The sequence below is a fragment of the Juglans regia genome, chromosome 3 (assembly GCF_001411555.2).
Source record: "Juglans regia cultivar Chandler chromosome 3, Walnut 2.0, whole genome shotgun sequence".
In the NCBI taxonomy this organism is placed as follows: Eukaryota; Viridiplantae; Streptophyta; class Magnoliopsida; order Fagales; family Juglandaceae; genus Juglans; species Juglans regia.
Genome location: NC_049903.1, coordinates 33,638,499 through 33,782,677, shown reverse-complemented (window position 1 = coordinate 33,782,677; position 144,179 = coordinate 33,638,499). Strand labels below are relative to the sequence as shown.

The following is a 144,179-nucleotide window of genomic DNA, read 5'->3' as shown; positions in this document are numbered from 1 at the left end:
GCTGAACTTGTTGAAAGCTTTGAGGTTGAGGTTGAGGTTGAGGCTGAACTTGTTGAAAGCTTTGAGGTTGAGGTTGAACTTGTTGAAAGCTTTGAGGTTGTGGTTGTGGTTGAACTTGTTGAAAGCTTTGAGGTTGTGGTTGTGGTTGGGCCCAAGGAACAACATAACTATTATAGGGCAATTTCCCTTGGTTCCCAGGATACGTTTGGGAAGCATGGGGATAACCTTGAGCGCTGGGGGAAATAGGTATCTGATTCTTGTTTTGGTTAGAGACTGATGGAGTGTGAGGAGTATGCGGGGAAGCTGACACTGTCGACAAGGTAATACTCAAAAGGTCTATCATGTCTTGTTCTTTAGTAGTCCTAATTTGTGCAGGTGGATCAGGCAGTGCTAATGCATTACATGGGGCAGAGGTTGAGGCTGCAGGGATAGATGTTGAAGGGCTGGTATTCGATGACAGACTTTCAGTGGTTCCGCTTTGAAAATGCATGGGCTGAGTTTTAGAATGCCTGCATTGATAGAACAAGATGACAAATTATGAACCATACTAGGCCAAATCCAGTATTTGTTAGTACAGACTAACATGCATGTAATTATAGGCTTAAAATTTTGATAATACACAATGCTAAATGCAAGGAAACCAATGTGTACACAAACTTCTACTCAGTGACTTCCTATATGAGTTAAAAATCATGGTAATCTTGCCTACTCATTCACTTGGGTGATCAAAAACAAATGTGCACGAGCTCCAAGCACCAACATAAAGAGTCATTCCAATGAAAATTAGTAAATAGCAGTTGGGAAAAATGGGGAGTTAAGAGCAACCTTCGAGCAAGCTGTGCAAATTCATCTTCCTCTTCCTCCTCTTCATCAATTGGGGCCCCCTTTATAGCAGGAACTGGTTTTATAGCATTAGGTCTTGAGCTAGAGCTTACTTCTATACTTGGTTTAGGGTTGGAGGCAGATGCTTCAGAGGGTTTGGGACTGGAATTTGCAATTAAAGTTGGCAGGGGGGACCCAGAAGCTATAGCATCATGTCTTGCAAGCGAACTTTGTAGACTGTCATTTAATTCAAGACCCTGACCAAGAAGTTCCTCGTCTCTGCCACAGAAGCAAAACGACAATGTGAGAATTCCACACAAGCCAGAGTATACATGCATATGCACATGATGCACATACATTCAAGGCTTACGCATTTGATAACATACACTACAGTGACTCATGCCTTCAGTCACATAAATAAGTGATATGCAGAAACCAAGTAATACACCAATAAGGGAGGAGAGAACTAACGCAGTCGTAGTTAACATCTGCATCAGCTTTTTCTGGTTGGAGCGACAACGGGTGACAAGATCAACTATAACTTCATCTTTTATAGCCTATAAACACAAGCAGAAATATCATGCAATAATCCAATAACCCCACTTATGATTTTAAATAACCCAACCATTTCACATACAGCACGGTCACTTGGGTTCACAGCTTGTAGCATGTCGCTTAAAAGCTCCATAACATTCCGCATAGAATCCAAATCTGACAAGCTAACATGAAAATGAAAATGCATCAGCAGGACTAGAAACCAAAACCCAGATTCCCAGAATGAGCACCAACAGAAGGAAGTGGAAAGAGCAGCAATAAGGGACCAGCAGGGTGTGCGGACCAAAGTCAAAACCTCACCTCAAACTTTCCATTTCCGTTGCCATTGTTTCATCAAGCCTCCTTGAAGAATTGCTAGGCATTCCATATCCTGCTCGATTGTGTCCCAGGGTTGGATGGGTTACCGGTGGTGTAAAAATTGGAGCTGCATCTAAAGAATTCTTCGGAAATTCGATCCCAGAACGCTGCCATTCATATAACCCAAAACTGTAAATTATATGTTACTACATACAAATAATTTTGTTTTTCATGAATAAGCATGCGAACAGCTTTTTATCAGAAAGGGATAGACGCAAAAGAGGGAAGTCAAGGCTCATAACAACTGAGAGAACTTTTGGAGAGAGAAAAAAAAGGCAGGGAATAAACAAGGAAGAAGAACGCCACGTGAAGAGAGGGACAGCGAGAGAAACAGTGTTGAATTACAAAAATTTACTTTCAACTTTTGAAAAATTAAGTAAACATAAAATGAAACTGGTACTACAAGTGACTAAATAAACCCTTATAGCTTATAAAAAGGACCCAATTGACTCTTGCTGCATTGTGTATCAAAAAAGCCTACCATCAATTGCTGTAATAGCATGAAATAAGTCAACTCGATAGATACATTTAACATACAGCTATAATTATTTTATTTTATTTTATAGGTAAGGGACATACAGCTATAAATATTAAGCCAGGTTGGAAAGAATCATCAAGCATAAACAATTGAGTCCAGGTATCTCCATGCTTACCCTTAGTTCCTCGTATGCCATGTAGTACTGAGGATGTTTTCCTCCAGGCCCCCCAAAAGCCTCTTGCCATGAGTTTACCAATACAAGGATTTTTTCTCTCACTTGCATATCTGCCTGAAAAGTCCACCAATATATGTACCCAAAATTATAATGGCGATAGTGTTTACGACAAGGGCAATGGTGATCCATCTCTTCTAAGGTGAAGCAGAATCAGTTGACAGAAAAAAAAAAACTACCAAATCGAGCATAAGAATTAAATAAGGACAAGAACCGGGGGGACTGGTGGGGTGGTGAGGGGGGAAGACAAGCTCTGATCGGTAAAAATAATGCTTTTGGCAACTAATACATCTGAATAAATGGTTTAAGGGACCTTAATAATAATGCACATCTCATCAAACTCGAAATTCACAATTAGTCGACTTAAGTTTACCTCAATTTTAATGAGGACATGGGAGACACTGCTATCCATGGGCTTCGAGGATTGCAAGAGGACAATGGATGAGATTAGGGCAGGGGTCATTGATTTTAATGGATTAAATGTCCATGATTTTCTATTTTTGGTTGTACACCCTAGTTAGGTACTTTTCATGTATACTTCCTATGTACTTAGGCCATGCCTTCTCTTCTTATGAAGAAAACATCTTGATTACCTATCAAAAAAATATTATATTTAGGCCAAGTAGTGCTATTTGAAGGCATTTACACCGCACACCATCCACATCGCATAATTATGCCATGTGGATGGTGGGTGGTGTAAAGGCCTTCAAATAGAATTATTCATTTAGGCCATGGATTCAACACAATATGGGTCACTCATATAATTAAACCACCTAAATTGAAAAAAAAAAAAACGTAAAATAAATAAAGCAGGCCTTGTAAAATCAGTATGCTTTTCAAAAGCAACCACCAAAAATTTTTTGAATAAATTAAATATTTAAGAAATGTTCTATCCAATAGCACAGAGTTAAACCATTATACATGCAACTCATGATACTAGCCCTTCATGACTTTACTGAACAAGTTGCTCCCACTTTTTTTTGTTAGCAAAACAAGCCACCCAATCCATATTAACAATCTGATCCTATCAGTTTACTAGAATTGCTCCAGCATGTTACCACATAAACAAGTATCCATAAAAGCATATCTAGGTTTCTTTCAAAAAGTTCTGTCCAAACAGTTAACATGTATGCAACAAAGTTTGCGGTCTGCACAGGCACTCACCTAAACCGAAATGAATACGGGAAAAGCATGACTAAGTCCCAATAAGCTTCACCTATTTATTGCATATTGCATATTGAAAAAAAAAAAAAAAGCAAGCTAGCAAAGAGCTTTTATACAATAGGAAAGAGAAACTGAAACTACCTTTCAAGCATTCAAAATAGAAATACCAAGTGTTTCAAATTGAAATACTAAACTGAACAAAAACAATTACAAGACTTACCTTCTTTCTAACAATTTTGATCATCTCCTCCAGTATTTTCTTCTCAGCAATTTGAAAATGGACATAGTCACCGCAGTTCTTCACCATTGTTTCCAAGAGCTACAAAATTATATTTCAAACAATTAATCCATTAATATACTTGCTTTCCAATCTATTAGAAAATACGTCCGGAACAAGAAAAAGGTTCAAAGAGGTACCGTCAGAGACAGGAACTGAACTTTTGGGTTCTTATGCTGCAACCTTTTCTTCACAGCTTTCACAACATCTTTCGCCTGCCTGAGATATTAAACATATACCCATCAACAAACCAGTAGAGCTTTTATTTCACTATTCTAAACAAAAAGATACTAAAAACTTTACAAATAGCTTTTCTTTTTTAGGAACTAACACTAAAATTCCCAAAACCTCCACATAGTTTATATGACTCGGCTTGATAATTAAAAAAAAAGGGACAGCTTTTTCCAAAGGAAAATAATTATCAACAAAGAAGAACTTCTTCATCCCAAAAACTGATACTTCTATAACTCCAAAAAAAAGTTACCACAGAAATCATTTCCCGTCTACCACAATCACATCCTCTGAATATTCGAACTGAGTCAGTAAAGGAAACCCAAAAAACAATAATAGCAAGAACAGTTTTCACGAGACTGCAATTTCCATCAAATACATAATAGAAAGTTTCCCGTGTTAACTTTGAATTTGGAAATATTTAATCCAAAAGGCAAGGTAAAACAAAACAAGAAACTATTATCATACAACATATGAATAAAAAGGAAGTTGAAATACAAGGAGATACATAAACAGGAATATGGGAAAATTTGGGCATAAGAACACATAGATACATCCAAAATAACGAAATTTTCGATCAAACAGAAACCCTAGAATGGAACAACGTCAAAGTCAACCCCCACAGATTCTAAAAAAGAAAAAAGCAAAGAGCTTCCAAAACAAAAGATAAAGAAAAGAGAAATTAGAGGGCATTCTGATATTACCACTGATGGGAATTGACGGAATCGCATATGTCGATGTTTATAGTCCAATCAGGAGTCATCAGAAGATCGCTCGTCGCCTTGTCCACTGCTACTGTCGCCGAAGCAGAAGACGAAGACGAAGACAGAGACAAAGATAAAGCCATCCCTCCTTCCCTCTCTGTATCTCTATTCTCTCTACGTACTTTTTTCTGCTATGGCATCAACAGAAATCCTTCTCCCGAGAAATTCAAAGGAACAACTACTTCGAGGAGAACAAACGCGTCATCTTCCTGGAAAATACACCGTCATGGTTGAGAAATTAAGAAACCCTAGAGAGAAAGAACCAACGACAACTAATTTGATTATTTTTCTTCGGTCCTTTCTCGCTCTCCCCGCTAAAAATTCAATAAAAAAACAAAAACCAAAAAGGATCAAAATTTGTTCTTTCTTTCTGCCTTCTTTTCTTCAGTTTCCTCTATTCAAGCTTTTCAACTTTCTTCCTTGTTCCAATACTGCATTCCCAGTTTTAGTATATTGCCTCTATGGGAGTCTCAAGCCTACTCTCGTTTTAGCGCGTGTGATGATTTCATCACATGGGAAACCTTTGGTTGAATCAGTTGTTCGTCAGAAGAGCGAGTGTCTTACTTCTCGCTGTCAGGAGAGGGTGGCCAAAGTCGGAAATGGATACTTTTCTTAAGACTTTTTCGGCTATTTATTTTATTATTTATTGAAATAAAATAAAATATATCGATAATGGAATGGATAGGCTCCATAAAATAAATAAAAAATCAATAGTGGGAAATAAATATAATGAACAAAAAGAAACGTCTCCTTTAATTTATATAAATATTTTTTTTAATTTTTTTGGAGATAAAAAAAAAATACAATAAAACATGTAAATTATTTGTCTTGGGATGATGATTCATATATATCCTATATATTTTATTTATTGGAAATATTATTAAGATATTTTTTCGAACTCATGCTTTGTAAGGCTGATTAAGCATAAAAAGTTATTAATTAATGGTATATCTAATCAATTTGTCTTACCCAATGAGAAGACAACAAATATATATATATATATATATATATTAATTATAAGAACAGTGCTGCTGATTACTATTTGGTAGGATAGACATTGAAATTGTTGTATGGAGACGTTTGGAGTTGTAGGACATCTCAGTTCATCTCAACTTATCTCATTATTATTTATTACTATTCAGTAACTTTAACTTATAAATCTCATAATTATTCACAATTTATTTTATTATTATTCACAATTTATCTCAACTCATCCCAAATCATCTCAAGTTATTTTCGAATCCAAACGTCTTTAAGTCTGTCCACCACTGTACAATGAAAAGAGATGGAACCAGCACCAGTTGTTGTATATTACTATTTGTTCTCTCTCTCTATATATATAGAATGAGGAACATTCAAAGGTCATGAATTTGCTGGTCAACAATTCTTCCCTTATCGCTCATGAAAGAACCTGCTGCACTATGAGTATGATGGAATATGTTCTGAAATTGGTCCAGCTTGGGGTCCAGACTCCAGATTAAAACTGAATCCACTAGATTTCTGCCACGTGTACCATATCTGTCACGTGTTATAACCCAACAGGTTGTGTTCAACGGAATTGGAAACGCACTCACTGCCCCCATTACTACAAAAGCAAAAGCCATTATTGAAATCGAAAATGATATCCGTAGGAGACTTTGCGCAGGGGTCGTGGAAAATAAAACGATGCGTTTCGCATGATCGATCCATTCAGCTTCCCTCTTCCCTCCTCCATCTCCACTTTTTGAGATTGATGGGATATGGCCTTTGCAGCCCAATATACATTAATTTTCACCTACACCACCATCTTTAATTTTAAAGAAAGTTTTAGAGATGATTTGAATAAGTAGATATTTTGGAGGGGACATATCTTTAAAAATACTAATTTTCATAAAGCTAGGAATCTCTAGTTTCCGAATAATTATAATTTACATGACTTAATATTTTTCGTTAACCGATGGCTTCTTGCTCCCAAAAAAAAAAAAAAGGAGGGAACCAAGAAGAAACAAAAGAAGAAATGAATAAACTAACAAGATATGAAGAACAAAGTTTTTGATGGTTTTGCATTAAAAATAAATAAATCTCAAATTTGTCCAAATGATCTAGAAACAAAAACCCTAGTTACCTTAGTACTCTTATAACTACGTGTCTACATCATCAAGAAAGAAGAAGAAGAATAAAAGAGCCAAAGAGGGAAGAAGGAGAATAAAATGTTGGGTTTGTGGAGGTTTGTTTATTCTTATGGCAGTTCGATAATTTGATATCTCAACTCGAAAATGATTTGTTAAATTTTTTATCATGTTTATGACTCGAAAATCGTTAGACAGAAAGTTCGTTCAACACTCGCTCAAACGAGCTTAACAGAAAGTTCGATTAAGACTTGCTCAACATGTCGCTTAAGCAAATAATCCAATAATTATGAAATTAGGATTTCTGTCATACATCCCTATATATATGTGTGTGTGTGCACGCTTATTATGAATATAGTATGGCCGTATGAAAAGGTATATTTTGTCATTTTTCAAGATAATAAAATCATCTACAACTCCATTAATATAAACACGTACATTGCCAAACTATGTAAATTTTTATATCGTGAGATTGATTTCTTATTTTACTTTATTTTTCTTGAATCGTTATTCTCAACAAAAAACTAGATCAGAAGTTTATCATCAAGAGGGAAATGAGCAAGGGAGGCCAGCGCAAAAAATGAAGGAAGAAAAAAAATGAACAAGGTATTAGGGTATATATGAGGGTTCAAATACTAATTTGATGATAAATATCTTAAGTTGTTATTAATGATGGTATAAACGGGAAGATACTTCCTACAACCTTTCCCTACCCATTAATGTTAAAAAAGCAATCAATCCAGTACTCACCCTGCATGCCCAATTAAAGGGCGAAGCTTCGCCCGTTACCTTGCGGGCCATGTAGATATACACACACATACATACATATATATATATATATATACACACCATATCCGACACGATGAAGTACAACTGTCTAATTAGGGCATGTTTGAAAACAATTATATGATATATCTATGATATAAAAACTCCTCAACATTTTCAAAGATCCAAAGACTCAAAACCCATCAACAAGGGTGGTCACCGGCCGAGCTCCGGTCTGTATATCCAGATATACCCGGGCTCGAAATCAGATTTCAAATTCCGGCCGTGTTTAGACTAGAGTTAGTTATGATCCGAGCCACTATCCGAATGAAATCGGGTATCCCTCTCCAAAATAATGTTCTTTTAAATTTTCTTAAGAGATAGCAAAAGCCGCCCCATGGTATAAATTGCTAGCCTAGCAACCTCTTGGGTGGTCCAGAAGCCACCAAATCAGCAAGAGATTAATCTGGCCTCCATGGTAGCAAACTTTTCTAGTCATCACAAGAGGTTGATTTGTGCCACTCGGCTGTGGTTAGAGTATAATTTAGGCGCCCAGTTTGGTTTGGGGATTTTCATGGTGGCCAAAAGCTACCAAGGGTGCTTCGATCTGAGCCACCTTTTATAAATGGTTCAGATGAGGGTGCCACTCAGAAGGATGTGACCTTATGGCATGGTATTGTTCATAGCGGGATATGGCTTTGTCACCTTGCCATTGACATGAAATGTTTGTCATTATGCATTGTTGACAGTCGTAAATAAATATAATTACCTTGACAAGCCACAGCTGGTAATCGATTAGGCTAAGTTCAAATTTGGTTCGATTCATTTATTAAATTTATGGATAATAATCGATTTAATTTGTAGAAATCTCGATTTTTTATTCTTTTTTTTATTATTTTAAAAAGAGGACAATATCCTAAGTTTATTGATGGCCATTACTTGTAGCGGAGTAAAACCGTAGTTACAAGTAGACACCTGAAGGTTACAGATAACCATAAAAGATCAAAATCCAACCATCCAAAAGATTTAAAATAACGGAATAACAAACAACTATCCAAAAGTTACATGACAATCAACAACAAAACACACCTCAGAAAATTAAAAGGAAAAGAAAATCCTGTAGATAAAAGTCAACTAACACACACACACACATATATATATATATATATATATATATATATATATATAAGCCTAAACAAATCCAAATGAGTTCATATTTATAGAATATATTAAATATTTAAAAAGCTAACGAAAATTATATTTTGAATATTATAGGTGTTGTTTAAATCCGTATGGAGATAGTAATTAATATATCTAAATATAATTAGAGCATTGGCAATGGTCTAATTAAAACTAAAGTTAAAATTTGTCTAAAACTACATGATTTGCCTTTTGCCTTTGTCATTCAAGATATAATTCTACATTGAATTATTCATCTATTAGTCAAAATAATAATAAAATATTATTTTTTTAATAATAATACTTTCTATAAATTTATTTTTTCTAATTTTGTAATTATGCTAACTATATGTTAATTAATAATTTAATTAATAATTAAATTATTGTTTGACAATTAATTTTTTCCAACTTAATTATTCAACAAATACATTTAGCCAACCCTGATATTGATACTTTATAATGATAAAATTGAACATTAATTTGATATTGATGGCTTACAATAGGGGTGAAAACCGACGTCGTCGGCGCGGTTTTTGGGCAAAACCGACGCCGACCGACGGCTGGAAAAATGGATGAGGTGCCGACCGTAACCAGTCGATGGCGAGGAGGACACCGATCGAGGCAGTTCTCTGCCGGTTCTCGGTCGGCGTCGATTCTTTGGCGATTCTAGTGAGATAATTATGAGAGAAAATGAGAGAGGGAGAGATGCATAGGAGAGAGAGAGAGTTACAGAAGAGAGAGAGAGAGAGGGTTACAAAGGAGGGTTCGGGGAAGAAGAAGATCGGGGGAGAAGAAGAACTCTTAACGAAACGACGCCGTTTCACTTAAGTTTAAGTGGAACAGCGTCGTTTCAGACTTATTATTTTGTTCTTACGTCCTTAATAAAACGACGACGTTTGGTTTAATGCCAAACGGCGTCGTTTCCAGTAGCATTTGCAGTACTTATTAACTAAAACGGCGCCGTTCAACTTAAACTTAAGTGGAACGACGCCGTTTTGATAAGGGTATATTAAAAAAAAAAAGATTTTATTATATCGGTCGGTTCAGCGGTCCGGTCCAGCTTCAAACCGAGACCGAACCGCTGAACATCGGTTTCTTGAAATTTCCACCGCACGCCGACCGGTTCTCCACCGGTTCCGGCCGGTTCCTGACACGGCCGGTCGGTTCGCGTCGGTGGCGGCCGGTGCTGTCGGTTTCTGTACAGCCCTAGCTTACAACCTTAATTGCCATATAAATGCATTAATTAGGCTATCATTTTACACGCTAATCATGAGTACGTGTCACGACGAACGTTTCCAGACTTGCTGGCCCTACATTGAGGCCCAGGATATTGCGAGCCTAGTAATGATGGGCCCTCAGGCCTGCTTTTTTGGTATGGTATTGACATACTTTGCCAGCCCATAGAAAGTGGCCACAATTTTCACCCCACTTTTGCTTTAGTACGTACATTCTAAAGCGAGTTTTCAATCTTCGAAAAGCTTTGGTAGATTATTTCATGTTATGGAATTTATAATGATTGTAGTTTATAATGATGTGTTCACTTTGTCAACCTATATATATGTGTGTGTTAATGGATAACTAATTATTATTAAGTTACTATTAACTCACTCATGAAAGAGGATAACCACTCACTTTTTAAGTTTTCAACCAAATAATTGAAAGGTTTAGCATCCAATGAGATTTGGCTTGCATGATTTTTTCTCACTTCTGGATTTGGATCTTTTAGGCATGGTTTGGACAGTGAGATGAGATGAGATGATCTGTGAATAGTAATGAAATTATTTGTAAGCAATAGTAAAATAGTTTGAACTGAGATGTTTTATAAGGTTTTAGAAAATAAGAGAGAAAACGTTAAATAAAAATATTATAAAGTTAAAAGATAGTTAGAATATAAATTTTAATATTATTTTTATTTTGAGATTTGAAAAAATTGAATTATTTTTTGTGTTTTATTTTTTAGTTTGAAAAAGTTGTAATGATTAAGTAATTATTAAATGAAGAAATTGAAAAGTGTTTGTATTTGTAGTGTTTAGATATTGAGATAAGATAGGATGAGATCGTGAGATGAGATAGGAGGCTCTTGTTATTCAAACCCGGCCTTAAAGTTTTTATTAAATATCCAAACTTTAGACTAGCTTAGAGTGAGATTAAAGTAGAATTCATATATCATGTGATCTAGGCCCTATATATACATATATAATATTGAAGGATGTTTATATCTCTAATAATAGTTCATTGCTGGCACTAATTCCTACATTTTGTCGGTCGAATAACCTTCTTGTCACGTGACCTTCAAAGATAAAATTTGTATAAGACAAATCCAAAGACGCTCTAATTTGTTTTTGCCCATCTTCAAGAAAAAAATAGGGTGTCGTACGTACGTTAATGTAGTGTGGTATTTATATATGTCTTGATCACGTACACGAACGCCTAATTTAATTAACGTACGAACGACATAGTAGTTGCATGGAAAACAGCTACGTACGTACCGTATATATGGAGGGCCGATCCGCGGTACGCAGATCAAGAGAACGAGAATACGTACAATGTTGAAGTTTATACATATATATATATATATATGAATTAACAGCTAATTTTAATTAAGAAAATATATTTACAATCGTGAATTGTGCAATTGTAACATAATCGTTTTAAAAGAAGTTAATAAAATATGGGACTCATATAAAAAATTAATTTTTTAATAATAGACCACACTCTTTTACAAAGCGATTACGCGGTATTTACATACTTCACAGTTGTATATAGAATTACTCATTTTAATTTGCCCTTTCAAAAATTTTTAGTACTGCTACGTACCTACCTAGCTAGGTTTTTCAATATATTATATACTATGCAAATTAATTAACAGTACACGCGCGCACACACATATCCAGTAATATTAGTAGCACAAAGCAAGGGCTAATTAATCTCGCAGATCATGAGGCTGAATGCAAATGAAATTTCAGATCATGATCATGTTTATAACTTGCATTGGTGAAGCTAGCCCACTTAAGATTGCTTTAGTACTAGTTTTTCCACAAAACTAAGCTGACTGCCATTGCCGACCTGCATGTTGTTAATTACATGGATGATCCTCATGATTTTACAAAACCATCGTCTATGTAATTTACAGTACTATTCCATCTAGCTATATAAATATATATATATATATATATATATCCGGGTTTGCATTAATGCATAAAATTTATGCTGAATTCTTTGTAATAATTAATATACTCTTCATTCTTGATTTTATATAATATTATTTTCAACCATATAATTGGCCGTTGAACATGATATTTTAAATAACTTCATAAATCAACTATATAATTAAATAAAAATATTCTTACATGCAATATTATATGTCAATCGATACGATCGATTGAGAAGGACAATGTTCGAAATGAAGAATATATTTATTATTTGACTGTATTTTAAAAAAAAAAAAAATTACATCTACTGGCAAGATAAGATCATAATTTTACATTAATTGTATATATATATATGCCATATTGTTTGTACTTATAATATATAACGTACTCTTGAGTGTATAATATATATCTATTTTCTTGTACACAAAGAAATATTTAGAGATCATCATCAGAATAATGAGAAAAAGTCTTGCAAACAAGATCAACAAGAATTCGTTCGTTAATGCTAATTCTAACATAAAAATCATGACAATTAACCGAGTAGTAGTACTCTAATTGAGTGGATAAATGAGATCAAATAATTAATTACATGTACAGATACATGATGAGGCCGCGGGAATCAGGGATTATATATATATGTACAAGAAAAGCAATTAAGATGTTGTGTATGTAGCTATCTCAATGTCACTCTAATTATGTGGATGAGAGGACCGGAGTAGTCGCTGAAAGTGATGACCGGAATAGAGACATATATATATATATATATATATATATATATATATATATATATATATGGTGGTAATATCGTACTGTCTCCTAGGGTGGTGGTGCCCAATTGCCTATATATGATCATCATCAATCGCTTTCCTTTCTCAAAGAAATTAATTACATGTGCGTCAGAATTGCTAGATATATTTTTTTTAACCTTAAAATGATGAGGAACAGATCTCACTTTTCCTTTCTATATATCCTAAATCAATTGGATTATTAGATCTCCAGAAATTAATAAAATAAATTGGGTATCCAAAGCAAAATGCACTGAAACTTTGCCATCAGCCATCCTTATCAACTGGATATCAATAGGATACTACTTTGATTTCCCTTGATAATTCATTGAAAACGAAAACATTTGCTTTTAAACTTTTTTTTTAATTAAATAAATTTCTGGCGGAGCAATTAAGGCCCATTTTTTTTTGTAAGAAAAAGGTTAAAGAAATATTCACATGAGCTTGGGCAGGGGAGATCGATTAATCCTAGTAAAAATTTAATTATGACCTGATCATCAGATCAGCTTCGACTACTTTAAGATCATATATTCTATTTATCAGAGGCACTATAGATTGCATATATATATATATATATATATAAATATATGTGATCACTAAAACATATAAAGAAAAGTAAAGAAATTATATATATGATCATAAAGCATATATATGGCTTAAAGTTTATAAGAAATTTAAGAGATTTCCCGGCCCCTTCATTAACCTGAATAATACTCATGATCTCCAGTCTGGCTAATCACCGGCCATGCTTGCTCTTGTCTTGTTACCTTCTTTAGGCTACTTTGCTGTCAATGTTACATTGATTTGGCCTGATTGCTCAAATACAGTCAGCATTTCACGTACGCGTAAATGTACTGATCATTTATAGCTAGCTGTGATTGATTGTGAATTTTTGCCACTATTTTTAGTAATCCTTTCAAAAACATTACATTGAGTGGCCAGAATCGAAAAACTATTTAAAATAATGCAGGCAATGCAATATGGTTCTTAACCATTCGGCCGACTAGTACTACTAGTACTGTACGTTTTCTTCCCCCATGAGTTGTTTGAAACTAATTATATATATATATATAAAATAAATGATGTGATAAATATGTCACATGCATCATATTTAATAAGATAAAAGTGGAATGATAGTATGATGTATAGAATTTTTCTTTTTCATATATATATGGAACAAGAAGATCAGGAAGAGAGCATGCATGAATCCATATACTATCAATATATGGCTTCAATATAAATATTTGTAATAAATATATAATCAGACAAACAGTCTTACAAAAAAATAATTGGCAGCAAACATATTTGATATTGATGTAGTTATCCGTTGTGTAAGCTCCACACATTATTTATGAAAAAAAGTCGATTTATTATTAAAAAATTAATTTTTTTTATGTAATTTTTATATTTATTTATTTTTTTAAAAAAAAATATATAACACTTACACATTTATAATTACAAATATCATTTTCCTATCTGACAAGTACTGCTGCGTAAGAACTGCAAAAAAAATTATTTGTGCATTTATTTCGTGTTTATTTCATTGAAACTCGTTTTACCTCGGATAAACGAGAGAGAGAGAGAGAGAGAGAGAGAGCGAGAGCAAACTTATCAAATCAAACTTCACTGCAGAGGGTCAATTAACAGTACTGCCCTTCATTCTTTGATGGTTACCAATCGACGGCCATGACCTCGTCGCAGAATCACACATTCGTATTGTATATTCGATATTAATTTCTCCATAATATCCAATCCGTCGATCTTTAACATCATCTTTTCTTTTGATCTTCTGCGCGCTTTCTCCTTCCAATTACATTAAGCTTTCTTCCTAGCTAGTATTCTTGAAATGTTTTACCAAAAAAATATATATATACTTGAAATAATAATCCTAATACGCAACAGCTAGCTTTGACAGTTACTGTACTTAAACGAATTTAATAAATCTAGCTATAACTCAAGTGTATATATATATATAATAATTCAATTTCCCAATATAGTGGATGGTGAGCGATGATATATATGCATGATCATGACTCACCCGGAACTTGGAGCTTCTTTAATCTGAATTATTGGCTCAGAAATTCCATGATCAGGATGCATGATTTCTGGGATAGTCTTCTTCTTCTTGCAGCTAGCTGGCTCTTAGACTCCAACAAATGAACATATATAATTAAGGTGCTGTGGTCATGATGGGGAAGATGGGCACATGAAGAGCTAACTCATCACAGGAACTAGCTAGCTAGCTATCGAAAACCTTCGATCTTTAACTAGCAAGAATTCATAACTCCAGCAAGACATTAACATGTATATGCCAGTGTGAGTGCGCCTATCATGAGTTAGTAATGCACGTGCCCTGCTTCTCCATCTAGCTCAACACACACCTTCCTCGATCGATCGTTCAATATATACTAGGAGGCAGCAGTTCTCAAACCAAGAAGATAGAGCTAGATCAGGAGCAGTGAGAGAAAGAGAAAGGGGTCTTAAAAATGGTGAATCTGAGACACCCATCTGCAAAAATTGCTGTCCTAGTAGCTAGCCCACTCATTTACAACAAAAAGAGAAAAATGAGTTGTGTAAAGGTGGGTAAGGAGTAGGAATTAATGAAGGGCTTAGTTGGGTGTGGACCCCAGAGTTTGCAAACCCCAAACATATTGTCACAATTAGCAATAGAGAATTCACACCTCCATCACTACTACGATGCCAACAAGATTACCAGTTTACCCTAGCTATCATTATTTTATGTCGACACTCCCTCATGAGCAGCACTTTCTAATGCATGGTTTGGTTCCAAATTAAGCTTTGTTTGCATAAACTGGAGTTCTTTTAGCACGCCCCCATTTATTTATTAACATCCAGTAGTAAAGATGGAAAGAAAGGAGAAGGAAAACACATGCAACAGATCAGCTGAAAATTCTCTGAGGAATATTGAACAAATCAGATAGTTTATAAACCAAAAAACATTAAAAAAAAACTAGATATTGCTTCAAGAAAGAAAAGGACTCATGATCTTAGTATTCGTACACTAAATAATTTAGAAAGTACTGACCTTTATATTTGTAAAAAATGATCTAATATTTCTTTAGGTCGAAGTACTAGTACTTGTTCTTGCAGTAATTAGATGGGGTTGGGTGAGAAAGGAAGAGGGAGAAAAATGCTGCGCTAGCTAGCTAGCATCTTCCTGACTATACGCGCGCATATGTTACATTTTGTTGAACCCTCATCAGCCTCTTTGGTTGGGGAAAAAATTAGCTAGCTACCATATTGCTCATTGGAAAAACTTTTTCTGAAACTCAAGGACTCTAGTTCATATTTATATATATATATATATATATATATATTCTTTAATTAATTCAAGAAAACAAGGGGAAAAGTCGTCATTCCCATCATTTTTTATGCACAAAAAAAAAAAAGTAGGTATGCTGTAAGGTCTAAAATATGGGCTCCATTAATCACTATATATATACACAGATATAACTACCATTATTGAGGAGATCATCGATCAAGAGCATCTAATTAATATTAGTGCCCTGGACGGTAATGCAAAATCCCTTTACAGCTAATTAATAATAATTAACCTAGGCAAGATCAGCATGTATTGCATGAAGTACTATGAAGCATATATATACATATATATATATATATATATTGTTGATGTCATGTTTCGCAGGCCAGGGCAACTCTATGCTGGCAATGCTCGAGCGGTCACCTGCACAGTAACAAGTGGCTGGGGGACCTTGGGGTCCGTTGTTTCTCTGATACTTAAGTTAGTTATGGTATAGAAGATGAAGATGAGTAATATTGAAGATTAGAGTATAAGATAACCTACATGTTTGCTGCAGGTAGTATTCATTTATACTTGCTGACTTGGTCTCTACGGTAGTGGAGTGGTGTATAACAGGAGATAATATGTTCACGCTGTCTACTCGTAGAGCTACCTTTGTGCCATCAGTTCGCTAAGCTATGAAGTGCTCAGGGTCATTGTGTGTTGCTCGGGCCTTGGGTCGCATTGAATGCGGCACACCTTCTACCCTAAGCTGCATTGAATGCGGCGTGTTTTTTATCCTGTGTTCCTCCTATCTCATGAATACTTGGTGTGAACCGTCTTATATATTCCCGACTCGCATTGAATACAATATTCCTTCTTCCTTAAGCCTCTCTTGTATCTTCTGACTTGGTTCTTGACGTAAGCATGGTCCGACCCGGGTCTCATACCCAAGTTCTGACATAAGACTTCCTAATCTGTTCGACCCAACCCAAACCAGCTTGCATCTGAGCTCTAACCCGGACCTTGTTTTTAGCCCTGTCCAAGGGGTTTACTCCCTTCACACACACACATATCTTATTGCCTCTTATTCAACTGCGCCGGCTTACCGGCCTGATCATATTATTCCTGATCTAGCTCGTATTAGATGGCGTATGTTTTATTATATATACCCAACTTTGTAAGTACGCAGTCATGCAAACTGATTTGATTTTCAAAAGATCGCCATAGATCGTTTTGATTCAGTATTAGATATTAGTAGTGCATGGTCATATTATATATATAGTACTGCTAAAGGAAGAGCCAAAGAGAAATTATGATCTGCAGAGGACTAATACATACCACATGATGAAACACGACTGAGAAACAAGTAGACAGACAATCCTACGACTATGGGCCTGTCCTTGGCAGGAGATGTTGCCAACACTATAATACGTGTCCACGTCTCATGCATCATGTCCATATAATTCCAAGATGGCTGCTAGCCACAGAACATGCATATATCATATTGTTACCGCGTCTTAATCAGAAAGGTTGTTTTCTCAAGTTCTGCGTAAAAATTATGTCGATTAATTAATAGAAGATCAAGAAGATCAGAAGATATACCATTTATGAAGTAGTACTTCGATCCATATCCTGAAGCCCAGCTTATACGTACTCCGTAAAAATTAATTAACCACGTACGTTTATATATCCAACTACATAATTAACAATAAATATCGTAAGATCTAATTATATATATATATATATATATATATATTTCCTACTAAAGAGTAAAGTTCAAACAAAAACATGAAGATATCATGGATCTCAGAATATCCTACATACATATCCCCCCGAACCATTTTGTAGGTCCGTCCCTGCATAAGGTTGATCGATCATGCTAATTTATAATGTTATAACTAGCTCCCCTATGAAGGGCCCTATATAAGCCTTGGATAAATTAATTGCAATTTTGAACTAAATTATGAGGTGTGGAAACTTATATATATATATATATATATATATATATGTTATGGGCAACTATCCATATCAAATTGGAAAAGATTGCCATTATACAAGTATTTATAATTAACCACATCATTATAATGAAATATTATTCTTTTGGTCCAACCATTTTGTTTACTTTATGGCAGCTTCATGGTCTCATGTTCTCATAGGCCGTTGAATGACATGCAGTACTTGGGACGATGCTGCCTATTGACCTGGAATTCCAATCTATACAAGTCATCGATGGAGATGTGAGTAGAAGGAGACAATTCTAAACGAAGAATATTAAGATTAAAGAATAATATTGCGCTCAAGACATGCATAAAAAGAAAGATACATTTTGGAATGTCTTTTTGAAATTACAATTAGGTATATTATATCTCAGAGGAGTCAATTTTGTATGCCATAGATGACGTACGTACATAACATTAAAAATATTTAAATAAATTCGTTTTCTTTAAAAAAATAAAAATAAATAATTAAAAATTGTAAAAGGGGGCCGGGGATAAGTAGGTAATTAAAGGTACCATTGCACACCCTAGCTACTCATGTATTAATGGAGATATCACTTGCGAGCACAATATCTAACAGTAGTGGAGGCAACTATTAATAAAAATTAACTTTGAGGCCTACATCCATTAAATGTTGATGTACATGCATATTTATGTGTCAATCTAACATTGAACCGGTGGCCATCATGATATATATATATATATATATATATATATACACACCTCAAGTTCAGTACTTGAGGATTTGATCCACATCGATCTTACAACATTTATTAATTATTGATTCGCTTTATAAATATCAGAATCTCTGATCACAGCTTAAAGCTATTTAAATTCGAGAGAGTTTTATTCTGAATATATATGTACAAAGTTGGGCTATGAGCTCATGAGTTTGGATATCTACCCAAGTCTTTGGAAATATATATGTATATCAAGGGATTTTTGTCAAAGATCACTCGGCGTTAATTTGGTCATGTGAACGTACGAGCGAGATAGACCCGTATGGCATAAAAGATTAATATGCACATAGAGATTTTAATTAGATGCTAAAAATTATCGATCCTAGCTATCTATTGTGAAATCACTATTTATTCCAAAATTTAAACTGATGGAAAGAAGTATATTTAATTATTTGTATTATATTTTTAACACTTTCTAACTAGCTCTCAAGTGTGGCCGGATTAGACTCACTCTCAATGAGTGAGTCCAATACGTTGAATATTTAATTAAATTAAGTACTAGAGTGTAGACTCAAGGTTCGAATATATATAAGAATTCTGCTCTGATATCATGCATTGTGAAATCACCAATTGTCCTAATTAAAAGCTTAAGTTGATGGGTAGAAATATATTTAATTATTTGTATTATATTTTTAACATGATACTTAGAGTTTGGTACTTTTTTAAAATATATAAGTTTTAGGCTAGATAATGGTCAACACCATAAAATATTTCACATTACCTAGCTACCATAAAATCAATGTTTATGATATGATTTTATCGAGTGATCTCTAGGCCATTTATAATAAATGTTTACTTCAAAACCGTTGTCATGCCATCGTAATGCATTGCTGGCTAGCTAGGTCTTAATCAAATGATCTACTGCTAGAACCCTCAATCGATCTCAGGTTTATTTGTTAATTAAGTTGATCATTAGGCATATATGCCATGACAGTGAGATTAAGAGAATCTGTAGCACTTAAAGATGTGGTGAAGTGCAAATACTCAAGTGAAAGACAAGCACGATATTTAATTTTGTCTAATCAAGAAGAAAAAGCAGGAAAGTTAACCCTTTTTTTAATGTTCTTTAATTTTCTTGTATTGTTCTCATGGGATCTATGACTTCAAGTCACAATTATGTAATATATGACTTCGCCAATTATAATGAGTACTTTAGTCTAGCTAGTAATTAGTTAATTAATATTAATATTGTTCGCCGGAGATCATGCATGTTTCATATATATATAATTGACCAAAATTGTCACACTTGGAATGGATGGACACATCTCTGGAGACAACTAATTTTAAAGTTTGAACACTATCACCATTTCAATCATGATCTTTTAGTATCTTCATGAATCTTAATCCAGTTTCCTCCAACCACACAAATAATTTCTTAATTTTCTTCTCAAGTGGATCGAAGTGCATGTTATTTTTGTATAATACATGCCTAGCTTACGTAGTAATAGTACGTGTATATATATATATATATATATATATATATATATAGTACTCATGATCAATTGTTCATCAGGCCGGGGTCCCTTTCTTCCATGCAGTACAAGAGCTACTATCAGTTCACCTGCAAATCATAGAAAAAGTAGGCTTATAAATTTGTGTTTTATTAATTGAGAGAAGATGATCCATACCAAGATTGAAACAGGAAGAACTTAGAACCAGCCAAAAAGGTGAAGGTAGCTCGTGGTCCTTGATCTTAGGGTTTACACACGTATATAATTAAATTGATCTTATGGAAACAAAATAATATATACCTTCAAGATATAGCAAAACTACAAATAGCAATTTTGAAAACTTTCCTTCGGAATTTTTTTACAAAATTGTGTATTTGACTTAAAATAATGGAAGAATAGAATTTTTAAATTCGTGGGTTACATCCTCTTTTTACAAAGTATGAAGTAGCACCTCGTGAAAAATTATAATCCATAACTTGTGACTTTTCAATGGACAATTATTAGTTTAAAGGGTATAACTTTTCAATTAAAGACCAAGGGGCATGCATGGTCCAATGAAGAGCTGGCTCTCTTCTCCAAAGGAGGTCATTGGGAGGTCATCGGTTTGAGTCTCTCTAAAAGCACTTTAAGTTGAATTAATTTTTGAAGTATTGCACCTGTTCAAATGCCTTTCCAAACGGGCCGTGCGGATAGGCCTTGGGCTTAAGCTCACAAGCAGGATCCATTATGCCCAAATCTCAAGTCCAACCCATCAGTGCACTTGTGTAATTTCGAACTCATGCCCTCAAAGTCAACAAACCTCTAATATAAGTGTGATAATAATAAATTGGAAAATGCACCATCCTTAATATGGAGCAGTGTGTGGGGATCTATTATTTTGTTAAAAGAGGGCCTTAGATGGAGAGTGGAGAATGACAACAAAATTCAGATTTATGGCCAGAAGTAGCCGTTATCCTCACCTTCTTCCTTCTGTGTGTAGTCTCCCACTTCGATATTAAGTGGAGAAGCAAGAGTAAAGGAACTTATACATGAGGAAAAGAAGGAATGGAATGAGAAACTCATAAGAAAATTATTCAAGAAGGAGGCAGACTACATATGTAGCATCCCTCTAAGCAAAATGAACATAGCAGATAAGCAGGTTTGGGCCGGGTCCCTCCAAAAAGGGATTATTCACAGTTAAAAGTGCATATTTTCTTGAAGTAGTAAGGAAGAAGGCCTTGCAGGTGAATCATCAGGAGAGCTTGAGACAAGTAGCAGGTGGAAGAATATTTGGTACCTGGGAAATGAAGATATTCATGTGGAAGACGGGGAATGATTTGCTAGCCACGAGAAGGAATTTGTGTAATAGAAAGATAGTTGATGATCCAAAATGTCCTCTCTGCTTACAAGAAGAAGAGACTATGATGCATGGGTTGTGGCACTGCCCTGTAGCAAATGATGTTTGGGCAATGGCTTTGAATCCCATTAAGAAATGGAGGATAGCAAAAGACAACCTATTGAAGTTATGGGAAGAGTTGATAAAGAAACTCAATAAGGCTGAAATGGAAGAAACAACAGCAACTATGAGAAGTTTATAGATCAGAAGGAACATGTTCATTTTTGAAAAGAAGTTTCTTAGCCCTAACAACGTGATCATATCAGCACGGGAAGGATTGAATGAATATCAGTTAGCTCAACAACCTTTAAAGAGGTTTGAGAGACCAACCAATGCAGAAAAGGGTGAGCAACATTGAAAAATACTAGGGCAGAACTTTGTAAAGGCAAATTAGGATGCAACACTTGATGTAAAGACAATGAAGATGAGGATAGGAATCATCATTAGAGATGAGAATGGGAAGGTGATGGTAGCAGGTTGTGATCAAAGAAGTAATGTTGAGCAACTAGCCATAACAGAAAGTACTTTTGCACTTAGGAAAACGATGAAAATTTGCAGTGATCTAAACTTCAGCAAAGTGATTTTAGAAGGGGATGCACATGTTATAGTTAATGCAGTCAATGATGTAAATGAAGACATTTCTTACTATGGAAGCATCATCGAAGACATGAAGAAATTTTTACACGTTTGGTTTGGGTGGAAAGTACAATTTGTACATAGAAGTAAAAACATAGTAGCACATACCTTAGCAAAAGCAGTTATACACTTAAAAGTTGAGAAAATGCAGATAGAAGAGGCTCCTGACTTTATACCAAGCTGTTTAGAGAAAGACAAAGTTTGTAATGAGTGAATACTGGATATGAATGAAATTGGCATGGTTTATTTCAAAAAAGAAAAAAAAGTGTGATAATAATGTCACAAGAATGTATGATAAGTCACATTCTTGTTACATTATAACAAATACTGACTCATGACCTAGAGCTAGTGCATGCAAAAGTTAACGTGTTTATATAACAAAATACATAAAGCTTTTTCAAAACGTATAAGATGTTGATCGGTCATATATAATGTGCGAGATGCGCATCACTATAAGCAACAAAGCATGCGGCGACTTATATATCCTACGTACCAGAAGAAGTGCAGTGCCGCCTCTCGATTGTATGCTTTCATGTAAATTTAAATGATCAGTGACCACACTATAGGCTTTTGGTATCAGTGGTCCAGCTTTATCTCCAGTACGTACACCACATTATAGATAAAAAATAAAAAATAAAAAAATAAGGTAATCGAGAATATTCTAACGTCAACTCACTATAAGAAAAATGGATTTTTGTAACTATTTGTTTGCGGCGAAAAGATTATTTGTGATCAAAATAGACTTATTTTAACTGTAAATAATCATTTCGCTAGAATTAACTGATCACAAATAAATAATTTTCTTATAATAACTGTACGTTAACACATCTAAAATTATATATGCACGGTGTCTCACAATTCATAAACTTAATAGTATTAATGCCGCTTTCATTGATTCTAGTTTATAATTATGTATTCTAGTTAGTGTATATATACATGTTAGCTAGGTTCTTGGTATGACTACCTGATAGAGTGGACTCTTATGAAATTACCAGTGGTAAAAGAACGTCCTTAGATAGCTCAAACCTACATCCTATTTGAGTTCGTGTCAAATATTAGGCATTGATCATATCTCAATGAACAGAGAATGCGCAGAATGTATGTGTTCGGGCTTGAGCGCCAGCCCAAGCCCTACTAAGTTTGGAGCTACTACTAATTGGACTGACCAAACCTGGTACCTACTCTTCAAGCTGAATGTGGGCCTAGACTCGGACTTGTAGGACTTGTAAAATTTAAACGGTCAATAAGCTAAACTAATGGTCAATGCATCAAGGGTAAGCTTATAATTTTCGTTTCCCGGTTTAACTAATTTATAATTGAGAAAGGATATTTAATGTTATAGATTATATAAGTGTAGCATACTCTTTTTTAAAAAAATAAAATTTTAATGATATTTTTTTTAAGAAAAAATGAGTGCATCATGCTTACACACACAATGATGATGATGTCTAACCTTACTCTTTATAATTACATAAATATTAATTATTACTTTTAGTTATTATTATTTTATTATAAATTAAAAAAATAAACGATAAATAAATTTAAAAGAGGAATAATGGCATGAGCCTCGCTAGGTATTGGCACATCAAACCGTATATTAATGTTGATAGCATTTTTTTATTGAAAAAAAATAAAAATAAAATAAAATATCTATCTCATAAAAATTATTTTTATTTTTAATTCATACAATTTTATAAAAGAAAATGATAGGGTTGTTATTCTTCTACTGCTTATTTATTACTTATTTTATATTTAATATTTTTATTAATTTTATATTTTATTTAATAGTTAAGGAAGTGATTATTAGTAAAATTATATATTTTAATATTTTTTTAATAATTAAAGATATTAAAAAAATATTTAAAATAAAATAATAAAAAAATTTAAAATAAATTATGAATAGTAAATGGGTAGTAACCGATCACTACCCAATGGCATTTTCTATTTCCATCCGGAAAGAGACACGAACAAGAACGTCCAATGAGAAAGACGCACCTTTCTCCCAGATTTGGCGCTACTCTGCCGTCTGAAACACTTTTTTTCTCGAAAGAAAATGGAAGGGAGCAACCACCCCGTCAACTTGCTCGCTTCTTCACTATATACTCCCGAAACAACTTTCACATCTCTAACCCATCCCTTCAGCTTTCACCTTTCGTCTTCTCTAACCAATCCTACCTCCTCCTTCTCCCATGGCCTCAATCGCTTACGGTTCGAACCTCCCCTTGCTTCGCCAGAAGCAGATTGGCGGCGTTGGACTGAACCCCGTCTTTGCTGCTCAGAGGCCGCTTGTCCTTCCGAAGAGCTCCGTGGCATTTGATAACAAGTCGAGAAGCTTTTCGCAGACGCGGCATTCCGGTTTCCGAGGCACACGCGCCGCAACGGAGGTTGTGGATGATCGGATTGTAGAGAAGGAGGACAGCGTTAAGGAGAAAGGCAGGGTTCTGAGAGTCGGTCTCGTTTGCGGTGGTCCGTCCGCGGAGCGTGGAATTTCGCTCAACTCTGCGAGATCGGTTCTTGATCATATACAGGTACTTTTGCTTTTGGTCATCAACACTAAATACATCTTGCGAGTTGCGTGGCAATATTAGACACGGGCTCAACTTTTTGAATGTCCTAGTTGGCATGATAAGCTAAGATAGTCCACCACGTCAGCATTCTGTTATGCAAATTAGTTCTTGTATTCATTTGTGTATATAAGAGACCTGAATGTAGTATTCTTGATTCATTCAATAAGATCACAAGTTTTCTCTCTTCATCGGTGCTCTCTAGCACTTTCTGTTGTACTCGGTGATTCTCGAGTTTGCTGTGTAAACTCTTGTGTGCAGATCTCTGCACTCTTGCTCTGTTTCCAGTTTGATCTCTGATTGTCTGCATAGAACTCGTAACAACAAAACGAATTGAGGTGGCAAAATCTAACAGTGTTGATATCCTGTTTGGTTCCCGTGGAATTTGTTGGGAAAGAAAAGGAAACAGGAAAAGAAAATACAGCCTTTAGTTAATAGTTAAACTAATAACTACTTAATTGAGCCGAAAAGTGCCCATATTTCGGAGTGAAGCCTATTTTTTCCGTCTTCTTGGTTGGAACAACAATTAAGATATGAATTCTCCTTTACTTTTTGGCTTTACTGTTGTTCCCGATCATTTCCTTCCTTGGTCTTGGAAACAAACTACGAAACGACCAAACTGTGCTAGTCCCATGTTTACTGTTGTTGGGGATGGATGGTCCCTAGTTTTCCATTAGCAGTACACAAGATCGGAGGTGTGCTCATATTGTTTCTTAATGTTTGATAAAATAATCTGTTTCATTTTGTAACAGGGAGATGACCTGCATGTGAATTGCTATTACATTGATTGCAATCTCAACGCGTTTGCAATATCCTCTGCTCAGGTTTGTGTAATGTTCATTTTCAATGAATTGAGCGGAATTTCTGGATTACTAATAAATTATGGTTCTTATTGGACTTTAAAGTATCTGTTAATCTCAGCACTAATAAATACAATATGGGATAAGACTGAATTGAATCGGGAAAGTCTTGTACCTATATAGTTTTTTTAAAAATATAACGTGTCAGGCGATTTGAAGTGATGTAGCAAGAGCGGGTAAAGTGATTGAAAACTGTGTTTTTGAAACACGCATCAGAAGGAAGAAACTGAAATTATATTAAATTCTTTAGATGCCTTTCCACTACATTGGTGCTCCTCTTATAGCACCATCAGTATATATAAAGTAAACTAATTGGAAAAAGGGAAAAAAAAAAAAAAAGGATTCATGGAAATTTAAAAGACAAACTATTATGGAAATTATTCGGTGCTGAAATTGGAAAGAAGTTGGCTGAGAATTGATTGTGTTGAAAGTAGGACAGAAATTGACTGTCATATATCTATTGGAAATCTCCAAGATATGCGGTTTCAGGAAGCCCTTGTTGACACGCTAACATACGATGTCTTAGGCCTTGTTTGTTTTCACAACTCCTCTCAACTCATCTCATTTCATCTCATCTAATCATTACAACTTTATCAAATTCTCACACAAAATAAAATAAACAATTCAACTTTTTCAAATCCCAAAACAAAAATAATATTAAAAAAATATATTCTAACAATATTTTATTCAACTTTTAACTTTAATCTCAACTTATCTCATCTCATCTACAAAAACAAACAAGGCCTTAAGTGAGGACAGGTTGTTGGCGACATTCCTAAGACATTCTGAACTCTCCTTGGATGCCTGTGTCAGGAAAGGTTTTTGAGTATCTTACTGATATGACATCCTGTCCTACATGACTTCATCAGTCATCTCACTTGAAAATATGAGAAATTATTTGTACAAGTCCCAAATAGACAAACCCCGCTCAACCTTTGTAAAAAAGTGGACCCCACTTTGAAAGTATAAAAAAAAACTCTTTTTAGTGGGACCAACATTTTTTCAAATAAATCTCCCTCCTGCATTTCACATCTCTCCCCCTCCCACCCCCATGTTGGGGAGTGGTGGATCTCCAACATCTCCCCATTGTGTGGCGACAAAAGGTTCAAGACCAATCTGTCCATCGGTGGAATTACTTTTTTTATCAAAGTTGAAATATAGAGACCAAACTTTAGAGACAAAAGGTTCAAGATTAAAGTGTAGAGATCAATTGTCTGAAAGGAAACCCAAAAAAACTATTTTAATATTTAACCCTAGTTTTCTACTTGTCACTGCTGAGCAAGTTCTTGGTCTAGGGATCATTCAGTCAACTCCATACTCTCATCAGAAATCCATTGGTGGTTCTTTTGTTCTTGTGTTTTTAGTGTCTCATCACATGCATACAAATCAGCATGCTTCTGTAAAATCTGCTTGTTATAATATAATCTTTTGATTTTCTTTCTTATTTACAATGTTTCCAGGCATACTCAAACACTCCTGCTGATTTTGATTTTAAACTTGAAAAGTAAGGTAGCATTTTAATGTATGGTATTTACTTTCTTTGTGTAAATCAAATTTTATGATGGCCAATTCTGTTGGTTTTGCAGCCTCGCACAAGGTTTCCGATCTTTATCTGAATTTGCGGAACATCTTGCTGCATCTGTGGACATAGTGTTCCCTGTTATACATGGCAGATTTGGTGAAGATGGTGGCATTCAGGTGTAATATATTATAAGCCTGTTACATCTTAGACACACCAAACACACATTAACATGTCAGTATTAAAAAAAAAAAGGAAAAACTTATTTAAGGTGTTATGGATTGATAGGATGTAAAAACATATGACGGAATTTTCAGGGGCTTTTGGAAGAATATAATATTCCATTTGTTGGCACAGGATCAATTGAGTGTCTCCAAGCATTTGACAAGGTAATAGAAACTTTTGATCTCGTTAAAGATAATTTGGTTTGTTTAGAACATTATATGGCATCATTCTGTATTCAAGTGCCAAATTGGTTCATGTCCTGTTACATCATATATAGTGGACCTTGAAGTTGTCTCTACAAATTTTAACTAAAGTGGGGCACCTAATTAGAAGTTTGTCTCGAACCCCTTTGGCCCACACTAGGTAGGTTTCTTCTCATTGTGGGGATTGCATATATCCTAACAGCTTGTTCGAGAGGAGGGAATGGAATGGAAAAAATAGAATTTTATTTTTGTAAATATTCCATTCTTTCCATTGTTTGGAAGTTTAATTAGGAGGGACTGGAATGAACATTCCCTTGTTTGAAAGTTTAATTAAGAGGGAATGGAATGGGTGATAGGGAACTCCCAATCCCTTCATTTCCCTCATAATCTCAAATTTTCACTCACTCCGAAATTGGGAGGAATAGAAGGAAATGAAATGAGAGTTAATATAATATTGACCAAAGTCCCTACATAACCCTTGTAATTTGTTAAAATACTAAACTAACCCATCTTTTTCATTTTCACTCATAGATTCTCCTTTTTTTTTTTTTTTCCTCATTCTCCCTTTACCCATTCCTTTCATAAATGCTTCGTTTAGATGGTGTAGAGTGAAAAGATAATCAAAATAGATCCATAGTAATTTTTATTGTTTAGTTGCAAAAAAACTGCATATTGATATTATTGTCAAGCAAAAATTATTTTTGGAAGTCCATCCCTATAATTATTAATTGAAAATGATATTTGAAAGTTCATCCCAATAAAGTACAATTCATAAATTAAAAAAGGGAATTTAAGAAAAGTGCATAATAGTAATGTGGTTCCAATATATTCATATACATTTATTTCTATTACATACTTCTAAATATGGTTATTTACATTCCATTCTTTCCCTTTCCCTTCTTTTAAAACGTTCAAATGAGAGAGATTTCATTCATTCCATTCATTTCATTTTCATTCATTATGCTCATTTCATTCAATTCCATTGCATTAATTTCCTTTCCATTCTTTTCTGTTCTATTCCAATTCGTTCCTTTAAAAACTCCCAAACAAAGCCTAAAAGAGCTCTTTTATCTTCATGTTTGAAATCTTTAATGATGGAAGTTTTGAATTTTTACTAATTATGATATGTATCCTAAATTAGCAGCGTGGACCTTCTATAATTTTCACAATCAGAACCTCAGATAGGCAAAGTGCTATAATTATCATTGTTTTCCAGCTCCATGGATGATCTGCACAAAAGCACATCTTGGCCTCTCTTTAGTATTCCCTTTGGGGTGTATTTGGTTGTTGAAATCAACTCAACTCATCTCAAACCAATCATTGATGGGACCCAATACTTTTTCAACTTCTTATAAAAAAGTTAAACCCATCTCAACCTACTTCATACATTCAAACACATATCTCAACATATTTACATTCAAACACATCTCAAATTAGATCATCTAAGATCACCTCAGGTCCTCAACATCCAAACGAAGCCTTAATGTCGCTTTTGCCACAATTTTCAACTTCTTTGTTAGGGAAAACACTAACTATTTGTCTCATTGAATAATTGGCAGTATGATGCCTCCTTGGAGCTCAGTAAACAGGGATTCATAACAGTACCTAGTTTTTTAGTGCAGGTATTTTCTCAACCAAGTTGTATCTGTTGATAAATAATCACCATGTCATGTTTTCCCCCCAGTACAGATGATTATATGTCTGTTACTAGTGCATACACTGCATTTTTTGTAACAAAGCCATGAAATTTTTCCCAAGTACATATGTTTTTTTTTTTTTTTAATATCATGTTTAGCACCACAAGTGTGCCATAATACCCTTGTCTGTAATTGAGAGGAGCCTTAGCTTCTTTTGAAATTGCCAGCTCCCATGCAGTGGGAAGTTTTTTTATTGATAAGTATTATTAAAAAACATTTTTTCTATTTTGGGTTTTGGAATGTTGCACCTCTTTTAATGGTTTAGTGGATGATTAAAACTCTTCATTGCCAGTTTCTGCTTAATGACTACCTCTGATTCTACTTTCTATCTCAATTGTTCTTCTGAGATATGAGACAGATTCAAGTGGTGTTCTTTTAGTTTGAGTTTTTGAGCTTTGGTTGAAATTGTGAACTCTTTGGTTCTGCTGACTGCTGGAATGACTTTTAGGGAAGTGTAAGGGATGAATCTGAACTACCAAAGTGGTTTTCTAGAAATCAGCTGGACCCTTACACTGGGAAAGTAGTGGTAAGCCACATTTTTCCTTTCATTGTTGGAAGTTTATGACATGTAATTACCTAAAAAAAAAATTTATGACAAGCCGAACTTGTTTCTTGTACTTTTTAGGTAAAACCAACGAGAGCTGGATCAAGCATTGGCGTTAAAGTTGCATATGGTGTGCATGATTCTTTGACAAAAGCTAATGAAATCATTTCAGAGGTAAGCTGGTTTTCTTGATACTTTGTGAGTTTTGGTTAACAATTTTCCAACTTATTTGAAAAATGTTGGACTAATTTAACATTTCTTTTTTAAATTTAAAGAAAAACATGTTAGTTAAAGTATCCGCATAGAAACAATCCGAAGCTATAGAATTTCTGCAGAAATTTTTCTTCAAGATGTGTCTGCAAAGTTTTTTACTTATAAATGCACCGCAGATACGTTTTATTTTATATGGTCTTTGCAATCTTTGATAGGGAATTGATGATAGAGTCGTCGTTGAAATATTTCTTGAAGGAGGGAGTGAGTTTACAGCCATTGTCCTTGATGTGGGGTCTGGTTTGGATTGCCAGCCTGTTGTACTACTGCCAACTGAGGTATGAACTCTCTCTGTGTTCTTTTTCCTTTTGATCTATTTTGTATCATGTATAATACTGAGCTTATCGTTAATGATATATTAATTATAACTTGAACTAATGTTGTAACACGAACATGAGTGAGAGGGAGAGAGAGATACTGCAAATGGTTTTTCCAAATCCTGACCATTAGAGGAGGTAATGTAAATCCTCTTTTGATGATTTAATGAGAAATAATGAATTCACTTTGGAATTATAATATAGGAACTTGGATATATTACTTACCAAAAAATTGTTCACTATAAAGAACAATGCCTTGCCGTAGGATTTGTACCATCAACTTAAAAACGTATCATATGCTTAGTTGTATGCACAAGATAAGTTATAGAAATGCTTCATGTTATCGCTATAGTGTTTGTAATACATCAAAGTCGAGTAAGCTTCTAGATTTTGCGGAATAAAGGTGCTTGGAGAAAATTGACACAAAAGGTATACATTTGTTTTGCTCTCCAATTGTATTCTCTAATAACACAGTTTGAAAATTAACTTTTATCTCTAAGTCTAACAATGGGTTAAACCTTGTTTGGTGTGGAAACAAAGTACTTTTTGAACTTCAAAATATCATGAATACATATGGTAGGTTTTGAACTTGATTACTGGATAAATTGCTTACTTCCTATGCAAACAAAAATAGTTTGTAGAAAGAGTAATGAAATTTTTAGACGTTCTCATGGCTGAAATGATGATGGCTATGTACTAGATGTCATCAGTTAGTTCCTAATGAATATTTTTAACAAATATTGTGTTTAAAATGACCAGGTAGAGCTTCAATTCCATTGCAGTGGTGATGCAAGAGAAAAGGATGCAATTTTCAATTACCGAAGGAAGTATCTTCCAACACAGCAGGTACAGCAGTACCACATCTTACAATCACGTAGACATGTGTATCATGTGTATCTAAACATTACACTTGGATGCATTTTTGCATGTTAAAATGATTTATGCAATGATTATTTTGCAAGTTAGATTGCATGACAAATTGATAAATTCCATCTTTTTGTGGGCTCGTTCATCTTTCTAATAGTTAGAACTCTTCATACTATGCAGGTTGCTTATCACACTCCACCTCGCTTTCCTATAGATGTAATTGAGAGTATCAGAGAAGGAGTGGCTTTGTTATTCCAAAGGCTTCATCTACGTGATTTTGCTCGAATTGATGGATGGTTTTTGCCTAATTCTGTTCGTATGTTGTCATCTTCTGAAAGCAAATTTGGAAGGACTGAATCGGGTAACATAATATTTACTGATATTAACCTGGTAAGTTGGGAGATTGATTATCCTCACCAGTTTTATTACCAGTATTTTTTTTTTTTTTTTGTAAGTAGTTTTATTACCAGTATTGATGTGGGTTTCCATATTGATTTTTATGTGCATATCAGATAAGTGGAATGGAGCAGACCAGTTTTTTATTTCAACAAGCTTCAAAGGTAATTCTGAATTTAATTAAGTGCCTTTTTTAGACATCATGACAGCTTCCCATGATGGAAAAAGTATAAAGCTACTTGTGCAGAAAAAGGTGTCTTTAGCAGTGTTTTGCAGAAATATAAAGTTCCATGCCTTTTGTGAATGAACTTTTGTTTTTTCCTCTTGCTTTAAATCTCTAGATTCATATGCAAGAAATCATTTAATTATATTACTTCAAAGTTGTGCGTTCAGTTTTTTTAATCCTTTCAATGATTATATCAATAATATATTTTATGCTGCTACCCAACCTGAAAAAGTAGTTACCCTCTTCAATATCCAGGTTGGATTTTCTCATTCGAACATTCTTCGGACCATTATTTACCGTGCTTGTATGCGGTTTCCCAATCTTGCATCATTCAGCAGGGGATCAAGTCATTTGCCTAGAAGATTAAAATCTTCTCAGATTAGTGAAGTATTTTCTAATAGTAAAAGAACCCGCAAAGTTTTTGTCATTTTTGGAGGGGCTACATCTGAGCGACAAGTGTCACTTATGAGTGGAACAAATGTTTGGCTCAATTTACAAGCTTTTGATGATGTAAGTATCATTCAGCAAGTAGTTGGTATGTACAGTGGTCCAACTTACCTAATGGTTTGGTGGTGGAATTGCTGAAGCATAACTAGCTTTTAGAGGTTTTTATTTTTATTTTTTTAGACTCTGTCAAAGTGATTAACAATGAGCATGAATGTGACTTTTGGTCAGGTTTTTACACCCATTTAAAAAAATTGCATTCACTTAAAATTGATCCAACATTTGGTATAGTTGCAGATCTCAAAGATGATTCAGTGCCATTTATAAAAGAGGAGTGTTTCATAAATGTTACAAGTCTGTATTAGAAGGATTCTCCCAGAATTCTCTGGAAAATTATTTGTGGTCATTTTTTAATGACTAGAAAAATGAATGACATTCAATATTGTACCTCAAAGTTTTCATTTTTAGTCAAAGTGCATTCCAGATTTGACATAATGTCTGAGTTGGCAATTTTGGTGGTTACAGCTTGAAGTAACTCCATGTTTGCTTGCCCCCACAAGTGAAAATTCCTCTAATGCGGATTCAAACGAGGAAAGTGATGTTAACTCCAGAACTGTTTGGTCATTACCGTAAGTGTTTTCATGTAGCTCTCTCTTTCTCTCTCTCTCTCTCAGGACAGAAGAAAGGAAAACAGCAAGTGTAGATCACGTATGGGTGTCCCTAAGTTTAGTATGTTTGCATGCACTTACAAATAAGGTATTTATTTTAGTCATATACACTGAAGTTTCCAGTACCCAAGATAGCATGTCACTTTGTATGGTTTATCTGCTTCTTCAGTAATGATTTTTGCAGCATCTCTACATAGATTTAATATTCTTGAAATCATTCTACCAAATGACAGTCTTTCAAGGGTCTGACAAATATTCAATGTATTCATTATATTACAGTTGAAGAGTTAGATTCACATCACCAAGTTTTTGTATTTTTAACGCATGTATAGGTTCGTTTGTGAAGACATTCTGTTGCTTTTTGTACATTTTTTTATACAATATTTGTAGTTGTAACCTGTTTCTTTTACTACAGTTATTCTCTTGTGCTAAGACACACAACAGAGGAAGTGATTGCTGCATGCATAGAGGCAATTGAACCAGCTCGGGCTGCACTGACATCTCAGTTGCGGAACACAGTAATAAATGATCTCATGGAAGGTTTAACAAAACATGGTTGGTTTACAGGGTTTGATATTGCTGATGATCCACCTGTGAGATTTTCTTTGAGGGAATGGATCAAGCAAGCCAAGAAAGTTCAAGCAACGGTTTTTATTGCAGGTTTTGATTTCCATCCATTTATTTTCTAGTGGAGGGATATTACATTGTTTTTTTCTTTGATTCTCAAAAACATGATAGCTTATTACTAATTTTTTATGCATGGATTTGGTGTTATTTTTTTAGGCCCGGTTTGGATACAAGAAGTGTTTCATCTCATATCATCATTACAACTTATTCAAATTCTCACACAAAATATAATAAACAATTCAACTTTTTCAAATCCCAAAACAATAATAATATTAAAAAATAATATTCTAACAATATTTTATTCAACTTTCATCTCAACTTATCTCATCTCAACTCACTATCCAAACAGCACTTTAATGAAAAAATTGCCCTTAATAAAATAATACTATTTGGAATACAGCTAATATGTGGAATGTACATCATCTTCTTTGCACTAGTATAATTTACTTTCAAACCTTTGCAAGAGTTTTCTTACTTTTGCTGTCTGGACATAAAAATACTAGAAAATATGTCTCATTCACTAGGTATCATCATCTGTACATTTTTATTATGGGTTACACTCACTCTTTTCGAAGCTTATCTTTTATTATTTGCAGTGCATGGAGGTATTGGTGAAGATGGTACACTTCAGGCTTTGTTGGAAGCTGAAGGGGTTTCTTATACAGGTCGTCTCTTACAAATCAACTGTTTTAAGAGGACTTTATGTTCTCCCGGTACCAATTGCTCATTTCTTTCTTTCTTTCTTTCCAATTGAAGGCCCTGGAGTGATTGCTTCGAAGACTTGTATGGACAAAGTCACAACATCTATTTCTCTTAACCATGTATGACAACTAATGTTCATAAAAACAAGTGGTGATTTGCTGATATTATTATTCCTCAGTATTGGCTTGCATGTTTTCTTTGATAACCATGCATTAAATCTCTCAATATGTACAGCTTGCAACCTCGGGAGTCCATACCATAAATAAAGATGTTCGGCAAAAAGTGGATCTCCTGAACATGCCCATACTAGATACATGGCATGATTTGACCTCAAAGATTCAGTGTGAAACATTATGTGTAAAACCAGCAAGGGATGGTTGTTCAACTGGGGTTGCAAGATTATGGTAGGTGTCAGTCGTCAATTGTCCCAAAAACTTAAGTTGATATGAAGTGGTGTATTTGATCATTTAATATCAAATGAAATACACTTTGCACTCTACACTAAATAAATTAACACTTTGCATCCTTAAGCTACAAAAAAGTTTTATTTGCTAATTATTTTTGTAGTTGGAGGCTACTTGTCAAAAAAAAAATTTTGTAGTTGGAGGCTGTAATTTGCCAATTTTGGTTTTTTGGGGCGCAAAGTGTGCCTCTTATAGTTAGAGGATAGAAAGTGTATTTTTCTCTTTATTTTATGTTTTAACACTCCCTCGTACGTGTGGACACTCCACTAAAATAGCAGGCTCAACAGGTGAAATATTTAATTTAAATCTGTGAGAGTAGATAAAGTATGTGTTAGAGTTTGAACTTAAAAACACTGCTTTGATACCATATTAAGCCACCAATTGTGTCAAAAGTTTAAGTTGACTGAACAAGGTAAATTTAATAATTTAATTATATTCTATTTATAGGTTAATTACCTTTGTTAATTTCATTCTTCATGTGGTAATGATGATTGTAATGTTGGCAAGCATGCCACCTATTTGGGTAAATTCATATATTGTGCCTTTAGGGATATTTGTTGTACAGTTTTCAATAATATGGGTTTTTTTTTTTTTTGGTTCATGCAGCTGTGCGAAGGACCTTGAAGTGTATGTGAAAGCATTGGAGGACTGCCTTCTTCGGATTCCTTCTAATAGTTTGTCAAAGGTACATAGATTATAGATATTTCTTATAATTCTTTTATTTTTTCCCCTCAATATGGCTCTTTTGTCGTTGTGGCATGCCTATCAGTAAAAGTTGCAAATATCCTTATCTTAAACTATGATGTGTAACCTTAACGTTATGCCAATACATTATACTCTTTGTTTGACCGACACTTTGCTTACAAATCCTTTCTAAGGAAATGAAAATTAGAAGGCATCATGTGCTTGAGGCAAGTATGACAAGTGCTATGGGAGCCATCTCGTTTCTGAATTATAAGTGAATAAAAACTACGAAATTAAAAAAGTATCATTTCTTTTATTCTTTTACATCCTAGTTGTCTGAAAAGTCGTTAAGAAATCCAGCATTGTATTATTATCATTATTTAGAGGTATAGGATTTATTGTTTATCGTTGTTCTTCGCTTAAGGGATTGGTTTTGTTACATTTCTTACTGATATGTAAATGCGAAGTCAATTGCAATATGTTCAGCTATTATAAATATCCTTCAATCATCATTTAGCTTTATTCATGCAACATTTGAAAAGCCATTATCAACTTCTAATTTTTACAGTATGTGCCTTTCATTTTGATTAATATACAGGCACATGGAATGATTGAGATGCCAAATCCTCCTCCAAATCTATTGATCTTTGAACCTTTTATCGAGACAGATGAGATAATTGTTTCATCCAAATCCATGAATGAAAATGGGCATCACCTTATGTGGAAAGGACACAGTAGATGGGTGGAAATAACAGTCGGTGTTGTTGGAAAATGTGGATCAATGCGCTCATTGAGTCCCAGTGTTACTGTCAAGGAGAGTGGTGATATCCTATCACTAGAGGAGAAATTCCAAGGTATATATTTGCCTGTAGTTATTCACTATTGCAAACTAATGTTCCTGTTTTCAAGTTGACTACTTGTATGCCAGTAATTCTGAATTTATGATTGTATTGGTAAGCTGTTATGTCACTTTTGAGCTAATGTATGGAGCATATAAGTTTAACATATCTTCTAATTAAGCGATTTGGCTGAATTAACCAAAGTGGTTGAAGCATTCCTCTCTATGCATAATTAATATGCTCAAACTTGAGGGCCAATGATTGTGCCTCTAACAAAGATCAAGAGGGAGGAGTACTAAGTATACTTATGTGACAGAATGTTACTTTCTTTGTTTTGTATTATATGGACGTTGTTTTGTCAATCTGCAGTGAGCACTGATTTTTTTTTTTTTTTTTAATTTCAATACGTCTTATTTTTGTGCCTCATATATTACTTGCTTGACAGGTGGGACTGGCATCAATCTGACTCCACCCCCATTATCAATTGTTAGGTTTGTAAAAAACCCCATCCTTCGAAAAATGGAGCTTTTTATGGTGATGGTTTCTATCATGCCATGTATCTTCCAGGACATGCATTGCTTCATGTTATCTAATGGCTTTGGCTGGCAGAACTTAGTACCTCTAGATTTTGAGGGGGATGTGCTTTCTCTGGTGCTAATGTGCTTTTATATTTACCCTCTTCCACTATATTGGTATTGCTTACGTTTAATTTTTCTTATTCATTGAAACAGTAAAGATGCCTTGGAGAGATGTAAAGAATGTATCGAACTGATTGCAAACACTCTGCAACTGGAAGGATTTTCAAGAATTGATGCATTTGTCAATGTTGACAGCGGGGAGGTATTTTGATTTCATTCTGTCAGAGGACATGCTTTACCTTTCGGCCTTTGCGATATAACCAACACAGGCACGATTTGTGATTATTTGTTCTCTTTTCCCTTTGCACATGCCTTCGACCTTTCCATGCCTAACCCGCCAGGACAGACTCTTAAATATAAGAACATTTCAAGTGCTCAATTGTCAGAGAAGACATATTAACGTTCATGCAGAACATGTTCATTTGAAAATAGTAACAGTTGTCCCGTTTCCCCTAATGGGGTTATTTTCATATGAAGATACTGCCTTCCAGAAATTATGTGATTAATGCTAGACCTGCTTGATTGTTGTAGACATCTTTTTAATTGCAGTACAATATTTACAGGTGTTGATCATAGAGGTTAATACGGTACCCGGAATGACGCCTTCTACTGTTCTAATCCATCAGGTCAGTCTCTCTGTCTCCTTCTAATAGGAACCACTTATTTGCCGCATGTCTAGACGTCCTGTGGAAACTGATTAGATTATTTGCATAATTCATCGCATTAGAATCCTTTCCACTGTTCTTATATTCCATATGCATTGAAAGAGGATCGATCCTTTCAAAATTCAAGATGTAGATCCATTTAAAAACGATGGCAGTACAAAACTTTCAGCTGGCCCCAAATGCTGCACAATGATACCTTTTACACGTATTTTCTAAAATAAGATCTTACTGTCTCAGGCACTAGCAGAGGAACCGCCCATGTATCCTCGCCAGTTCTTCCGTTTGCTGCTTGATTTGGCTTTAGAGCGATCCACTTGAACCTCCCACTTTTGTTTTTTACCAGAAACTTTATTCATGTTTTTGTTTATTTTTGTTGAACCAGTGACTATAAGAGAGCAAGTGTCCAGTGTTAAGAAAACGAGTGCTTTTTTAAGTGTTCCTCTTTCTTTTATTTTAACTTCATTAAAAATAAAATAAGAAAATAAAGGGACCATTTGCTACCGCAATGAGAGGGTGACATTGGGGGGAGAGAGAGAGAGAGTGGTGTGAATAAGTAAACCTCACACCCCCTTCAATGTCCCCTGTTTTTCGGGTACCTAATGGCAAGAAATCCATGTCCCTGTTCTATGCTAACAACGCTCAGAGAAAGTTACCCAAAAAAAAAAAATGCTTAGCAGACCGAAAAAGTGTATCGAAGATTCGAAAAAGTGTACAAAAAAAACTTTGGTACACGTTTCAATCCCAATCCTCGGTCTCCCTAGCAGTAGCAGTACTAAAAAAAAACTACCACGTGGAGTTAAAAGATGGTGATAACCTCTCACAAATAAACAGAATAAGTCCAATATTCTCATCAATTCTCAAAACAAATCAGTTTAAATACTGAAAATTTGTTGTGTTTTCTGACTCCATAATGATGGTAGAATTTGGCTATATTGGCTTAGCCATCACAAAGAAATCTTGATCATCAGTTGCAGTTCATCATAATCTTTGGATGGAACTGGACCTGTTCCACAGCCATCTTATTTTTATGAGTCATGATACAGTATACACTCATCGAGGGTGTAGCCGACAAGAGAATGCCAAATGTTTTTTTTTTTCCATACATTTTTCTTATATTCTTAAACATTTTTTAAAAAAAAATCATAATATCATTAAAAAAACACACTTAATCACTAAGTTTAAAAAAAAAAAGTGTCGATAGACACTCTCGGGATCCAATCTTGAGACCCCAAGCATTTCTCTATTTTTATATCAATTTTCTTTCTCTTCTCTACCTCCTTTGTATCTGAACCTGGTAACTTCTCTCCACTCTCCCCGGAATCATGATAATAAAAATATAAAAGAATTTAAAAATCAAATAAAAAATATGCATAAAAAGTAGATAAAATAAATATAGAAAGTGAAATATCTAATTCAAGGTGAGGTTCAAATTTTGAGTGAGTAGCAATACATTCAGCTTCAACTAGGACTTGCGTGTAGACACATTATCCCATCCTAGTACACATACTTTCAGATGCGGACACGTTGTTAAGCACTGATAGGGCATTCACATTGGATTAGATAAATGCTAACTTCAGCTAAAATTTAACTATTCTGTCTATTAAAATCCCCACATTCAATTAAGCATAGGTGTGTAAATTTGATTAAGAGTTATAATAGCTCAACGAATAACTGACCCGACCTTGCGTTACCAATGCTGTGTTTGGATGTTGAATTGAGTTTAGTTGAGTTGAAATGATAAAATATTATTAAAATATTATTGTTATTATTTTGAGTTTTGAAAAAATTTAATTGTTTATTATATTTTGTGTTGGAATTTGAAAAAATTGTAATGATGAATTTAGATTCCAAACGAAGCTTAAGTGAGTTTTATATTGTTTTTCTCTCATCAGTTTTATATGCAAAGATATTTCTTTTTTTTTATAGGTTCGTTTGGTTACTCAACTCCTCTCAACTCATCTCAACTCATCATTACAAGTTTTTCAAATTTCAATAGAAAATATAATAAACAATTCAACTTTTTCAAATCTCAAAATAATAATAATATTAAAAAATAATATTCTAACAATATTTTATCAACTCAACTCATTTCAACATCCAAACGCTAATGTTAGTTGAGGAGGATGTGAATTTTATTTAATTTTATTTATTTTGATGCTTTGTGTTTTTTAGATGTATCTTGATTTATAGGTTATTGTTTAAAATAATGAAAATGAAGCTAATTTGATAGATTTAATACATTAAAGAATAAATCATAAATCATAATTTTATTATTATGGAGAGAATGATAACAAATTCAATATGGGTAGATTTTAAATATATTAATTACAAAAAGTGACATATTTAACCAAAAATTATTTAATCTAATGCCTAAACCAATAACAATGCTTTAAAATTATACCACAGTTTCGTATAATTTCTATGTATTATCTTTAAAAAATTGGATAAATTTAAGATCTATTAGTATATATTGTATTATCTTTAATTCTTACTTACCTACACTCACGTGCACTGTAAGCTATAGTATTCTTTACTTATTTTCTATTCCAGTATAAATACTCTGTAAGTATTATTCATTAATATTATGAGGTATTTCAAAATTCTTGGTTGGTTTCTCTCTCTCGATTTCCCTCTTATCATGGTATCAGTTGCGATAAAACCCTAACCCTAATCTACTCTGCGCCGTCATGACCAATCCCACTACAGAAACGCCTCCTCCTCCTCCTCCCCCTCCCCCTCCCCCTCCCCGTCCTCCGCTTTCCGCTCCCTTCCCCCCTTCTGTGGATTATTCAAATCCATACTTTCTTCAGAGTGGAGATCACCTCGGCGCGATGCTCGTCTCTCAATCCCTCACTGGTGATAACTTTCTTATATGGAACCGATCCATGTCCATGGCGCTTATTGCCAAAAATAAACTTTGTTTTCTCAATGGTGTTTTGCCCAAACCTTTTGAGAGTGATCCTCTGTATCACGCTTGGATTCGATGCAATATCATTGTTCTTTCTTGGTTGCTTAATGCCTTGTCCAAAGAAATTGCATCCTCCGTTCTTTAGATCGATTCTGCGGAAGAGATGTGGAACGACTTAAAGGAACGTTTTGCATAGAGCAATCGACCTCGCATCTTCCAGATCCGGAAGGCTATTGCCTATTTGCTTCAAGTCGATGCATCTGTAAGTTCTTATTTTATACGGTTGAAAAGTTTTTGGGAAGAAATGATTCATTTTCGCCCTATGCCCCTCTGTTCTTGTGGAGCTTTCAAAAAGATTATTGAATATCAACAAGAGGACTATGTCCTGCAATTTTGAATGGGACTCAATGAGTCTTATGCGCATTTACGTAGTCAGATTTTACTCTCTAATCCTTTTCCTCCAATTAACAAAGTGTTCTCTCTTATCCTTCAAGAGGAAAAGTAGAGAGAAATTTCTTCTAAATCTTTATCTTCTCATGAGGCTATTGCTATGTTGCTTAATCGAGATTCTAGTCAGATGAAGGGCTCTGTTGTTGGATCCAGGACTGGTAAGCCATCGTCTCCTCGTAAGGATCGCCCTTTCTGTTACTCATTGTGGCCTCTCAGGTCATACCATTGACAAATGCTATAAGATCCATGGTTATCCACCAGGATATAGAGCAAAGTCAAGAAGCCCTAATCAGGCCACTGCCAATCCGGCTATTGCTAACCAATCTGTTCCTGATTTGGTTACGGTTCCACCTTTTCCTTTTTCTCCCGAGCAATGTCAACAACTCATTAATTTTCTTCAACCTCAAACTCATATTTCATCTGTGAATCAAGTAGGTACAATACCTTTTGTTGTCACTAGCTCTATTGCACCATCGACCTCTGCACAACCCCTCAAGTATATCTTCAACTTTCTTTGTTATTGGTCCGCAATCTTGGATTCTTGATTCTGGGGCAAGTGATCATATGATTAGTTCGCTTTCATTTTTTACATCACCACCAATTTCTGTTAATATCTCTGTAAAATTACCTAATGGTTTTTACATTCGAGTCACACACAAAGGCACGGTTAAACTCTCTGAATCTTTAGTCTTAACTGATGTTCTTTATGTTCCTACATTTACCTTTAATCTTGTCTCTATTAGCAAACTAACTTCTCAATTATCTTGTTTTCTTATTTTCTTACATGATTTTTGCTACATTCAGGACATCTTCAATTGGAAGACGATTGGAGTAGCTAAAATTTCTCAAGGTTTATATCATTTACTGCATATTTCCAATAGTTATGTTTCTTGTAATTTAAATACACTTTCTCATTGTAATACTGTTAAAAACAATTCTTATCTTTAGCATTGTCCTTTGGGACATATTTCTGACTCAAGATTGCATGCCCTAACTTCTGATATACATTGTTCTACAAATACAAATAATACTCATTGTGATGTCTGTCCACTTGCTAAACAAAAACAACTCTCTTTTCCTTTGAGTTCTTCTACTACTAGTTCTCTTTTTGAACTCATCCATTGTGATATCTGGGGGGACCTTTCTCAGTCACTTCACATGATGGTTTCAGATTTTTTCTTAATATTGTAGATGATTATAGTCGTTGTACTTGGATCTATTTGTTAAAATCTAAATCTGAAACACGGTCATATTTACAATCCTTTTTTACTTTTGTGGAGACTCAATTTAATTGTAGAATCAAATCTATCCGTACTGATAATGGTTTAGAATTTGATATGAAATTTTTTTTTCTAGTAAGGGGATTATACATCAATATAGTTGTTTATACACTCCTTAACAAAATGCTATTGTTGAAAGAAAACATCAACATATTCTTAATGTTGTTATATCTCTTCGTTTTCAATCAATATTTCTTTTTTTTTTTTTTTGAGTGATTGCATCCTCACTGCTGTCTATCTTAATAATAGAATACCCACACCTGTTTTAAATAACAGATTAGCATATGAAGTACTTTTTTCTATTATACCTCAATATACTCACCTTAAAACCTTTGGTTGCCTTTGTTATGCTTCTACCCTTGGTACTTCTCTATCCCATAAATTCTCTGCTAGAGCTCAAGTTTGTGTCTTTCTTGGATATCCTACTGGCATCAAAGGATACAAGCTTTATAACCTTCACACTCATAAAATTCTTGTCTCTCGAGACGTCATATTTCATGAACATATTTTTTCTTTTAAATCAAACTCTCTATATCATCACTTGACTCTTGACACACACAATATTTTTCCTTCCTTAGATCCTGTTTTACCTATTCCTCTTTCCAATGTTTCACTTTCATCTTCCTTACCTTCTAGATCTCCTCATTCCTCTCCTATCCCTTTTTCCCCTTTCCTTTCTCCTGATTCCATCCCTACTACCATACCACCAGTCCCTCTTAGAAGATCTACCCAAAATAGAAAGACACCTGATTATTTACATCATTATCATTGTTCTTTGCTCTTAAATGATATTCCATCTCCTCTGGTTGATGGTTCTTCTTTATCAGGTATTCTTTACCCTATTTCTTCTTATTTGTCATATTCTAAATTTTCACCCTCTTATCAACATTTTTGTGTTCCTGTTGATTCTCTTTATTAGCCCCAATTCTTCCATCAAGCCATATCATACCCTCATTGGAGGGATGTAATGGCAGCTGAGATTACTGCTCTTGAAGAAAATAAAACCTGGATCCTTACTGACTTACCTCTTGGGAAGCAACCAATTAGTTGTAAATGGGTTAAGTGTAAGTTTAAATCTGGTGGTACTTTAGAAAGGTATAAGGCTCGATTAATTGCAAAGGGATACACCCAACGCGAAGGTATTGATTATTTTGATACTTTTTCACCTGTTGCAAAACTAATCACTGTTCGCTGCTTTCTTGCCTTAGCTGCTATTAATAATTGAGAATTGCATCAATTGGATGTCCATAATGCATTCATTCATGAACATTTGGATGAAGAAGTGTATATGAAGCTTCCTCCAGGTTTTTCTAAATCTGGAGATACTCGAGTTTGTAAATTGCTCAAATCTTTATATGGCTTGAAACAAGCCTCTAGACAATGATTCTCTAAATTCTCCTCCACACAAAATGCTTATGGTTTCATTCAATCTAAATCTAATTATTCTTTGTTTACCAAACGTTCTGGTGCATCTTTTATGGTTTTGTTGGTATATGTTGACGATATTGTCATTGCTTCTAATCATTCTCCATCTGTTATTGCCCTTAAGCATTTTCTCAATTTGCATTTCAAATTAAAAGATCTTGGTCCTTTGAAATATTTTTTGGGCTGGAAGTTGCACGATCCACTAAGGGCATCTCTCTTTCTCATAGGAAGTATGCACTTGACATTGTTTTTTATGCTGGATTGTTAGCTGCCAAGCCTGCTGGCAGTTCAATGGATCAAAATCTCAGACTTTCTAGAACTGATTCTAGCGGTCTTTTACTTGATAATCCAGCTTCTTATAGACGATTAATTGGTCGTCTTCTTTATTTAACTCTTACTAGACCTGACTTATATTTTTCTGTTGCAACTCTAAGTCAATTCATGGACCAGCCTCGTCAGTCACATTATGATGCAGTTGTTCGAGTTGTGAGATATATCAAGGCTACTGCAGGACAAAGTTTATTCTTCCCCAGAAACTCTCCCTTGCAGTTGAAAGGCTTCTGTGACTCTGATTGGGCCACCTGTCCAGATTCCAGACGCTCAGTTACTAGTTTTTGTATTTTTCTTAGAGATTCCTTAATCTCTTGGTAATCCAAAAAGCAAGTCACTGTTTCACGCTCCTCTGCAGAGGCTGAGTATCGCTCTATGGCCTCTACCTGCTGTGAAATCAAGTGGCTACTCTCTATTTTCCCTGACTTTGGGATCCATTTTCCATCAGCACCAGTTCTTTATTGTGACAGCCAAGCAGCACTTCACATTACTGCTAATCCAGTATTTCATGAAAGGACTAAACACATTGAAATAGATTGTCATCTAGTTAGAGATATGGTTCAAAATAAAGATCTTGTAACTCTTCATATTTCTTCTGAACATCAGTTAGCAAATTTCTTTATTAAACCTTTAAGTTCTGATAGATTTTGTAGTCTTTTGTGCAAGCTGAGTGTCATTAATCTTCACATTCTAGCTTGAGGGGGACTATTAGTATATATTGTATTATTTTTAATTCTTACTTACCCATTCTAGCTTGAGGGGGACTATTAGTATATATTGTATTATTTTTAATTCTTACTTACCTACACTCACGTGCACTATAAGTTATAGTGTTCTTTACTTATTTTCTATTCAAGTATAAATACTCTGTAAATATTATTCATTAAAAATTTGAGGTATTTCAGAATTCTTGGTTGGTTTCTCTCTCTCTCTCGATTTCCCTCTTATCAAGATCTATGTAAAATATATATATATATATATTTTTAATAATAATTTATACTTTTTTTTAAATAAATATGTGGAAACGGTATACATCCTCTTATATCATATATCATACAGCTTCAAATGGTGTGACGTTAGCCACATAATCCTTGAATTGAAATAGAGAAAGAAATTTGTTATTCAACATTTTTATATATTACATTTATTTTATTTCTTTAATTTTATTTTTTAACTTAATTAAATTTTTCTACTAATTATCTATATAACACATATTTAATAAGAAATAAAAATTAAAAAATAAAAAATTATATATAATATATGACGTGAAGATAAGGAATAAAACTTTTCAAAGAGAAAAATTAAAAACAAAAAAGTTCCCACTCCTAGTATTGTGTTGGGAGGGGTGTAAAGTGGCCGAGGTCGAAAGGGGGCCCTCTGACGCCTTGTGTGTTGTCTCGAGCCGATCATTGGTATTGATTTTATTAAAATTATTTTTAAAATTTGATAAAAAATATATAATTTTTATAAATTTAAAATTTTTCTAGTCATAATTTTATATTAAATTAGTTATTGAATTTATTAAAATAAAAATATAATATTATTTTTTTAATAAAAATATTTTTATTTTTTTATATTTTATTATTACACTAATCATATGTTGATTAATAATTTAATTTGATTCTTATATTATTATTACAAGACGGTTAGAGATTAAACGTGAATAAAAAAGATCTTTAGAGATTAAAAGTGAATAAAAAATAAATTTAATAAATGAATAGTAGACTTTTAAATTTGAAAAAATCTATATATTTACCATAGATTAAAGTTTTACATTTATCTATTTGACTAATTTAATATAATCTTATTTTAATTATTAAATTTTAGATTTAACTAAACTTTTAATGAAGCTCTTACGAGTGGATTGCGCACTACCCAAAGCAAAGTTTCACTGCTGCGTGTGTTGCAGTACGTGAGACAGTCGACTGCCTCTTCAACTCAACTAAACCCCTTTTCAATTTCTTCAATTTATTTATTTCTACTTTTTGTTTTTTTCATTGTGATAACGCAATTTAGGATGGATAATGGAAAGAGTCGGGTAGCCCGCTCAAATGTATCGCACTTCATTTTTTTATTTTGATTTCTTTTATATTTTTTAAATATTTTTAAAAAATAAAAAAATATTTCAATATATTTAAAATTAATTTCTTAATCACTAAATAAAAAAATTTTTAACAAGCGGTCAACTGAATAGTATAATTGAAGTTACAGACTAACTTTATTCTAATGGAAATTTATACGAGAAATCAAAATAAAAATCCTTAATCATTAGGGTTTATGTCTTCATTTGCTTATTGCTTTTTTTTTTTTTTTTCAGTCTTCACTAGTGATTCCCGTGATTCTATCAAAACTAATAAATTAATTTGAATAGTGTTCAATTCAATTGTCTAGATTACATCACATCATATAAATATATATATATATATTACGTGTTTGCTGTTTATCTTTAAAATTGAATTTAGTATTATTTTCTAATTTTTTATAACTAAAAATATAATATATTAATTTTGATAATTTTGATAAACATACGTTTGGATGGTTTTCTTAACGTGATATTATCACATGATGCGATGTAATTTAATAATAATAATAAAAATAAAAATATTCCTTTTTTATTTCGAATTTTTTAGGAGTGATTTAGATTTAGAGATGAGTTGAGATGATTTATAAATAGTAAAATAAAAATTAAATTGTTTATTATATTTTGTGTAAAAATTTGATAAAGTTGTTTTGAGATTTGAAAAAGTTGAATTGTTTATTATATTTTATGTAAAAATTTGAGAAAATTCTAATGATGAGATGAGATGAATTGAATTGAGTTGATGTGAGTTTTGAATTCAAACAAGGTAATATGATGTTTTTTAAGAAAATGATACTATATCTCTGAGTTTGTCCTTCAATTTGATTGCTCATGTATTTTATTTTAATTTTAACATTTTTTAATTAGTAAAAAGTGACTATTACTGCATTGAGTTTTTTTAAAAAATGCTTAAACATATTTAAAATATATTTGAAATAAAAAGCAAAAAAGGAGACGTACAATTTGTATTAAGGGCACACCAAATAGACAAATTTAGATGGCATAGTTGCACTATCCTTAATCCGTTAAATCTATTTTACAATAAAAATAAATTTATAACATGACAAACTACATCAACTTACATTAATTTGTATGATTGCTTTTATATAATCTTTTTGTTAGAATATTTCCTTTTTTATTTAAGGACGGTGCTACGTCCACCGCTTCGAGAGTGGGAGCCACCTCTAGGCATAATTGGTCTTTTTTTTTTGTCTTTTTTAAATGTATTTTTTTACACTTTTAAATATATTTTTTAAAAAAATAAAAAAATACAATATTATTAAAAAATAATTCTTTAATCACTAAGTAAAAAGAAAAATAAAAAATTTCAAGAGTAACATCGAGCTGTAAGAACCAATAGTGAGAGTATCATTTTCCTTAATTTTTAGGGCGGCACTACAGCCACCACTGGTTCCCGCTAGTAGTATTTTTATGTGTTTTTTTTTTCTTTTTTTTTTTACAAATATTTTTTAACACTTTTAATTTTTTTTTTAAATAATTCACAACATCATTAAAAAACACATCTTTAATCAAGAAGTAAAAACAAACAAAAATAAAAACAAAAAAATGCCAACAGTAGCTCTCAATGGGAGCTAGGAGCGGGAGGACTAGCATCATCCTTTAGTTAGATCGTAAATTTTAGACCTCCTGTAATGTAATATGGAAAATAATTTATACACAATATTTTTTACAAGGAAAAAACTCCAGGCCAGTCGGGTGTTTTTACCTTTTTTATACTGGCCAATAACATCTTAACAAATGTGAGACTTATGTAATTTACAATGTAGACTATTGTATTGAATAACTCCTCATTTCTCTCCTCTCTCCCTCGCGCTCTCCTCTCTCCTCTCCTCTCCCCTCTTTCTCTTTCTCTCTCTCACCAGCACCATCTACTGATTTCCTCTCCCCAACGCCAAAACAAAAACATTCTAATAATCTCTTGTTCACTAGCGTTTTTTCTTTTCATCATTCCAAAACAAAAACATCATAATCTGTGCGTTCAAATCTTAAACAAATCTTCAACAATACAACAAATATTTTGCAAACACACAATAAAAGCAAATCTTCAACAATCAATACAACATTGAAATCCTCATGGTTTCTGTTAAAATATCCTACTAACATCCAACCACCCACCCACATAGTATACTGGTATTGGTCAAATAATCATGAAAATTGTCTATTTCTTCTCTGTAAAATCGTGACGACAAGCGATGTATTGTCCTGAAAGTTACTATATTACTAACGCCCATGAATTTCAAGTGCAAGTTTCAAAAGCTAAAAACCCAATTTCTAGTGCAAGCATCAATTTCAGGATGTCTTGGGTTTTACCATTGCATTATTAGTTAGTATAAAATCATACTACATGACATATTGACCCATGCATTTTCACATTTTCTCAGCAGCCAAACATAAATTAAAATCGCACATTTTCTCAGCAGTCATACAGAATTTAAAATACAACAAAATTAAGATCTGATCTGAGTCTGATTGAGAGGGGCAACAAATTGGAAGAGAGGGAGGGAGAGAGGGGGGTTTTGAAGGAGAGATAGAGTATTTTACACAGAGAGATCAAAGAGACAAGGGAGAGCAGGAGACGGGTGTGGGGGAGGAGGAGGAGGAGGAGGAGGAGGGGGGAAGAGATCAGACAAAGAGAATAAAATAACATGATCACATGCATGCAACTTATTCTCTAATTTGTTGCAACCCATACCTGGCAATGTCTTATTGGTGGGTGTAAAAGAGAGATTGTCACCCATCGGTTGGTAGCTACTCTGTTTTTATAATGAGTAGCGCTCCCAACTTGACGGGTGCCATTTTTGTTTTCACACCAACCAATTAGAAATAACCACGTAGTTTCCTCACCAAATTTGGAGTTGGACTCGCATACAGGTGAGTCTCCTCTCAATCTTTTTCTCCCTCTCATTCTCTCTTCCTCTCCCTCTAAATTGACGAACGTTGAGTCCAAACATTTCTCTCCCTCTCCTTTTGAATTGATAAACGGACGCCCCAAAAAGAGATCAAATCCCAAACATGATCTATTTGAATCGACTAACGAACGCCCCCAAACAGAAAAATGAAAACAGATCCCACCCCTCCCTCTAAAGCTCAAACCCCTCCCCGCTACTCGGTAAAATTTTATCCCAATAAAGAATCAAAATTGCACTCCACAAAGATTCAAAACCTCACACCCACACAGTAGGTTTTTGATAAAAATCTGAACTTTAGAATAAAACTCTACACAACAAAATGCATAATTGTTCTTCCCCAAAACCACCAAAATATAGAATAAAAAATATAGCATGCAGTACATGTATCATGTATGTCGAAGAGATTAAGGATACTCAACTATATTATTTAAAATAAACACAAAAAAAATATTTATTACATAACAAGGGAAGAAATGGAGATGTGGACGTTGCAAGAGAGGAAACAAGTTGCATATGGAATGTGGACGCTGCAATTACAACATGTGTGTTAGGGACAGTGATTATACAGAATATGAATTGTAATTGATAGATGGCTTTCGAGGAGCCACTGCCTCCACTTAGATAATTTGAGTTGTAATTGATCTGATGATTTCATTCATAAAGAAAATACACTTAAATATGGACTGTAAATAGCCCACGACTCCATAAACGACACGACCCAATACGTGGTCCACTTGACCCACGATTACTTCCTACAGACTCGGTCCACAATACTGGACTCAACTGAAATGATAATTAAATTACCAACATAACCTTGCTAAAATAAATAAAGACAGAATTAACCTTGAACCCTAATATAAAAGCATCCTAAGCTACAGTTGCACGATTCTTGCTTCTGCCGACTTCTACGCCCCCTTGTCTGTGCCAACCCTAACAGACGGCGGTACCTTGAGGCTTGGATGGAAAAAACAAAGATCTCTAGATGGAGATGTGAGTGCTCTAAATCTACAGATGAAGGGACTATTTTTTTCATGAGAGAGAAATATCATGAGCATACATAGAGAATACAAAAGGATGGGCTACGGTTCCAGTTGAAGAAGTGCATCGCAGAAGAGAAGGGCTATGGGGAGGAAGAGGAAAGAGGGAAAATAGTGAGGAATTTACCCGAATTCAATCTTATTGTAATTTCTATAAATTCCTTACGTGTTTATTTTTTACTGGTGGATGCAAAAAAGAAATTTACACCCGACCGGCTTAAAGGTTTTTCTTTTTATAATATATTTCATAATAATATGTTAAATAAGAAATAATTTTATAAAAGTAATTATTTTATAAAAATATTTTTATCTTAAAATATATTGTGAAAATATATTCGTTTGTATCAATACTCATGTAAAATTCTGCCGGTATTAGAAGGGAATCTGACTGCAACTCCACCATACTTTTCTACGTTGATAAAACCAAGAAACAGGCCCAGCCGCCCAAAGCAAAAAGTAAACAGTGGACAGCGAAAGAAAAGGAAAGTGTGGTCCGGACCGCAATTGTCCCGCCTTTGGGTGGAAAGTTCAAGCTTTAAAACTCCAAAATCTCGTCTCCTGCTCAGTGCTCATTTTGATTTGTTGGCCAGACGCGGCCGAGCTTTTTGACGAGAAATGAAGAACAACAATGCCCCTGTTTCTCTGATGCGTAGTCCGCAGCCACCACTCAGGTCTCAGAGGTACTGTTCCATCTGTGAACAATTTTCTAATTTCTTTTCTGGGTCCACCGAAATATGTGTTCTTTCTTCTTTGTTGTTTTGGTTCTGGGTAGGAATTTTACAAATTACTCTACAGAATTCCATGTGCTTTTGTGTTTTACTTTTTGGGATTTATGTTTGTTTTTGGATTCTGACGTGTGATGTTCAAAGACTTCGGTAATGGGCTGTAATTAGCAGTTTGGTTCGATGCTTTTTTATTTAATAAGAATGGTCGTGCATCATGCGGTGGATATATGAGTAAAGCGTGCGATTTTTTTTATCTTCTGCAATTCTGTAGTTTGTGGTGGGTTCTGTCAGGAATGGAATTTTTTTTCTACGAGCGTCAGAAATGCATTTAAAACATGTATAAACTATGATGTTTCTTTATCAGATTTTGTGGTTTCCCCAGTAGTTGAAGGATTGGTTGTGATCTAGATGTTATAAAGACCAATTATCGGTCACCTTTCATTCACGAGGTGTTGGACGTAGTTTTCCCCCCAAACAATGATGTGTTGGTGCCTGATGGGAAAATCCAGATCTTTGTGTTAATACCTTGATGATTTCTAAAATTTTAAAAGAATGTTCCAATATCTAAGTTAATAGGCAGCAATTCAACTTTTAAGAAAACTAAAGTTTTTTACGTGGATCAATAATGGATTTATTTTTTCTTCAATTCTTTCCTCTGCTTCCTTTGCTTATCAGAATGCTAGGATCCATCTTTCCAAAGACGAGCTGGTTAAATCTTATGCTTTTTGATTCTCAGCAAGAGAAGACCTTCTGAAATTTCCTCGTCCATCTTCTGAATTCAAGAAATGTGGTTAGCATTCTCTGTTTCTTCCTTGATTGGTGGCACAGTGTAGACAGTCGTGGTGGTCTGTGGGCTTTTGAAATTTTAAACTCTTGGTATCCAAGACACTCATAAAACTAAAATTTAGTGGTAGAATGATTTCAACTCGTAATGGAGGAGACTTAACGGAAAGTTGGGAAGAATCAACCTTAAGTACGGCCATGCACATTTATAATGCCAATGGAAACAATGCTCTTCATATTTCAACATCCAGAAAGGGACTACTGAGTGATGGAAGTCCTAGAAGAGAGAAAAGGGACAGGTTATCAATTATTCCCAGTAGACTGGGCTTGCTGAGAACCAATTCCAGTGGTAATTTAGTTTCCCCAAAAGCTAGATTTCAGCATATTGTAGATGACAAGGATGACATCTCACGTTCTGTACCCTCTTCAACTATCCAAGGTTTTCGAGAGCATTTCAGTGGGATTCTAGCTCCGAGGATTGATTGGAAATCGCTGAGGATAATCTGTAAAGCATGGATCAAGAACCCTTTGAACATGGCTCTTCTTTTATGGATAGGCTGTGTTGCTGTTTCAGGTGCAATCCTTTTCCTTGTGATGACAGGTATGTTAAACAGTGTCCTACCTAAAAAGTCACAGAGAAATGCCTGGTTTGAGGTCAATAATCAAATCCTCAATGCTCTCTTTACCCTCATGTGTCTGTATCAACACCCAAAGCGGTTCCACCACCTTGTGCTTCTGTGCAGGTGGAAGGCTAAGGACATTACTACACTCAGAAAGATATACTGCAAGAATGGCACTTACAAGCCACGTGAATGGGCCCATATGATGGTGGTAGTTGTGTTACTTCATGTAAATTGCTTTGCTCAATATGCCTTGTGCACACTCAATTTGGGATATAAAAGATCCAATCGACCTGCTTTGGGTGTTGGAATCTGTCTCTCTGTTGCAATTACTGCTCCAGCAATAGCAGGTGTCTACTCCATTGTAAGCCCCCTTGGGAGGGAGTATGACTCTGGACTTGATGAGGAAGCGCAAGTTCAAACCTTTAGTAATGGCACCAACCAACCCAGCCACCCAAGGGTGCAGGCGATGGAAAAAAGATTTTCATTTGCATCAAGAAATGAGAAGATGGTTGTTGAGTATGCACCCAAATGGAGTGGGGGCCTATTTGATATTTGGGACGATATTTCTGCAGCATATCTCTCTTTATGCTGCTGCTTTTGTGTCTTCGGTTGGAATATGGAAAGACTTGGGTTCGGGAATATGTATGTTCACATTGCAACTTTTCTCCTCTTTTGCATGGCCCCATTTTGGATCTTCAACTTGGCTGCCATCAATATTGATGATGAGACTGTCAGGGAAGCTCTAGGATTAACTGGTGTCATGCTTTGTGTGTTTGGTTTACTCTATGGTGGATACTGGAGGATTCAAATGAGGAAGAGATTCAACTTGCCTGCGAATGAGTTGTTTGGTGGAAAGCGAGCTGTTGCAGATTGCACACAGTGGCTTTTCTGTTGTTGGTGCTCTCTTGCCCAGGAAGTTCGAACGGCCGATTTCTATGACATTGTGGAAGATAAATTTTGCAGAAAACAGAAGGATGAGAATGTCCAGCCATCACTCTCCCCTTTACCACGTGAAGATGGATCAGTTCGATTCAGTTCCAGCCCAACTTTACTTTGGAACAACCCCAGATTGTCTAAGCTCAGGGATGAAAACTCCATGAGTCCAAGTAGGCCACATCCAAACTATCATCATAGTCCCGATGGAGAGCTCCCAATGTCGCAGGAGTTTTCTGCGGGCGGCATGGACAATTCTATGAAGCCACCCAATCTATCATCGATGCAGAGAGAAGACTGACCAAAAATCATGCTGAGAAAAACTCTATTGCGGCAGTCAGCAGTGACTCGTCACGTTTATGGTGCATCCGTGCATGTAACACTGTGTAAATGTTTTATAAACTCCATTTTTGTGCGTCCTCCGTGCTTTTCATAGTTTCGTATATGTTAGCATGTGTATTGTGATGTGTCAATTGGGACACATTAAAGCATGAGTATTAGTACTAAATGTTTATCTCCGGCCAGCCTGTCTATGCTTGCATACCATGATAGTCGGGGTTAACATTCCTAATTTCCTATTTGATTATTGAGGTCTCGTTTGGATACAAAAATACTCTCAACCTATCTAATCTTATCTTATCTCATCATTATAATTTTTCTAAATTCTCATATAAAATATAAAAAATAATTAAATTTTTTCAAATTTCTAAATAATAATAATATTAAAAAATAATATTTTAATAATATTTTATTCGACTCATTTAAAACTATCTCATCTCATCTTACTATCTTTACATTCCTAAGTTTTTGAATGAGTAAAGAGATCGGACCTCTTGTTAAGCACCATATATCTTTGAAGATCTAGGACAAATCCCAACTGCGCGTCTTCTACCCCTTCTAACTATGGGCCTTCTGGTTAGCCTGGCCCATGTTACTCAAGCGACCTGGGCCAGTTAGTTCGATTCGGCCCAGGTCTAGGCAATTACTCCCCTCACACACGTATATATATATATATATATATATATATATATAGGATATTAACTTTTCAAATATAGGATATTGATCAAAGGTGGCTGGTAGGTGGATAGAGGGGAGCAAGACTTTTCAAACAGAAAACGTGAGAGACTTTTCAACAAGAGTAGTGCTATATAATATTTCCTATAGTGGTATGCACAATATACACATTATAATATATTAATTTTTTCTCTTTATATGAATATTTAGGCTGATGCTACATAGAATTTCTTCCAATATTATTTCTTTTAACAAAGTATACTTTTTAACCGACTATTTTTAACCGACTACTCTTTAACAATGACTCTTCAACGTGTGGGAACTTTTAAAAGAATGGATTATTAGAGTTTTGGGGGATGTACGGTACAATGGAGAGAGTTTTTTTTTTTACTCTAAAAAAACCATTTTTCTTTTGGTACTTCCATGGAGAATTAAAGCTTAGATAAAGACTAGGGCATAAATTAATTGGTAAAAATATTTTAACTATATTTCAATTCACAGATTAAGTTTTTCTTGTTTAAAATTTTAGAATTGAATTCCGTATTTATTTATTTTTTTTGATATTATAAATTTGAGACAATTATATTAAATCTTGTTATGATTTGATTTTGAGCTATATGACTATGAATATATGATTGTGACTTAAACAGGTTCTTAACACCATTGATGTGATCTTTTACTATACTATTATTTGTGAACATAATATCGTATTTAGATTTGATATTCCGTTTTATACATGAAAACTGTAGTTTATAAATGGGAGAATAGATTCTAAAATTAAATTTGAGAAATTAAATTAGATGAGTATATTGTCATATCTTCCGATTAGGAATTTGATGTTATAATTCCTAATTATCGTGTGTATAATTTGAATTAGAAAAATCAAAATATTGGATCCAATTGATAGAAGCCCGAAACTTTATCTTTTTATCCGTGTCCTAATCTCATTTTAATTATGTGTTTTAGATAAATTTTAGAATACTTTTCAGATTTTTGTTATATTATCATTTGATCTTTTTCTTTAAATTTGCATTCTTATAACGTTCTTGTATCATTTCTTTGGACTTCCTAGCTGTAGATAAACATCCTGAAATATATACTATAACAGCGTATAGTAGTTTGGACAATCAGACCTTATATTATAGGATCCACTTTTCCCGGCAACTAATTAAGCAGAACGTACGTACGGTAAAAATAGCCTAAAAATCATGGAAACTTAAGATATAATACTATAATGATCATCATATGTGATATACAAACTGCACCACTAAGCCCTTACCATCGATCTTAAAGATCCAAGCTGTAAATTATCAGAACACATAGACTACTGCCTTCAGAAACTTTTCCAAGGCGTAGACCGCATCGATAGTTGTCATATCTGCGCCTTGCGCCTATACTTAAAAAGTGGCTATGTATATACTGTTTATTATTGTTGATGTTACTGTTCATTAACAGTAATCTGTTCATCAACAGTAATAAACAATGTATAGTTTTTTTTTTTTTTTTCAATTGTTTATATTACCTTCATTACGGTTCATCAACAATAATAAACAGTATAAATTTTTTTTTTTTTTTTTTCACATGTTTTTTTCCGCAAGTGTTTATATTATCTCTTTCTCTTTAAATAGACTTTTTTTAATATTCATCTAAAGAGTAAAATAAATTATTATTTCTGTCAAATGCTTGCTTTATAGTCGGATTGTTATGTAATTCTTATTTATAATTCTTGAATTTTTAGTGATTATATTAGAATTTGTAAAAGCAAGTATATATAATTGAATTGATTGGATCAAATTTGTGTGATAAGTATTTTTTAGATTTTTATTTAAGTTATTTAGACTTTTATAGAGTAATACTAAAAGTGATATATCATTTTTAATCTTCAGATTTAATCTAACGGTAGAAGTTTAAATATTGATTTAAACTAACATAAAATAGATAATTAAAATATAAATATTCTATCATACACTTAAAATTAACTTCAATTTATATATATATATATATATTTGTCGATATCTTAAAAGAGGCTATCCTATTACTGTTAATCAACAGTAATGAACAGTAAATAAGCTGTGTGGTTTTTTTTTTCGCATATTCCTATACTGTTCATTACTGTTATGAACAGTAAAGAGGTTTTTTTTTTTTTTTTCACGTTTGTTTTGTTTTTTTGTTTCTTTTTAGGTTCGTCTGTGTGAATGTCAATGTGCGACGTAATACCACAATTGTGCGTGGGGAATGAAAGAGAGAGAGAAATGAAAGGTGGGGAAAAATATTGGTTTATAGGTTTTAAATTACAACTCTTCATCTTTAATTTTCAGATTTAATCTAACGATAGAAGTTTAAATATTGATTTAAACTAACATAAAATAGATAATTAAAATACTAATTTTTTATCATTAAATAAATAATAAAATTTTACTGTACATTTTTAAGAAAAAAAATTATCTAATTAATTTAAATTTTTAATATAATTTAAATTTCATAATAAATGATGAACATAAATAAATAATAATTTTATTTTTATACATTAGAATATTTTAATATTCAAAATTATATTTTATTTTTTTTCTTTAATTTGATAGATGTGGCAAACGCTTTGCACGTTTATCACCACTAGTATGTGTATATATATATACACATATATATGGTCTTCATCCTACGTACAGTGCAGCAGGCTTGGAGAGTACTACGTACTAATTAAAGAGAGCTTAGAGAGAGATCATTTTCGGCATCGTTTATTTTGAAAAAATATCTCATCTCATCTCATCTTATTATTATAATTTTTTTAATTTTTAATATAAAATAAAATAAATAATTCAATTTTTTTAAATCTCAAAATAAAAATAATATTAAAAAATATACCCTAACAATATTTTATTCAACTTTTTAACTTTAATCTCATCTCATCTCATCTCATCTCATTTTAAAAAACAAACGAACCCTAAACGTGATGACGTGGTTATTATAAATAGGAAAAGTCTTATTACAAATAATTTCACGCATCAAACTACTCATTAATATTAAATGTAAGGCATTCATTTAATAAAATAATATGAATTAAAGATAAAAATAATTTTTGTGAGATAGAAGATTTTATTTTTTTCTCAAAAAAAATTTCTTTTACTTTTTTTTATAATAAAAAAATTATGTAAATACACAATTTAATGAGCCAAATCACTCGTACCCGCCAAGTCACTTATAAATATGGCATATATTCTCCTTTTTATTAAAATTGCATAATATTTATTTAAGAGGTCCACATGCATACGAAAGCAAGTCACATAAGTAGTACACATAAGTACAGTAGCTAGCTAGCTAGATCCAGTCCATGCAGACATAACTGATCCATCTCATCGAGTCATGATGCTTTTCATTTTTTACGGGCTGTGGAGCTCATGCTTAATTATTAAAATTACTAGAATCGGCTTTATTAATTCTAAATAGCGAGCATAAGGCCCGGAAAAGAACGGTGATGGAGGTCCTGAGGTTGGCTCTGCCAAATGGTGCTGGTGTCATTGGTTACCTCGTGCCCGACCTCCCAGCAGGGCCTCAGATCCTTCACCGTCAGCCATGTGTTGAAATACTCCCTGAACCTTGTAATGACACCTTCTTTTACATTCCAAACATGCACCCAGTAAGCTTGTGCTCCTTCCCACCCCTCCACAATCACACAATCCTCGCCTATTGGAGTGACGCTCCTCGGCTCAAACGCGAACTCGTCGTATCCAGACTCCCCGGTGAGCACCCTCCTCATGTGTTGGCGCTCTGGAGGTCCATGAAACCACCAATCGAGGTCACTCGCCACTAGCCCCGCCACTGTCTCGGTTTCCCCATCTCCCAATGCCTTGTAAAGTGCCTCCACAATTTCCTTGTTTTTTTTCATTTCTGGATTTGGAGAATCTGGAGATTCCACGTTAATATTGCAGGCTTCCATGTTCTAACTAATATTTGGAAGCTAGCTAGCTAGCGAACGATCAATGAAATTAATCGTCTATCTTGTGCAATATGCTTGGTATATGTCCCATGCAGCCGAACCTATTTATAATGGGGTAGGTGGAAAATATGGGAAGCTAGCTAGCTAGCTAGGGTACCTACTTGGCTCCTAATATTTAGGGTTGAAGAAAAGACGTTACCGGCGGCGACAGATTGTTTTCAATGACATGGAAGATCGTATGGATTACACCCATTCCGGCGGCCCGGCCAAGAAAATAAAGCTCCTAAGAAGCAGTACTTAAAAAAAAATATTAAAAAAATATATATATAAAAAATCATAAGCTCGATGCTTTTCTGGGGACAATCGTTGGGATTTGTGGGGAAATTGGATGGGTACTACAACAAACAAGATGATCTCCAGGACTCCATGTATTTCTCTAATGACATATATTATATTTTTAATGGGAATTTTCTCTGTTTTTCATCCGTTCGAGTACAGCTAAAAGACATGAATTTCTCTGGTATTATCATGCAGCTAGAATACGTACACGTTCCTTAATTTGTTCTTTCTGCGTCTAATTATATATATATATATATATATATATATGCTTGATATTGACTTCATCTGTCGAGCGATCGAGTCCCTTATTAATTATTAATGGTTGTCTTTCACCTTTCGACACTATATATGATTGCAGAATCAGGTCGCGCGGTTATAAATTGGAGCTTAATTAACTCAGACTGCATGAATGCAATATTTCTGTTGTTATTTTTATAGCAGATTCATCACATGCATGTGATCAAACTATAAGTACTACGTACATGTTTAATTAATAAGCACATATATATAATTATCGATCAAATATTTCAAGTACCTGTCTTCAGAGAAGTAAGTACCGATTATATATATATATATATATATATATATAGCATCTAATTTATCTCGATGCTCAAAAACTCCAACAGTCTCTTTTTCAATGCAGGAAATCAAGCAAACAAGAAAAATGTTAGAAATTTAATTTATAGGAAGATCATGATCAAGGCCTAGCTTCAGCTGAAAAAAGCGAGGGAGAATTTTGTCGTACGTACTCCATTAGATTGTTGCGGCGTAGGCATCTATATGACATGATGATGATCACATTCAAAAAAACAAAAAATTCAGCGTGCGTGGGTGTATCTATATATATATATATATATATATATCGAAATCCTCAGTATATCCTGCCCGAATTCATCGGAGCGAGAAGGTTTAATTTTTCTTAAATTGTTCCATGCATATATGTGTTTTTAATTGATTTTTATATTCCCTAGAATTATAACCTGATTGATCGAATTGATCACGGCCTGTCAAGATTTCTTTAGTATTTTGAGAAGGATATTGATAATATTGGATCGGCTGAATTTGTATCCCATGTTAATTAGTTTCTTTTCACTGATCTGCAAGTTGGAATTTGATTTCGAATCTGGTGATCACATCGCAACTAATTAAATTAACATTCCTCTTAAAAATTTATCTTTACAAGATCATTAATTTGCATAATGATGCATCATGCATCATGCATGGTTGCGTCCAAGCATGTATCTTCGCTCTAGATCTTTGTGTTGTGAAAAAAGACGATAGACAAAGCAAAGCAAACACGAGCAAATTAATTATACGATACAAATTTAACGTATTTCAACAACGTACATGTTTATGCCTATAAAATTGTAGAAGATTTTATTATATTGAAAAATCACAACATACACTTTGGGTGAAATCTCATTCTTCAGACACTTAGGGCGTAGTATTAAGTTGTTCATTAAGTATATATTTATAATATCATGAAAGAAATCTTAATTTTTATTTTTTTACATTATTTATTTGTACAAAATGTCGAGCACATCTTGAGAGAGATCTCTGTTCGATGTTAACTTGAGCAAGATTCGAGTGAGTCTCTACCTGAACTTTGCTCGAGCAATTTGTCATGCGAACGTTAAACGAACTTTTTATTTTATAATTTTTTTATTATTATTATAGCAAACAATGCCCAAAATTTTCCTTTGATCCAAAAAAGCTGAAGACGTCTCATGCTCAGATTATCAAAATTAACAAGACATTCATATAATTATATTGAAGCTAGGTGGCTGTATAGTAATCATGACAAGACATTCAGATTAATATATAATAATCATCACAACTGTTGTGAAAAACAACAAAAATGGTACAAGTGAATGCAAACATAAATAAATAAACAAAGAATCAATTACGCTGACATAAAATTATTGTGATTTGATTACGTGCTTACGGAGTTGTAAAGAATTTTATTATATTGAGGAATTATAAAATATATTTTGAAATGAAATTTCACTGTTTATATATAATACTTAGAGGTACTAAACTGTTCATTAAGTACATATTTATAATGTCACGCGGTAGAAATATTAATTTTTACTTTTCTGTATTATTTGCTCTAGTGGAGTGTCAAGCGTATCTTAAGCGTGATTTGAGTAAACTCTCAACCTGACACTTTTTATGATTGCAAATAGTACCAAACATTTTCTTCGAGGTCAATGGCCAAGCTTACACTCCATAGATCAAGCCTTCTTGAAAATCTGTCAAAAAATTATAACGCATCCTTATGTAAGTCGGGTTGTCAAATCGAGCCGATGCACCAACAAAACCAATCCACAAACCCAACATCAACTGCATGCATGTGATCTCTAGCATGTGACTTAGGTTGTGTTTGGATGTTGAGTTGAGTTGAGTTGAGTTGAGTTGAGATAATAAAATATTGTTATAATATTATTTTTTAATATTATTATTATTTTGAGATTTGAAAAAATTGAATTGTTTATTATATTTTATGTTAAAATTTAAAAAAATTGTAATGATGAGTTGAGATGAATTAATTAACCAAACGAAGCCTTAATTTTCTCTTGGTACGAGACACCAATCCATGGAGTTTCGAAAACAGCTCCAAACATCTCAGAGATCGTTAATTTCAATAAATTATATAAAAACATATATATATATATATTTATATATATAGGTTTCTGGCCGCATTTTTCTCCTGTTTTTGGCTGCTGCACTTGTAATCTCCCATGCATAGTAATAAGAAATTAAGAACTGACATATTCTTGGTACGTAGCTCTATTTTGCAAAATTTAATCAAGTCATGAGCTTGCTTGGTCTCCTTCCATATATACTAAGGGAACTATGGCTAGCAAGAAATGCACCCAATTAAATTTGGTGTTTCTTCTCCAAGAGTACTGCCAACTTTACGAGGCTTCTAGTGCTACTAGATCAAAAGGTCAGTGATCATTAATTAGCTGTAGGAGACTAACTGACGTAGCCGAAGATACATAAAAGAAAAAAATGGAGGAAGAGCTGTGTCTTCCAGAGATAGACAACTTGTTAAAGGCAACACGTACATGATGACTTTATTATAATATCATCAATGATCCCTAGCCTACACTCCTACAATGGAGGTCAATATATAAGGGCTCAAGACGGTAAAGCAATTCTTTTTAAATTGGAAAGTAACGACAAAATAAGTAGCTAGGAAATAAATCAATTTGTCAGTGCTTATCCTAGCATCTTTCATCTTCAACGATCTTTCAGAAGAAATTCAAATATGTTGTACTGCCACGTTTATTGCCTTGCCACGTTAACTCGATCAACTTAGCTCGTGTCCTTCATCACTAACTCCTTAATAAAACCTAGCTAGCGATTAATTAAGCCTCTTTCTTATAAGTTCATTGATGTTACGTACTCTTGATTTACTTCACATGCATGATTCCTATATATATAAATTGGAGATAAGGTTGAGAAGATCACCTATCTAATTAGTCAGGTGGAGTACTAGTACTACTCCGGCCCCCACAATTTAATTGGAAATTAAGTTGAAAATGAACATAATCAGAAGGGGCTTCTGAAGGGAACCCATGCCGGACTTGCTGGTTCATGCATGCGATGGTGCAATCAGGTCTAATCCATGCTCTTTTTTTCTTGGCTTCTCATGCTCTCTTGGCGTAGGTATAACAAGCATGCTTGCTGAACATTCAGCCTTGAATCAAGTATATATGTTTACTTTGTTAATTTGCTATGAGCTGAATATTCAAGATTTGATAGTGGCATTCGAAATTAAGCGATCATGAATCAGAGACGTCGTCCCAAACTCTTACTTTTGGGCCTCCGCTAAGCCTATTATAAGCTGGTGGGCAGAGTTTGAGCCAGCAGCTGGTGGCTTGATTCTCGGGGCTCCAGGGCCTCTCTTGCTTGTGTGATGTTCATACAACGTCTATATATGTATACAAGATCCTGAAATTAATGGACTGATCAGTTGGCACCCACTACTACAGTTGGGGGCCATATATAGCCACTGTCAGAGTCTTGAAGACCTTAATTTGTTTTTTAAAGTTTTATCAATGCCTCAAAAGTCTTCCCGAGCCATTCCTTTTCCTTGTACACGTCTCCATGGCCCGGTGGTCCTCAAAATAGGAGGAAAAAGCACATTTTACTTTACGAGCTTTACTAGTTATAAGCATAACTAGTAGTTTGGTCCATCAAATTTTATAATGACGTTAACATGACAATTTTTTTATTAAAAAAATAGAAAAGAAGAAAAATTTTAAGAGAAGAAGAAGATCTTCTGTCTCACAAAAATAATTTTCCTCTTCATCAATTCGTACTATTTTATTAAACAAATGAATTACATGTCAGCATCGATATGGTGTGTGAACTCGTTTGTAAAAAGATTTTTCCTTACTTTATTGTTCCAAAACCACCCATTAATAGTGAATTATGCATGCAAATAAAACTAGATTTTTGTAATCCTAAATCACCACCATTAATTTTTTTTCTGATTATCACCATCATGATCTATCAAAAAATGGCACAGTCGCAATGGTTTAATCTTAAATTAAAGGAGCATATATATACAACAAGTAGTTTTTTCTTTCTTTTTAAGATCAGTTGGTCTTTTCCATTGCTCTGTGATAATTATACAAAGTAATTAATAATACACCGAATTTGCTTGACTGGCCGCAAGAAATCATGTCGACAGACGATCAGTATAAATGAAATGGTGGAATTTCTACAGATCATCATCGAATCATGCATGCTTAATTTCTTCTGCATTAACTAGTTCCCACGTTGTCCATTTAGTTTGTTGTTGGCTTGGCTTTGATAATAATCTTGGCAGGCAAGTGTTATATATGGTTGAAAAACCACCCACCGATGAACCGAATTAACTTTAAAGCTAAGATTACATGATTGTATCCGCACTCCTATATATACATGCCTAGCTATTATACAAACCATCCACAAGAATATCATGATTACTTCCTTCTTTTTAGCCACATTACATATATATATATATATATATATATATGACCACCTTTCTGGTTTTTTAAGGATGCCTGCCTACTTAATTCCATATAAAATACTAATTAATAAGATAAATTACTTCACTACTAATTATTCCTATACATATGATCAAATTTTTCTTTCTAGAAATGCATGATGACATGCATTACGTGTCACTGTAGTGGTACTGTATAATATAATTAATGGGTTTGCCTATAATATAATTTGTGATGATCTATGACGTGCATCCATCTAACAAGCTGTCTTTGATGCCACTAGACAAACAATAAAAGTGTGGAGCCCAATTCTTTGCATGCCACATATTCTTTTTTTTATTTTTTGGGTATTTTTTTAATTATTTAATGTATATTAAATTTATAATGATTGCAAACAGTTGACATGTACAAGGTTGTCTCTCTCACAAACCACCAATCCCTACAATTGAATAGAGACAAGAACACAATTCCATGTAACTTCAGTATCGGCCTTGGTCGGTTATTAAATTACAGACATAGGTTCCCAAAGCAGAAAGAGAAAAATTGTTTAGTCCTTCCAGGGAAAAAAAACAGTGAGCCAACCAACCCAAAAAAAAAAAAAAAAAGCTTCGTTTGTTATTGAATTCAGTTTGGTTGAATTGAATCTAATATTTAAATATTTAACTTTTAAATTATTAAACTCATTCTAATTCAAAACCTTATTATTCATGGAATCTACAATATTTTTTAACTTAAAATATCTTTATACGTGAAATTCACAATTTTTTTCAATTTCTCATAAAAAGTAATAAACTCATTTCAATATTCAGATACATTTTAAACTCAGTTTAAATAGGTTCCATATAATTCTCTTCACTACTCAACTCATTACTATTAATAAATAACTCAACTCAGCTGAACTCAGCTCAATATTCAAATACAACCTAAAGAATGCGTTTGGACAATGAGATGAGATGAGATGGGATGAGATGAGATGAATAAAATATTATTAGAATATTATTTTTTAATATTATTATTGTTTTGAGATTTAAAAAAATTGAATTGTTTATTATATTTTGTGTGAGAATTTAGAAAAGTTGTAATGATGAGATGCGATGAAACCATCTTTGTATCCAAACAGGGCTTTAAGTTGTGTTTGAAAGATAAACGTAACTTAACTCATCTCAAATCAATCATTGATAGAATTCTCTACTTTTTTTAACTTATTATAAAAATTTAAATTCGTCTCAATTTAAAAAAATTAAACTCAACTCAATAAGATCTACAAAATAATATTATTCACAACTTAACTCAACATTCAAATGTAACCTAATTCTATAAAAGCTAGGCAGGTACGTGGGAGACCTCCAGTACTAACAGTACTTATAACTGTGAAATTATTACTATTTGTCTAAAAAATTTAAATTGATAAAAAGAAATAAACTTTATTTTATTTTAAATTGTGAAATATTTAATTAAATAGAAATAAAATATAGAATCAAGATTCAGGACCGATACTATGTGAAACCATCAATTATCCCTACGTTTCTTCCGTCTTTAAAATCATTAACTACCAATAACTACCAGACAAACCTTTAACCTCTGTTTCTTCTCTCTTTAAAATCAACAAGATGGGGGAAAGAAATTCAGGTAATATCATCATCATGGAAACATCATAAACAAAGTCCATCATGACCTCAGTCGGAAACTTTTCTGGTTCTGTAGATGATACCCAATGAAGCGTACGTACGTTTAGAATCCACCCTAACAGCTAGCTAGCTAGCGGTTATCCAGTACTCTTTTATGAAAAATATTATTTTTATCTTACATTTTGTTACTTCTAATCACGTATACTATATGATATATTTTAAGCATATGCCAATTAAGTAAATGAATATAAAACCATTTAAAGTATACTATATCAGTAAGTGTAGCTAAAAATGACAGTAAAAGAAAAGTAACATTGATTGCTCCTCTTTTATGGAAGTTCAGACTTTAGATATGAATGATAAACTTTATCTAATGCATGTGAACAAAATTAGCTAATATTGAAACTACAATAGAAAGGGAATGGCAAACATTACAGTACTGCATTTTTTTTTTTAAACGGAAAGAAACAAAAATAACAAAATTTCTAGTTCCCATATTTCTCGAGTTTAAACTCGAGAAATAGCTAGGTCATCTTGAGGATAGAATTCTCTACCGAGTGAGGATCCAACAATAATAGAATGAGTATTATTACAAAAATAATAGGATAGGTCATCTCGTTTGTTTTCATATATGAGTTGAGATTAAAATTAAAAAGTAGTATAAAATATTATTAGAATATATTTTTCAATATTATTTTTATTTTGAAATTTAAAAAAATTAAATTTTTTATTTTATTTTTTGTAGAAATTTGATAAAGTTGTAATGATAAGATAAGAGATTTTTAAAATTTTTAAATTTTGGATTTGGCCTGATTTGTTTTTAAGACTAAAATCTAAAATTTTGAAAATCTCTAATCTCACCATTATAATTTTCTCAAATTCTCACATAAAATAAAATAAATAATTTAACTTTTTTAAATTTTAAAATAAAAATAATATTAAAAAATATATTTTATTTAATTTTTTAATTTTAATCCCAATCTATCTCATTTTATCTCGTGAAACTGACTCTCCCTTTAACTTCTTAACTTTTGTTTCGAGATGTTTGAGTACGGGATCTCCTCTTTCACACCCACAGATTAGGGAGACTGCTTCCAACAAGAAAGACGCCTAGTCTCACACAAGAGGACAGAGCATGTGAGACTTGGAACGCCTTTGGAGGGGCCGGGTACAAGCTAATGAAAGTGATGGAGCTTGAGCCGCACGTGTCGATGAAATGATGTCCAAGCTGAAATTGCTGTAAAATTATCATTTGTACTGAAAACTTAAGTGGATAAAAATAAATATCTTAACAATCTTTTTTATATATGAACTAGATTCACCCTCAATAAATAATATAATATAATATATAAAATATTTAATTAAATAAAATAGAATATAGAGTCAAAATTCAAACTCAAAATTTCTACTCTAATACCATATAAAATTATCACTTATCTTAAAAATTTAAATAAATAAAAATAAATAAATTTTATTATTTATTTTATAACTTAACAACTGCACGTATCCCGCAACAATAGTGGTGTGCTATTTGTACTTAATATTACTCTTTAACAAAATACTGCAAATATAATCTCCACCACCCATGAAGAAAACATGCAAGAAAATACAAAAATAAAATAAAATAAAACATAAAAATTCGGGACGAGAAAAGAATAGAAGCTAGTCCCAAATTAAGGAGGAGGTTAGCTCTTTAACTAAAGGGCTGAAAAAGTACAAAGGTGGAGGGCCCTAGAGGCGGCCACGCTTATGTGGAATGAGAGCGGCTTAATCGACCATCCATGCATGGAAAATTGGGAGGCAGTGGTTTTATTTGTGGGGTACTTGTGAATGTTATGGTTGGTGGTTTTATTTGAGAAAAGAAAATGATGGGAGGAAAAAGTAAGGAGATCGAGAAGGGAGAAAGAATAAGAGGAGAGAGATCGGAGATTAGTCTTGATTTGATGAGTGGAAGGGGAAGGAAGGGATCGAGAAGCTTGAGCCGACCATGGGAGATCAGCTTTTTCCCCACAGAAAAGGGGAAGCAAGTTGAGAAGAGAAAAGAAATGAGAGGCTCTAATGGGTCATGATTTTAGAAAGAAATGCGTTGAAGGGACAAAAGGATAATAACCGGAGAAAAGGAATATATTGTTGACTGACTTTAGATACTCAAACTTTTCCTTTTATAATTTTTGCATCTAAAATTTTAATAAGAAACTATCCAATTTTTGTTATTCATCTTATTCTTTTAGATTTTTGCAGGGACCATGCATGGGGATTTTCAAACTTTTTAGGGCTAGGGAAATTATTTCAGGCCATAATTTTTTTTAAATATTTTTAAAAAATTTTATTTACAGTTCTCAATAAGGGATTGCATGTGTAGTCCTTTTAATAAATGAGATAAAAGGAAAAAAATATTATTTTTAAAAAAATATTATTATAATTTTAGAATTTTTTTAAATATAACTGTATGAGCTTGGATGAGCTTGAAGACTTTATATAGATTTGGTTTGTATAATAGGCATGAAAGGGTGTATAAAATTTTTTTCATACCACATGAAAGGGGTATGAAATGGTCTTGGGTTTTTGGTTGGATTTTAGGAGTTGATGATGGTTATTTGAAAATTTTACAACTTATTTCAGGTGCATGAGAGTCTCATAGAGATTTGTTGTTGATTTTATTAGCTCTTTCGTGGTCAAGCGTTAATCTAAAATTTAGTACTTTTAAGTATATAACAGACAATGAGAAGGATGTACTAACAAAACAAATCGAGATCAATCTTACCAATCCATATGGACTAGAGCCAATTGGTTTTTTATTGGAAAGAGTTGATCGATCATTGATTGAGATGGGTAACGATGCTCTTAAATTCTTTTATAACTATTTTATAATTCATTTTACAATTTACAATTATTAAAAAAAAGGAATGAAATGAAGGTGTGAGGAAAGACTTGCAAGGTAAGGAAAGGAAGACTAGTGAAATGAAACGAATTGTATCGTGAGGGTCCGTAAAAATGAAACATGTATGCCATTCCATTAAAAATGCATTTCAATTTTATAAAACTACTCATTATTTAACATAGAATTGTAAAATAATTATAAAAGAAATTGTAAATTGATAATTTTTTATTTCGTTCCAAAATAGGGTCTGTAAGAACTACAGTTCTAAGTTTTTTTATTTTATTTTATATTTTTTCAGAAAAAGATTATTTTATTGATCATCTTTTTTAATTTTTAATATATATATATTTTAATTTTTTTTTAAATTTATTTTTGCTCTTGCCCTTGCTCTAGGTTTGACAAGGAGGGGTTTTATTTTTCCTTTGTATTTGTGATTTTTGACCTCAAACCCTTTACCTCCGCCGCTCCTATCTCTTCCGCTGCATGTACCCACGTTAATTGTGATACCCGTCTCCTTCCAAATATGCAAGAAGACAGACGTATTCATAGTTCATACTACATGTGAACCATGACAGCGATTAACCAAAACATGTCACACTGTACTGGGTCCCACTACCCCCGACCGTTTACGTTTCCTCAACGGTCAATATCTCCCAAATTATCATATCAGGCTACAGTTATTGCTTCGTTCGTTAATCGGTGGTGTTCGGTGCTCTAGTTAAAATAATAATAATAATAGGCCACTTGACTATAATCTCCTGCTTTCAGGTCCATGCTAACCAGTCAAACTTTTTGATGTTGTTGACCACCATTGCTTTTCTTGATATTAGATAAGTTTGGATGTTGAAGTGACTTGAGTTGAATTGAGTTGAGTTGAGTTGAAATGATAAAATATTATTGTTTATTATTATTATTATTTTAATATTTGAAAAAATTAAAATATTTATTATATTTTATGTTAGAATTTGAAAAAGTTGTAATGATTAGTTGAGATGAGCTCAACTTCCAAACGAAGCCTAAATAACTTCTTGGATCCATCATATCCTTTTTTTTTTTTTAAATATTGGATTCATCATATTTAACCTACTAATTAAAATCTTATATTACTTTGGTGATTTAGCAACTTTGATACGTGAAACTTAATAATAAAGAGTAATTCTGCATATAACTGTAAATTATGTAAACGTCGCGTAATCATTTTGAAAATCAGTGGAGTCTATTATTAAAAAATTAATTTTTTTCATGTGAGTCTTATATTTTATTTATTTATTTTTAAAATAATTACGTGACGATTATATAATTCACAATTATAAATATCTTTTCTCAATATAAAATTGTTTATGTTTGTTAGTTTCTTATTTGTTTAGACTTTGTTGGGATAATCGGTGATTTAACACCTACAAATGAAAAACTTGTTATCTTCTTAGCGGCATCATACACTTCGCAGCAGATAAAGAGTTAAACCACAAATTTTTAGAGGAAATGAAGTTGCCCTCTCTTTATGTATTTTGGTTACGATGATTATTAAAAATATTTGGGAAATATTATTTATTTATTTTCTTACTAAATTTATTATATTTCAAACCAAGTGGGATGAGATGTGATTTAATTTGATATAAATTAATATCATTTGTGAGGTTAATTTAAACTCATTTTGCAACATTAATGAAAAAAATGAGAAATGATTTGTATAATTTTAAAATATGCAAATCTCGTGCACTCTCTTTAAAAAAATAGATAAATTTAAAATTTACATGAAATGTTCACTTTTTAACCGTGAACCTTAATTTTTTTTAATTGGATGTGCGAGTCTTGTACACTCTAATACTTTATTTAAAATTACTAAAAGATAATAGATATTCTATCTTATATTCACATTATGTTCTTATTACATTATATTATTATCTATTAAATTATGGATAAGAGTAATGTTAAATAAACTTTTAAATTGTGAAATCTTGCATACTCAATTTAAAAAAAAAAGATTCTATTATTAAAAAAATTAATTTGTTTTTAATGCAGGTCTAGATTTATTTACAATAATTGGATTGAGGACTATGAAAAGAACTCAAAGAAAAATTTTTCGTATCAAATGGTCACGGAAACACATGATTGCAACCTTTGTAAGAAACATAAGAAATTAAAAATTACAGTAGAAATAACACGATCCAATACGACGAGACGAGCGCATTATAAACCGGCACAATCTCTGAGATATTAAAATACGCACCGTTTCGAAAATACCCTCTCTCTCTCTCTCTCTCTCTCTCTCTCCACGTCTCCGATGCTCTGAGCACCGAGCACATTCATTCCGACGACTAATTCACTCGTTTTTCCTCAACCCCAAGAAGAAAATCTGGTATCTCTAACCCTAAGCTACTCTCGAGGTGGAAATGCATATACCTGTGTATTAGGGTTTTGAATTTGGGGACGAAGAAGAAGAAGAAGAAGAAGCAGTAGAAATGCCGTTGACGAGGTACCAGATTAGGGACGAGTACAGCTTGGCGGATCCGGAGCTCTACGGAGCGGCCGATAGAGATGATCCAGAGGCTCTCTTGGAAGGCGTGGCCATGGCCGGCCTCGTCGGTGTCTTGCGCCAGCTCGGTGACCTTGCCGAGTGAGTTCCTTTTCTCCTTTTAGTTCTTGCTCTTCTTCGTTTTCTGTTGTGTGTATTTTTTTATGTAAGTGGTTTGGGCTGTGAGCTGTGGTGATGGGAAGAAATGCTGGGCCACTAGTTTTTGAATTTGAGGTTTCAGAATGTTTTCCTGTGTTGATGATTCGAGCGCGCGTCGACTTTTTTTTTTCGCCGGGGGGGGGGAGGATGTTTGGAATTTTGACTTTGATTCAAGCTTATGATCCGACTGACCGTATGGAATGGAGATTGTTGAGTTTCTAACTTTCTAACTTAAAATTGTAACCGAGTGACTTGTGATTTAATTAAATTTATTTTATACTAGAGCATCGCCGTGTGAGATTGTTGATTTATTTTAATAATCTGTGATTCTTTAGTAGGATTAGGTATTTCAATTTGGAAGTGAGCAGAATGCAAAATCATCAGGATTGAGATTTTGAATTTTGCCTTCAAGTATATGAGTTAGATGCTGAATTGGGATTTTTTTTTTTTGGAACTAAGGTTGAATCCTCTAGAGCTATGGAAGTTCGAGTCATGGACGGACAATTTCTTGTGTTTCTTGAATTTGCTGCTAAACTCAAAAGAATGCTTTTTTTTGGCAAAATTGAGTTTCTAATCTGTTGTTTCGGTTGATCTTCATGCGCTTTTTTTAAAATTTTTATTGGCATGAGCTGACTCTGATTTATTAAGATTGTTGAGTAACAGCTTTATAATATTGGGCTTGAGGTAGGCTGTTGCAATTGGCAAATGAACTTGAATGAGATGAAACAAAGGTGTTTCTTAGTTGAAATAAAGAAGGGCACTTTCATTTTTCCTATGTGACTCAAACCCTCATCTCCCTATGACTGTGTTTTGATTCTCTTATTACCATCTAAAGCTCCCACATAATAGCTACATGTAGTTACTTGTTTTTCCTGTGGTTGCTAAAAGGTTTGCCGCTGAGATATTCCATGACTTGCATGAAGAAGTAATGGCAACTGCTGCAAGAGGCCATGGTCTTATGGTTCGGGTTCAACAGCTTGAGGCAGAAGTTCCTTCCATTGAGAAGGCGTTTCTGTCACAAACAAGTCATTCATTATTCTTTTCAAATGCAGGTTAGATTTTGTGCCAAATAGTTACTTTTGTTTTATTTTTTCATGCTAAATTTGTATGAGATTTGAGTTTACTTTTGGTGATAATTAGTTGGACCTTATTTCTTGCTCTTATTGTGATGTTGTAAAACGTTAATATATTGACAGAAAACAGATGCCAACAATTTTTTTTGCCTTCTAAAATTATTCTTTTGAAGCTAGTTATTAGGGCCTGGAAATTTTTTGCAGTGATTTCCCCCATTCTGCATATAATAATAATAATAATAATAATAATAATAATAATAATAATAAGAATAATAAAATAGTTTGAAGTGTGTGCATGCTTATATGCTTACAAGTATGAATCAAACAAACTTAAACATGTTTCTTAAAGTAATAAGGTACTCATTCATGTTTGTCTCTATTTCTTGAGTATCAAAACTATTAGTTCTATTGTTTTGTTATATGCTAGATGGCGATTGCTGAAAAGTGGCCGGATATATGCTTTTTAAATGGCTATCTTAGATCCTAGAATATCGGTGTTTGCTTTTGGAAGAGACATCTCTGAACTGCAGAGCTATATCTGTTCTGCCTCCTGGCTTCTTGTCTGTATGGTTAATCATCACCCTGAATTTAGCAAAGAGAGGACTCTTCTATAATTACCTTTCTACTGGAGAATATTAGTTCCGTGGCCTCCTTTAGGGTAAAATGGTTCGATACAGTTGGATGTGTTAGAATGCTGGAGATTGTCCATTTGACAAGTCGATGGAACCCAGTCAGTTTGATTGAAAGAAGAAATGGACTTGAGCAAGTAAAAATGCAAGTAGATTTTTTTTTGATTATTAGGCATGCATACAGAGGCATTATGATTTCGCGTTATCAAGATAGGACTCATATCATGCTGCAATATGAAGACCTATAACAGACCAAAGATTTGTTTATGTTCTAAGTCAGTCACAGCTATACCATTTCATGCATTTGTCTACTTTGTTTCTTCAAAAGTTTTTAATGAGTTTTGAGTCTTGAAAACCCCTGAATTCTCATGCTTTAGAAGATTAGCTCCTAGAATGCGTGATCAAAGTGCAATGATAGATAAATACATGCTCTGTTGCAGGTGTGGATTGGCATCCTAATCTGCATGCGGAACAGAATCTGGTAACTCGGGGTGACTTGCCTCGCTTTGTGATGGACTCTTATGAAGAATGCAGGGGCCCTCCCCGGTTATTTCTGCTGGACAAGTATGGTTGCCCAATTTGTTTTGACTTGGTTTTTTATTCATGGTTCCAACATAAAGTTAAAGGATTTATTTTATAAATTTAAAATTTTAAGATGTTCAGATGGCTTCTAACAGGTTTGATGTTGCGGGGGCTGGAGCCTGCTTAAAGCGTTATACTGATCCGTCATTCTTTAAAGTGGAGCCAGCATCCTTTGGAGCAGCAAAAACAGAAGGTCAGAGGGAAAAAAGAATCCGCAAAGTGAAGGTATTTCCATGATAAGATGATCATCATATTATTTTTTTTGATAAGTAATAAGATATTTTATTTATCAAATAGTAGGCATATCCCCGGTACACTGGAGGTATACATGTGAATACACCTAGTTAGGAACTAAAACAGTTACAAGAAAATCATGGAAGCTGAGACCATGCAAGTCTAAAGCAATGGCCCACATAAAAAGAGTCTTCCACATAAAAATCCTAAATTCTTCTGAGGAACGTTCATGATCCTCAAAAAGTCTATCATTTCTTTCACACCAAATGCACCAAAGAATACATAAAGGAGCCATCTTCCACATTGCTGCTATCTGTGGTGTCCCAGTAATCCCTCTCCAACTTGCTAGTAGTTCCACCACTCTTCCCGGCATTACCCATGCAATACCCATTCTACAAAAGAAATAATTCCAAACTTCTCTTGCAAACACACAATGTAAGAGTAGATGGTCCACTGATTCACCACTATTTCGACACATACAACAACTCTTGTGAAAATTTGTGGATTGTTTTATATGTGGCACCCTACTTCTCATGGTGATGTCTACCTGTGTGCAACACAAAATAGGCCTTTTTTCTCCACTTTTTTACCTTCATTGGCCCTTACTTTTTATAGGCCAATTTGTTTGCCGCCATGTAAATTCGCTATGGATTGGGGAAATCTACTAGGGACCTATAGCAAAGAAGTCATGATAATCCTTTTGCCGTTTTCCCATTTATAACATTCATGGGGTTATGTATCACAGCCCAAGGATGACTGAAGCTACATCTAAAGCCTAAGTTAAAAAAGAACAAGTGAAGATTACATTTGGAGTCTCTTAGGGTACGTTTGGGTAGTGAGAAGTGTTGAGAATGTTTGTGAATAGTAGTGAAAAAGTAATAATAAAATATTGAATAGTAGTAAAAAGTAGGTGAAAAGTAATGAATAGTAGAAAAGTAGGTAAATAGTAATAATAAAGTAAAAAATAGTAATATTGAGGTACTCTTACTTGCCAAACATATCCTTAGAATCATCATCATAATTTGCAAGAACTTCTTCCTTCCCAAGCAACGTGGAGTCCCAGTTAACATCATTTTATACAAAGGCCTGGTTTGGATAGCAAAGTCCTCCCATCTCATCTCATCTCATCTCAATATTCAAACACCACAAATACAAATATTTTTTAATTTCAAATCTTCAATTTCTTCATCTAATAACTTTTTTTATTGGCACCGGGTGTTCAAGAACATGGTCCTGATTAATCCCGGGGGTGCATAGACACTCGGCAAAGAGTTTCCCTCAAGTGCATCTCGGGTAATTACCTATAAAAAAAAAAGTGCATCTCGGGTAATTCAAGGGAAAAATCCCCCAGTCCGATGGCTCCTAGAGATTATTTGCACCCAAGGAGATTTGAATCTTAGACCCCAGGGGAAGGGGGGGGGGGGGGCGGCATACCCCCAAGCCCAAGGCCTTCAAACATTTCACTAATATTCACAGATCGTTTTATCTCATCTCACTACAAACAAGACCTAAATCTGGGTTAAATCCCAAATATTCTTGTCAAGCTATTTCCTTGTGAGTGGCATAGCTCAACTCTTATACTTCTGGTCGGGTTTGGCTCATATGCCATTTGTGAGGACTCAAGGAAAGTCGAAGACACATATGAGTCTATATTCTGAAAGGACTAATCAAGATTATTGTTGAAGCCTCTTAGTTAGAGTCATTATAAGTCGTAAGAACTTTTCCCTCCTAAGCAATGTGAGATCTCATTTGTCACCTTCTTATACTAAATCTGTGGTATTACATATGGCTCCATAATCTGATTTTTCCCTGATTTCTTATGAAGTTCCCTGCCTCAATAGAAATAATTAATAACCATCCACATATTGTTTCTGTTCAGTTAGCTGACTTGCAGTACCAATAAAAAAAAAAATAACTGACTTGCAGTGCTTTTTGGTTTTGAGTAATAGGGCTTTTGATGAGGCCTCATAAATTAGCTTTGAGATGCAACCTTTAGACTCCCTTTTGGAAGTGTGACATTCACTTGGTATTGTGCAAAGAATGGCTAAGATTTTGTTCCACCCATCATTGTTTCTTCTTAATTAAGACACTGGTGATTGTTTTTTCACTGGTGATTGTTTTTGGTGTTGCGATCAACATATCGGCTGCTTCATTTGCTGATATAAAACTCATAACTGTGAAATAAGAGCTCGTGTAATTACAATGTTTAAGATGTAATTTCATCTTACTTCTGTAGAAAAAAGGATCACGCTGGAGAAATGGAGAAACACCTGAAGTACAACCCCCGTCACATGCCAAGTGAGGACTCTGATCTCATATTGGTGTATTCTGGCTGTCTTGTGGTATTTCATGTCATATTATTTAAGTATAGGTGATTTATTGGTGACTTAAGTTGCTTTCAAATAGTGCAGATTGCAACAGTTGTTTCTGGAGGAGCGTGTTGAGAATGGTTATGGTAACCCTTCATGCCTTGTGAAATTGAAGAGAAGGCATTTGAATGGATCTCCATTTGACTCAAAAACTGGGAAAAGTTACATGGAGAAATTCCTGGAGCCTTCCACTCCAAAGCAGAAGGTTCTTCATGAAATTTCTGTCCCTTCACCATTGAAATTGACACTGGATAATTCTAGTGAACCAGGGCTTGAAATACTTGAAATCAGTATGGTTAGTCCTGCAAAGAAGTCATCCCAAGGAGAGGGAAGTGCATGTTCCTCCCCTAATGAAAAGGAAGTAGTTTCAATACCATACAGGGAGAAGTTTAATGGGGATGTCATTGATGGAAAAATCATGAAGGTGCCTGAACCAGCTGATCTTGATACGAATGATATTTCTTCTTCCACCCTCCATAAGGTAGCATTTGTAGAGGAACTAGCAGTTGATGGTGAACTCAAAACAGAAGGCAGTGCAGATGGATACCATTCTGAAGATTTGACCAGTGAGATAGACAATTACATGGATGCTCTTACCACTATGGATTCAGAAATGGAAACCGAAAATGAGTATAGAACTAAGAATAACGGCCTCTTGATTGCCAAAAACCGTGGGAGAAATTCTGATGGAGATGAAGAAAATCTGGAGTTCCAAGCTCACTCTTCTGATTCTCAATCATTTGGAAACTCCCCTGCATCAGATTATGGGAATGGTTCAATCAAATGTAACAGATCCAGTTTTTCCGACTCTGATACGTTAAGCAGTTCGGCTGAGAATGCAACGTCTGGCGGTGATGGAGCAGCTAAAGTATTCTTGTCTTCAGAACCTGGTGCAGCTAAGGGTGTGGATAGGCCATCCAGCCGGCTAACAGATGAGTCTCAGGGAACCAGATCGCATGAGCTTGTAGTGCCATATGATTCAGGCATTGAGGAAGACAAGACCCCTGATCTTGGAGAAGCATCATGTAGTTCATGTCTTACAGATTCCAGTCCTGCCCTACTGCCTTCAGATCATGGAGTACACTCACCACCAGATGTCTTAGTGGGTCCTGAAGTAGAGGAAGCAACCTCTGATTCTATTGAGGTTGGTTCGAGGTTATCATACACAGATGAAAATGGGGCTAATAGAGCCGATGGTAAAGCTTTTGGCTCTGACGGCCCCTCCAAGACTCTGAATGATATTCGTTTTGTGGGTTCTGCTGAAAATCATCTGGATGGTGAAGATCCAAATGCTGTTTCTAATGTTTTGCTGCATTTGTCTGATGTTTTAGGGATTACTCCTGAAAATAAAGGAACTGATCATTTTCCTAATGACGTGCTTCAAACAGAATCCGCAGATGAAGATTATTCTGAAAATTTGGTTGATGGAAAGATTGTCGCAACGCATTTAAGTGTTTTGCCTAATTTAAGTGTTTTGCCTACAGAAAAGCAGCAACTTTGCTCATTCTTGCCAGAAGTAGAAGTGCATTCAGATGTTATACCAACCATTTGTTCTTCAGATGGTATAGAGCCATATAAACTAATTTCCAAAGCTGATAATGCTCGTACGGAAAATGGAATTAACTTGGAAAACTCAACTCCTCTGGTGGAAACTCAAAAGTCAAACAACTTAGAGCAGCAGAAACTCTCTGATTTAACAAATATTGTTCCAGAACTTGAACTTGCTTCTGTAGAATTGGATGATCCATATACTGATGAGCAATCAGATTTTGATAAGATTCCAAGGGCAGCAGAAGGTGAGGAAATAATGGGTACATCCACCTGCTGTGTGGATGCAGTGGGAGGTGATGCTGTTCCCCTCAAACTTCCATATACTTTTCCAAATTACACATGCCATGAGGATCATATAAACTTGGATTCTGTAGAAACTGAACAAGTTATAGCAGATGTGTCTTTGTCTACTGCTGCCATTACTGGTGCAGACAATGATTCGGATGACTGCATTCATCCATGTCCAGATCTAGCTTCCAGGAATCATATAAAATTGCAAGAACCTCTTTCTGAATTTCCCCATCCCCATCCGAAAGGCACAGATTGTAAGGAGGTAGATTCTCCAGAAAATCTTACAGAAACTGAGGCACAAGACAAAGTGAATCTGCTGGAAGTTTCTCCTGCAGATACGCCATGCAAATTAGTCTCTTCTGACCATTGCAATTTAAAAACAGTTGCTGGTGATGATGAATCATCTCTGGCTGAAGAAACCCAATATACTTCGTGTGGCAAAGGTGCCACCCCAGCCCCAACATATTCAGCACCCGGCAATCAACATTTGGAATCAAATTCTCCCCATCAAAGTCATCTTCTAGAGAATAGTGAAGCTGAGTTGTGTTTACCTATTGGTGGCCTCCCAGGGCCAGGGGATCCTAAAGCGAATTCATTGCAATTTGAATCTGATGAGGTAAGTTTGCAAGAATATGAAGCAACTTGTAACTCTTCAAGACTTCAATCTGGGCAGATACAATCTCAGAATCACACAGATCATGAAAGATGTGAACAATTACAATCTTTAAATCACTTAGAAAAGTGCGTTGATCCTCCTCCTCCTGAATCTCATTCTGAATACCTTCCATGCCAACCTTCAGAATCAGAATTCTTGTTGCGGTCATCTGGCCTGGAACTTGGTGTTTCTAAGCTAGCAATGGATCCACTGGAGTCTGCCCTTCCTAGCTTTGGCCTGCTACCTCAGGCAGCTCACGTAAATCTTGAGGAGGTGCCACCATTGCCACCTCTACCTCCTATGCAATGGAGGATGGGAAAGACTCAAATTGCTTCTCTAGCATCTCCAAGATATTCAATTGAAGCTAGTCAGCATTCATTCCCACCCTTACAGCCATTTGCTGATGAGAAAGCTCAATTTGGTTTTCCAGCATCCCAGACACGGATTTTGCAGCATCAGAACCCATATTTTCCCATCACGACCGTAGAAGATGAGAAATCCCAACAAGTTTCTGAACAATCAATGGACAATTTGGCACAGCTGATCCCATTCTCTTTGCAATTGCAAACGATAGCTAGTGATGCAGATAGTCAATCCAATTACCTCTCTTTAGGGGGGACACAAACCCCATTTTTAACATCACCTTCAATGCCTAATGAGAGACCTGAATATGGTGTCCTTGCCTTGGATGGAGAGAAGGCTCACCTTAACTCAATCCCATTCACACCAATGCCAACCATTGAATACACAACTTGTAGACATGATCCTGAATCTTCGCTAGAGAAACCAATTGAGCCTTCCCAACAATTAGGACCAGAAACAGGGTCAGTGGATAAAGAACTTCAACCCACTCTGCACTATTATTCAGAAGAAGAATTGCAAAATCCTTTTGACATGTCTATGCCGCCACCAACTGTGGAAGCAGAACAGTGTCAGCGTGCTTTATTGACTTCAGATGGAGAAACCCCCCAAGTAGAAGGCGTTGAAGTGGGAAAGCCAAACGGAAATCTAGCAACTAAGCTTCCTCGTCCTCCAAAACCTCTCATTGATGCTGTTGCTGCTCATGACAAGAGCAAGGTGATGACGATTCTGATATCCATATCTTCCACATTTTTTGTTGCTCATTTATTGCTTAGAGAGTAATTGCTTTATGGATATTAAACCTTTTGCAGTTGAGAAAGGTAGCTGAACGGGTTCGGCCTCGTGTTGAACGAAAGATAGATGAAAGAGATTCATTGCTAGAACAGATACGAACGAAGGTTAGATTCAACAGATGTTTTATATGTATTTTACATCACACCCTTCCCTCTGTTTCTTTTCCTCCCTTGTGCAATTAAATGAACCGAGGATTGAACTTGTTTGCTTTCTTAGTCCTTCAACTTGAAGCCAGCGGTGGTGACAAGACCCAGCATGCATGGTCCGCAAACCAATCTGAAGGTTGCTGCCATCTTGGAGAAAGCAAAGACAATACGCCAGGTCTCTCTCTCTCTCTCTCTGTTTGTTTGGGTTTTTTTTTTTTTGGGTGTTTGTGCACTATATTAAAACTGTGGCTCTTGAAATAGGCATTTGCCGGAAGTGATGAAGATGATGACTCAGATAATTGGAGTGATGCTTGAAAAAGCTAGGTGTATGATACTACGGCATTTTACTACTTTGCATATCACCTTGAAATGGTTTGAGAGATTTTATTCTCTCGCCTGTAGTTAATAGAAAATTTCTATTCTCTGGTGCATTCTTTCTTCCTGCTCCACATTCATGTATAATACACCCCTCATCAGCAGTCCCCTCCCTGCCCCCTTCTGTGTTTGCCTCTCTCCCATTGAATATGTATTCAGCGGCTTGTACCCATGCTCTACCTACTGAAAATCAGTATGGAGTCGAGTGTTCTTTAAAGAATGACGGCTGAGGTTCAGTGTGCAAGTGCTCTACCAACAGAATTCTGAGTATGATCGTTTATGCGTTTGGCTGGTGTAAATTGTGTTGGAGTGTCATAATCTTGGATACGTAGTGTATGTTGATAAAATTTTGTAATACTGTATGTAGTGCTTGTCTGGGGGGCATATGACGCCATTTTGTCCTTGGTAGTATTGGGCCAATATATGATTGGCCATTTATTTGTGTTCAATTCAGCCCAATTGAGGTGTGAAAATATTCAACAAGTACATATCTATTAGTACTGTTGATTCCTCTGTGTACAATTTGTTCTAACTGTATCAGTATGCTCATGTGGGAGTGCTTGACTAACTTTTCTGTGCGCATGTCAAATTCCATTGAGAAACTGGCAGGTATTTGTTTATTATTATTATTATTATTATTATGAGTGGATTATTTTTAATAGAATTTTTGACCCTTCCATAATGTTGTACAATTTGGAGCATGGGAAAGGTTGCTTTAGTTCATCATATCCACTTTCATTGATAGCATCGTGATTCTAATTTTCTCATCTTATAGTTTTCAAACGATCAGCTCAAAAGAAATAACAAAAACTGGTAATTCGGCATTGAGTTGCTCTCCCTCATTTCAAAACAATATGATTCTTTCTAATTTTGTAAGAGAAATGATAGTTGCAGTTTTAAGTGTGTAAGTGCTGTACAATCATTTTAAATAAATGAAATAAATATGGGACTTATATTAAAAAAAAAAAATTAATTTTTTATATATAGTATCCAGGTGTGTAAAGTACTCCAACCTATTACTCGTTAGTGATTAGTAAGTAAATAATAGATAGATAGTATCACACTAAAAAAATGACAGAAATGAGATAGTTGTTATACATAACATTTTCTTTCATTCACTACGTACGTAATTTAACATGAAAAATAACATCCACTATCATTTTAATTGTCGTATTCTCATCATCCATGATAAATAGTTTTTCAATTATTTAATATCATATTTACCAAAATAAGGCAACCACAAACTACATTTCCCACTAGGAAACTAAAGGAGAAACGACGGCGTTTTCTACTTTCTTGTAGTTGTGCCTTCGTCTCTTTGTTTTCCCCTCAAAACAAAGGGCGCTTTGCCAAATTTCTTTCATTTCAGAGTTCCCTACTTTCCGTTCCCCTTCTTCGTAGACCCTCCTCAAACTTTCAAAGATCCTCCACTTTCCAGAAAATTTTCCCTGTAACCAAACATGTCCTCCAGATAGTGCTCCCAAAGGTTAACAATACAACCATATTTTCTCTCTGCATATTATCTTTATTATCAAGTTTTTTGGGCACTCTCTCTACTTATGCAATTTTTTTCTTTTTTAAGAAAAAAGTAGTCTAACTTTTGTCTCTCCTTTTCTATGGCGAAATCGGTTCCTTTTCCGATCAGGTTTCACCGGCTCACGAAGTTCGCGTCGCAGCGCACTAAAACCCAGAGACCCACAGGAACAACGTCGCAGAGAGAGTGAGCAGTTGGAGATGGAGAGTAGCAACAACAACGATAGTAGCAATAGTAGTAATAACAGGCTGCCGCTGTCTGAGGTGGTGTCGGAGTGCGTGAAGCGGTGGTTCAAGGACACGCTCAAGGATGCCAAAGCTGGGGATATCAACATGCAGATATTGGTGGGCCAAATGTATTATAGCGGTTATGGCGTCCCTAGAGATGCCCAAAAGGTCCATTCTCTTTCTCTTATTCCCTCTTCTCTGAGTTCTTATTGTCGGAGAATTATTCTTATTTTGGTTTTGGGGGTTTAGGGTTTGGTGGGATTAGCTTTATCTGGATAGTTCGGATTCTTGTATTAGATAATTTTGCTTCTCTGTGCACGCGCGCGTGCAATCATATAGACTGTTGGATGAGTAACATGGGTTTCAAGCCATGATTTGTTGGTGATTGGATTTACTACAACTGTTGTCTCTCAACCGCGTACTCTCCGTGGATTTCCGGATCATGCTACTGTGCATAACAAATGACAATCCATTTGACTGAATTTACCAATTTGTATATTCTTTTGTAGATTTCGATTCTTTTCAGAAGTAAAGTCAGTTGGATAGATTTTTCTTTAATTAATAAAATTCAAATATTGGAAGAAAAATAAAAATAAAATTTAAATTTAAAAGTTCAAAAATGATAAAAAATAATAATAAAATTTAAAAATCCGGTCAAAAGGTTGTCAATGTTATGCTAACTAGCATTTTCCACTCCAAGAATTGTCTAATTTCTCTGAATTGCAGGGAAGAGTTTGGATAACAAGGGCATCGAGAACTCGCTCTTCAGTTTGGAAAGTTAGTGATAAGCGCCCAGGTTGAACTTCCGTCTCTCCCCTTTTTCTTATCTCTGTTGTTATTTTTGTGTTTTTTTTTAAATAAGTTATCTGTTGGTATGATGGCATATCGTAGGTTATAATGCCAGTGATTCGGATTCGGATGAATTAAAGGCTGATTCTTAAGTAGACCCTATGAAGCTCCATGTCCAAAGCAATCTAATGTGAGTTGGTGACCTTATTGCTATCGGCCTTATTGTTTTAAATTTCTCTCGTGTCTTTGTACTTAATTTGGCAAAGTGATAATATATTCTTGTAGAAAGATCACTAGTTTATCTTGGTTTGTCAGCTGTCACTTAATATGCTTTTGTGTCTGATTATGTTAGAATCATTGTTGCGGAATCACATGCAAATATGTAATTATTTGGCAGTAAGTTGTGCTTAAGGTTCTGTGTTTGACTAGCATGCCTTTTCTACTCGATAATTCAGTCAGTTTTACCTTTTTCTCATATTTCTCCACAAATGGATAAGCTTTTATTGGGTTCTCATAGATTCACATGCTTGTACCTCACCTCTTTTATGGTATCAGCTGAAAACATTGAAGCTTCGCCCCCCTTTCTCTAATGTTCAGTTGTCAGAGGCAACTTGTCGAAAGAAATGGTTATTCTTAGGATTCCCCCTGGGCAACATCCTCATGCAAATGTGTGGTGGTAGATCTTGATGGGGCAAGTTTCCTTGTTCTAGGTGGGAAGATTTAAGTATAAACTCACATGTTGCAATATTCTTCCTTAAAAGTGCAATATGGATATAATAAGACTGTCATACTGCAGAACATTTTGTTGGGCACTTGGATTGTTACGCTGGTTTACTTAATTAGGCAACTGAACAAATATTTGATTTTGCTGCAATGGGATTTCAAGTGCCCTGTATTAAAAATAACTTAGTGGGATCTATTTCCTACAAATTGATTTCCTGAATTTAGGTTCTTGTGAAAATGTTGTTACTTTTTTTTCTCTCTGTGTTTTTTGTAATCATCTATCATCTTTTAACCCTAAACCTCTCTCTTACCTCACTGATGTTATAATTTAGTGAAAAAGGGAAATGGCATGGTAAAACGTTATAGGTTGGATACTTTAGCGAATGAATTGGGCAATGCACTTCACTGTATATTGTAGTTGACATAATGTGCCTCCCAGGTTCACAAATCACAGAGTAGTTGAATATGTTCATTAAGATCATTATGTGGTGGGGGGTTCTCAAAGGTTATATATCCCTAATTGGAATTGGGTTGTTTGAATTTTGAAAACTCCTGACCAAATTTGAGGCATGCTTCCTTCTAATTACTGACCTAGCCAAGTGTTCTACGTATGTTGTAATGATCAATTGAAGCTTTCCTTTTCTACATGAGACTGGATATATGTTAGCTATAAGAGAAGCCCTGTTTATGGTAGAAATGCTGAGAAGTTAATGAATAGTTCATCACTGCAATGAACATACATGTAAAAGGATGATTGTGAGATAAGAGTTGCTGAAGATGGGTAGATTTCTAAAGAAATGCTTTCATGTGAAGGGCGAGATAATGGAGTGGGATTTGATGAGTGTGCAGAATAGGTTTGTTGACCAACTACACTGACGCCAGGAAGGTGAAAATGAAAACAAAAATGGTAAACGCAGGGACATACGGATGTCCGTGCTCAACTTAAATGAAAATAGGTTGACAGAGAATTTAGAATAGCAGTGCCCTAATGATAAGCTGTGATTTACTTGTTTGTATTTCGACAAAAAAGAAAAAACAAAAGTTTGTACGAGTAGAACAGATGAAAGGGTCAAGTAGATTGTAGTCGTTGAGCTCAAAACCATTTGTTGTACATATTCAGTAGTGTGTTGTAGTTAGTCAGAGAAGTCGTGGATTGCCATATTATTGGTGGAATGCGTGTTTGTGCCCATACATGTATCATTAGATGGGGGTATCTGGGTTACGTCCTTTAAGCTTTTTAATGGAGTTTATAACTCATGAAAAAAACAATATGTAGTTAGATGGGGGGTGTGTTAATTGCTTATAACTTCTGTTCAGTTAAGTATTTCTAGGCTGATTAATATATTTTTTTTCTTCTTTTGGTTCTGTAGGATCTGTTTGGAGCTGTGCCGTTCTCCGTTCAACTTGAACGTGCCTGTACGAGATTTTGTACTTTTTCTGTTCGATTGTTTTTTTATTTGTTTTTTCCCACATATTGTACTGTTACAATTGCTTATCATCATCAAAAACCAATTTTTCTAGTTTTTTTATTAAATCTTTGGAGCCCTTTGCAGCTTGTCTATTTTCCTCCACTCTATTTTACGACGTAATAAATGAGCACCTACCTAACAAATGCAAACCATTCTAGGCATTAAGATGCGCCAAAATATATGTAGTTCGTGGCTTTTGTGCTTGATTAGAATTTGGGGGTGCGAGGTAGGCCACCCGAACTTGCCTGTCCAGTCTGTCTGCCTTGCCAGGAGATAGGCGGGGGCAAGGAGGTTAGATCAAATTTTTGAAATCCTTTCCGTTTCGGTCGGAATGGCTGAAATTTTTCATACCAAAATAGTAATCGACATGGGGTAGGTCACTATTTCGTATTGGCTCAAATTTCGGACTGATTCTGGTATTTCGGGTAGAATTGACATTTCGGTCCAAAATTATGTTGAGCGTAGGAATGAAGTTAAATCAATGTCTTTTTGTAAATCAGCTGAAGAATGAAGGATAAAATTATATTTTTATGCTCCAATCAACTACTCGATCTCTTCCTTCCCGTGACTCCTAGAAATATCCAAAAAGGCCAAAATAGTGAAAACACTCCTCAAATTTGACGCTTGACTTGTCAATGTTGTCATCCATACCTGTAACACCTAATCTAATGGACCAAGTTCCAATTAGCTCCATCTCTGAATGTCTAGTAACCTGGCAAACTTGTCAAAATTAGGACAAAAATCACAAAAGTTCAATTTACAATGTGTTTAAGTATTATAATTTTAAAAATAAAATAAATATATTAATAAATATGTGTGTTTTACGTATGTGTTTTTAAAATTTGTATTAAAAAATATTATTGCGTATGTTTTTAAGATGTGTATTAATATTATTTAGAATATAATATATATAATATATCCATTTAATGTCTATCTCGAAATGATATATTGAAACATACCAGTACCGAAATATTCTGTTCCAGTGACTAAATCGGAATGGTCACAAAACGGATTTCAAAACTTTGGTTAGATACTGGTTAGATACTATAATAAGACACAACATGGGTAGCAGGCAAGGCTCGAAAAATCGAAATCAGGTAAGGAAGATTCATAATAATTTTGAATTGGTTATTTCAATATTGATAAAAAAATATTAAAAATCATATGTAATACAATTCAAGCATTTAATATCATGTATAAAAGAGTATAAAGTATAGATTCATTGACTAGTTTCAATAAAAATATGATATGTGTTAACGTTGTGTTTCAGACATCTTTGAGCCAAGCTCCAACAACTCAAGTCTTCGAAAACGAGCATCGGCTTTGAGAGGACGGGCCCATGGAATCTCGGATGCCAAAGTTAGTAAATATTCCTGGAGTGTAGTAAATAAGTAAGAGAGTCTTAGAATTAGAGAGTATCCTCGTACCCGAGATCATTTATTTATACTATAGGTTTGAAGAGTAGATCATGCCTGCTTTCATGAAGTCCAGGTTTCCCGTACTGTTCCTTTTGTTAGAATCTTTAAATATGGTGTGGCTTTGCGACGATATCATTAATGTGGCGTGTTGTCCGGTTGGAAGTGCCATTAATGCAGCGTGGTTCTCAAACATTCTCCTGGTCTGTTCATACATTTTTTGTTAGTAGATCAACAGTTCTCCGTGTGTCACGCCTGTCGTGTGGGTAGACACTCGATGACTGGACACTACCCGAAGGGGCGTCAGATTGATGAGTCTCATCCCCTGTAACACCATCCCTCATACAGGTCATGTACATAGGATTCTTCTAGTGAGCCGAATTCGTGGCCTTCTATCTTGGGCCAGGCTTGATAGGGCATTTTGGGCCTTGAGGGGCAAATCCTCGTACAATATGAAGCAAAATAGTTTTAATAAACATGTAATTTTATGTATTTAACCTCAATTGTTTACATTTTTTTGTCTCATACACGAAGAAGATCTACTATTAAGTTATTCATGTCATAATCGAGCAAGGATGATTGTGAGATATACTAAGTATTCTATGCACAATCACAAATTTAATATAAAATACTCATTGTTAGGGACTAAATTGACTGGGTCAAACCCTTTGAAAACTTACCACTAAGCGAAGAGATAAAGCGAAGAGATAAAACAAGAAAGAGGTAAGGCAAATAAGTTGGCTCAAACTCCTAAAATGAAAATGTATTACAAGTCAAGTTTGACTCTATTACTTCAAGGAAATAACCTCTATATAAGGAGCAACTCCTCCACAAATTTGGGAGGCTTTCTCCATGCACTCTCCACCAAAGCTCTAGAGGGACTCTCCTGAGACTAAATTCTCCCATTGTATTGAGCGATATGTGAGGCGGTGAGACATTGTAGAATCATCACCTGTTATAGTGGATTTTGTCCCCAACAACCTATAGACGTAGACTTTTATGTTGAACCACGTAAATCCTATGTGTCTTTTTATTTATTTATTTTTATTTGCTTATTTATTATTTATCATATGGAGGAACGTGAAGAGCACCATATCGACGTTTGAATCATCTCATGGGTCGGGATGACTCTTTCATCCCTTTCGGTCTGTTGTGCAATTTTTAGTATTAATAGCTGACGTCGTTTGTGTGATCGACTAACTCTATACCGGAATTGGGAGAAGGATATTCTCCGACTCACGACTAGCAAGATCATCTACAAAAATTCAAACTCCTTGGCTCACGAGATTGTCTCCAAATACTAGATAAGTTTTCCCCATCAAATCAATTATTTTTTATTATTTGTTTATTTCATTAATGCATTTCTTCTTAAAAAAAAAAAAACAAAAAAGGAAGAGGAGGAGGAAAGAAGGGAAGTGTGTGCAGCATACATACCACACGTGAAGTAAAAAAAAAAAAAATGAATGAATGAAACCGATGAAGTGCATGGCATGCACAACGTGGGTAACGTTGTGCACCTAGTTTTTTATGTGCAGATGTTAGGACCCGTAGCCCAGCCACCACCCCCAAAGTACGACGGAGATTATTATCGGCCACCCACATGGCAGGGATGTTATGATAGCAGAGCCCCCACTGGACGCTCATTGTAGCGGTGCATTGTGCATGCCTTACACAGTGCGGGTAAAGCTCAACTAGTGGCTGGAGGCCACCACCAACCACCACTCGCACCGCTGGCAATTTCTATTGCCGGTGGGGTGGTTCCTCGATGCCTGAAGTCAACCACATTGCAGACGAATGAGGCTCATGGGCAATGTATAGCCTTGCATAGAGCAGCGGGTAGAGGATGCCACTGGACACGAGCCACTGAAAGAACCACCAAAACCATGCGCCGATGAGCTTGTCGCTGACCATCGTCAATTTCGTCGACCTCTTTTGTCGCTGGAGTGACGGTTCTCGACTATAGTTGCCTTCCTCTCAACCTGTCGTTGCCGTAGCAGCACACCATGAAGGTTGTGCACCGTGCGAATGCTGGGAGCACGACGGCAAGCTGCTTGAGGGAACCAGCTCAACCACCACCTGCTTCGCTGGATATTTATGTCGCTGGCAAGGAGGTCTAAACATCTCATGATGCTGCTCGCCAAAGTCCCTCGCTGTTCTCGCCAGTAGCACCACGGGCAACTCGCTCAACTATAACTCGCCATGAAGGTCCAGTCACCAAACCACTCAGGCAAGTTGCAAGTTGCAGCAGTCAATGAGGTGCAGCTTAGAACAAAGTAATTGCCCACTGAGTTTGCTCGCCACGGAGTTTGTCAGTGCTCCTCACCACATGCAGTACCAGTGCTCGCCATGGAAGTTTCTCACCATCGGTTCTAGCCTCTAAGAGTTGCTTCCATATGCGGTTCCTCGCCACAAGGTGTTGCTCGCCAATTGCTTAACTACGTGATACTCCTCGCCAGTTACGTACTACATATAGCCTTCCTCGCCAGTATGCAACACAAAGTGTCTCTCGCCATACACAGTATTTTCCAAGCCATGTAGACATGAATTTTATTCAGCGATGTAGTGAAAAATAATAAAAAAAAAAATTCAATCGACAGTGAACAATTTCAATCAAGGAATAATTGGATGCAACAATCAAATTACTCGAGTTTGTCTCTTTCAAATTTGTTATTTTATTTTTACTAACGAAGTTGATTTTTTGAAAGACTTTTCCCACAAAGCTCTTCAAGGTTCCACAAGAAACTTGGCTGCTACATGTCGTGGGAATACACTTCACTAAAAATGAATCGCATGGCACAAAATAACAACAATGAAGCGGATCTTGGGCTCCACTGATGCATCTCAATTTATCTTCAACAAAATATCTCAATTTATCTTCAACAAAATAGGTCGTTTGGTATCGCGGGCATCCCGGGCCTTTTTGTTGTATCGCGAGCATCCCACGCCTTCATCAATGCCAAAGTATGGCTGCTCGCGGGTATCGCTCGTGTGTCACCAGCCTTCGTCACACTCAAGCGAGATAACCAAGGTTTGCAATCCTTAAACTTGTGATTAGAATTATTTAATCTAATCTGTTTGGTTTTTATTTTGGTACAAGGAGAGCTTTACCTCCCGCCACAGAGTGAGGTCGCATTTTATCTCCTACTACAACGAAGCAGTTGAGCTCAACTTTAACATTAATGCGATAGAGTCATCCTCCCGCCACACTTTCCTCGCCAAGGCTACACAGTCGAACATCTCTCCCTTTACGCCCATCGCCAAGAGTTATGTGGTCAAGGGCATCTCTCGCTACACTCCACTCGCCAAGGTTATGCAATAGAGTCATCCTCCCACCACACTTTCCTCGCCAAGGCTACATAGTCGAACATCTCTCCTGTTACACCCATCGCCAAGAGTTACGCGGTTGAGAAAATTTCCTGCTACACTCCATTCACCAAGGTTATGCGGTCGATGGCATCTCTCACTACACCTATTCGCCAAGGCTATATGGTCAAGCATTTCTCCCGTTATGCCCATCGCCTAGAGTTACGCGGTTGATGGCATATCCCGCTACACTCCACTCGCCAAGGTTACGCGGTTGAGAGCATCTCCCGCTATACCTATTCACCATGGCTACACAGGGAGAGCATCCCCCCTCCCGTTACGCCTATCTCTCAGAGTTATGTGGTTGAGGCATTCTCCCACTACACTCACATCCGAGTGTCTCCACTCGCTACAACTGCCGCCAGCGGGTTACTTCAGGAACGAGCCTCCAAGCTCTATAATCGCCTCTCATGGGTATTCTTTGAGAATGAGTCGACGGGCTCTGCAACTGCCTAAGATGGATCTAGGGGTCAACGAGCATCTTGACCACTTAAGCACGAGTTATTACAAACAAACTCTTACATCCACATCAAAATGAAAAAATACTAACAAAAAAAAAAAAAATCACAGCACGGGGCAAAATCCACTGAGACCACCGAAAACCCAAAAACGATCATCGAGCACAGAAATATACGCACTTTACTAACGATAAACATTCACATACAATCACTATACAAACGTTCTTACAAACGTACTTCACAAAGGCCCATCCTCAAAGACCATTACTACAAAATTTACAATTTATTCTTGAGGACCATTCATGAAGATCTCCGGAGCATAACAATGAAAAACTACGAACCAGCTACCAGAATTTCTTTTTCTGCAGGTTACCTCCACCACAATTGAGTTGAAGATTCTCAAGGCTTTCTTGATAAACAAGTTGACCTTAAGAATCGAGGGCATCTATTAGGGACTAAATTGACTGGGTCAAACCTTTTGGAAACCTATTACTAAGGGAAGAGACAAGGCATGAAAGAGGTAAAGCAAAGAAATTGAATCAGACTTCTAAAAGAAAAATGTATCACAAGTAAAGTTAGACTCTATCATTCCAAGTAAATAAGGAGCAACTCCTCCACAAACTTGGGAGGCTCTCTCCATGCACTTTCCACCAATTCTCTAGAGGGACTCTCCTGAAACTAAATTCTCTCATTGAATTGAGCAATATGTGAGGCCAGAGACATTGTAAAATCATTACCTGTTATTGTTGATTTTGCCCCCAACAACCTGTGGACGTAGGCTTTTATGCCAAATCACGTAAATATCAGTCTCTCTTTTATTTATTTTTATTTGTTTATTTATTATTTATCATATGAAGGAATGCGAAGAACACAGTATCGGCATCCAAATCATCTCGTGGGGTCGAGGATGACTTTTTCCTCCCTTACAATCTGTTGTGCACTTTTTGGCATTAACACTCATTCATGTCATAATTTTTTTATTCAACTAAGAGAAATAAAGAACTATATGTCTTATCTTTCAATATTCCTGTAATTCTTATTGAATACAATGATGAAGAAGTTAATATATGTTTAGTTCTATCATATTTTTGTGCAAGAATTAAAAATTTTGGTTGTTAGACAATTCAAAAATAAATATAATTTTGAATCGATTGGAATTGTATATATTGGCTAAAATTAGTCCGAATTGACCTAAATCGATCAAATGAAGCGATTCAGTGAATGATTAAAATTTTTTACTAAATCCGGTTTGATTTCTAACCGATTAAATTTGAATTGATTTCAATCGAATTGTTTTTTCGAACCTTGGTAGCAGGTGGGCTACCCACCCACTCGGGTTTTGCTCCCCCGTAATAATTATATAAATACAAAAAAAGTTCTAATTCATTTTACTTCTTTTATTTTTCTCAAATTCTTAATGGTAACGATGATATAAATACAATAAAACCCATTAAGATCCCAATTAGCACAATGTGTTGATTTGGATTTGTGGGATGATTAGTGTCGTGTGAGATTATGGATTTGGGGACTAGTTTTTTTTTTTTTTTTTTGACATTGGATTTGGGGACTAGTTGATTTGTCATTATGGATCTTGATTTCTTGATTTGGGATTGTTCATGATATAACATTTTTTTTAAGGTGAGTGAAACAGTTATTACCTTGCTCACTAAAAAACAAACAAAAATGCTAGAGTCAATGTTGGGTCCCGATTGAATTCGATAATTTTTTTTAACTTAATAATTAAGAAAATATTTTTTAATAATTTTATAATTTTTTTTAAAAAATTTTAAAGATATAAAAAAATGAATGAAAAAAAAAAATTATTCTTATCGAAACAGTTCTCGTGCTACTGGTAAAAAACAAATCAAAGTTTGATTATGATATGTTTTTATTTTTATTTTTATATTTTTTAAGAAAACCAACAGTTGATCTGACACATGACAGAGAAGGTCTTTTGAAATAGGCCTTACCTCACTCACTATAAAACAAATATAACTTTGACAGTGATTTATTTTGTAGTTAGTGCTACGGCCCCCCGCTGGGACTTCCGCTGTGCTGTAATATTATTTAATATATATTTTATTTAAATAATTTTTATATAAATTTTTTAATATTTTAAAATATTTTAAAATATTTTAAAAAATAAAATAAAAAATATTTTCTTAATCAGAAAATAGAAAAAAAATTATTAAAAAATACTTTCTTAATCAGAAAGTAAAAAAAAAATTATTAAAAAACACTTCCTTAACCAGAAAGTAAAAAATAAATCATTAAAAAACACTTCCTTAATCAGAAAGTAAAAAAAAAAAACACTTCTTTAATCAGAAAATAAAATATAAATTATTAAATATTAATTTTTATTCTACTTCGTAATTAAGAAAATATTTTTAAATAATATTATAATTTTTATTTTATTTTTTAAAATATTTAAAATTATTAAAAATATTTATATAAAATAAATTTAAAAAAATAATATAAAAAAATACTACAGGCCTCAGCGGGAGCCGCCAACTGGGCATATAGCATTTTCCTTTGTGGTTATTACGTCGACTTAATCAAGTCTTGATCTGACACTTGATCGTGAAGGTCTTGTTTTAAGATTCAGCACTCACATGGTACGTGTTTGGTCGGGCCCTTAACTTTAATGTTTGGTTGTTTTCAGCTGTTGTAAAGGCACTACCCTTTATTATTTATAATTTTTATTTTATAAAAAAATGTCGCTGGGAAATATCTTTTTAATAGTATTATTTTACAAAACCTAATAAAATCATATACTCTCCTATTTTATACAAAATTATATATGTAGGTATGTATATATCATTTCATATATATTAAATATATGAAAAATTTTAGACATAAGCCTCACATCCTGTACACCGATTTAAAAATATGTCATTTTATTTTTTTACAAACATATTAAAAATGATTCCAGTCATATTTGTGAGTAAAATATGATAAAAAGATAAAATAATAAATTTTTAAGTAGGTATACATGATGTGAGATTTATAGGTAGTACTGCTTTAAACATATACTTTTGACTCGTACATGTGTAAAGAGGAGGAGCGCCCTTGTTGATTAGGTGGCCGAATATATATGAGTTGTAGATGGATTGCAACGTCTGAACTTCTTTCTTTAACTCATAAGACTTTAGCCGCTGCTTTGATTTCTATTTAACATTTTTATATATTTTGGAGAAGAAAATGAAAGGAAAAGAGAATCTAAACAGCAAGTCTGCAGTATCAGTGGCCCATTTTGTTCAGAGGTTGTGCATAAGCCAGAACTCATATGGCTGTTTTTTTTTCAGATGATGATGATTATACCTGCAATCATATCATCATCGTTATTATCATAATAATCAAAATAGAGCTCATGATATACGACTCGCATTCATGATTGTAGTTGTCATAATAATAATATCCATAGAAGGACATTGACAAATGAACATATTCCGAGGTAGAAAGAAAGAGTCTGCTGAGATAGAAGAAGTACTGATGGTGAGAGAGCCGCTTCTTGGCCAGCAAGATCAACAACCCTCTTCTCAAGACGATTCTCTTCCTTCTCTTTTAACTTACTTGTACGTTGGCCACTTTTTGGCAAGATGGGGTGCCAGGTTTGTCTCTTCCGCCATGATCATTGAGTTTGCTGAGGTTCATGAATTTGAAGTTATTCATGATATATTGATGTGTGGTTAGGTTACCTGAAGGGTTTTTTTTTTTTACTATTCACATTTCGTTTGTTCCGTGTGGCAATTTTTTCGTCTATAAGGTTTAATAATTAGCCATTTTCTCTTTTATTTTCCCAAAACTGTAGATTTTTTTAAAAGTCTGAGTGGGTTTTACAGATTAGGCCATTCTAACATTGATTATGCGTAGCTTTTGCCCTTTTTCCCCTTTATACTAATTAATTTACTGTTCAAAGCGATTTGTTTCCAAGAAGTCAACCCGAGTTTATTTTTCCCCTATACATTTGTCGGAGAGATCAACCTGAATTCATGGATTATAAACCTTATAATCTGTTCAGGCACACTGATTTCATGGATGATGAAGGCCATAGTCTTTTGATACTCTGCCTATCCTTGTTCAACAATGATAAATTGGGTTGCTTATCACCCCCCCCTGCTGCTTCCCCTATATCTACTGTTTGGGATTAAGTTGTTATTGAGGTCTCTCCTGTTTGCAGGATGTGGGAATTTTCGGTTGGTTTATACATGATCAGCATTTGGCCTGACTCTTTACTCTTTGCTGCTATCTATGGTGTGGTAGAATCTGCCTCTACTGCACTCTTCGGTCCCATTGTCGGACAATGGGTGGATAGGTTAACGTATGTGAAGGTTTGCTCACCATCTGTTATTTGGAAATTTGAAAATAAATTCAGATTTGTGATTTGTGATTTGCTGAACATAAATAAAACAAAATATTTTGTACTTGAACAGGCACATTTCAGAAATAGAATTTTAAACAAAGAAACAGAACAAATAAGCCAGATAAGCTGTCCACCATTTGATTTGCTTGAACGAACTTGTCTTTGTCTAAGGGATTTGACATGAAGAAACTATTTAAACTCGGTGATTTATATGGATTTATACAAATACGCAGGTTGAATTGTATGTTAGTGAAAATCTATATCATTAATATATAAATTTATGTCTTAATTTTCTATTTGCAGGTTCTCCGACTTTGGTTGGTAGTGCAGAATCTCTCTTTCATAATTGCTGGAGCTACAGTGATAGCGTTAGTGGAATTCTCAACCTTGAAGTCCTCGAATTTTACAGCATTCATCTCACTTGTGGTACTAACCAACATCTCTGGAGCAGTTGCAGTGCTTTCAACTCTTGCTGGTACCATTTTGATTGAAAGGGAATGGTAATTGCATATAGGCTTTAAAGTACATAAGAAATTAGCAATGTTGCAAAAGGCTCATACCTCTATGTGATTAAACTATATTTATTTCTAATGTACAGGGTGGTCGTGATATCAGAAGGTCGTCCTCCAGAAATTCTGACTAAGATCAATTCAATTATCAGACGAATTGATTTAATAAGCAAGCTATTTGCTCCTGTTATAACTGGCTTCATTATCAGCTTCGTATCGCTAACAGCATCTGCTTTGACTTTGGCACTCTGGAATGCTATATCTGTCTGGGTAGAATATTGGCTTTTTATCTCTGTATATAATGGGATACCAGCTTTAGGTGAAAGCAGCCAAAGGAGGATCTCAAGGCTTTCCTCGAGTGTTGTGGGAGAGAGTTCATCAACTTCCCAGGAGAGAGAAAGCTTGCTTTCTAATGATGATGAAGGCAATTCTGCATTACCACGAAAAACCTGGCTAATGAATATATTTGAATGGGTCCCTTGGTTTGATGCATGGAAAGTTTATTTCCAACAAGATGTTGTGCTCCCTGGACTGGCTCTGGCTCTGTTATATTTCACCGTCCTCAGGTGATAACCCATCAGCAACTTCTACATGAATATTTACATACAAATAACTATGTTGTGGGATTTGTTTGGAAGCTAGTTCAAGGAAATACATAACTTTGCAGCTTTACTTTTTTTCTTCAAATTGCTTTCAAAGTCCTCTTTAGAGTCTCATGTATATTTTTATCAGAGTGTCCTAAAGGCTTAGGTTCTGGATCTTAAGTATTGAATAAACACTAACTGATTTGAACTTTCCAGCTTTGGGACTTTGATGACAGCTGCTTTAGAATGGGAAGGTGTACCTGCATTTGTTATTGGGATAGCGCGCGGAATAAGTGCCATGATTGGAATAGGTGCAACATTTGTGTACCCAGTCTTACAGAGTCGGATTTCAACACTTAGAACTGGACTCTGGTCTATATGGTCTCAGGTAAAGACTTCAGTAGGGAAATCGACAGATCATTCAATAGTTAGAAAATACGTTTACTATTATCTTTTTATTACGCAGCGTTTACGCACTTCACGGTTATACGTAGAATTACTCTGAGTTTTATGGTGTTCCTGTAATTTTCACGCAGTGGACCTTCCTCCTAGTATGTGTTGCCTCAATATGGGTCCATAAAAGCCTGTTATCTGCATATTTGCTGATGGCTGGCGTAGCAACATCTCGGCTTGGATTGTGGACGTTTGACTTGGCTGTAATCCAACAAATGCAGGTAGGATAAAGGCAGTACTATACCCCTCATAAAACATTTTCTACATCTCCTTTCCTCTTGATGAGTTGCCAGTTACTTGCTGCATTTTTGTCAACGCTTTTTTAACATATCCTGTTATTCTCTTCCTGATGATTTCTACTCTAGTCTTCTCGCTCATTTTCCTTTACCTCTGTAGGATCATGTTCCTGAATCTGATCGTTGTGTTGTGGGAGGTGTTCAGAACTCGCTGCAGTCTACTCTGGATTTGATGTCTTATGTCATGGGAATCATTATCTCGAATCCAAAGGTGACCTTAATTAGAATTTAGTTTTGGCTCATTACTTTATCGAATAGCATTAGAAGGGGGCATGGCATGTTTGGTCATTTCATGCTTCTCCTCAATAAGCACTTAAAAACATCCTTTCCATCTAAGAGTGCGGCTTGTGTGTGTGTGTGTGTGTGAAGTGAGAGAGATTGGCTATTATTACTGTTGTTAATCTTTTGGCTATCGTGCGATCTGATTTTCTGTCTCTCAGTTTCTCTACAAGGCAATTTAACTCGGATAATGCAGTAGTCGTTTATTAATAAATTTCTGATGTCTTACCATCACTGATGTCTTAACATCACACACACACACACATATATATATATGTATGTATCCAGCACTCTTTAATTCTCGGTCGCGGTGGAAATAGGATCTGAGAAGTGTTTCATGTGTATGTTTATTGGACTTTTTGCTAATGTTTTGAATACCGTCTAAGTGATTGTTTCGGTCGAAGCATTGAAACGAAATATTTCGATATCAATATCATTTTGGAATAAGTCTATATGTGAATAAAATTATATATATAAATTATATTTCAAAATAATAGTCTATATATGAATAAATTATATATAAATATATATTATATATATAAATTATAAATAATTTAGTTTGAATTGGAGGTTAAAAAATAAACTTATAGTTTGAAAAAATGAAAAAAAATAAAATAATAAAAGCCAAAATCTGTATATCGGTCGGTACTGCCGAAATTCTAATTAGTACGAAATAATATATTTTTCTGTACCACCTGACCGGTACGGCATATTTCAACTGTACCATTCAAAACATTACTTTTTGCAGCATGTACAATAATAGAAGCTTCCTTATGCTTGGGTTAACTTAACTCCATTTGTGTTATTGCCTTGTCTTTCAGGATTTCTGGAAGTTGATTTTGTTATCCTTTTTGGTGTCGACATTGGCTGCGTTACTCTATACTTTATATGTGTACCTTGTCCGGAAACACCTTTTTCACTTTGAGAAGCTGTTTTTGCTGATTAAATGGTTGATGGGATCGCCTGAAGATTCACATTCAATATGAAATGGTAAAAGTCTTTTTCTCGTGATTACTCGTATAAAATCTTATTCCCTGTAGATTATCCCTAGCTATGATAGTCACATAGCAACTGCATTTGCTGGACTATGTTTGGATCTTCACTGTCCTATGTTGAATGATATCATGCAATTGTAAATTTGTAAGGCAATATATAGATGCTTAAAGTATCAGCTTGGTCCTTTTGTTTCTGAAGATGATATTTTTCTGTTATATTCTTCTCCTCTCTCTCTCTCTCTCTCTCTCTCTCCGAACAAGTCAATCTTATCACGTTGAATCAGTGGCTATATAGGGTTTAGCTCTTCTCAAGGTCAACATATCTTCATTAAAAAAAAAAAAAAAAAAAAAGAAAATTTGTTTTTCCATTGTTTTGCATTTATTTTGTTGTCATTGTTTGGCAAACATGACTCTTTACGGCCATGATGTTAGAACTCCATTCACCCATTCCTTTTTTTAATAATTGAACGTGTATCGATCCTTTAAGCACTCTCGTACGTACACGAAGGTATATTCTATAATGGATAAAGACCCTTTTTTAATTTCAAAGTTGGGTCCAGAAAATTCTTTGTTTCACTAGAAAAACCCAGAAATTCCAGCAGCAAAACAATCACACAAAACCAGAAGATTTATGGCCTCCACCAGCAGAAGCGATTCCATTCCTCTCATCCACAGCATCATATGATGCATGGCACAGCTACTCCAAAAATAATACCCAAAGGACAGTCGCAAGACTACTATAATCAAGAAAGTACTTCCTGTACTCCAAAAACAATGTTTTAGAACACAAAACAGTTAGCAAACTCCATGAGTGCAGACCTCACCCACCAAAATGGCAACAAACCCTTTTCTGATTCTCACAGAATAAGTCCGGGGTGTCATTTTTTTAGGAAAAGATATCTGTAATTGTAAATTGTCTAATTCTCGCATAATCGTCTTGAAAAATATGAATAAAACATGAGATTCAGATAAAAAAAAAAATAATTTTTTTATAGTAAATTTTATTTTTTTTCAAAATAATTACGCGACGTTTACACACTTTACGATGTTGAATTAATCTATCTTTCCATTTTTTAAGCCGTTCGTTAATTCGTATCTGAGCTGTGGCTGTGGCTGTGGCCGGGAGTGGGATTGATTAGTTTAAAATAATCCCGCATGCAGTACCTAATCTTCCATTTTACATCATTGTAATTGCTTTGAAACTACTATAAAAAGAAAAGAAAATTTTTACCTCGCCAAGATCTATGGGTAGGTGGATATATATATATATATATAGCAAAATCATCACGCACGCATGTAACTGATACTATATATATATAATCCAGTATGTATGAAATTAATTTGCAGTTAATTGAGAGGTGACTACGTCCTGATCTTGTATATCAGTGATGTTTCATTTATTTATTTTAAAAAGCATTCATTCATTGTACGTAAATGCTTGCTTATTGAACAAATTATTAAGACCATTGGAGACATTCAAACTTAAAATCATCGATCGGCCCAGTGGTAGTACTGTATGATCTATCTGATTTGTTTAATTATTTATTTTCAAAGACCAGAAAACGTCACATATTTGTGTGTGATTCGATTCTACTGTTTTTCTTTTGCCAATTTGATAATCATCACAAAATAATAGACAACCTTTCCGTACAGCTTGACATAAATAATTAAAGGATTAGGTTTAAGCCACGTTCATATACCAATAGATTTGTTCTCGTGGCATATATTTATAATTTATTATAAATTGACCAACTAATAGAATTAGTCCCAGCTATACACTTTCAAAAAAACAAACATGAAATTTCGGGCCAGGCGAATTTGAACAACTATTAATTATATCTTCAAAATTAACCAAACGGCACCTCTTTATAATAGAAATTAAGTATTGTTTAGTTATGTAATTCAGATAAAATGAGATTAGACATTTTGTTGAAAGTTGAATAAAATATTGTTAGAATATTATTTTTATTTTAGAATTTAAAAAAATTAAATTATTTATTATATTTTGTGTGAGAGTTTTAAAAAGTTATAATGATGAGAGAAGATAATTTTGTGTATCCAAACCGGACATATACCTATAATATGTTTTTATAACTCTCTACCTCTTGTGATACCTCAAGAGTGTATTAGATTTTACCTTCAAAAGAAAGAAAGAAAGAGTGTATGAGATTTTATATTAAGAGTGTATGAAATTGTATATTACTTAAAAAAGAAGTTCGTACTGAATATTATTATTTCTTTATAAATTAGTATAAAAAAAATATTATGTAGAAGTTACTATTCATTATCATATTTTATATTTATAATTTTTTTTTATATAATATAAGAATATTTTTTATAAGATATAAGGTATGGATCGGTAAATAGTGATTAATTAATAAAATTTTTAATAAAAAAGGATAGATTTTGAAGCCAGTCTTCATTGACCTGAAGACCGATCATATATATATATATATATATATATAGAAATAGAAATAAATTAATAATCAGCCGACAATTTCTTCTTTTAAGAAAACAAATTTGGCACGTCTTCTCGACATGGGCGTAATTCTCATTTATATATTTCTGTCTATTCATCTAAAAACAAATATTTAAACTATAAAATTATTTTGTCATCACTCCTCTCGAGGGTTGTTTAAAGGTTCTCATATCTTCATTATAACTTTTAATAACTATTACATATAGTTTTTAAACTATAAAATTAACATTAGAGGGAAATGGAAATGATTAAGAAAGGAGATCAGACTGGATGGACACAGTTATGGATGTGATTACTAACCAATATATATATATATATGTAATATTTTTACTTCTTTTTAAGAGTTAATAAGAACATTATGCATTATTTTTTTTAGAAAAATTCATTTTCACACATCACAAATTATTTTTTTTTTAAGAGTTAAATAAAATATTATTAGAATATATTTTTTAGTATTATTTTTATTTTAAAATTTTAAAAAAATAAATTATTTATTATATTTTTATATAAAAATTAAATAAATTTATAATAATAAAATGAGATGATATATTATAAATCTGAGGAGGCAACGAGGTAGGACCTCCAGCACGAGGACATGAATAAAATCTGATCATAATTTTTGAATGGATTCCATTCCTTCCCTTTGGTTTGGCACATGGTGATGGCTGATGGAGAAGGAAAATATCAAATATGCCGAAAGGACAGTGTACTATGCATATCCATCCTCCTCCACCCAAAACCCTCTTTGTTTTTTTAAGGAATATTCCACAATTCACGCCATTTTTTTGTACACAAAACAGTGCGACCCAGTTGCCAACTCCCCTGCTTACCACCTTCTTCATCACCTCCTTTACCTTCCCCAAACTCCTCCTTTTTTGACTCTCTCTCTCTCTCTCTCAGAATAATGATAGGGGAGAGAGAGAGCTTTGCTTTGCTTTGCTTTGCTTTTTCTGGCTCTGTCCAATCCGTTCTTATCTGAGTAAGGTTGGTACTATATACGCTACTCGCTGGGCCACACCTATAAGTACGGCAGTATCCAACCCAATATCTTTCTTTTTTTGTCCATCTTTCTAATTTTTATTCAAATTACTATTTATCTTTAATTCTTCATATTATTTGGATGAATTTGTAATATTATTCTGAAAAATAAGATAAATATAATATTTTTATTATTCAAAAACCACATATTATAAATAAATTTTATAAAATCAGAAAACTTAATTAAATTAAAAACATGAAAAAAGCTCTTCAGATTTATTTGATAGTATAATATTTATATATATAAAAGTAATTTTGTCAATACGTTTCGTACAGGTCCGCACTTGAATCTGTCCTTCCTCACATAGTCCTCCCCCGCATGAAGTTGGAAAGAAAGCGATTTTTCTCAATGCCAAAAGTACCCTTCTGTCAACGACTCTGCTATACGCTCGTCCTTATCGTCCTTTCCCGTACGGGCTCTTCTTTGTCTCCTCTAAATGACGAAAATACCCCCTAACTTTTCCAAGGTACAACAAAAACGAAAAGTTGATTAGATTTCTATAGCTATCATTAATTTTGACGCATACTTAATAGAAGACGATGCGACAATAATTTTTAATTTTATAATTTTTTATTCATCAATTTCAATAAAAATACAAACATTAAAATTAAAAAAACTTAACTGAGATGGCCGAAAAAGCTCAATCTTATCTAATTACAACATAAAATAAAATCCCGAACTTGCTCTTAAAAAAGACTTGGAAAATATATGTTATTGAGGTTTGTTACTCATTATTTTTATAAATCATACATTATGTTTATTTTTATTTATTTTTAATTAATTAAATTTTCTTATTCATCCTTTATATCTTACATATTTAATAAGAAAAAAAATATAATGGTAAAGAATAATGAAATATAATTTTTCTATATTTAAGAGATTCGTAAACACGTGGGGGGTATTATAGTCTATCAAGTGAAAAAGAAATGTAATCAAAGGAAGCTGGAAATAAGGTACATAAAGGGTAACAACGTAATTTGGGTATATTCCTTCTTCCTCAGTCCCTCCTTCCCTCGCTCACAAAATCTACCATCACCGAACCTAAAAAACAGAAGAAAAAAACCCATAATTATTAATTTCTGTTAACGGCACAACATCGTCTTCACCTATCTTCAAAATCCCCAAAACAAGCATCATCGTCTTCACATCCTTCTCGAACCGAGGAACCAACCTGCTGTTCCTCCTAAAACCATGAAGAAACAAAGGTTTCCTCAGGCCCTCAACAGCTACTTCGATCTCCTGTCTGAGGAGATCGTGTTGTCTATCCTTGAATTCCTCGGACCAAACCCGCTTGACAAGAAGTCGTTTTCTTTAGTATGTAAATCTTTCTACGCCATCGAAGCCAGGCACCGTCGAACCTTGAAGCCGCTCCGTTCCGAGCACCTACCCAAGGTCCTGAAAAGGTACCCGCACGTGACCCACATGGATCTCTCACTGTGCCGGCGGGTCACCGATGGTTCGCTGGCTGTGATAGCTGGCATGTGCGGGACCACACTCCTCTCCATCGATCTCTCCCGGTCCAAGTTCTTCACGGGCGCGGGGCTGTTGAGTCTGGCACTGAGGTGCGAGAATCTGGTGGAGATGGACCTGTCGAACGCGACCGAGCTGAGGGACGGGTCGGCGGCGGTTGTGGCGGAGGCGAAGAACCTGGAGAAGCTGTGGATGGGGAGGTGCAAGATGCTGACCGACATAGGGGTCGGATGCATCGCGGTGGGATGTAGGAAGCTGAGGCTATTGAACTTGAAGTGGTGCGTGGGTGTTGGCGATTGGGGTGTCTGCTTGGTTGCTATCAAGTGTAAAGATATTCGTGTTTTGGATCTTTCTTACTTGCCGGTAGTTCTTCTACTGCCACTCTTCTTTTTGTTTTGTCATCTTTCATATTATTCTGTCTTGCACGCGTGCTTGTGTGTTTATTTGGAATGAATTGAAGTGGTGCTATTTAGTCGAGGGGGGAAATGAATAAATATAGCGATGGTCTTTGTTCAATTCGAGTGTATTCGTATTAATGATGTCAATTTGGGCTGAAGACGATTAAGCCGTTCTTGTACTGTTGGAATGTGTTTTGGATTATTATTGATCGGTTTTGATGTCTTGCAGATCACCGATAAGTGTTTACCATGCATCTTGAATCTGCAACATCTCGAAGATTTGACATTAGAAGGATGCTTTGGTATTGATGACAACAACCTCGCAGTCCTTAAGCATGGGTGCAAGTCGCTAAAGGTATTTTATTTATTCATGGTTAGCTGGTGTCCTTTATTCTTATCTCTTTTCTTGTATCAATAACAAAGATATCATAATCTGAAATGTGTTTATTAAAAAATTGTATGGGTATGAGGTCGGAGAATATAAATTTAATGCTACTTGTAGTTTTGTCCCCCTTTATCGATCCACGTCTTGCAATCTTTCAAGGTGCATTTTAAGGAGCAGAGTTTGCAGTATAATCTACATGGTGTTATAAATATAAGTACATGTGTATTGTATAATATTTATCAATATATATGATCTCAATGAAACAAAAATTCTTTTTAGCCATGGGTTCTACTTCCTACTTTTCATTAAGTTATTTTTGTTTCTTGCGGGTATCCATTTGACAAATTCAGTTTATTCTTTTTTTAACAGAAACTTGATATGTCAAGTTGTCAGAAGATTACTCCTGTTGGCTTGTCTTCTGTATTCAGTTGTACTAGATGTCTAGAACAACTTACGTTAGCATATGGTTCCTCTGTAAGTCTCTACACTTCTTTACGTCTTTCTGGCAGCTAAAGCTTTATTTTATTTTATTTTTTATCTTATCTCGTTATTGACGATTTCATGGTGGTGGTATTTAGGTTAATCTTGATCTTGCTGATAGTTTGAACAAGCTTTCCATGTTGCAATCAATCAAATTAGACGGTTGCTCGGTTACCTGTGATGGACTGAGGGCCATTGGAGATTGGTGTGTATCACTGAGGGATCTCAGCTTAAGTAAATGTTCAGGAGTGACAGATTATGGCCTGTCCTACCTTGTAACAAAACAGAAAGACTTGAAGAAGCTAGATATCACATGTTGTCGTAAGATAACTGATGTATCTATTTCCCACATTGCAAATTCTTGCACATCTCTTAGATCTCTCAGGATGGAATCATGTACCCTGGTTCCTAGAGAAGTATTTGTCTTAATTGGGCGATGCCGTTCTCTTGAGGAACTTGACTTAACAGATAATGAAATCGATGATGAAGGTTTTTCCCCCTGCTCCTATCTCGTGTAGAACAGTGCTACTTTACTGAGTCAAATACTTATGTTGTTATGTTTGCTCCTTTTACAGGTTTGAAATCCATCTCCACTTGTTGCAAACTCTCCAGCTTAAAACTTGGGATTTGTCTAAACATAACTGATGAGGGACTTTCCCATGTTGGCATGTCATGCGCAGGACTTAAGGAACTGGATTTGTACAGGTTTGTAACTTGTAATCCATGAGTTTCATTTTGAATTGGTACAATTTTGTGTCCCCATACCTAGGAAAAATATTTTCACCAAATTATTTGTACATTTCATGTGATAGAAAACCTTGGTAATTGATTGAATGGATTTACTATTTTGTTCAGGTGCACAGGGATAACTGATTTAGGGATTTTAGCAATTGCTCACGGATGCCCTGGCATCGAGATGATAAACATAGCTTACTGTAAAGAAATTACTGATAGTTCCTTCATCTCGTTCTCAAAATGCTCGAAACTAAACACAATTGAAAGTCGAGGATGTCATATCACATCATTAGGGGTAGCAGCAATTGCTGCAGGATGCAAGCAACTAATCAAGTTAGACGTAAAGAAATGTTATGAAATTGATGATGTGGGGATGATTTCACTTGCTTACTCTTCTCAAAACCTCAAGCAGGTACTCTTCCTCTCTCGCTTTTATGTTGGAACCTAATGAATTAGGAGAAAATATTAATATCCAGGACTAATGGTTTTTTCCTTTCCATATAGATAAATTTGTCGTATAGCTCAGTTACAGATGTGGGGCTCTTGTCTCTTGCCAGCATCAGCTGCCTACAGAGCTTGACCATTTTGCACTTGAAAGGTTTGACAGCCAGGGGGCTGGCAGCTGCCTTGTTGGCTTGTGGAGGACTGACAAAAGTGAAGCTCCATGCGTCCTTTAAATCCATGTTACCCCAACAGCTTTTTGAACATTTGGAAGCTCGCGGTTGTGCATTCCACTGGAGAAATAAAGTGTTTGAGGTATGTCTGTTTACTGGTCATGAGGTTGATTCTCATTTTAAGTTAATTAAATTTACTTGATTTGCTAATGATTGACAGGCTGAATTAGATCCCCAGTGTTGGAAACTAAGGTTGGAAGATATGGTGCAATAGGGTTTTCTGAATGTCCTTGAGCTTGAGGTTGAGAAGTTTCCATGCAAAAGTTGCCGTCCATAGCTTATTGGAAATCTTCGGCGACTCTTTGAAGCAAGGTGACACTCACCAAAAGGCCTAGAAAATATATCGTTGTAATTGTTTCTCTCTTGGTATTACAGCGTTACTAATTCCCCCCAAAATAATTGTTTAAGAATGTAAGTACCGATTTTGTGTTGTTTGGATTAACTCGAAAGCTGAGTACCTGAGAAAAAAAAAAACAAGGGCTAGGCACTCTGTTAAATTTCCCGGAGTCTTTGGGCAAAAGGGCTAAATATAGCGTACACTGGTTTCGACGTACTACGAGGGCTTTGCTACAATTGATGGTGATCCATCATGTTTTTAGCGCCCCATGTAGAAACACCATCTAGCCTTCTTGCCCTTTAAGCAAGCAAAAACTTTGTCGCTTTCATATATGACGGGGTCACAAAAATCTATTCAACAAGAGTTGGTTGGAAAAAATTAAATAAAACTAACATGTCCAGTAGGTCTCACCGGGAGTCAAGCAAGGTTGCTGGGCTGGGCGGATTAAGACCCCGTTTGGATTGAGATTGAGATTGATATGATTTGAGATGATTTGTGAATAGTAGTAAAATTTGTGAGTTGATATGATTTTTGAAAATTTTGTGTTTGGATTGGCAGTGAGATGTTTAAGTTGTTTGAGAGGAGATAGATGTGAATCTCACAAATAATTACATAGCATTTATAATAATTTCGTTTTATTTTTAAATAAATAATAATAATTTTTTAAATTACATACCCAATTTTTTTTTACAATATAATTCATAATAATATTACAAGATGACAATATTTTTATAAAATCAAATTATATAAAAAATATTATTACCTCAAAATATCTATATCAAATTTTTATAAAATCTTGAGTTAATAATAAAAAATATTAATATTAATATTTTTATTTAATTTTAATTTGATTTTATATCAAATTTTTATTTAAGGAAATCGGCATTGTGATCACGTGGGGAGCCTTTCTCTTTCATCTGGAAATGGGTTGTCTCCTTCATCTGTAAAAGTAAAATCAGACTGAAAATTGAAAAATATAACACCCCTTTTGTCGTCAGTAAATCCACGTGAAAACATCTCTGAAGAAGAAGTAGTTGCTATTTGGATTGAAGATGTCTTTACCATACGAGATGAGTTGAGCTGAACTCTCAATCTAAATCAGAGCTTAGATAATCTGTAAATAATGGTGAGAATAAAAGTGAATAATTTGTGAATAAATATTTGTGTTTTCAAAGAGACACTCCACTTCCAGAGTACAAATTGGTACAGAATCTTCTTCCCTTTACTTCAAGTTAATGAAGGCTAGAGCTAAGAGTTTTTGGGCCATCAATTGACCACACAGTCCTTACTATTGGTGGTGCCACCGTCCACCCATGACCACTGGGCAACCCTTACCGCCTAGTGAGTGACCGCCACGCTAGACCAGTTCAACTCTCAGCCTCATTTTGACGGCAACCACATTTAACTATGACAGCTGATCAAAAAATCTCTTTCTATAGAGAAGTAAAAATAGTCAGATTTTTGGCTTTGACTAAAGTCTTTCAATCGACGGGCTAAGATTAAATAAGGCGGCCCAATAAATAATGGATTCATATCGTGCTTATAAACCGAGCAAATGGCAAGCAGATTCATGAACACGTGGCCAGACCATGATGCTGCCTTAGCCGCCTGGAATCTACATTGGCGACCGAGTCAAGTCAAACCCACAAGCTTTGACTGACTGGTGATGGTTTTCAACGGTCAAACTTCTTTACTTTCTTCGAAGATGCATGGGGTGTGGTGTTTCTTTAGCAAAAATAAGAAAAAAAAAAAAACAAAGAAACATATACATGTACAACCAATACCAGTTGATCCCCTTCTTAATCCTTGTCTTTTCTCAGACAGTTTTAAACTCCTATAAATTCGGACTCTCAACTTCTTTCTCTCTCTCAAAACCAAATTCATGACCTCCATTACTGACCATATTTCCAACAAGAAGGAAAACAACATGGACAGTATAAGCCAAGATAGGGTACTGAATAATAACACAGCAGTAAGCTGGGGATATTCTGATCGAAATGGCAATGGCAGTGAAATACCCAAGTTCAGATCATTCCCACCTTCTTCATTGCCTCTATCTCCTCCTCCAGTTTCTCCCTCTTCTTATCTGGCTATCCCACCTGGTTTAAGCCCAACTGATTTCTTGAGCTCGCCTCTGTTTTCTTCCATGAATTATGCTGTGAGTTTTGAGCTAAAAATCATTGCTTAGTTATGACTAGTTCCTAGCTAGGTTGTATTATACAAGATATCTATCCTGCAGATTCCTTAACTGAATGATGGGTCTTTATTAATGTGATTTTCTTGCGCAGAATCTGCCATCTCCGGCTACTGGGGCTTTTGCTGGTCAAGCATTCCACCACTACATGAGCGATTCTGCTAATTACAACCAGCAGCTAGGAATGAAGGAGAAAGAAAAATTTAGTTCTGATTTCTCTTTTCAACCAGAAACAAAGCCTGCTGCAATATCATCATCCATCTTCCAGTCTTCTTTCGCAGTGGTATGTGACATAAACTCATTTCAATTTGGTTCTTACGTATATAGTTTTTTGTTTTTTGGTTTTCTTTTTGGGAGGAGGGGGGGGATTTAGAACAACCTTTGACTTTTATTTTTCTCCTATTCTCTTATTATTTTTCTGCTCGAACACCGCGAATTTCTTCCATTTGTTAATTCCGGAAGGCGATAACTGAAAAACGCCAAAGTGACGCTGTTTTGGATGTCTTTTTTTTTTTATATATATATCTATATATACACAAATTGAAAAGTGCTATTAATATGGCCATCAATTGAAATCTGGAATCCGTTTTGTTGCGCGTATATCAGGTTATTGAGGCGACTTTTAGATTGTCCAGGCGTCACTGCTCACGACTATAAGAACTTCGTATAGAGCGGGTTACGATAAGACGAATGGACGACTCGGTCAATCTTTTCGGCTGTTAAAAAGGCGAGAAGTTCTTGTCGCGATAGCATCGTACGTAACGAATCTCCAAACCGACCTTAGGGAAAGTACCTTTTAAGGCGACTTTTAGTTTGCTGTCACCAGGATAGATTATATTCGTGACGAACTTAAAGCTTCATTACATTTTTTATATTTCACTCGACCTATGAAGTTCAAACGACGATACAGGTTTCCTCGTGATTCACTATTTTAAAGGCCACATCTTTGCTTGATCGCCCATTTGAGAATTGAGATGACATTTTGTTTTTAAATAAATTGTTATTTTTCAAATTCACTAATTTTTATCATGTTGTGCTAATGTGTTATTATCTATCAATTTTAAATTAATTTTTTTCTTTTAAAAATAAAAGTTGATGCACTTAATGGTTCATAGTCAATAATAAGTTGGATGAGAATGTAATATATATTGTAATGCTATTAAAAAAAATATTATTTACATCATTACATGTCGTATGTGGAGTTATATCACTACAAGAAAAATGAATTTTTGTGACTAATTTATTGCAATCAAAAGGCTATTCGTAATCAATTTTAATTGTAAATAATCATTTCGCTAGAATTAGCTGATTACAAATAAGCAATTTTCTTGTAGTGATTCTCCTACCAAAAAGTAGAAACAAACTTGGTTTATTGTCAATATGTAATATTCATGATGGAAATTCATCTTTGTTTCTTGTCGAGTAGGACACTAAACAAGTTTACCAACTGTTTCAGATCCTTCTATGCATTCATGATGGAAATTCATCTTTGTTTCTTGAGAACTAAACACGATTCTCCTTGAACAGGAGGAATCCATGAAAAGACAACAGGAAGCATGGAAGTTCAACAAACCTACCAATCAAACTGAATTTTCATTGGAGAAAGTTGAAGTAAAATCAGAGTTTGCACCCATGAAGAGCTTCAGAACTTCAGAAATGGCTACAACCCAAGAAAAAATGCAGAGTAGTTCCGCTCCTTTGTCCAGCCACGATCAATATACTCGACCACCTCAATATATCAGAGAGCAAAGGAAAACAGATGATGGATACAACTGGAGGAAATATGGACAAAAAAATGTGAAAGGAAGTGAAAACCCGCGTAGTTATTACAAGTGCTCGTTTCGAGGCTGCCCCATGAAGAAAAAAGTTGAGACATCTTTGGATGGACAGATTACTGAAATAGTATACAAAGGAAGCCATAATCATCCCAAGCCTCAGTTCAATAGGAGATCATCTTCTCAATCAATCCAACCTTCATCCTACACTAATATGGGAAATCCTGATCATTCAGCTGTAACAGTTGGAAATACACAAATGGAGTCTGTCACAGCACAGGAGGATTCTTCAGCCTCAGTTGGAGAGGACGAGTTTGATCAAAGGTCTCCAACGAGTAATTCGGCTGGAGATGACGATGAGAATGAGCCTGAGGCCAAAAGATGGTAATTAGTCTGTTGGTCTTGAATTTGTTTTTGAAGATGAAATTTTGGATTCGGTTCTACATGATACTAATGATCATCTCTATTTTGCAGGAAGAAAGAAAATGAAAACGAGGGGATTTCAGCTTCTGGGAGTAGGACTGTGAGAGAACCTAGAGTTGTAGTTCAAACAACAAGTGAAATTGATATTCTTGATGATGGGTACAGATGGAGGAAATATGGACAGAAAGTAGTCAAGGGAAATCCAAATCCAAGGTATATATATATATATATATTGAACTGCTACGATGATCTTCTGCACCTGATCACATGAAAAAAATTGATTTGCAATACAAGTTAAAATCCACTGTCAGCTTGCAAATAGAGTTTTTCTTTAAGGATTACTATAATCTTGTTGATCATTTCATGATGGTTTAATTAAAAGGGAACTGTATGAACTTGGCTGCTAACTCTTGCAATTTGTCTCTCTATATCTGTAGGAGCTACTACAAATGTACATTCATAGGCTGTCCAGTGAGGAAACATGTTGAGAGAGCATCTCAAGACATGAGGGCGGTGATCACCACTTATGAAGGGAAACACAATCATGATGTTCCGGCAGCTCGGGGCAGTGGCAATTATGCTGTGAATAGACCTCAATCCAATGCCAATAGCAGCAGCTACGTACCCATGCCAATAAGGCCCTCAGCCATGCCCACCCATATTAACCAGACTAGTTACTCCGATTCTTTCCAGAATACAAGGTTGCCAACATCTGCAAATCAATCACCATATACCCTGCAAAGGTTGCAGGGCCAAGGAGGTTTCCCATTTTCAGGTTACACAAACCAAAATCAAGCTGCCTACATGGATCAGACACAACGCTCGGAAGGGCGAAACACGTTCCTCGAGTCATTCTTTTCTGAGGATTACTAACTTTGCAATAGAAAGAAAGCAGACCAACCAATTCAATTTGTTTTTATTTTTTTAAATTTTTTTTAGGTCTATTCTCTTACAGGATTAGCTGTGTAAAATTAGGGACTGGAATAAGCAAGAGTTAGTTGCATTTCCTTTTTTTTTTTTTTTTTTTATATATATAGCGGTTTGAGGACTTTTTTTTTTAAGCTTTAGAAAGTTCCCCATATTGGTTGATTTTGTAGAAGAACAACACAGAAAACAAAGGAGAAGGATGAATGATCATATAGGTTCTTTAACTTGTACGTACCTGCTCTTAGAAGTAAGGGCGTGCATCCGGATCCGGATATCCGGCCACAACCGGATCCGGATCTAGATTTTAAAAACTGGGCAGTTATCCGCCCAGATTAATCCAGATTTGATCCGGGTGGATAACCGGGTTAAATCCAGATATTTAGATTATAACTGGATTTAATCCGACTTTTTTTTTTTTTAAAAAAAAAAAAAAATTCTGATACCATGCTTAAATTGTCCATATTTTAAAAAAAAAAATTTAAACACTTTCTAAAGTTAAGTTATAAAAAAAAATTAAATAAAAAAATAAATAAAAATACAAAATAAATAATATTGTTGTTACGTCATAATGCAAAACATAAATTTACAAAGAACAAAATAAATAATAATACATCACAACTAATTAAACTAATACATAACAATGCAAAATAAATAACATTGTTCAATATTTTCTGATTATGTATTAGTCTTTACATCTTAAATTTAGAATTGGGGGGAAAAGTTGACCTCTACATGCAAAAAATATGACCTTTGGAATGTCGACCATCCCAACTTTGATGATTCATTTTCTGGAGTAATTTTTGTGTAGCAGTTTGATTTTTAACGGGGACAAACTCCACCACTGCACCAATATTTAGATTAGTATGACATTCTACATGGTAGATCCACTAAAAAAAATCTTTTCTTATTCTAAGTTCAATAATGATTTTAAGACACTTGTCAGGTATTTGATTTACCACCCTCCCACATTAATATCCAAGTTGTAAAACACCACCCTCCCCAGCCCAATGTCCCTTTTCATCTTTCTCCTAGAACATATGCCATGTGTGCAAACTCATGCCACCCCAGTTTCACTAAGAGAAGAAAATTGTAGATTAGACAAGAAGCAAAACACAAGTGAAATTGCAATCAAAGAATCCTAAGAAACAAAGTTGCACCTTCTTTTGGTCTTGTTTCAGAGCTGCTTGGCTTTTCTTCAGTCCTCTCTGTAACAGAAGATATTTTGGGATTCCTATTCATGTCAGTTAACTTATCAAGGTTTTGCTGCCTTCCAGTTGGCATAAAATCAGAGTCTGCAAACAAAGGAAGTTTAGAGGAAAATGACTTCCCATCCCAGCTTATATTTTTAATTTTCCCTTTCTGAGCAGTAGATAATCAAACTAATAGAACACAACAAAGGAAGTTTAGCTTTTTCTCCTGCATGGAGCCCAATTGTTGCTTTCCTAAACAGGAATTGTCTAAAACTGACCCTCCACAACGTCTCCCAACATAAATATGATATGATTGCAACAATCCTGACAATCAGGCTAAAGATTGATGGAGTCTCACCTATGCAAGTTGCTTTTGTTGCTGGATGTAATATACAGAAATGTCATCGCTCATAAATGTTTCCATGCAATGTGGGGTGGAAGGAAGGGAAAGTCTGGAGATGTAAAAGTGGAATGATTTTTCTTACTCCAAAGTCCTAAAGCGTATCGGTTTTGCTAATCAGTTTATTAGTTTATGGGAAAATAAAAACTATAATGATTAGAAACAATAAGTCAAAAAGAACAAGAGAATGAAACTTGAAACAAAAGAATAATGTCATACAGCTTTAGTTCTTGGGTCTATATCACCAAGAAAAAGTTTGCTCTTTCTTCTAGTACACTCTCAAATTCATGTTCCATGACTGGTTCATACTTCAAATATTAAATGCACAAAACAGTTTCATATATGTGAAAATTCTTAAGCACAATATCAATTACAATAAATTATTACAAAAATAAAAGGAACCTTAAGAAGAGGGTTAAGTTGAACTTGAAGTTGCTTAAGTTGCTGAAGTTGAAGGAAAATGGTTACCTTAAGCAGAAAAAAATTTAGAAGTTAAGTTAAATGGATAAATTAATAATAAAAAAATCGAACTTAACAAATAAAAGTGTTTACCTTCAAAGTCAATGCGTTCTACATGCTCCTCGACCTTCCAAGAACTAAGTGGTTCACAAGTCAACCAATTTTGCGTGCAAATTAGTGCTTGGACAGTCTCTGGAGCTAATGAGCTTCAATATGGGTCTATTACACGTCCACCGATGCTGAATGGGGACTCGGATGCAATGGTGGAAATAGGGATACCCAATACATCATGTGCAATCTTCACAAGGATTGGATATCTAAATGAGTTCTTCTTCCACCAATCTAAAATATCAAACTCGGGTATTTTTGGTTTAATCACATCCGACAAATACCTATCTATGTCCGAGCTAAGTATTGAACTGTTTTGCTTCTCAATATATTATTTTAGAGTTGTATCAAAATCTTTACAGTCTAGGTCATCACCAATAATATTTGAGGAACTTCTATGAGCCATATTTGATATTCCACTACCTAGCCCATAAAACTTGTGGTATTGATCAATCAAACGATTCATGAGCAATCTTACTTTAGCCTCAATTCTATCTCTGTATTCATCCCTATAGTAGAAGTCATCTTCATCAACATATCATCCTCACTCTGACCCATGTTGTTCAAAGTATTCTCAATTGTACAAATTTGTTGAAATAACATATTAGAGGTCACATACAATGAGCCAAAGATTTTCAAAGTAGCATCATAAAAAACTTTTAGAAACTTAATAAAAATACGAGTCATTTGCCAATATTCAAACGGAGGCGCCAAAAGTTGTGACTCCTTCACTCCCATTAGTACGAAAGCTCTTTCGTATTTTTCAGCAATACTAAGCATTAGGTATGTTAAGTTCTATCTAGTAGGAACATCTAGATACACCATTTTTTCACACATAATATTCAGCTCGTTTGCACACGTTTTAAACATATCAAGCCTTGCCAGTGAGGACCTCACAAATCTTATTACTTCTCTAATCTTATTTACAGCATCATGAATAATTTTTAAGCCATCACATACAATGAGGTTTAAAACATGTGCAACACATCGCACATGTATGAACTTGCCTCTCAAAATTGTGAACTCATTATCTCTTATATTCTTCCTCACATGATCAATAGTAACATCATTATAAGAGGCATTATCCATGGTGATCGTACAAAGGCGGTTAATCTCCCAATCCGCTAAGCAAGACTCTAACATCCAAGCAATGGTATCACTCCTATAATTAGGAATCTTGTAAAACATTATAATTTGCTTGTGTAATACCTAACTTTGATCAATATAATGGCATGTAAAACAAATATAATTCTTGTTTTGCACCGATGTCCATATATCAGTGGTCAAACAAACTCTTTGACTACTCAATAATGCCTTCAACTTTTGCTTCTCCTCCTTATATAAAGTAATACACTCTTTTTGGAAGGTGGTTCGGGATGGCAAAATGTGTCTAGGCTCTAAATAATCCAAAAGTTTAACAAATGTTAGATGTTCTATAACCTTGAATGGCAATTCACACTGGATAAACAAATTGGAAATCATCGCTTTTAATTTTTCACTATCATATTGTCCTAACACTTGAGGACTAGTTCCTTTACCATTCATCCTAACTCCAGTGTGTGATGGTGATTTATCATTCCCAAGATTTTTATTCTCTCTAATGGGAGAGTTCGGACAAGAATATCTTAGATGTTGTGACATTGATGAAGTACCATTTTTATAATGACATTCATAAATCTTAAAGCAATAATTGCATTGAGCTTTGGGTGCAATGAGATCAATAGGTTCAACCCTTGTAAAATGATCTCATAAAAGAGATTGGTTTGTAACCTTCTTGGCTCTTTTTGACTTTGGGGGGAGAGATTATGTGGGGTTTTGGGTATTCATAGAGGAAGGCACTAAAGGACTAGTGTTTTCCTCCATGTCCAATGAAATAGGCGTTGATCCACCAATACTACCACTAAAACTATCTTCCATCTATTTTAAACATAAATATATATATATATATATATATAATAAAAATCAAACCAACAGCTAACGTGATAGCCAAATGAGTATGACTACATATTAAAATATCTCTTTAGAAAAGGAAAATAATATAAATGTTTCAGAAAAGTGCATGGTAACATTGGGATGCAAAAAAACCATATAGCATAGGTTTATATTTTTGCTAAAGGGAGAGAGAGACAAAGCAACAAAGCAACAGAAAACAAATCAATGCAACATGTATGAATATTATTAAGTTTTGTGGCTAGAAGGCTGACCCAAGTATGAATTAGGAAAAACTGCTTTGGAATTTACAGAAGTTTCAATTAGTATCATCTTTCCTTTGGCCTGGGCATTCTTCTTAAAACTTTTGTTTTATGGTGTTGATTATGATGTAACACTTACTCTTTTATGATCCTAAAGAGCCGCACCAACTCATTTAGAGCTCTATATTAGTAAACAAATTATCATCTCCTCTCAATGTATATTGTTTCAGGTTGTAGGAGAAACTTATATTCATGATCTTTTACATGACTCAGGATCATGCAAGCCACATATTTGGTGTTGATTCCAGTCCAATGATAGAAAAATTGGAGCAATACAATCTCGTTCTAAAGGTATGTTTGTTGAACTTATAGACGCAAATGCCAGTTTAGACAACATACAAATTGGATTCTGCTTCCATGAATTCCTCAAATCCCCTTCTGATGGATATAATTTTTATCCAAAAAAAGAAGTGTCAGAATCTCAGTTGTGCATTTTGAAACTACCCTAATCTCTTTGGATCAATAGATTCAATACTATCTTGTTTTCCTTTTAAACATGAGATCAAATTTACTTGCTGATAATAAACTTCTGCCACCTCTGCTTTTCTGATTATACTATCATACAAAACTTACTCGAATAACAAGTCTTTACAATTCAAAGCCCATATAAATTTGAAAGGGATTGCTTAGGCTAGTTATTTTCCATGTTCCGGCAAGTGTCCCACAACTCCGAATGCCCCAAATACTAATAGTATCATTCCAAAAATCTTTCATATAACAACCAAACACTCATCAATGATAAAAAAAAAAAAAAAAAAAGAGGATACCTTTGCAATTGTTTTGCAGATATATGAAAATAAAAATGAACTTAAGATTACATAAGAGTGAGACCTAAACGCATAAATACCATTCTCATTTACAGTGATTAAAAATTAACTACTGTCAAACCCAGTAAAATTCCATCCCACCCACTGTTTGGTTAGTGAGAAAACCCATTAAAAAGCATAGAGAATTGAGTCTTTATAAAGAGGAAAGCAAAGAAGAAAACGCAGAAGAGAAAAAGGAAGAAGAAAAAAAAATCCCTCTTCTTCTCTCTTTCATAACTCGGTCCCATCGTTTACCGTCAAACCCTTAAACACCCAAAAATACAATGAACTGACAGATTAGAGAAAGAGAGATGACAGAGTAGAGAATGACCTGACTTACGAGCTTAGACTTGAGAAATGTTGGATGGTAGCCTCCGCGTCTCTCTCCCAAATGCGCAAACTGCAAAGGACTTTGAATAGACAAGGCACGTCGAAGAGAGAAGGCAGCAGATGCTAGAAGAGACGCCGCATCGAACAGAGAAGGTAGAAGGGATTCGGAAATGAAGAAGAGATGCTTGCGTCGAAGAGAGTAGGGTTTGAGATTCAGCAGCGTTCTGAGATTAAGCGATGGGGTGGTTTTTTTATTTTTAAATGACCCAGTTACGGATAATCAGGTCATAGAACCGGATCTGGATTCTTCTCACCCTCCCGGGTGTAATCCGGGTGGTTAACCGCCTAGATGCACCCGATTTTCTGGGTTTCGGACTGGATCTAGAAAAAAACCGAACCAGTTGAACACCCTTATTTAGAAGAATTCTTTTGGTTACTTCCCTTATAAAACTTCAATCTGCTTTTCTTTCTCTCTCTCTATTTTTTACAGTCCATTGGTTTTCTGCATTTCAGATAAAATTGTTTCTGATATTATCGTCATATTTTCCCACCGACTTGATTATATAAACGAGATGAAGATTTCTTACGAACTTGAGCTGAATTTACAAGCATAACCATCTAAATATATTAATGCTAAGTACAATCATGAGTTGTGTAAGCATCTTCCACTTGTTTTGAAAAAAAATGAGATCTATCATTATATTTAATCATTTTTTACAAATAAAATGCACTAATCTTGCATACTTTATAACTACAAATATCATTTCTCAAATATTTATATTGGAATAATATAAGTAATTAAGGAGCGTGGACAACCGTTCCTCTTTCGTAAATTTGTAAGTCCAGCCACTAGGAATTTTTCCATAGTGAAGCAATTGCATCAGCTTTCGCTATGTATGGTGATCTAATTTTTCCAACATTTGGTGCCATTGATCAAGGTATCCATCATTTGATTGCAATTGATAAGAATATTAAATTTGTTTGACACTAACATTAAAATTTATTTAAATGGGTTATATTTAATCATTTTCATGATATAGATGAATCAAAAAAATATTATAAATAAAACATTTTAACATTAAACGTTTGGTTTTAATGCAAGTGCAGTCTCTCTTTTTCAGGTTTGTTTCTCTAAGTCTACTTTTTCCATCTGCCTCAATGGTACTCATGTCAGCTATTTTACAGCTAGCAAAGGACTTAGACAAATGGACCCTTTATTCCATTTTCTTTTTATTCTTAGTGAAGAGCCGTTAAGTAGGGTCTCCATTAGTTGATGATTGATGGCCATACCACTCCTTATGTTGTATCTCCTAGCTGCCAACCTATCACTCACATCATATTTATTGATGATCTTTTAGTTTTCACAAATGGCTCCAAGAAAAGCCTCCGAAATCTTATGGCTTTCATTTCTCAAATTGAGAACATCTCGGGCCAAAAGATCAATCACTCTAAAAGTATGTTTATGGTGTTACTAACACTTTTGCATAATTGTCTGCCATAAGATTTGGTTTAACTTTGTGTTATGAACTGAACATCATTGATCTGATTGTTGAGATTGACTCTCTCATTGTGGTTAATTAGCTCACTAAAAGCTCATCTTCCCTTTGGGATGATATTTTATGATTTTCCTTTCGGTATTAATCATGTCTACAAAGAAAGTAATGAACTAGTAGACAGTCTAGCAAATTATGGTACTATAGGACATACGGTAAGTTTTTCATCTTTATTTCAACTACCTAAGATTATGATTACCCTGTCCTTTATGGATCGTGCAGGTCTTCCTAATATTAGGTACTAAACTTGATAGGATTCTCCTTATTTTCTTGTAATATCTATATAAGGTTTTTATTTCATTTTAGGAATTTGGGTTTGAGCCTTTATTTTCTCCTTGTAACAAGAAGTTTTCATTATATGTATAAGATATTTCTCTGTCATAAGTGAGGATGATAACTAAAATTGAGGTACTGTCTTTTTTTTAAAAAAAGAAATTATTTATCAAAATGACATTTTCAATTATTTTTAACATAATTGACGAAGTTTATAATATTTAATATTAAAATAGATGACATGATAGCAAACAAGGACAAAGCTCTACACTCCTATCCATTTATTGAAATAAACGACTCTTGGAAATGAAATAATCTTTTATTTTAAACAAATCATTAATTATTCTATTCGAACTCGATAGTCGACACTTGATCAATGAAAAACCGCTATTAACCACACGATTAAATCAAAGAGGAGTATACAAAGTTAATATAATTACAAGTGTGCAAAAGGATTAAAAAGCGTTAAACTCAATCATACACCAAAAAGAAAAAAAAAAATCACTCTTAAAGAAGAGGGACATTTTGCAAAATTCATAAGTACCGAAATTGATCAATTACTTTTTGTAATTGACGAGTGCACAATGGATGGAAAATCATATAATAAAGAAAATTATCTCTAGTCATATAGTCATAGCAAGATTCTAGTTTTTTTTTTTTTTTTTTTTTCTTACATCTTTTTTCAACTTATCAAAGAACCTAGCATATAATAAAATTATTCCTTTTTTTTTTTTTTTAAGAAAAATATCGTTTTCAACATATATCCTTAGGGCCGGGCAAGGGCACCTTTGTGGCCCTTTGAATTCGTCATAATTGTTCCCGTCTCTCAACCCTCTCTCAGGTCCATTAACGTTATTCTCAATCGGTCAATTCACTCTTGACAGATCAATATCGTATTGGGCTTCCTCTTGACGTTCATGGATGATATACATTCTCTTAATTAGTTATCAGTAGATAATATTACTGTCTGAATTCTCTGTTGGACAGATCATGATTACAAGCCAGTAAGCTAGGCAAAATCCATCCAAGAAAAATTCTATGAATTCATATATAATTTTTTTTTTCTTATTAAATATGTGGTATATGAATGATGAGTAGAAAAATTAATTTAATTTAACAAGAATAAAATAAACAAAAAAATAAAAAATTATGTATGATATTATGTAAATACTGTAGGGATGATGAGTAGACGGGTTCGTATATGAATTGCTACCCAAAAGTTCCAAAGCCGGCCCCCTAACTTTGATGGGCAAGCTTAGGCCGGAAAAGGGTGTCCAGAAGAGCGACCGCGCGCGCGAGGCAGCCCTACGTACAATCCAAAATGTAAGCAGTAGTAGCTAGCCCTCGTACGTATATATGCCATTGATCAATTCACTGCAGCAAGCCATCCTGTCGAAGCTAGCGCTGGCCCAGTTAGGTCCCATGCATTATACAACGTCCCCACCACCATCTTTAATTAAAATTGAGACCTAGAACACGTACTTACGTACAAACCTGCATTAGAGATGTTAGCTGTAGTACCGCTGGACAGCATGCATGCATCGCCCCCCTTAATTATTCACGTGGTGCATGCAATTTAGTTTTGGAGTTGCCAAAAATATTATTGCCATGTCTTTAATTATGCTGTTTCACTTAGCTTAGAACAATTAATATAGGTGTAGAATTAAAAATGGTGATCAATTTATGACATCCAATATTAACATATATTATAATATTGTTTGTGAAATTAGAAAAATTCTTGCCCTTTATATATATATATATAGGAATTAATTTCAAGAAGTTTAAATTATAAGATGAACATGAATGCATGGCCAAATGTAGATTAATAGGCTAATTTCCTTTAATCATTAAGGAAAGTGTACGTACGTAGTAAAATCTCTTCGTTAATTTATTTTTTTCAAGATCCAAAGTAACAATATGCATGTGAAATAATTTGCATGTCTTCAGATTCGACCTACGACTCATCACCGAGGGATATTATTATTGTTTGTATTTAAGGACGTACGTTCTCATATATTATTAATTAGTACTAATTAATGTACATGTGTGTTGAAGTATAATGCTTTCCTTCTTTAATTTCTTAATTTATATGTATCCTTTTAAGTAATTAACTTCATGATCATATTGATCATGATGATATATAATTAGCAAGCCATCTTTAAATTTAAAGATGGTTGGGGGTTGGAATTAATTAATATTCTTTTTAATTATTCCTCTCTCGATTTTAGTAATTCGTAAATAATCATCGATCACATGCTTTCACATGATGCAGCTAGAGCATCGTGTTTTGTTTGTGTATATATATATGTGCAATATTATCGGCAGCATGGCTGGAAATTGTAGGGCCTCATGAGAAGCAATGACAATCTAGACAACCAACTGCATCATGTCTACAAAACAACGAAAAAAGATCAGTACAATACATGACTGTATATATGCATGCATATTAATTTCGTTGTACGCGGTACATTGCGTAGCTCGTCTATGTATATGTGTATGTATGTATGTATGTATATATATGTGTGTGTGTGTGTTCTTTCTCTATTTGCATCGGTGGCCTCATCCCTTTATTAGATCATTGCATCATGCCAAATAATTTGGGGAACAAATTCTAGGAAAGAGTTCCACCAAATTGCTAGATCATCTACATTCCATGAATGTCTTGCCAAACAATGGGCCTCCATTTTGAATTGTAACTTTTTGAAATCTTCAGATCATCCTCCTTATCTCCTGGATCAAATTCTCCCAAATAGACATAGAATCCTACTCTTTGTTAAGCTCTTGGACCACCAACAGAGTCACACTCCACTTGAAGTTCACTAATTCCCAAAGGAAAGTAGATCTGGAGACCCCTCAACATAGCCAAAATTCAATTTCCATAGGATTGCTAACCTCATGTTCTGGTTTACTAGCAGTGAGAATCACTCTTCCACCCTCATCTCGAAGAACCACGCATGCACCTGATCTGTAATGATCATGGAATATAGCTCCATATGTGTTCATTTTCAGTACACCCGAAAGTGGAGACTTCCAACCACATTGAGGTTTAAATCCTTTTTGCTGCTTCTCTGTTGCAGAAATGAACTCATTGTAACCTGCTAGAGCATGGTCCAAGGCTTGTTCTAGAGTTAAACTCTTATTCTCATAAAGTAATTGATTTCTTCTATACCATAACCCCCAAGCACATAAAAATAACTTCTCAATTTCACTTGTTTTATTCCTTATGATCAATTGAGCCAAAATCTGCATAAAGTCCACTTGAACTTGATACTCTTGCAAGAAACTAAGTTGTGCCTGCAATACCCCTTTGAAGCTTGAACATTATAGGAGAGCATGATTAATGTCCTCCTCCTCCACCTTACACAATCTGCATTTAACATCAACCACCACTTTCTTTGCTTATATCTTTTTCAAAGCTGGTAAACCATTCTTGCACACCCTTCAAACAAAGATCTTTACTCTATTAGGTACTTTCATCTTCCATATTTTCCTCCAACATCTCCTCTACTCCTCCCCATATGAGACCTCACCAAGCTGCCTCTCCTCACCAAAGGACATGAACAATCTGTAGGCAATCTTGACACTAAATTATCCATTAGGCTCATGCTCCCAAACCATGCTATCAAGTCTACTGTCATAAGGTAGCATCATATTTAGTACCTCATAAGCATCTCTTTGAGGTAAAAGTCTTCTTACCTTCTCCATATCCCACCATCTTGTATGTGCATCAATCAGGTCAACAACTATCTAGTTCAATTGGGATTGAGTAATAGAAGCTGAAACTAGAATTAATCTATGATTAGGGAACCAATAACATGACCATATGTTATTGGCCTTTCCATCTCCTACCCTCCATCTGCACCCTTTTAACAACAAACTCTTAGCAACCCAAATACCCTTCCACACATGAGAATGTGCTGCTCCTAGCTTAGATTCTTTAAAATTAGAAGAGGGAAAATACTTAGCTTTAAAAATCCTATGTAGCAACGAGTCCTCCTCTTTGAGAATTCTTCATCCCTACTTTGCTAAGAGTGCCATATTGAAGGTCTTCAAGTCTTTAAAACCCATACCTCCATTGGCCTTTGATTCACACAATTTCCTCCAGCTAACCCACCTTATCTTATTCTCCTTTTTCTTTTGTCCCCACCAGAATTTTGCAATCAAGCTCTCCAATTCAGTGCATAGAGAAGCAGGTAGTTTGAAGCAACTCATTATATAGGTGGGAATAGACATGGCTACAACCTTGATGAGCACCTCTTTACCTCCTTGTGATAGAAGCTTTTCCTTCTACTCTTGAAGTTTTTGTCATACCTTAGTTTTAAGCTGAGAAAAAGCTTGGTATTTCCATCTGCCCACCATGGGAGGAAGGCTCAGATACTTATCATAATTTTGGCATTGCAATACTCCCCACAGCTGAATGATCTCTGCTTGTTGACTAGGTATGAGATTTGTGCTGAACACCATGAAAGTTTTTTCCTTATTCACCTTCTGTCCAGAGGCCTTTTCATAAACATCTAGCAGATGTATTATATTCAAGTTGGTTTGTAAAGTAGCCCTGCAAAACAAGACATTGTCATCTGCAAACATTAGGTGATTAACTTTTGGAGCACTTCTACACACACGATTCCCCTCCACTGCCCCATTTATATTAGCTTGTTGTAGAGGAAAAATAAGTCCCTCAATCCATAAAAGTAATAAGTAAAGCGAAATAGGATCCCCTTGCCTTAAACCACTAGTAGGATAGATTGGACCTTTAGGCGCCCCATTTACTAGTCTTGCTCATATGAAGGTTCAGGGACATAAAACCATTCTTTCCTTGCCTCTTCCTTCAAATAAATAGACAAGTTCATAAGTAATGAGCACATTATCCGAGATTAACATCCCTGGTACAAAAGCACACTGTGAAGGTGAAATCAATCAAGGTAAAATACTATTCAGTCTGTTTGCAAGCACCTTTGACACAAACTTATACATGACATTACAAGGGCTAATAGGCCTAAAGTTAGACACTAACTCGGCCTTTTTCTTTTTGAGAATCCAGGTAACAAAAGTATGATTCAGCTTGGAAAGAAAGTTCCCAGTATTGAGAGCATGTAACACAGCATGAGTAACATCTCTTCCCACAATAGACCAATATTTTTGAAAAAAATAAAGGGGCCATACCATCGGGGCCAAAGGCCTTAGTAGGGTTCATTTCCTTGAGAGCCACTTTCACTTCTGCTGCAACAAAGTCCACCTCTAGCTTCTGCCTCATATCATCAGTAACTCTTCCAACCATATTATCCAAGAAGTCAACACTACCCCTCTTAGTAGATGTTTTAAAAAGGTTTTGAAAGTAATTGAGGATCACTACATCGCTAGCTTCATCCACTTGCCAATTCCCATTAGAATCCTTTACACCCTTATGATGGGGAAAAATTGGTGTTTTTATCCCCTTTAGTTAGCCATAAAGCCCTTGACCTTTGTCTCCACATAATCTCACTCTTTTCCAACCATTTATGCACCTTGGATCTAGCATTGTTAACAACCTCTCGATTAAATCCCTTAGGATCTGCATCTTGTAACAGTTTGAGCTTCATTTTTGCCTATTTTAGATTTTTCTACACATGAAGAAAGTTGTTTTTCTTCCACATTTCTAGCTTTTCACCACAACTACTAATTTGTCTCATCACCCCCTCCAATGTTCTTTCTCCAGCACTACCCAACCATGCATTCTCAATAACCATTTGACAACTTTTATCCACCACCCACATTGCCTCAAAACGAGATAGCCTTTTCCTCTCCTCTGGAAACTATCATTCTGCAGTTGTAGCTTAATTAACACATGATCAGAATATGCTACATTACCATGAATTACATTAGCCATGGGGACTAAAGCCTTCCATTTTAGATTAGGCAAACATCTATCAAATCTCTCACTGATGCATTGGTCAGCTTCTCTTTTGTTACACCAAGTAAATGAAATATCTTGAAAACCCAAATCCAGTAGCTCACACTCATCAACTACTGCTCGAAAATCTTGCATATGTTTATCTGTATTATCTTTCCCCCCACTTTTCTCATGACTACTGAACACCTTATTGAAATCCCCCATCAAAAGCCATCGTTTATCTCTTGGCATCTTTAAGGATCTTATAAGATCCCAAGTTTTATGTCTCCTATGAGCCTCAGGTTGCCCATATACCCCAGTAATAAACCAAGGTTCGCCTTCAGCATTAGTATCAATAATAGAGGCATGAATATGGCTTCTTAAAAAATTCTTAATAACCACATTAATCTCCTTTTTCCAGTAGATGGCAATTCCACTCCTCCTCACACTACTTACTGCCAAACAATTATCAAAGCCCAATCCATACTTGAGTCTTTCCATAGCTTTTTCATGTAATCTGGTCTCTTGTAAGAACAAGACCTTGGGATCTTCCTCTTTGACTAAAGCAACGAGTACTCGAACTCCACGTGGGTTCCCAAGCCCACGGGAGTTCCAACAAAGGAGAGTCATTGGGTTCGGCAAGGCTGCTCAACAGCCTCTACTGATATGAAATTAGCATGGTCAAGATCTTGACTCATATTAACTGGAATAAGAGAATCTCCTTGGGTCTCCTCCATCAACCTACTCCTCTTCCTTCCTTCATTAGGTAAAGAGTCACTAAGTCCTTCTTCAGGAACACATTTCTTGCATGCATACATGGTTTGATACGTAGAAGAAGTCAAGCACCTTTTTTTTTTCAAGTATTATGAGTAGACCTCCTTTGTGTCATCTTGGAAGTTTGATGGGCCTCATTTACCATTCCTTCCTTGGCTAAAGAAGCCCGCTCATCCTCCTGGCCCACCCCAAGGCTATCTGCACCAATATTATTCAAAATACCGGTAAATCTGCTTTCCTCCAATTTATCCATTACTTGAGCCTCATGATCATAACCTTCCTTATATAACGGATCCAAATCTTTTTGGCCAGATCCTTGAAACAGTTTTCCTTTATCACCAACTAACTTTTGCTTAGGATCTTGCTAATCTCTTCCTGCATCATTGTCAAAAAAACCGCTTCCCATAACTGAATGATCAAAAGAATCTTCTCTGCTATGCATCAAATTGTATGTAGCCACTTCGCCACCCTCCACCACCGTAGACTTCCCTTTCCCCTGCGAAGTACTCTTCTCCATCAAATTATTTCATGTTTGATTTGAGGAATGAGATTTCCAGCCTCCTGACTCTTTACGAAGCCAACGTCCAAACTGCTTGCTATTCGTCTCCAAAGAAGCAGATACTGGACACCCTATGTCATCATGAATAATTCTTCCACACTGCAAACAAAACCGCGACAGCTTCTCGTATTTGGTTGGATTCCAGGTTTTCATCCTTTGCAACATGATTGTACGTACCCTGGCCAGAGGTCTTTTCAAGTCTAATAAGATTTTCACACGAAGGAACATGCCCCACCCCACATCATTCTCATCCACTTCCATCTCTTCCACCACTCCTAAGGAATTTTCCAATTTCTCCCCACACTCCCTTGACATACCAATCAATGGCAAATTGTGAAATTGGACCCATAATGCAACAACATCAAAGGACATTTTGTTGAGTGGGGTGTAACCATCGAATGCATTCATCACAAACATATGACCATCAAAGAACCATGGTCTCCCACTCTCCACGCGGTTCTTATCTGCATGGTTAGCAAATGTGATAACAAAAGTATTTCTCCCCATTTCGGTGAAAGTAGCAGGTTTACTAAGCCTCCACACCTTTGTCATAGTAGCTTCAACTATATTCTTCCCAATCTGCCTATCCGACCAGATCTTGCTAATCAAACTACGCTCACCCTTGCGAAGGACTTCTGGAATGCCCTCTCCTTCAATGTCTATAGTCTCTCATTCTTCTTCGTTCAAATGGAAATTCTCCCACATCTCATGCAGTTTTTCCATGGCAAGCGACAAACTCGAAACACTATCTCTATTCTCTAGAGAGAAAAAGATAGGAGACTCTTTTTTAATTCTAATTTTTATTAAGTTTGAATTGCTATTTATAGGTGATAAAATGTATAAAGTCCAATAAATCAAGAAAAATAAAATAATGCCCAATAAGAAATCAGAGAAATATTCCTTTCGAAGTTAATGAACATGATAATGTTACGACAAGGCTGGACCAAATTTTCATCATGACTTGCAGCTTGCACAATGTCCAGCCTGACTAGCTAGTCATCAAGTCATGATCTAGTATATATCTGTCCTTAAGGTTTGTTTGGAAATACAATTGTTCAAAGATATTTTTGGACTACTTTACTATTATTCAAAAATTATTAACTATTATTCATAAATTATTAACTACAATTTTACTACTATTCACAAATTATTTCATTATTATGATGACTAAACAGAGCCTAATTGACATAGAAATCTAAGAAAGCTTTTGAACCTTAACTTTCTTATGTCGACTATTCATCAAACAGCCTATTGAAAATCTTGCATATGAACTGCCTGAGGTCTTGACATTTGGATGTTGAAAAGAGATAAGATATCGTTTGAGTTAAGATGTTTTATGAGATTTTTAGAAATAGGAGACAAAAAGTTGAATTCAAAAATTATAAAATTAAAATATTGTTAAAATATTATTTTTGTTTTGTAATTTGGAAAAGTTGAATTATTTTTTATGTTATATTTGAAAGTTTAGAAAAATTGTAATGATTAAGTAATAATTAGATAAAAAAAAATTAAAATTAAAAAGTATTTGTATTTGTGGTGTTTGAATTTTTAGATAAAATCAAATAAGATGAAATACTATGAGATAAGGCTATCTTATAATCCAAATGGGACCTAAATAAAAAAGATGATAAAACGAAAAAAGAAAAAAAGTAGTGGATGATGGTTGAGGACGTAGTTGGATTATGATGATGTGCTCACATGATACAATAGCTCGAAGGGAGACGATATGAAAGTTGTTTGCCTCTTAGGATCGTCAATAATGCCGTTGAAGTCGGCTGCAAATCTGCAATTAACGGATGTGGGCCTCCTTTAACTTACTTTGGCGACTTCCTGCCAGCGTGTCAAAAGCAAAAGTCGTTAATATTGGTGGTGCTGTCCTGAGAGACTGGGACCACTACTGCTTGTTCCATTTTTGGTGTGGCTCTATAACCAACACAATTTCTTTTTTACCTATAAATTCCTAGCTAGCTCAAACATGTCAGTTTCCCTTTTAATCCACCTGTTGCAATAGTTCATGCGCACTGCTAATTGCAATGGACAGAAAGAAAAAGGAAGCCAACACGGGATATATATTTTTTTTTTGAAAATATTTTAACTACAAAATAATTATATAAAAAATAATTTTATAAATTAATATAAATTGATATTATAAGTTAATTTTATTATAAAATAAATCTAATAGATCAAATGAAATTATATTTGTTTATGAAATTAATTTGTATAATTTATTTATGGTGTAGTAATATATATATATATATTTTAACATTTGAGTGTTTGAGATAACTTTTGAGTCTTTGATTAATTTTGAAGTTTGATGATTATGAATTTTGATAAGGAGCTTTTGTAAGCATACTTTGAATAATTTAAGATGAATTTTTTTTGAGAAATGATTGTACAAGTCCTAAATAGACAAAATATATACAAACTATTGTAAGAAAGTGAACCTCACCTTAAAAAAGTACAAAAAAACTATTCTTTAATAGTAGGATCCATTGTTTTACAAAAAGTTTGTATAAAACTTATCTATTTAAGACTTGTATCTAGTATTACTCATTTTTTCCGTACGATAATTCCATGAATATGAATGTAAAATTGCACACCATATCACAAAAGAATTTTGAAATAGAAATGAGATGAGATCGTATTCATAGAAGAGTTTTGTTACACAACCTTCATCACACTCTATATTCTATATTTTTTTAAATTTTTAATATTTTTTTTTAGTTTATTCTTTTTAAATTATTTCAAATTTTTTATTTATTATTTATATAATAAATATTTGATAAAAAAAATAATAAAAATTAAAAATAATATAGAATATAGAATGTTAAAAAGTTGAAAAGATTTTTTATTCGCAGAATCACATGGCACTTTAATACCCTCACTTTTACGAGTAAGGCGTCGGTTGTGCCAAGCTGTCAACCCAAAACAATACACGTTACGTCCAAACTACTTGCCGTTTTGGCCTATTCAAGAAGGAAGGATACCACCAAAAAGTTACCAACGGCTACTTCCGCGTGTATAACTGGATGCGTCATGGCTCACTGTGCACGCGTCGCGTGCGTGCAGTGCATTTCCCAAAAGCGGCTCGTGGGTTGACCGACACTTCCGGTGACCTTCTCCCATAATTTTCCATGCATATTTTTAATTATTTCAATGCAGTTCAATTTTATCCAATATTATCTATATTCTCTAAGTATTGGTAATGCCTTATTTATCGTCATATTTACATAATATCTTTTTAAATTGATCTGTATTAAATTATATATTTTTAAAATTTTACATAATTATAAACAACATTTCTTCAAATTGATCAGCAACAATGCCAATAATATTTTACTATTTTTCTTCTCTCATATCATTTGATCTCTCTTAGCAACAATGCAAAACAAATAAATCAAAGAGAACCGAACGAGATTGATAATTGTTTATTTCGGGCATATCAAGAAAAATTAATCTTAGGAAAAAATAAATAATAATATTTTATCATTATTTGATTTAAAGATATTTGATTTAAAGATGCATAATTCAATGTAAAAAAATTTTTGATATGCAAAATCAAGAAACCATGCTAGTGCTTTTAGATGTTTTAAAGCATTCAAGGTCGGTGCTCTTAAACTAGTAAAACAATTCAAATATACACGAGTATAAACAATTGGATCTAAGGTACTCATTAAACAATAAGTTATAAAAGATCAAAGATTTCTTAATAATTTTTTTAATTTAAATATTTTCTACAATTAGAGCTATATACACAAGCGGACACCACTATATTTAAATCCAAAACTCATGATAAATATATAAATGATTTTATTGAATGGTGTCTTTAAACATATATATATATATACTAGGTAAAAGTAACGTACAATGCGCGTTTGTTTAGTTTATATTTAATTTTTTTTGTTAAGAACTAATTTTTTTATTAATAAAGACGTAATGTTTTTGATTAATTAAATAAAGATGTAATGTTTATGTAATTTATAAATAATTACACGCTGTAATATATTATAAAAGAAGAGCATTAATAGAAACTATAACATAGTCCTAAAAATAAACATTGCCCATAGTTTATAAAAGTTGTTTGAAATAATTTTGATTTTAGGATGACAATCCAGTATTTTCTTCATCTTGCAATTCCTCAATAAAGAGGACATTAAAATGCCTATATTTTTTCTCCTTCAGTTTCTCTAGATCTACATAAACTTGAATCTTTCAAATATTTTTTGATAATTTCTCCACAACGCTTTTAATATATGGTCGATGTTCCTACAAAATAAATTTTGAATAGCTTTACATAATTAATAAAAACTTAATTTCTTTTTTAATTAACTCATTATAACCAAACTCAATTTTTGAATAAAAATTTTAAAAGACACATCTCCAACATGTTCCATCAACTCAACTGCTGAACAACTTATGTTAATTAATAGCTTTTCAGTATTATCATCCAGTTCAACATATGCCTTAACACTTTAAATGCATTGAATATATTATTTTCAATTTGAATAGTGTTAAATTCTAAATTAAATTAGATATCAATTATAAATTAAAATTGTAAGATACATATCGTGGTTTGCAGACCTCTTGACTCTTGCAATATATACAAACGAAGCTTTCATTGTTTATATTCAGTTCCTTTATTACAGCCAATACATGACATGTAATAAAATACTTGGGCCAAGTCAATCACATTTATCTTCGACTCTATTCAGAATTTTGTTTTCTACGTTAAATCAAAATCAATTTTTAGAATGAATGTTTGTGTAAATATTTTAATTTATTACTAATAAAATAATATTTACCTCCATGGTTGCAAACCCTTTATCAACTCTGCAATATCGCAATTCGTCACAATTTCTTGAATACCAACAGATGACAGAGGGGCAAATAGGTATGTAAAGCATCTTGTAATAATACTTTTAATTATCAAATCATTATTATCCGCCCTTAAAATTCAGAAATGAAGAATAATATAAGGAAATAAAACATATAGGTAAATTACATAAATCACATAATTAACTCTAATATAAATACATTGATATGTAATTATTAATTTACGAGAATTATCATTACTTCATTGTAGCTGCCTCAGGAAGAAGATATATGATTGATTGTAAAGGTACTTGATGGATGTGATGACAGAGACAATTCTTTATTAAAATTGAGATTAATATTAATGCAAGTATATACAATATGAAAAAATATCTAAGTTGCTTAATTATTATAAATACCGTTATTTGTAAGGTTTATAAGCTGCACGTACTATTAGGTAGAATTAATATTGTTCCATCATTTGAAGTGTAGGGATTTTTTGCTTTATTTTTTTGCGAGTTGCAATTATAAAAGGTAATAGCTAGCTGATCAGCATTTATTAACAATTAATTGATTCTAATCGGTAATCAAATTAATTGGCTACAGAGAATTTAGCACCTATAAATAGGATGTAATCATATTTGTAATTAATTATTAGACTCAGGTGGACTATCTCTTTATGTGCTTACGAACGGCGTTAATTAATTTTAACGGAAAAACAATAAAATCCGTTAAAACAAGATTTACCGTTTTATAGCCTCTTTATATATATAGATAGATATATATATATATTTTGAAAGCCTGAAATAAGTTGTTTTAAGCATGCAATTGTTATAAAAAAAAAAAAATGGAAAGAATGAGAGTCAAGTCATTGCACTTAATATGACACCGCCCAACTTCTCTCTTTTGTTGGACTTGTCATGCCGTCTCACCGTCCAAGTATGCATTAAAGCATCATCGGTTGGAAGAAAGATAAATTGGGTATTATATTTTATAAAGAATTAAAGAAATATAAAGGATAACCTCGTTGACCTTATTATTATTGGTAGGTGATTCACGCTTGTTACAGGTCACCAACTCAAACACCCCCCTAATAAATTAATAATTAAAGAATAATTTATTCATTGTAGCGGATTTTTCTAGAACTACTTTATTCCATTTGGGTTTCTTCTTAGCAAAGACTTGTTAATAATAATATTATTATATATTACACTCTTATCTTGTTTTAATCATATTAAATAACATATAATATATTTATTATCATTAAATAATAAAAAAATATAAAATAAATAATTATTTAATAATGATAAATATATCATATTTTATTTTATAAGATAAAAATAAAATAATAATATCATATATAAAATTTTAAATAATAATAATAATAATATAGAATTTGCAAGTAGAGTGGCAATTTTGATATTCGGAAAGAATCCAAAAAAATAATATCGGCCGTCGCTATATTTTTTCCTAATAATAAGAGGGAAAGTTAGCTGTCGCTATTTATCCGCTCCTTTTACGCGTGGTAACCGCCTATTTCGGTCACCCCGCCGCGTTCTTCTTCATTCAACGCCCCCCCGCTTTCATCTCCATCCTGTTTCCCCAAAATCTCTTTCTGGTGTGCGAGTGCAAGGAAGCGCCATGGTCACATCACCATAAGAGAAACCGGCGTGCCTACGGAACCACCATGTTTTCCCGTTTTGCTCCCCCTTCTTCTCTCTATTTTCCGATCTCTAACCATCTCTCCCTTACAAGATCCTTAATCGGCGCCAACCACACCTCCGCTCGCTTCTGTTCTCGCTAATCTCCGTTTCTCGCTCTCTTTCTCTCTCTCTAGTTCTCTTTTTGGGTTTTGAGTCGTTTTCTTCTCTCTCAAAAGAGGGTGCAATATTAGCAGTCATGGAGCCTCCCATGGGCAAGTCCGGCTCTCTTAGGAACTCTCTGGTGCGGTTGCTCATGTTCGGCGTTCTCATCATAGTCTTCCGATTCGCCTACGTTATTACGATCACCGGAGAGTCGTGTAACGTCGGCGACTTCTGCTTCTTCTCGTTACAGGAGTCTTTCAATTTCGTTGTCACCGGTACCGGCCCTGGAGCCTCGGCCATCGCCGCGAATGACGCCGTCCAAGCGACGAACGGCGTGGATCTCTACACCAGCAAGGATTGGATCAAGGCCGTAAATTTCTACTCCTCCGTCTTCCAGGATCTGATATCCGAAGGCCACCTCTCGGGAGACTCGAAGTCTCTCTGCGTAGAGACGCCGAGCGGAAAGGACGTCTACTCTCTGAAACAGGTCGGGGTTAAGGACTCGGTTGGGATTTTCAAGAAAGCTTCCCGGCCTTTGGTAATTAAGGCCCTCCCAAACCGAGTCCCATTCGGCGACAGCACCTTCGACTTCGTGTTCTCCGGTGGGGGCCGTCTCGACAAGGTTTCCCGGCCGTTGGAATTGGCGTCGGAGATCGAAAGGACGCTGAAACCCGAAGGGTTTGCTGTGTTCCACATAGGAGCCAAAGATACGTACAGTTTCAATTCCTTTCTTGAATTATTCAATTCTTGCAAGTTAATCAAATCACACGATATAGACGGCTTCGATTCGTCGATGCCTCGTATACGCGAAATTGTTCTGAAAAAGGAGGTCAAAATTCTTCTGGATCGTGTAGGGGTTGCGAAACCCAAACCCATAAACGAACATTCGGCAAATAAGTGCTGGGTTCCCGATCATAAGCAAGAACTGGTCCGGAACGCTGAGCGGTTCATCACGGAGGAGCCGTTGAAGCCGTGGATCACGTTGAAGAGAAACATAAAGAACATAAAGTATTTGCCATCAATGGCTGATATTAGCTTTAAGAATAGGTATGTGTATGTTGATGTTGGGGCTAGAAGTTATGGGTCGAGCATCGGAAGCTGGTTCAAGAAGCAATACCCGAAACAGAATAAGACCTTTGAAGTGTATGCCATCGAAGCCGATAAGGCTTTTCACGAACAGTATAGCTTGAAGAAAGGGATTAGGCTATTGCCGTATGCGGCGTGGGTGCGAAACGAGACATTAAAGTTTGAGATTAATCGGGACCCAGGCAAGAATAGCAGTGATAATGGTAGAGGGATGGGGAGGATACAACCCTTCGGTGGCGGCGGTGGTGGTAACAATGGTGGTGATGTGAATGAGATTCAAGGGTTTGATTTTGCGAATTGGTTAAAGAACACGGTGTCGGAGAGGGACTATGTGGTGATGAAGATGGACGTGGAAGGGACTGAATTCGAGTTGATTCCGAGGTTGTTTGAGACAGGAGCGATTTGTTTGATCGATGAGGTATTTCTCGAGTGCCACTACAATAGGTGGCAGAGATGTTGCCCTGGTCAGAGGAGCTCCAAGTATGAGAAAACATATGACCAATGCTTGGAGCTGTTTACTTCTCTCAGGCAAAGTGGTGTTCTTGTTCACCAGTGGTGGTAGTTAGTAGGTAATTAGAAAACAATTTTTCCTTTATTTTTCTTTTACACCCGAAACATTGTAGTTTATATTTTTTACTTGTACGTGTTCAGGGATTTACTTCAAATGTAAGAGGGTTGCAGCTGGAAATGAAAATTTCATTTGTTCAATGTTTTTCATTTGGCCTCAAGAACCAGTTTATGCTCTAAATTACAACATTAGATTCCATTTCGGTGATGTCTAGTTTTCCTAGTTTCTTAATTTTACGTGTTAAGTTCCTTGCCTTTGCTTCTAAGAGTAATGTTATTATGTCTCTCCGATTACATTGCTCACTTTGCCCCCATTGATGTGGCACCACCACCGTGCCATGTGGCTGATTAAAAAAAATATAAATATAAAAATAGTAGAGAGAATCTAACATTTCAATCTTTTTCTTATTATGTTTTCGGACTCCATTTTATTTTAAATATATTTTTTTAATAAGTCACATATCACTAAGTGATAGTACCGTATCAATGGGAGCAAAGTGGGGGGGACTCCATTTTATTTTAAATATATTTTTTTTAATAAGTCACGTATTACTAAGTGGTAGTACCATATCAATGGGGGCAAAGTGAGGGAGACAACTGAGACGGCATAATAACATTTCTCTTCTCTCTACTTATCTGATGGAATTACATGATCCAAGTAGGGAGAGAGATAAGATGCATCATATTAATCCTACAACATTTAATACTTCACTTATAAGATTTTTGGCAAAGTGAATCCCACATGAATATGTTATGTCTCTCTTTACATTGGATCATCTAATCTAATTTAAGAAATAGAGAACTCAATTGCACATGGATGATAATTTGATTTTGAGTTAATTGCAAATTCAATACTTTGAATCCTCACATTTATGCAAATTGAGCTTACAGTTTTCAACTTTCGCAATATTGGTACTTGAACTTCAAAAAACTTGCAAGTAAGCCTTCATCAGTTCACCTTTAATTTTCTAACTAATTTGGTTTTTTCTTTTTTTTTATACAAGTAAGAAGAATTTATTAATCTACATAATTAAGCAAAACTCAAGTACACATGGAGTATACAAGAGAAAACCCTAATTACAAGGTAAGTGATGTGAAAAATAGCATAAAAGTTATTAAAGCCTAGCCTCATTCACTACAATAGCTGAAGTCCAAAGTAATGTATGAAAGAAAAAAAAAACCTCTAAACCCTCCCATCAAACGTTCCTGATTACCAAAACAATAACATTCTTGTCATTTCAAATACGCCACATTAGACATAATAGCATCATCTTCCTAGCAGCCGCAATTTGACAATTGCCCATAATTCTTCTCCAACGTGATAATAAATCTACCACCCTCTTAGACATTACCCATGGATACCAAGCCTAGTAAAAATTTCATCCCATAAAGCCTTAACCACATCACAATAAATAAGAAGGTGGTCCATCAATTCTCTATTTCTTTTACACATAAAACACCAATTCATTATCATAATGTTGCCCTTTTTCAGCTTATCGATACTTTTTCATGGGAGGCCAACCAACCAAAGAAAGCAACCTTGAGGAGTACTTTGCTTATCCAAATTCTCTTTCAAGGAAAATAAATAGAAGAATGAGTCGACTTAACCTTATAAAAGAATAATTATTATTCCCTGAATAAATCCAAAGCAACCTATCCTCCTCTCCAGCCTATAAATTTAGTGCATATAACATACTGTAAACTTCAGTAATGTCCCCCACCTCCCAATTCTGAACAACTCTAATAAACCTCATAGACTACTAAATAAAACCAGTAGAAATGTCCATATAATCAGCCACAAAGGCACCCTTATCTAATGCAATTCTATAAAGAGAAGCAAAAGCATTCTTTAAAGCAACATCAACACACCGTATATCATAACAAAATCTAATTTGTGTTCACCTTCCCACCTCAAATATAAAATTTCTGAAGAAATCTTCCCATTCTGGATATATTTTCATACTCCCACACCATACGCGTCTCTTACTTTGCTTGAGCACCAACCTCTCTAAATACTCTCATATTTGACATCAATAACATTCAACCTACAAAGAGCATTCATTTCTCGATGATACCGCCACAACCACTTTCCTAAAAGTGCTTTATTGAAGAAAACTCTCAGCTTTCTAGCTAACCCCCAATCCTCCACAAGATTGTGAATTTTTTCAAGTTTCGATATTAATGTTGCAAAAGTTGAAAACTGTGATCTTGATTTGTAAAAAACGTGGAAACCCATGTACTGACTTTATAATTAACCCCTTTGATTTTTCACATTTAGAAACCATGCAACAATTCAGTTTAGATTCCTAGCTGTGCATTCGGAACTTGATTGCAGGAAAATTCTGGGTTGTCAAAATTCATCTTTATCTTAATTATATGTAGGAAACGGCTATAAGAATAGGTTTTTGCTAGGGATGCAACATTGTAGCACAAAGCTGGTTCCTTTCCATACTAAGGACCTGGGTGATGGCTTCGCTTGCAAACATGAGTATGGAATACAACCTCATATGTGATGTAGAATCTGATCAGTATTCATAGGGGATTTCCAGCTTGTTGAATGCTTCAATTTCCCACCAAGTACGCGTACATATAGATCTTTTAATGACTTAGAAGTGTAGATTGTGTTAACGGTAATTCCTAAGGTAGTCTAAATGTCGTAAAGAGATAAAAAAGAGTTTGAGTAATGATAAATACATAACTTTTGTATAATTATATGAAATGAAAGGCAGCTTATAAATAAAACTTGAAACTCAAATATGATTAAACTTATATATTAAATAATATATTATTTTAAATGGTTGACTGGCGCGCGTGGATTGAAGAGGAAAATGATGTTAATCTGTATTTATAAAAAAAAGTAGAACTAAATCCACACCTCAACCCATCTCATTTCATCTCAAATTTACACTTGTAAAGTGATTTGGATATTAAAATCATCTCAACCCATTTCATTTCATCTCAAATTTACACTTATAAAGTGGTTTGGATACTAAAACCATCTCAACCCATCTCATTTCATATCAAGTTTACACTTGTAAAGTGGTTTGGATACTAAAACAATCTGAACTCATTTCATTTCATCTCATCATTATAATTTTTACAAATTTCCACATAAAATACTATAAGTAATTCAATTTTTTCAAATCTCAAAACAATAATAATATTAAAAAAATATTCTAACAATATTTTATTCAACTTTCTTTTAAAACTATCTCATCTTATCTCACTATACGAACACTACCTTAATCTTAAAATTCATCCGTTTCACTTAAAAAAGTTTCCGACTACACAACCATTTGACCAAAAGTAATGAAAAGTATAATAAGTAAAATAGTAGCATTAAGATTGTTCACGTGGATATGGACCCTGCAAGTACGTAATGCGGCCCGGGGAATAAACCGGGCTGGTACCCGAAATGAGGTTTATGCAAATAAGACGACTAGTTGTAGTTGAGGCTTACTTTTATGCAATTGCAAGCTCACATCTCCCTATCCCTGTTGTAACTTGTCAATTACCAGCTCACATCTCAAGTTTACACTTGTATATACTCTCTTTTTCCATATCAAAGTTTTTTTTTTTATTCTACTTTCCTTCGTTTTTAGAAATTATTCTACTTTCAATTACTTTAATAAATTGAAATACATGTAATACCAGTTAATTTAGAAAAAAAAAATCATTAATTGTTTAAGCCTAAACGTACAATGAATTAATCATTAAATTATATCATTGATCAGGTATTTATTTATTCTTCATCTTCTTGTCCATTTAGATTTTTTTAATTTTTTAATTTAATTTTTTATAAATATTTATTTAATTTAGACGTTTTCAGTTTCTTTTATTCTTTTTTTTTTTGGTTGTATATATTGACACCTAATGTATGTATATATTGACACAATTGTGAGCTGTGACATGCCTGCATGAGTATGATTTAATTAACTACATTTAAATTTTGATTGGTTAATTTCTCAGCAAACCCATGACATTATATATAAGAACGGGAAAATATTGCTAGTGGAGCTCCTCAAAGTTGTCGCCCAAAATTACAGTTCAATTTTTTTTAGTTTTTTATTTAATGATTAAGAAATTAATTATTAGCTGTGAAATTGTGTTTTTTTTTTTTTTATTTTAACGATTAAGGATATTAAAAAATTGTTGAAAAAAAATGAAAGGAAAAAAAAAGACTAGCGGTATGCCCAGCGGTAATAACTGGGCGGCCCACTAGCGCTGTCCATTAGAACGTGGAGTCCCATGCGGATATCACCCCTACTTTTTAATCCTTAAAATATCTAAAGAAAAAACAATTGAATCATAAAACGACTGTCAGCGCCGTTTTTCACTCTTAAATCGCAATTGTCTATTATGATATATATACATATATATATATATATATTTATATATATCCCAATTACTACATTTAAATTTTGATTGGTTATTTTCTGCAACAAACCTTGTCCTTCTATATACAAATTCTGTTTTTGTAATCCCTATATATACGTATGACGCTCATCAACTTAGAACTTCCTTCCTTTGCTCTTCGTCGTCCAATATTCAATGGATCTCTAAGAAATTTCTTCCTTCATTTTTTGGCTTGTTTTTTTTATAATTTATTCTGTATTAGTTGAGTTTTGGTGATAATTTGTTTAAATTGCTGGGTTCCATATATATAAATATAGACGTATGGGAGCCGGTTGTAGCATTAAGGCTGGCAGGTATGGAAGGTCCAATATGGAAGATCATCATCACGTGGATGAGAAGGGAGACAAGCTTCATGTTGAAGATCAGGCTCATGCACAACATGGAGATATTGGGGCGCGCATAAGGTTGGAAGGACCTTCTAGGTTTACATCAATGTACAGCCAACAAGGAAGAAAAGGAATCAATCAAGACTCCATGACAGTTTGGGAGGTAGCTAGCTAGCCAGCGTACTTTTATATATATATATATATATATATATATATAGCTACATATATATATATATATATATTCATCATTATTATTTTATCTACGTTTTAATTTATAGAACATGTTTGCGTGAATTCGCTTTTCAAATGTAGATCATGAACCAATGTTTAGGATTTTAATTCAATCATGTCATGGTGATGGATGATCTTATGATCTAATCCCCAATTGTTTTCCTAAAAAAAATATAGCTTGCATGCCTTGCAAGATAATTATTATTGTTGCATCTATAATCAAGCATTCACTACAAGAAAATTGTTTATTTGTAACCAGTTATTTTCTACGAAAATGATTTTTTTTGTCAAAATGAGTATTTTTGTCGCAAATAATCCATCACAAATGGTATTTTTCTTGTTGTGATTGATCATTGATGCATGCAATGCCACCTTGTTCATCAACACGAATTTCTATTATTCCTCATCTAATATATGATTAGTAGTGTTAATTATAACCAAAACTCAAATATTATTATATGAATTTCAAAACCTTGAACTTCAGGATTTCATTGGTGAGAAAGAAACGTTGTTTTGTGGTGTGTTTGACGGTCACGGTCCCCACGGCCATAAAATTTCACGCCATGTACGTGACAATTTACCCTTGAAGCTATCTGCATCACTTAAATACTTACAGCTTAATCACTCAAAATTTGGAGATGTTGTTGATGCCGATGACGTTGCTAATGACGACGAAGATGATGATGATGACAATGATAACAACATTACTAGTAGGGAAACCATGAAAGATATTCATTACAATCATCATAATAGTCACCATCTATCTCTCGCCTCAATAGAGGCCAGTTTTGTTAAATCTTTCAAGGAAACCGATCAAGAACTTAGTCAAGATTCCTCTACAGATACCTTTTGCAGTGGTAGCACAGCTGTTATTGTAGTTAAACAGGTATTTTTTTAGACACAAATTAAAGCATTTTCTTGTTTACATCTTCTCGATCTGGTGATCAATAGTTCTTTGATTTGTATACATATAATTCAGTTTCCAATTTTTAGGGTCATCATTTGATAATCGCCAACTTAGGAGACTCTCGTGCCGTTCTTTACACTAGAGGAGACAATGATCAACTTCTTCCCATTCAGCTCACAGTCGACATGAAACCAGATATTTCAAGTAGGTCTTTTTTTTTTTCGTTTTTAGTTTCTCCCCCCCTATCCTCCCCATCCTCTCCTTAAACCATGATCAACAAACTCGAATTAACTGATACATTGATCTCTCTTTTATTTTTTATGTCAACTACTAATTAGGTGAAGCTGAAAGAATCAAGAATTGCCAAGGTAGAGTTTTCGCAGTAGATGGTGAACCTGATGTTTATAGAATGTGGATGCCTGATGAAGATTGCCCTGGTCTTGCGATGTCAAGGGCCTTTGGAGATTTCTGCCTGAAAAACTGTGGTCTTATATCGATTCCTGAAGTTTCTTATAGGAAGCTCACAAACAATGATGAGCTTGTGGTTCTAGCAACCGATGGGGTAAGAATTTATATGGCACAATCCAAATGCGTAAGTACTTCTCTATCCAATATGCCATTGGTTTAATTTCTTTTTGCAGATATGGGATGTGTTAACAAACAATGAAGTTATAAGAATACTTACTTCTGCAAAGAGGCGATCCACAGCTGCCAATTTGTTAGTACATCATGCTGTTAGAGCTTGGAAGAGTAAATATCCGGGTTCCAAGGTTGATGACTGTACAGCCATATGCTTATTCCTCAAAAACCAGCCTACTACGTGCTCAACTGAAATGAGTCCCAGTGATGTAAACTGCTCACAGCTTGATAGTTTTGGGACCATTACTTGCGAAAATGATAATGAATCTGCAATTAGTAAGCTTACTGTAATACGTTCAAAGAAAGAATTGAGTGTTGTTGAAGGAGAAAATAGATCAAAAAAGTCACCATCGAAGATTCCTAGGTTTGCCTGCTTTATGAGATGTCAAAAAGTATCAATATCATTTTGAAAACTAGAGGTTGAAGGCAACACAATGGTTTTCTTCTCATATATGTCGTGAAACTTCTTTAATTATGGGGTTTTATAGATATTTTTGAGTATTTAGAAGTCTTCTTTCTCTTTTGAATTTCATCAATGAAATATTCATATCACTAAACATATATGAGCAATGCTACGTATAGTTCTCATTTGGGGACTGCATTGCAAGTCTAGTTAATTTTGTCTTTAAATTTTTTCAAAATTACAATAATATCCTTATCAAAATGATACTTTATTCAATTTAATGAAGGGCTTGCACATACAGTCCCCAAATGGGGACTGCAAATAGAATTTCTCAACATATAATATATCTTTGCTTGAGGGAAACAACAGGATTTTATACTAGCAATATCTTATAAAGGAAGACTCCTTAAATCAAGCGGAAGATCATGCAAGTTGATTGTTAGGCACAAATCTTGGTTGTAACAGCTACAAAATCACATTGATTGATCTGTAACAACTAGAAGATTACAGCCTTAATTCTACCATTCTTTCCCAAAATAGATTCTGTAAATTTGTATTTATTCCCATAAAAAACCTATTGCAAATTACTCCAAGTTGTAACCCACCTCAATCGCACGATGGTAAGGCCTCCTCCTCACATACACACACGACACTAATTTGCATGTTGATTCTATTTCTGTAAACATAGACACACATGCGCAATAGCCTACCGAATTCACTCAATGACCACTCGGTCAATGAACAATATTCACAAGCCCAAATAACTCAATTATGTAACCAAACATCCAATTCCACCTACCATTGAACCAAGTTGTGTAGGCCAAGTACTCCGTGAACCTCACTAGAGAAAGGCCATGTCAAATGAATTTACTGCGCTCATGCACCACGGTACATGAGAACTGGTTTTCCCACATAAAGACTGTAAACCAGTGGGTTGCAAATGGGTATTTCGTGTTAAAATAAAAGCTAATGGGTCCGTTAATTATTTCAAAGCTAGGCTTGTTGCCAAAGGTTACAATCAACATCCAGGATTGGACTACAAGGAAACATTTAGCCCTATTGTGAAGCCTGCTACTATTAGAATTGTCTTGACAATTGTTGTGATGCTGGGGTGACCTTTGAGACAGCTTGATGTCAACAATGCATTTTTGCATGGTGTGTTAACTGCGACTGTTTACATGGTTCAACCCCCGAGATCAAAGATATCTCCAAACCTAACCATGTTTGTAGGTTAAGCAAGGCCATTTATGGCCTCAAACAGGCTCCTAGAGCCCAGTATTCGGCTCTCAAAATGGCAATAATGGGTCTTGGTTTTCAAAATTCAAAAGCCAACTCCTTTTTGTTTATATATCATCAAAATTTTGTTATATGCATGATATTTCTTGACATATGTGGATGATCTAGTTATCATTGAAAATGATATTAATTTTGTGTTTGATATCATTGAAAAACTTGGAGTTCGGTTTTCTATAAAGGACATGGGGCAGCTTAAATATTTATTGGGTATGGAGGTTATTTCAACTACCTCAGGTCTTTCTTTTTATCCCAACACAAATATATTCGGGACCTCCTATCTAAAATCAACTTGACTAGTACTAAAGATGTTTCTATTCTGTTGTCCACAAGCACAGCACTCAAGTTGGTTGATGACACATCATCTGTTGACATTACCGAGTTTCGGAAGGTCATTGGTGGTATTCAATTTTTTTCTCTCACCCGTTCAGATATTTCTTTTCCAGTGAATAAACTCTCATAGTTTATGCGTAAACCCACAATTACACATTGGGCAGCTACAAAGCGACTCATTCGGTACTTGAAGCAAACTATTTTCCATGGAATCCACATTAGAAAGAGCTCCACTTTTGATCTCACGACATACGCAGACGTTGATTGGGCAGGCAATTTTGATAATCGTTCGTCCACCTCAGCATACATAAGCTTTCTTGGATCAAATCACATCTCTTGGAGTTCCAAAAAACAATGGGTTGTATCATGATTATCCACTGAAGCATAATATAGAGTCCTTGCAAATGCACATTCTGAAACATTATGGCAACTATCACTATACAAAGAACTTGGGGTCCCACTATTAGCTTCACCAAAATTATTGTGTGATAATCTGGGTGCAACACACCTCAGTTTCAATCCAGTGTAGCCTTCTTGGAATAAACATATTCAAATCAATTTACATTTTGTTCGTGGTATGGCCTAACGTGGCATTCTTAATGTTCATCATGTAAACACTCAAGACGATGTCAGCTCCATCTTGCGGGGGCGTATAAAGGAAGACTCGTTAAATCAAGCAGAAGATCATGCAAGCTTATTGTTAGGCACAAATCTTGGTTGTAACAGCTACAAAATCACAAAGTCATTGACTCTATAATAACTAGAAGATTACAACCTTAATTCTAGCATTCGTTCCTAGAATAAATTTTGTAAATTTGTATTTATTTCCATACAAATCATTGTACATGTGTGTGAAAATATTATGATATTGAAGCAATAAGATTTCTGAATCAATATTCAAATCACATCATATCTTCGCCACTAAACTGAATAATCTTTTAAAACATGGTATATCAAAAGGTATGATTCAATATGACAAAATCATAGATGAAGAACAATATTTTGAAGTTTACCTCAAGAAATTAATAGTGAACGTAATCAAAAGATTCGGAATAGTGGAGTGGTGGTCAAAATACATCGCAAGTATATTACATATTAATTTAAAAAATAATGATTTGTACAAGTCTCAAATATCCAAGTCCTGCACAGTCCCTTTGTAAAATAGTGGACCCTACCATAGTAAAGTATATATAAAAAAAACTACTTTTCTTAGTGAAACCCAATTTTTTACAAAGGGCCTATGCAAGACTTGCACAACTTAAATTTGTACCTACATTATTTCTACATTTATTGTAAGTGGTATGAAGATGATTCATTTGTATTTGATTGTTAAGCAATTCAAGTCTACTATTTGGTTAACCTAGCTAATGCAAGAGACTAATAAAGATACTGAGCAAGTAACTTGGTGAGCAGTATAAAAGTTTTCCCTTTAGAATATTTATGATCGATGCTTCAATGGCGGTGAGGAATTTAGTAACGTGGAAGATGATTGTTCGACTACAAATGCCTACCCAGAAAATGTCCATATTTAAAATTAATATGTCAATTTTGGTGCATACAAGCTAATCCTCTTATACATAGATGTTCTACTTGGACATCTTGATGCATAAATTTTCAGTGATGTGGTGTAAATGAAAGTGTTGACAATTTCAAATAGGAGAATGACGACACGACCAAGAAGAAGAATAAAACAATGGCTTTAGTGAGGAAGATTCCGAAAACACCATAGGCAACTCATCCGATTAATATTGCATGGGGATAAACTTATAATTTGAACAAGAAATTCATTACACTCAAATGCACAAAATTAGCGATTGAATATGTGACACAATCCATTCGAATGTAATCATATCCATTCAAACGTAATTAAACTTGCAATTGAATAATTTGTTGGCAACGTTCAAATGTAAATATATAGCAGTAACATTCTGATGTCAACTACATGCGTCCAAACATATAATATTGCATTCACACGTTGGTGTTATACTGTTCAAACATCTAAATCATCTAAACAACAACAACAATATTCTAACGTCCGCCATCTACATCCAAACGTAATAAATATTTAAACATTAATGTGATTTTGATAGAACTTAATTAAATACATCAAACGTAACAGTTGTGTGTTCAAATGTATATCCTACATGTAATTGAACTTTTAGCTTTGAGCATTTGAAGTTTTCATGACCATCATTATTGTTTGTGATTGTTCATCATAATCTGTCT

At 34.5% G+C, this 144,179-nt stretch overlaps 12 protein-coding genes and 1 long non-coding RNA gene across 15 annotated transcripts in view; 9 read left to right on the top strand and 4 right to left on the bottom strand.

The window, feature by feature from the left end:
* Positions 1-5,379, bottom strand: part of LOC108985281 (TOM1-like protein 6) — a 6,437-nt gene extending 1,058 nt beyond the window's left edge. The window contains exons 1-9 of the mRNA XM_035688390.1: positions 4,821-5,379; positions 4,026-4,104; positions 3,829-3,927; positions 2,388-2,501; positions 1,678-1,841; positions 1,460-1,541; positions 1,294-1,379; positions 826-1,101; positions 1-509 (exon numbers count right to left, since the gene is read on the bottom strand). The exon at positions 1-509 is cut by the window's left edge and continues 1,058 nt beyond it. Of these exons, the coding sequence (XP_035544283.1) occupies positions 1-509; positions 826-1,101; positions 1,294-1,379; positions 1,460-1,541; positions 1,678-1,841; positions 2,388-2,501; positions 3,829-3,927; positions 4,026-4,104; positions 4,821-4,963 (1,552 nt within the window). The 5' untranslated portion in view covers positions 4,964-5,379. The remainder of the gene's footprint in view (positions 510-825; positions 1,102-1,293; positions 1,380-1,459; positions 1,542-1,677; positions 1,842-2,387; positions 2,502-3,828; positions 3,928-4,025; positions 4,105-4,820) is intronic.
* An 8,096-nt stretch (positions 5,380-13,475) lies between these two features.
* LOC118348053 lies at positions 13,476-15,418 on the bottom strand. The gene is made up of 2 exons (XR_004801190.1): positions 14,908-15,418; positions 13,476-13,678 (listed from the first exon to the last, which is right to left on the bottom strand). It is a non-coding gene; the product is annotated as an uncharacterized LOC118348053 (long non-coding RNA).
* An 8,880-nt stretch (positions 15,419-24,298) lies between these two features.
* On the top strand, positions 24,299-38,170 carry LOC109019613. Its single transcript, XM_019001946.2, has 24 exons — positions 24,299-24,861; positions 25,650-25,721; positions 27,218-27,261; positions 27,344-27,455; positions 27,594-27,665; positions 29,264-29,326; positions 29,850-29,927; positions 30,027-30,119; positions 30,374-30,493; positions 31,292-31,378; positions 31,580-31,789; positions 31,912-31,959; positions 32,277-32,531; positions 32,991-33,094; positions 33,549-33,793; positions 34,357-34,425; positions 34,517-34,581; positions 34,697-34,866; positions 35,533-35,611; positions 36,209-36,464; positions 36,895-36,940; positions 37,181-37,289; positions 37,651-37,713; positions 37,990-38,170. The coding sequence occupies exons 1-24, from the start codon at positions 24,523-24,525 to the stop codon at positions 38,068-38,070; spliced, it is 2,880 nt and encodes a 959-aa protein (XP_018857491.2). The 5' UTR covers positions 24,299-24,522; the 3' UTR covers positions 38,071-38,170.
* Positions 38,171-50,682: 12,512 nt separating this feature from the next.
* On the top strand, positions 50,683-53,903 carry LOC109019898. 2 transcript variants are annotated; one of them, XM_019002275.2, is made up of 2 exons: positions 50,683-50,872; positions 51,654-53,903. In XM_019002275.2, exon 2 carries the CDS (start codon positions 51,833-51,835, stop codon positions 53,555-53,557), a length of 1,725 nt encoding a protein of 574 aa, XP_018857820.1. In that variant the 5' UTR covers positions 50,683-50,872; positions 51,654-51,832; the 3' UTR covers positions 53,558-53,903. The 2 variants fall into 2 exon arrangements, with proteins under 2 accessions (XP_018857820.1, XP_018857819.1); XM_019002274.2 differs by having other exon boundaries at positions 51,593-53,903.
* A 3,573-nt stretch (positions 53,904-57,476) lies between these two features.
* On the bottom strand, positions 57,477-58,275 carry LOC109006897 (wound-induced protein 1-like). Its single transcript, XM_018986324.2, has one exon. It carries the CDS (start codon positions 58,202-58,204, stop codon positions 57,707-57,709), a length of 498 nt encoding a protein of 165 aa, XP_018841869.2. The 5' UTR covers positions 58,205-58,275; the 3' UTR covers positions 57,477-57,706.
* Positions 58,276-70,274: 11,999 nt separating this feature from the next.
* On the top strand, positions 70,275-80,357 carry LOC109006895 (protein SCAR2-like). The gene is made up of 9 exons (XM_035688268.1): positions 70,275-70,672; positions 71,618-71,781; positions 72,872-72,995; positions 73,109-73,238; positions 75,484-75,545; positions 75,659-79,190; positions 79,286-79,372; positions 79,485-79,589; positions 79,676-80,357. Exons 1-9 carry the CDS (start codon positions 70,518-70,520, stop codon positions 79,727-79,729), a joined length of 4,413 nt encoding a protein of 1,470 aa, XP_035544161.1. The 5' UTR covers positions 70,275-70,517; the 3' UTR covers positions 79,730-80,357.
* A 768-nt stretch (positions 80,358-81,125) lies between these two features.
* LOC109006894 lies at positions 81,126-84,623 on the top strand. The gene is made up of 5 exons (XM_035687991.1): positions 81,126-81,275; positions 81,435-81,718; positions 82,277-82,346; positions 82,442-82,529; positions 84,433-84,623. The coding sequence occupies exons 2-4, from the start codon at positions 81,524-81,526 to the stop codon at positions 82,489-82,491; spliced, it is 315 nt and encodes a 104-aa protein (XP_035543884.1). The 5' UTR covers positions 81,126-81,275; positions 81,435-81,523; the 3' UTR covers positions 82,492-82,529; positions 84,433-84,623.
* Positions 84,624-92,953: 8,330 nt separating this feature from the next.
* Positions 92,954-97,419, top strand: LOC109006901 (solute carrier family 40 member 2-like). Of its 2 annotated transcripts, XM_035687999.1 has the most exons (8): positions 92,954-93,378; positions 93,948-94,098; positions 94,434-94,630; positions 94,729-95,205; positions 95,440-95,611; positions 95,760-95,897; positions 96,073-96,183; positions 97,073-97,419. In XM_035687999.1, exons 1-8 carry the CDS (start codon positions 93,206-93,208, stop codon positions 97,235-97,237), a joined length of 1,584 nt encoding a protein of 527 aa, XP_035543892.1. In that variant the 5' UTR covers positions 92,954-93,205; the 3' UTR covers positions 97,238-97,419. The 2 variants fall into 2 exon arrangements, with proteins under 2 accessions (XP_035543892.1, XP_035543893.1); XM_035688000.1 differs by lacking the exon at positions 93,948-94,098 and having other exon boundaries at positions 93,277-93,378.
* A 4,332-nt stretch (positions 97,420-101,751) lies between these two features.
* LOC109006900 (F-box/LRR-repeat protein 3) lies at positions 101,752-105,348 on the top strand. Its single transcript, XM_018986327.2, has 8 exons — positions 101,752-102,597; positions 102,862-102,987; positions 103,387-103,491; positions 103,596-103,986; positions 104,073-104,202; positions 104,353-104,644; positions 104,737-104,988; positions 105,067-105,348. Exons 1-8 carry the CDS (start codon positions 101,956-101,958, stop codon positions 105,118-105,120), a joined length of 1,992 nt encoding a protein of 663 aa, XP_018841872.1. The 5' UTR covers positions 101,752-101,955; the 3' UTR covers positions 105,121-105,348.
* A 1,706-nt stretch (positions 105,349-107,054) lies between these two features.
* Positions 107,055-110,690, top strand: LOC109006899 (probable WRKY transcription factor 33). Its single transcript, XM_018986326.2, has 5 exons — positions 107,055-107,401; positions 107,532-107,720; positions 108,965-109,596; positions 109,687-109,848; positions 110,073-110,690. Exons 1-5 carry the CDS (start codon positions 107,126-107,128, stop codon positions 110,506-110,508), a joined length of 1,695 nt encoding a protein of 564 aa, XP_018841871.2. The 5' UTR covers positions 107,055-107,125; the 3' UTR covers positions 110,509-110,690.
* A 12,911-nt stretch (positions 110,691-123,601) lies between these two features.
* Positions 123,602-124,432, bottom strand: LOC118348044. Its single transcript, XM_035688793.1, has one exon. It carries the CDS (start codon positions 124,430-124,432, stop codon positions 123,602-123,604), a length of 831 nt encoding a protein of 276 aa, XP_035544686.1.
* Positions 124,433-131,509: 7,077 nt separating this feature from the next.
* Positions 131,510-133,622, top strand: LOC109006898. The gene has a single exon (XM_018986325.2). The coding sequence runs from the start codon at positions 131,847-131,849 to the stop codon at positions 133,398-133,400; it is 1,554 nt and encodes a 517-aa protein (XP_018841870.1). The 5' UTR covers positions 131,510-131,846; the 3' UTR covers positions 133,401-133,622.
* A 4,307-nt stretch (positions 133,623-137,929) lies between these two features.
* On the top strand, positions 137,930-140,536 carry LOC109019772 (probable protein phosphatase 2C 65). The gene is made up of 5 exons (XM_019002138.2): positions 137,930-138,310; positions 138,863-139,264; positions 139,372-139,489; positions 139,624-139,847; positions 139,927-140,536. Exons 1-5 carry the CDS (start codon positions 138,083-138,085, stop codon positions 140,332-140,334), a joined length of 1,380 nt encoding a protein of 459 aa, XP_018857683.2. The 5' UTR covers positions 137,930-138,082; the 3' UTR covers positions 140,335-140,536.
* Positions 140,537-144,179: the final 3,643 nt, after the last annotated feature.

What these genes read in the sequence shown, in the direction of transcription:
- LOC109019613 (XM_019001946.2), top strand. Translation starts at nt 24,523, where the DNA reads ATGGCCTCAATCGCTTACGGTTCGAACCTCCCCTTGCTTCGCCAGAAG. An exon ending in ACTGGGGTTGCAAGATTATG is followed by an intron (nt 34,867 to 35,532) that starts GTAGGTGTCAGT and finishes TGGTTCATGCAG; the next exon opens with CTGTGCGAAGGACCTTGAAG. An exon ending in CTACTGTTCTAATCCATCAG is followed by an intron (nt 37,714 to 37,989) that starts GTCAGTCTCTCT and finishes TTACTGTCTCAG; the next exon opens with GCACTAGCAGAGGAACCGCC.
- LOC109019898 (XM_019002275.2), top strand. Translation starts at nt 51,833, where the DNA reads ATGATTTCAACTCGTAATGGAGGAGACTTAACGGAAAGTTGGGAAGAA.
- LOC109006897 (XM_018986324.2), bottom strand. Translation starts at nt 58,204, where the DNA reads ATGGAAGCCTGCAATATTAACGTGGAATCTCCAGATTCTCCAAATCCA.
- LOC109006895 (XM_035688268.1), top strand. Translation starts at nt 70,518, where the DNA reads ATGCCGTTGACGAGGTACCAGATTAGGGACGAGTACAGCTTGGCGGAT. An exon ending in CAGCTCGGTGACCTTGCCGA is followed by an intron (nt 70,673 to 71,617) that starts GTGAGTTCCTTT and finishes GGTTGCTAAAAG; the next exon opens with GTTTGCCGCTGAGATATTCC. An exon ending in AAGCAAAGACAATACGCCAG is followed by an intron (nt 79,590 to 79,675) that starts GTCTCTCTCTCT and finishes CTCTTGAAATAG; the next exon opens with GCATTTGCCGGAAGTGATGA.
- LOC109006894 (XM_035687991.1), top strand. Translation starts at nt 81,524, where the DNA reads ATGGAGAGTAGCAACAACAACGATAGTAGCAATAGTAGTAATAACAGG. An exon ending in TCCCTAGAGATGCCCAAAAG is followed by an intron (nt 81,719 to 82,276) that starts GTCCATTCTCTT and finishes TCTGAATTGCAG; the next exon opens with GGAAGAGTTTGGATAACAAG. An exon ending in AGTTAGTGATAAGCGCCCAG is followed by an intron (nt 82,347 to 82,441) that starts GTTGAACTTCCG and finishes GGCATATCGTAG; the next exon opens with GTTATAATGCCAGTGATTCG.
- LOC109006901 (XM_035687999.1), top strand. Translation starts at nt 93,206, where the DNA reads ATGAACATATTCCGAGGTAGAAAGAAAGAGTCTGCTGAGATAGAAGAA. An exon ending in ATTTTGATTGAAAGGGAATG is followed by an intron (nt 94,631 to 94,728) that starts GTAATTGCATAT and finishes TCTAATGTACAG; the next exon opens with GGTGGTCGTGATATCAGAAG. An exon ending in TTATATTTCACCGTCCTCAG is followed by an intron (nt 95,206 to 95,439) that starts GTGATAACCCAT and finishes TGAACTTTCCAG; the next exon opens with CTTTGGGACTTTGATGACAG.
- LOC109006900 (XM_018986327.2), top strand. Translation starts at nt 101,956, where the DNA reads ATGAAGAAACAAAGGTTTCCTCAGGCCCTCAACAGCTACTTCGATCTC. An exon ending in TAATGAAATCGATGATGAAG is followed by an intron (nt 103,987 to 104,072) that starts GTTTTTCCCCCT and finishes CTCCTTTTACAG; the next exon opens with GTTTGAAATCCATCTCCACT. An exon ending in CTTCTCAAAACCTCAAGCAG is followed by an intron (nt 104,645 to 104,736) that starts GTACTCTTCCTC and finishes CTTTCCATATAG; the next exon opens with ATAAATTTGTCGTATAGCTC.
- LOC109006899 (XM_018986326.2), top strand. Translation starts at nt 107,126, where the DNA reads ATGACCTCCATTACTGACCATATTTCCAACAAGAAGGAAAACAACATG. An exon ending in TTTCTTCCATGAATTATGCT is followed by an intron (nt 107,402 to 107,531) that starts GTGAGTTTTGAG and finishes TTTCTTGCGCAG; the next exon opens with AATCTGCCATCTCCGGCTAC. An exon ending in AAGGGAAATCCAAATCCAAG is followed by an intron (nt 109,849 to 110,072) that starts GTATATATATAT and finishes CTATATCTGTAG; the next exon opens with GAGCTACTACAAATGTACAT.
- LOC118348044 (XM_035688793.1), bottom strand. Translation starts at nt 124,432, where the DNA reads ATGACTCTCCTTTGTTGGAACTCCCGTGGGCTTGGGAACCCACGTGGA.
- LOC109006898 (XM_018986325.2), top strand. Translation starts at nt 131,847, where the DNA reads ATGGAGCCTCCCATGGGCAAGTCCGGCTCTCTTAGGAACTCTCTGGTG.
- LOC109019772 (XM_019002138.2), top strand. Translation starts at nt 138,083, where the DNA reads ATGGGAGCCGGTTGTAGCATTAAGGCTGGCAGGTATGGAAGGTCCAAT. An exon ending in ACTCCATGACAGTTTGGGAG is followed by an intron (nt 138,311 to 138,862) that starts GTAGCTAGCTAG and finishes CTTGAACTTCAG; the next exon opens with GATTTCATTGGTGAGAAAGA. An exon ending in CTGTTATTGTAGTTAAACAG is followed by an intron (nt 139,265 to 139,371) that starts GTATTTTTTTAG and finishes TCCAATTTTTAG; the next exon opens with GGTCATCATTTGATAATCGC.